This window comes from Bos taurus, chromosome X, assembly GCF_002263795.3.
Source record: "Bos taurus isolate L1 Dominette 01449 registration number 42190680 breed Hereford chromosome X, ARS-UCD2.0, whole genome shotgun sequence".
Lineage (NCBI taxonomy): Eukaryota > Metazoa > Chordata > Mammalia > Artiodactyla > Bovidae > Bos > Bos taurus.
Genome location: NC_037357.1, coordinates 37449376 through 37568802, shown reverse-complemented (window position 1 = coordinate 37568802; position 119427 = coordinate 37449376). Strand labels below are relative to the sequence as shown.

The 119427-nt window shown below is 54.0% G+C and overlaps 11 protein-coding genes, 1 long non-coding RNA gene, 2 other non-coding genes and 1 pseudogene across 29 annotated transcripts; 8 read left to right on the top strand and 7 right to left on the bottom strand.

Annotated features, from left to right (window-relative positions):
• Positions 1 to 5036: 5036 nt before the first annotated feature.
• Positions 5037 to 13380, top strand: FAM3A (FAM3 metabolism regulating signaling molecule A). Of its 2 annotated transcripts, NM_001076309.1 has the most exons (10): positions 5037 to 5129; positions 5463 to 5535; positions 7436 to 7543; positions 8129 to 8152; positions 10238 to 10361; positions 10447 to 10505; positions 10904 to 10954; positions 11531 to 11615; positions 11692 to 11818; positions 12746 to 13378. In NM_001076309.1, the coding sequence occupies exons 2-10, from the start codon at positions 5523 to 5525 to the stop codon at positions 12839 to 12841; spliced, it is 687 nt and encodes a 228-aa protein (NP_001069777.1). In that variant the 5' UTR covers positions 5037 to 5129; positions 5463 to 5522; the 3' UTR covers positions 12842 to 13378. The 2 variants fall into 2 exon arrangements, with proteins under 2 accessions (NP_001069777.1, XP_010819871.1); XM_010821569.4 differs by lacking the exon at positions 5037 to 5129 and having other exon boundaries at positions 5529 to 5605; positions 12746 to 13380.
• A 516-nt stretch (positions 13381 to 13896) lies between these two features.
• On the top strand, positions 13897 to 21477 carry SLC10A3 (solute carrier family 10 member 3). Of its 4 annotated transcripts, none has more exons than XM_010821559.4 (2): positions 13897 to 17620; positions 19661 to 21477. In XM_010821559.4, exon 2 carries the CDS (start codon positions 19799 to 19801, stop codon positions 21230 to 21232), a length of 1434 nt encoding a protein of 477 aa, XP_010819861.1. In that variant the 5' UTR covers positions 13897 to 17620; positions 19661 to 19798; the 3' UTR covers positions 21233 to 21477.
• Positions 21478 to 22047: 570 nt separating this feature from the next.
• On the top strand, positions 22048 to 24708 carry UBL4A (ubiquitin like 4A). 3 transcript variants are annotated; one of them, XR_009493449.1, is made up of 5 exons: positions 22048 to 22172; positions 22326 to 22431; positions 22662 to 22876; positions 22984 to 23268; positions 24543 to 24708. XR_009493449.1 is itself a non-coding variant. In NM_001034214.2 (5 exon segments), coding segments are annotated over 5 exon segments (588 nt in total). In that variant the 5' UTR covers positions 22077 to 22124; the 3' UTR covers positions 24655 to 24702.
• Positions 24709 to 32702: 7994 nt separating this feature from the next.
• LAGE3 (L antigen family member 3) lies at positions 32703 to 34402 on the top strand. Its single transcript, XM_002699730.5, has 3 exons — positions 32703 to 33035; positions 33360 to 33488; positions 33649 to 34402. The coding sequence occupies exons 1-3, from the start codon at positions 32812 to 32814 to the stop codon at positions 33761 to 33763; spliced, it is 468 nt and encodes a 155-aa protein (XP_002699776.2). The 5' UTR covers positions 32703 to 32811; the 3' UTR covers positions 33764 to 34402.
• Positions 34403 to 35148: 746 nt separating this feature from the next.
• Positions 35149 to 51461, bottom strand: PLXNA3 (plexin A3). 4 transcript variants are annotated; one of them, NM_001105013.2, is made up of 33 exons: positions 51357 to 51461; positions 48969 to 49589; positions 48067 to 48606; positions 47286 to 47468; positions 45319 to 45447; positions 45148 to 45248; positions 44747 to 44870; positions 44506 to 44662; positions 44328 to 44427; positions 44061 to 44175; positions 43743 to 43943; positions 43469 to 43565; positions 43146 to 43336; positions 42921 to 43066; positions 42711 to 42831; positions 42470 to 42606; positions 42212 to 42382; positions 41741 to 41834; positions 41407 to 41646; positions 41185 to 41328; positions 40871 to 41105; positions 40642 to 40784; positions 40283 to 40539; positions 40110 to 40176; positions 39870 to 40016; positions 39614 to 39773; positions 39413 to 39516; positions 39120 to 39216; positions 38732 to 38922; positions 38258 to 38427; positions 37520 to 37732; positions 37161 to 37311; positions 35149 to 36178 (listed from the first exon to the last, which is right to left on the bottom strand). In NM_001105013.2, exons 2-33 carry the CDS (start codon positions 49560 to 49562, stop codon positions 36083 to 36085), a joined length of 5616 nt encoding a protein of 1871 aa, NP_001098483.2. In that variant the 5' UTR covers positions 49563 to 49589; positions 51357 to 51461; the 3' UTR covers positions 35149 to 36082. The 4 variants fall into 4 exon arrangements, with proteins under 4 accessions (NP_001098483.2, XP_059739546.1, XP_059739547.1 ...); XM_059883563.1 differs by having other exon boundaries at positions 39870 to 40028; positions 51357 to 51436; XM_059883564.1 differs by lacking the exon at positions 51357 to 51461 and adding an exon at positions 50888 to 51257 and having other exon boundaries at positions 39870 to 40028.
• Positions 51462 to 58997: 7536 nt separating this feature from the next.
• FAM50A (family with sequence similarity 50 member A) lies at positions 58998 to 64753 on the bottom strand. Its single transcript, NM_001034496.2, has 13 exons — positions 64568 to 64753; positions 63435 to 63519; positions 63237 to 63336; positions 62840 to 62985; positions 61154 to 61230; positions 60982 to 61048; positions 60780 to 60841; positions 60472 to 60548; positions 60141 to 60195; positions 59888 to 59936; positions 59724 to 59794; positions 59525 to 59635; positions 58998 to 59415 (listed from the first exon to the last, which is right to left on the bottom strand). The coding sequence occupies exons 1-13, from the start codon at positions 64676 to 64678 to the stop codon at positions 59407 to 59409; spliced, it is 1020 nt and encodes a 339-aa protein (NP_001029668.2). The 5' UTR covers positions 64679 to 64753; the 3' UTR covers positions 58998 to 59406.
• An 802-nt stretch (positions 64754 to 65555) lies between these two features.
• GDI1 (GDP dissociation inhibitor 1) lies at positions 65556 to 71318 on the bottom strand. Its single transcript, NM_174064.3, has 11 exons — positions 71268 to 71318; positions 70082 to 70189; positions 69825 to 69924; positions 69542 to 69676; positions 68876 to 69074; positions 68478 to 68609; positions 67832 to 67931; positions 67308 to 67479; positions 66860 to 67004; positions 66680 to 66734; positions 65556 to 66589 (listed from the first exon to the last, which is right to left on the bottom strand). Exons 1-11 carry the CDS (start codon positions 71310 to 71312, stop codon positions 66437 to 66439), a joined length of 1344 nt encoding a protein of 447 aa, NP_776489.1. The 5' UTR covers positions 71313 to 71318; the 3' UTR covers positions 65556 to 66436.
• A 697-nt stretch (positions 71319 to 72015) lies between these two features.
• Positions 72016 to 79796, bottom strand: ATP6AP1 (ATPase H+ transporting accessory protein 1). The gene is given in 10 exon segments (NM_175806.2): positions 72016 to 72901; positions 73114 to 73345; positions 73436 to 73483; positions 73963 to 74204; positions 74570 to 74655; positions 75397 to 75437; positions 75958 to 76151; positions 76418 to 76492; positions 79279 to 79405; positions 79625 to 79796. Coding segments are annotated over 10 exon segments (1407 nt in total). The 5' UTR covers positions 79777 to 79796; the 3' UTR covers positions 72016 to 72691.
• A 280-nt stretch (positions 79797 to 80076) lies between these two features.
• Positions 80077 to 85220, top strand: LOC101903165 (uncharacterized). Of its 4 annotated transcripts, none has more exons than XR_003033463.2 (4): positions 80077 to 80637; positions 81245 to 81396; positions 82527 to 82679; positions 84193 to 85220. It is a non-coding gene; the product is annotated as an uncharacterized lncRNA (long non-coding RNA). The 4 variants fall into 4 exon arrangements; XR_009493490.1 differs by lacking the exon at positions 84193 to 85220 and adding an exon at positions 83387 to 83653 and having other exon boundaries at positions 82578 to 82679; XR_816778.4 differs by lacking the exon at positions 84193 to 85220 and adding an exon at positions 83387 to 83653.
• MIR11986C (microRNA mir-11986c) lies at positions 80151 to 80210 on the top strand. Its single transcript, NR_162307.1, has one exon. It is a non-coding gene; the product is annotated as a microRNA mir-11986c (primary transcript).
• Positions 85221 to 95103: 9883 nt separating the features above from the next.
• Positions 95104 to 103393, bottom strand: TAFAZZIN (tafazzin, phospholipid-lysophospholipid transacylase). 4 transcript variants are annotated; one of them, XM_005227723.5, is made up of 11 exons: positions 102969 to 103393; positions 102684 to 102812; positions 101460 to 101505; positions 101125 to 101210; positions 97063 to 97143; positions 96914 to 96955; positions 96620 to 96682; positions 96407 to 96459; positions 95975 to 96052; positions 95764 to 95862; positions 95104 to 95573 (listed from the first exon to the last, which is right to left on the bottom strand). In XM_005227723.5, exons 1-10 carry the CDS (start codon positions 103075 to 103077, stop codon positions 95764 to 95766), a joined length of 786 nt encoding a protein of 261 aa, XP_005227780.1. In that variant the 5' UTR covers positions 103078 to 103393; the 3' UTR covers positions 95104 to 95573. The 4 variants fall into 4 exon arrangements, with proteins under 4 accessions (XP_005227780.1, XP_002699760.1, XP_059739665.1 ...); XM_002699714.6 differs by having other exon boundaries at positions 95104 to 95862; XM_059883682.1 differs by lacking the exon at positions 102684 to 102812 and having other exon boundaries at positions 95104 to 95862.
• A 3356-nt stretch (positions 103394 to 106749) lies between these two features.
• On the top strand, positions 106750 to 114477 carry DNASE1L1 (deoxyribonuclease 1 like 1). The gene is given in 8 exon segments (NM_001038634.1): positions 106750 to 106899; positions 110553 to 110752; positions 111113 to 111201; positions 111286 to 111372; positions 112424 to 112524; positions 112684 to 112796; positions 112878 to 113126; positions 113215 to 114477. Coding segments are annotated over 7 exon segments (951 nt in total). The 5' UTR covers positions 106750 to 106899; positions 110553 to 110587; the 3' UTR covers positions 113362 to 114477.
• Positions 114478 to 115188: 711 nt separating this feature from the next.
• RPL10 (ribosomal protein L10) lies at positions 115189 to 117550 on the bottom strand (the record flags this gene model as incomplete). Its single annotated transcript, NM_174760.2, is given in 6 exon segments — positions 115189 to 115396; positions 115477 to 115639; positions 116166 to 116304; positions 116504 to 116611; positions 116710 to 116768; positions 117511 to 117550. Coding segments are annotated over 6 exon segments (645 nt in total). The 3' UTR covers positions 115189 to 115243.
• On the bottom strand, positions 115685 to 115819 carry LOC112445242 (small nucleolar RNA SNORA70). The gene has a single exon (XR_003033608.1). It is a non-coding gene; the product is annotated as a small nucleolar RNA SNORA70 (small nucleolar RNA).
• Positions 117551 to 117792: 242 nt separating the features above from the next.
• The window catches only part of LOC100297763 (large ribosomal subunit protein P1-like), an 8637-nt pseudogene continuing 7002 nt past the window's right edge, over positions 117793 to 119427 (top strand).

The window sequence follows — 119427 nt, the reverse complement described above, 5'->3', positions numbered from 1 at the left end:
TTCTTTGCGACCCTGTGGACTGTAGTCCGCCAGGCTCCTCTGTCCATGGAATTCTCCAGGCCAGAACACTGGAGTGGGTTGCCATTCCCTTCTCCAGGGGCTCTTCCCCACCCAGGGATCCAACCACGGTCTCCGGCATTGCAGGCGGATTCTTTACCATCTGAGCCACCAGGGAAGCCCTCAGGAGAAAAAGCAAAGAAACAAAAGAGCCTTTCTTGACCCTGCTGGGGTCTTTGTGCTCAGGGACCCCTCACACAGCTCCACAGACACCTACAGACTTTGGGGGACCCAGTAGAGCTGAGTTCTGGGGAGAGTCATCCCAAGCCCCTTGGAAAGCCTTCTGGCATGGCATCACTGAGTGGGACACTTAACAGCGTGGAGGATCCATGTAGGGCCAGGAACCGGAAATGGAGGAGAGACTAAGCTCTTCCTGGACTCCCAACATGTGATGACTACGTGGGAGCAGGGAGGGCAGGGTGGGGACCCCCAAGCTGATCCTCTCTGAGTGTCCCCACCATGACAGAGGGCCCAGGCTAGAGAAGTTAGTGGACAGCTCAGATCTTGGTGCTACCCTGTGGCAGAGATGAGAGGGCCCTGGTGAGGATGCTCAACTATCACCGGATGCCCAGTGCCAATGAAGGACAGACATGAAGGACCTGAGAAGGACAGTAGCTGTAATCTCAGCTCTAGGAGCTTGCAATGCAAAAGAGGCATGAGGTCCTGGTTGTTGTTCATTCACTCAGGCATGCCCAACTCCTTGAGAATGCATGGACTGCAGCACGCCAGGCTTCCCTGTCCTTCACCATCTCCCGGAGTTTACTCAAACTCGTGTCCATTGAGTCGGTGATGCCATCCAAGCATCTCATCCTCTGTCGTCCCCTTCTCCTGTCCTCAGTCTATCCTAGCATCAGGGTCTTTTCCAATGAGAAAAGGCTCTTTGCATCAGGTGGCCAAAGTATTGGAGCTTCAGCTTCAGCATGAGTCCTTCCAATGAGTATTCAGGGTTGATTTCCTTTAGGATGCACTGCTTTGATCTCCTTGCTGTCCAAGGGATTCTCAAGAGTGTTCTCCAGCACCACAGTTTGAAAGCATCAATTCTTTGGCACTCAGCCTTTGTTATTGTCCAAGTCTCACATCTGTACATGATTACTGCAAAAACCATAGCTTTGACTAGATAGAACTTAGTCAGCAAAGTGATGTCTCTGCTTTTTAATACTCTGTTTAGTTTTGTCATAGCTTTTCTTCCAAAGAGCAAGCGTCTTTTAACTTCATGGCTGCAGGCACCATCTGTAGTGATTGTGGAGCCCAAGAAAATTGTTGGTCCCTGTTTGCATTGTTTCCCCATCCATTTGCCATGAAGTGATGGGACCAGATACCATGATCTTAGTTTTTTGAATGTTGTTTTAAGCCAGCTTTTTCACTCTTCTCTTCCAGCCTCATCAAGAGGCTCTTTAGTTCCTCTTCTCTTCCTGCCATAAGAGTGGTGTCATCTGCATATCTGAGGTTATTGATATTTCTCCCAGCAGTCTTGATTCCAGCTTGTGATCCATCCAGCCTGGCATTTCTCATGATGTACTCTGCAAATAAGTTAAATAAGCAGGGTGGCAACATACTGCCTTGACATACTCCTTTTCCTATTTGGAACCAGTCTGTTGTTCCATGTCCAGTTCTAACTGTTGCTTCCTGACCTGCATACAGGTTTCTCAAGAGGCAGGTCAGGTGGTCTGGTATTCCCATCTCTTTAAGAATTTTCCAGTTTGTTGTGATCCATACAGTCAGAGGCTTTAGCATAGTCAATGAAGCAGAAGTAGATGTTTTTCTGAAATTGGCTTTTTCTATGATCCAAAAGATGTTGGCAATTTGATCTCTGGTTCCTCTGCCTCTTCTAAATCCAGCTTGTACATCTGGAAGTTCTAAGTTCACATACTATTGAAACCTAGCTTGAAGGATTTTGAACATTACTTTGCTAGCATATCAAATGAGAGCAATTGTGCGGTAGTTTGAGCATTCTTTGGCATTGCCTTTCTTTGTGATTGGAATGAAAACTGACCTTTTTCAGTCCTGTGGCCACTGCTGAGTTTTCCAAATTTACTGGCACATTGAGTGCAGCACTTTCACAGCATCATCTTTTAGGATTTGAAACAGCTCAACTGGGATTCCATCACCTCCACTCACTTTGTTCATTGTCATGCTTCCTAAGGCCCACTTGACTTCACACTCAAGGATGTCTGGCTCTAGGTGAGTGATCACACCATCGTGGTTATCTGGGGTCACTAAGACCTTTTTGTATAGTTCTTCTGTGTATTCTTGCTACCTCTTCTTAATATCTTCTGCTTCTGTTAGGTCCATACCGCCTCTTTTATTGTGCCCATCTTTGCATGAAATGTTCCCTTGGTGTCTCTAATTTTTTGAAGAGATTTCTAGTCTTTCCCATTCTATTGTTTTTCTCTTTCTTTGCATTGTTCACTTAAGAAGCCTTTCTTACCTGTCCTTGCTATTCTTTGGAACTCTGCGTTCAATTGAGTATATCTTTCCCTTTCTCCTTTACTGGTTCCGGTTAAGAGCATTCAACTGTCACCTCCATTCCAGGTGCCTACAAGGAGGCACAAGATTGAAGGGGGGGACCCTGTAAGGACAGTCACTGGTCCCCTCATCTCTGAATAGTCCTTAGGGCCTCACTGAGTCACACCTTTGTACCTACTCTGGCAGTGGCAGAGGTGGCATTGGGTGAGGGCATTCAACTGTCACTGGCAACCCAGTTGCCTAATCTAGGGTCCAGGCAAGAGGTCCCGTGTAAGAACAGGCACCTGTCACCTCAGCTCCGGGTGCCTATTTGGGAGTAGAGGCAGGAGATGCCAGCACAAGGGCATGAGCACAGAGGTCCCCGTGAGCCCTGTCACTTGACAACTCCGCATGCAGCGTCTGCACAGAGAAGGCAATGAGGGATTGGCTGAGAGCACGGGTTCTGGGTGCCCACAGTTGGCACGAGGAGCCAAGCAAACACCGGGAACTAGCACTGCGGCTGTGGGAGCTGCCCTGCGGATGAGCAGGAGGGCCCAGAGGAGACATTCTGCACTGGGGCGCGTGACTTGCGAGGGTCTCATCCTCTCTTAAGTCCCCGTCGAAAAATATTCCCAGAGAAACAAAGCCGCCCACTGAAGCACAGAAGACTGGGGAGGAGTCCTGGGCCTCTGGCCCTGCACCAGTGTGGTTTCCCTGGGGTTGATGAATGTGTCATTGGGCCCTCAGGAGGACTCATTAAACCAGCGTTTCCAAAATGTCTGCTCTGAGAAAGACGTAAACAGTGTCCTCTAAGCACTAGCAGTCTCCCTGCTGCCTGGTGCCTGGCTGGCAGCTCCAGGGAGGGACCAGCCACCAGCTTCATCTATTGGGCACCACAACACCCAGCATTGCAGGAAAGACCACTGAGGGAGGGCATGGTGCCCAGGGCTTGGTACTCACAGACAGGTGTTGTTGTCCAGTCAGTCATATCTGACTCTTTGCAACCCCATGGACTGCAGCATCCCAGGTTTCCCTGTCCTTCACCATCTCCCGGAGGTTGCTCAAACTCCATTGAGTCGGTGATGCCATCCAACCATCTCATCCTCTGTTGTCCCCTTATCCTCCTGCATTCAATGTCCCAACATCAGGGTCTTTTCCAGTGAGTCAGTTCTCCACATCAGGTGGCCAAAGTAGTGGAGCTTCAGCTTCAGCATCAGTCCTTCCAATGAATATTTAGGACTAATGTCCTTTAGGATTTTCTGGTTTGATCTCCCCGCAGTCCAAGGGACTCTCAAGAGTCTTCTCCAGCACCACAGTTCAAAAGCATCAATTCTTTGGTACTCAGCTTTTTTTATAGTCCAACTCTAACATCCATACGTGACTACTGGAAAAACCACAACTTTGACTAGATGGACCTTTGCTGGCAAAGTGATGTCTCTGCTTTTTAATACTAGTCTAGGTTTGTGATAGCTTTTCTTCCAAGGAGCCAGCGTCTTTGAATTTCATAGCTGCAGTCAACATTTGCAGTGATTTTGGAGCCCAGGAAAATAAAGTCTATCGCCGTTTCCATTGTTTCCCCATCTATTTGCCATGAAGTGATGGGATCGGATGCCATGATCTTACAGATAGCAAATAGTCAGTACTATGTGATCCCAAATACTAATCGCTGACAGCTGCAGCAGGGGCCTGAAACATCACCTTGATCTTGTAGGGAGAAGGGGGGGGGGAGTGTTGTGGATGCCATTGTAGAAGTTCCTGGATGCTAACCAGAGCTCTGTCACGGCCTAGCTCTATCAACTTTCTCTGGTATTTTTGGTTCTTTCCTTAGGGAATTTTCCCATAAGTGAGGTCATTGGGTCAAAGGGCATGGATGTTTCAGTGGTTCTCACGCCGCCGGGCTGCAGACGTCCCAGACCAATGGGTTCAGGCTACAGGGTGGCCCCAGCTCTCCCAGCCCCGGGGGCGGGGGGGCGGTGATGAGGGTGCCCCGGGCGGTGTCCGGGGTGCCTTCCTGAAGGAGGCTGGGGGAGCAGGCAGGAAGTAAGCGCGTGTGAGCGTGCCGCTCTCTGGAAAACAGACTGGTGAGCGGGGAGGCGGCTCAAGGCTGAGCCTGCTGGCTCCTGGATCATCGCATCCCGCTATTTCCCCGGACACGCCTCTGTTACTCCGTGTTACGAAAACGTACAGATTTAAACGTTGAAAGAATTTCTCATTACGCCCCGGGATCCCGCCGCCCGTTTGTAGGGTTCGGATCTGAGCGCCCGGCAGGAGCGTAGCCCCGCCCTCAAAGCCTGGGAAGGCGGGGCTCTCCCCGCTGAGCGAAGTCTCAAGAGGAGACGTCAGGGGCGGGACCGAGCGTGGCCCCTCCCCCCGGAGCCCGGCCCGGGGGCTCTGCCGGAGAGCGCGTCGGGGGCGGGGCAAATTCGGGCCCCTCCTACCCGGTAGCCCGCTGCCCAGAGCTAGCCGGTGACGGCGGTGGCAGCTGCGGCCGTGCTCTCGCCCCAAGTCGCCATTGCTGGGCCTCTCGAGCTGCCCCGCGCAGCTCCCTGGCCTCGCCAAGTAGAGCGAGGCGGGTGGCCTCACGACGCTGCCTTCGATCCGGCTCGCATCCCTCCCCGCAGCGTCAGGCAAGTCTCTGGCTGGCCCGGCCCGCGTCGCCGGCCTCCATGCCCGGAGAGGTGGGAGGGGGGGCCTCCCGCGGGAGGGACCCGCATCTGGGAGAACCACTTCCACTTCCCAGCCCCAGCGGCTCCCGGGTGCTCGATCGTGACCCGCCTGGTTCCCGCGTCCCCTCCAGTCCCAGCCGGGCTTCTCTCCACGTCCCCAAGGGGCCTGGCCAGGGACTTAGACCAGCAAATCGGCGCACCGATAACGCCCGCACCATAACTGGGGCCCACCAAGAGGTCGTCCCTGACCCCCACCCAAACCTGCTTGTTCTGCTTTGTTGCCCCCCTCCCCAGAGCGCAGGGTCCCCAAAGGCTGCACCTGCTGGCTGCCCCAGCCCAACGAGAGAAGTGGACATGAGGTTGGCAGGTGGGTGGCTTCCACCGTGAAAGGGAGAGTCTTGGAAAGCAGACTCGGCTGGAGGCCCAGCTGCCCAGAGGTCTGTCTGGAAGGGCGGGGAGGGCGGGAGTGGTGGGACCACTGGGTTTGTTGGGTTTTGCAGAAACACTCATTCTATGACCTTGAGCAAATCCTTTCACTTCTGAGGACTTCAGCTCCCAGCTCTTTCAGTCGTGAGAAGAGGGGTATGATAGTCTGTTTCTCCCAAACGGGGTGACTGGCCACTCTTTGGAAAAAGAGCTATGTGAGAGACGCCCCAAGGAGTGCAGCAGCTGGGTGGACAGGGAGATGTGGTGGTCTTAGACAAGAAGCTGATCAAAGTGGCCCTGGGCTCAGATGGGAACCCACTGCCAGTTCTGCTGTTGCCTGGACAGTTGAGACAAAGTGGGCTTGGGGTCCCATCAGTTTTGGGGTGGACTTCCTAGTGGAAAAGGTTGCAGCACTATGAATGTATCCCAGGGAAGCTGGCCCATGAGGAACTGGCTGGGAAGATGTGGCCTCAAGAGTGGTCAGGGCTGGGCTGGGAAAATAAGAGTCACTGCTCTGTGAATGTCAGTTCAAGGCTGGGAGCAGAGGAGGGCACTTATACAGACAGTTGAGGCAGGAGGGGAGAGTGAGAGAAGGGTATGGACACAGGATTTGGGGATTCCCCAGTGTCATTCTGCAATGTTTTCACTTGCTGCACTGTATGAATGGAGGGATCATTTGCTGAAAGACAAAATACCAGAAGAATAGTTTGCTTATTTGGGGTAGAATAGAGAAGATGAGTTCTGTTTTAATATTTAGTTTGAGACACCTGTGAAATATCCAAATAGAAATAGTAAAGTAGCAGTTGGCTATATAGATATGGCTCAGAAGACAGGACAGAGCCAGAGATAAATGTTAAGGACAAGGAGAATGGTTGACATAATCCGGGAAGAGTCCATGGAAGGAGGTGAGAAGGCCATGTGGGACAGAAACCAGGACAAGCCCAGGTCTTCAGGGCAGAGTCTCAGAGGACAAGAAGGGTGAGGAGCATCCTATGGGCTTCCAGGGTGCCAGCCCAGAAGGGTTTCTGTGAGAGGGCTTCAGCCTGGAGACAACGAGGGCCCACAGGTAACCCCGGGGTGCTGACCCCAAGAAGGTCCCAGGCTGGGGGCCTTGGCGACAGGCTGTCCTACGGGGCTGATGGAGGCCCGGGCAGAGAGGAGGAGATCAGAAGACAGAGGGACCAGGAGGGAAGTCTATGCAAGGAGGGAAGAACCAGCATATGCGACTCTGGAGGGGCCTGAGAGGAGGGGAAGGGAGCAGATGGAGGCCAGCGGCCAGCTGGGGACGTGATCCCCAAGGACTGTCCTCCTGCGTCTTCAGAGGACAGGAGATGTTGACTATAGAAGACCAAGAGTGAGACAGAGTGAGCTATTCCAAGAACTCCAGCCAGGGTGGAAAGCTGGGCACCCAGCTCACAGCAGGGGAAGGGAGGCCTGCCTGGCCTTCTAAAGGGGTAAGAGCCTTCTCCTCCATCATTGCAGGAGAAGGGAGGGGCAGGGTGGCGGGGACTCAAATGCATGGGGACCTCAGGGGTTAGGTGGCTCCTCTGTCAGCATGGGAGGTGGGTAAAGCCCTCTCCAGCAGGGGCTCTGAAGGCCCCTCCACAACGCCAGGGAGAACCAAGCCAAGAGCCTTCCAGGTGCAGCGGCCTTTCCTCCTTCACCCACCAGGAGCTGATCCGCTTCTCGTGCCTGGTGGGCGGCCACAGGTACCCCCCACTCCTGTTCTCCCATCCCTTCCTCCCCAGCGGATGAGGAGATCCGCTCTTGAGAAGGCCTGGGGTCGTCCGGGAGCTCGCTGCCCTCAGAGGTGGCCTCGCTCATGTCTGTCCTGCCTCCAGGCCCCCTTCGCATCATGGCCCTGGTCATCACCGTGGCTGTCACCTGGATTGTAGTCAGCATCCTCCTCAGTGGCCTTGGCTTTCCTTGGATCCAGCAACTCTTCGCCAGTGAGTGTGGGACTTTCCCTCACCCTGCTACAAGGGTCGCTGGCGGCAGGCAACCGGACCTGCGGGCTGAGGCTCAGGACGGGTCTGGCAGCGGTCTGGTTTGTCTGTTTCCTCCTGGCAAGACACCGGGAGCTGTCCTCGCTGGTCTGCCTCTTGGTGTCCCCCACAGCCTGACCCTTACCACCCAGTTGCTTTGGCTGGACACACCAATCCCCACTCATTAGAATCCATTCAGTTCAGTTGGAGTCACTGGGGCCTGAGTGGGAGGGCAGGGGAGCTTCAGCTGAATCTTGGGGATGATGCCCTCGTTGGTCCCTGGAGGCTTTCCACTGGGTTCTGAGATGGGGAGGGAACTCGACCCCGTCTTGCTGGGGACACCTCATCTCTAAGGACTTTTCACAAGTCCCATCTACCCTTTCCTGAAACAGAGAGTTTTGCATGTGAATGTTTAGACGCCCAGGAATGTATGTGCCAGGGTCAGCCTGGCATAGCCCCTGGCCCCTGATCCTGGCTTGTCCTCCATGTTGACTTCCTGGTACAGGACCAGGCTGCCCTACTAACAGAAACAACTCTCTGTACCCACAGGCCAAGAGAACTCAGTGACTGCAGGTAAGGTTCCTCTCACCTCACGGCTCCTGCAGTGTACCTACCCCTCTGACCACCTTTGTGACAGCTGTGCTTGTACCCAGCCCACTAGGGTTTCTCTTCTCCATTTACCCCTCCCCATACTATAGCCCACTGGAACTGCTTGCATGCTGGGAGTCCAGAGAACAAGTTACCTCCTTCCAGAATACCTAGGGGGCCAGGCATAGGATGGACATTGCCATTCTGAAAGGGAGGAATTGTAAGGAATAAAGAGGTCATCAGTCTCAAGCAAGTCCAAATCCCAGCAGGGCAGATCCATTACATTTCAAAGCCTAAGAAGAATCCCTGGGCCTTTGAGGGGGTGAAGGTTGGTGGGGCTCTGGAATATAGGGGGCGATCTTACCCTCCCTTTGGGTCCAAGCCAACTGTGGCCTCTGCAACTATTGACCTGCCCTTGGAATTCTTCCTCCCTTCCATCCTTTGTCTGTCTCTCTCAGTCCAGCCTGGAAATGTTCCTACTTGTATACAAGTCTCAAAAAACCTTGTTTATCTCCTTTGGAATTCATGAGGGTCTAAGCTATAGACAAGAGAGTCCTCCAGATCATTCCTGGATAACGTCATCTCTCTCTCCTGGCTTCTGCTGACACAGCTGAGTGGGTCTACAAGTCACCCGTCTAGCTCTTAACAAACAGTTGTCCAGCCACACCCTGGGTGTTGTCTCCTGAACCTGCCCCTCTCATTTTTTTTTTTTTTTTTTTTTTGCAATATGGTTAGGCTGAGAATTTTCCAGACCTTCACATTCTGGTTCTTTCATGCTTAACTGGCCTGTCTTCCCTCCCATGTTATTGTGAGCGACAAGGAGAAATCCTCAACACTCTGCTTAGAAATCTCCAAGTTCAGCCTTCACGAGTTGTACCTTCCACAAAACACTAGAACACAATTTGGCCATGTTCCTTGCCACCTGATGACAAGGGTGGCCTTTTGGCCAGTGTCCCAGAACACATTCCTCATTTCTGTCTGAGAGCTTACCAGAAGCACCTTTAGCATTCACATTTCTAGTGACATTCTGGGCATAGTGATGTGTGATTTCTCCATGAGGGTAGAAGCTTTCTCTACTGTTCTCTCTTCTTTCTGAGCCCTTAGCAGAATTACCTCCAATGGCTGTATGTCTACTAACAGTCTCTTCAAGGCAATCTAGACCTTTTCTAAGAAGTACCTCAGAATCCTACAGCCTCTACCCATTACCCGGTTGGAAAGCCATTTCCACATTTTGGGGGATTTATTACAGTAGCACCCCACTTCCTGGTCTCAAACTCTGTATCCATTTCCTGGGGTGGCCATACCAAAGTGGCAGAAACTGGGTGGCTTAAACAGTAGAAGGATATTCTTTCTGTTCCAGAAGCTCCAAGTCTGAGATCTAGGTACTGAAAGGCTACTCTCATCCCAGAGGCTCCAGGGGAGGCTCCTTCTGGCATCTTCCAGCTTCTGGTAGCCCCAGGTGGCCCCTGGCTTGTGATTTCATCCCTTCTGTCTCAGCGCCCATTTTCACATGGCCTTCTCCTCCACGTCTGTGTCTTCTGTCTTCTAAGACCACACATCATTAGATTTAAGGTGATTAGTGAAGTCGTTCAGTCGTGTCTAACTCTTCGTGACCCCATGGACTGTAGCCTGCCAGGCTCCTCTGTCCATGGGATTTTCCAGGCAAGAGTACTGTAGCGGGTGGCCATTTCCTTCTCCAGTCATTAGATTTAGGGCCCACCCTATTCCAGGGTGATCGCCTCTAAATGAATTATAATGTCAGTAACCCTGTTTCCACTGAAGGTCACGTTTTGAGGTCCTAGGGTTTCAGAGCCTCTTCTGTGGGAACACAATTCACCTCGTAACACACCATCCTCCTGGCGGCTCTCCTACTATCCTCTGTTCTCCCACCAGTGGCCAAAGAGCCTCCCTGAGGGTCCCTGACCTCAACCTGAGCCATGTCTCCTCTGCACGCCAGTCCCCTGGTCTGTGATCACTCATTCGTCCCTATGGGCTGGGCCTGACCACCCCCTCTCAGGTGTCCAGTGCCCCCAGGGCCAGGCCCAGGAGTCACGCTGGTTGTCCCCACAGAGCCGCGAGCCAGGAAGTACAAATGTGGTCTGCCCCAGCCGTGCCCCGAGGAGCATCTGGCCTTCCGTGTGGTCAGCGGCGCTGCCAACGTCATTGGACCCAAGATCTGCCTGGAAGACAGGATGTGAGCCTCTCGGGATGGGGGCAGGGAGGGAAGCAGGGGCTGCATGCCGTTGATGGGCCATTGGAAAGCTTTGACCCGCTTCCAGGCTCATGAGCAGTGTCAAGGACAACGTGGGCCGGGGACTGAACATTGCCCTGGTGAATGGTGAGTTCCCCATGGAGCAGAGATGCAAAGCCGATTGGCAGCCTGCCACCCTCTGTCCACATGCCCACTCCGGGAATTCCCGGGGGGCCTGGGGTGGTAGGGGGCAGCGTGTGGGAGCTGAAGGTTCCACAGAAGTGACCCGATGGACAAGAGCAGGGTAGCAGTGAAGATCTCGAACTTTCCAGGGATGGGAGGCTGCTGCCTGGGGAGCCCCTGGAGGGCTGCCAATGCCTGGCAGCTTTGGGTGTGTCCTGGCATGTGAACCAGCAGCACGGTGGTAGGCATTCACATGTTGGGGGTATTGGGGGGAGCTTCTGGAAGGGCTGCTGATCTGGGGGCTCTGGGTGGCATCACTCTGGCAGCTCCTGCAGCAGCGCCCAATTCTTCCCCCTACCCAGGGGTAAATGGAGACCTCATCGAGGCCCGTGCCTTCGACATGTGGGCAGGAGGTGAGTCAGGCTGCCACTACTACTTTCTGACTGTGGGTGGAATGACAGCTCCTTTGCCCTGAACGCTGTTCCCTCTAGGCTCTCCCGGGCAGCTCAAGTGCTCCCTCACCTTCAGAAAAGGTGGGGAGAAGGACCGGTGTACAATCAGGGCTTTGGCCCTGGCTTCTTGTTTTCTGGGATTCCCTGGTAGCTCAGATGGTAAAGCATCTGCCTGCAATGTGGGAGACCTGGGTTCAATCCCTAGGTCGGGAAGATCCCCTGGATAAGGGAAATGGCAATCCACTCCAGTACCCTTGCCTGGAGAAATCCCATGGACGGAGGAACCTGGTGGGCGACAGTCCATGGGGTCGCAAAGAGTCGGCCATGACTGAGCGACTTCCCTTTTTCTTTCTTTCCTTACTTGTTTCCTAAACTCTTCTATTTCTTCTTATTTGGTTCCTAAACTCATTTGGCGACTGGCTTGGCATGAATCCCTGGCCCACTCACTCCCTGCTTTAATTTCCTCGTTTGGAGAACGGGTTGGTGAGGGAGGGGTGCTCAGAGGTGGCCAGTGCTCCATGGGACCTGTCCCCCCAGATGTCAACGACCTGCTGAAGTTCATCCGGCCGCTTCACGAAGGCACCCTAGTGTTTGTGGCTTCCTACGACGACCCAGCCACCAAGTAAGTGATGGCCGAGGCCGGCCGAGGCCTCATCCATCTAGGGTCACAGCTCACCTCTTTTCCTTCTGTGCGGCAGGATGAATGAAGAGACTCGGAAGCTTTTCAGTGATCTGGGCAGCAAGAACGTCAAGGACCTGGCCTTCCGGGACAGCTGGGTGTTTGTGGGGGCCAAGGGTGTGCAGAATAAGAGCCCCTTTGAGCAGGTATGGACACAAAGCCTGGAACCCCCACTGCCTGGCCCAGGGCAGTCTGCCCGCCCCTCTGGCCTGCATCCTCCAAGGTCCCCTTCTGTTCATGCCACAGCCTTCCCTGAATTCTGCCCAGCACACCTGCCCCCCACCCCACGGTGGTCCTGGCTCTGCACGAGGAGGGCAGTAACTTTGATCTTCTCTCTCTTGTCTGGATTTCCCCCTAAAGAACCTTTGAATGGCAAAGCTTTCACATGAGCAAGAGTCACAGTTAAGACACCTCCCTGCTATACATCTTCAAGATGCTTGCCAGACATCTTGTCAGTCGTTTGGTTAAGATTCCATGCTTCCACTGCCAGGGGCAAGGGGCAAGGGGCATGGGTTCTATCCTTGGTCAGGGAACTGAGACCCCTCATGCCACGTGGTACAGCACCACCCCCACCCCCAAAAGATTCTCAGTGATGTCCCATCCCTGCCAAACCCAGGACCCCAGTTTAACCTGCTCCCCAGCTGCCCTCATTGGGAGGCCCCCTGCCCCCAAACCCTGCTCCCCGCAGCAGGGCAAGGCAAATAGGCCATTCCAGTGGTTTCTGGAAGGCTCCAGCTGCCAAAAAAGCAGCTTGACTCCCAGACAAGAAATGTCCCTTTGGGCCTCACTCTTGGCACAGCTTTCATGGGCTCCCTGTGGGTGAGGTGGGGGCTGGGACACACCCCGTCCTTCCCTTCCCAGCATGGGCCAGGCCCACCAGAGTTCTGAGAACCTGACCCCCTCCAGCTGTAAGGGGACAGCTGCCACCATCTTTAGCTGAAAACACTGAGGCACTGGCAGACGGGGCTGGGTGCCCAGAGAATGCCCGCTTGGTTGACCCCAGCCCAAGAGGATGGAGGGTCTGTCTGGCCCCGGTGGCTGAGGATGAGTCCGTGCCTTCTTCTATCCCACAGCACATGAAGAATAGCAAGCACACCAATAAGTATGAAGGCTGGCCCGAGGCGCTGGAAATGGAGGGCTGCATTCCCAGGAGGCCCGCAGCCAGCTAGGGGCCAGGCTCGCAGATGAAACTGAGCAAGACTGCGTGTGCCCAGCCCCTGACGAGGCGCCAGCACAGAGCTGAGGCCCCGACCCCACGCCCAGCACGTCAGGGCTTTGAGGTGGTGACCAGCGACCAGACAGTGACCAGTAGTGGGGGCTGCCCAGCGGACCCATTGCACTTTGTGTCTGGGGGGAACCCCAAGGTACCTGTCTCCTTTTCCGAAAGCTGCTCCCCTAGTCAACCCCCAACCAGGCGAGTCCCAAGCACCTGCAGCCCCAGGTTTGGTAGTGGCTACCTAGAAGGTTTGGGCACCTTCCAGAACCTCTGCATCACAGAGTGCCTCGCAGCTCCATGGGCCAGGCCTGTTTCCAGCATGATTTGTCGTGCTGGGCCACCTGGCCACCTCCAGGGAGGGGCGGCCACCTTGGAGCCGGGCCAGCTGCGTGCTGAAGTTGCGGCCTGATGGAGTGGCAGGTGGTCGCCCCTGTGGTTTGTCAGAGGGCCTGCCTTCTCCATGACCTCTTAATAAACTGGTGGCCCCCAATAGGATGAAGTGTGTTCAGCGGGGTGAGTCAGGGGTGTTGGTGTCCTGGGGGAGGGACACGTCCCCGAGGCTCAACCGACTCGCCTCCACACCCTTTGTAGTGGCCTGTGTCTCCAGGGTGCATGTCATCCACAGGCCCCTCTGCCCAGTGGGCATCCCTGTAGCCTTGCCTGGAAAGCTGATTCTGGCTGCTGGAAACTGGCTGAATCCCTTGGACACAGGCCTGTAGGGATAGGAGTGGGGATTCAAATCAACCCAGGAGGCTTCCCCCTCCTGCCCCGGCTCCCTCAAGAGCTGGTACGTCTCCCCGCAGCACTCAGCTTTAGATCCCTTTGAAATCAGGGCATGAGAGATCAAGGTACGAAGGCTATTTGGCACTTCTCAGAGATTACAGCTCTATTTCCCTGCATTGGGTGAGAACCAGCAAGAAACGATAAGGAGTTTTGCTGGAAAAGTATACAAAGTGGCACAGAAATGGCCTGGTGTCAGGAAAAGGAGGGAAGGCAGTTTGGACTTCCCAGGTAGAGGAATCAGTTGGGCACCAGCCAGGTCACGTTGAAGGTACCGTGGTGGAGGGCAGTGGACGTTTGAGTCCCCCTCGAGGGGTTAAGTGCTGCCAGAGTGTGAGTGCATCATCAGAAAATGAAGGTATTTAAGGAGGCACAGAAGAGAGGGAGTCCTGGGATGGCCCAGGAGGAGAGGCTGTGGCTGTGGGGCCACAATCACAGCCATAAAGGGTCAGGGAGTTGCAGACGTGAGGGCAGCCTGAATTTCTTGCCTGGGAGATGGTGATCACACGAGCTGAAGACCAGCCTGACCCCGTGCCAAGAACTTGAGATGTTTTCGTTTTTACATTGACTTTGTTTTTTAGAGTTTTAGGTTCCCAGCAAAGTTGAGCAGAAAGTCCAGAGTTCCCTTATACCCAGCCTCCACTGAAACATCATCACCACCCAAAACCCAGGGTGGACTTTGGGGTTCCCTCTTGGTGTCGTGCACTCTGTTTGACAAGTGTTCATAACAACAAGTGATGGTTGAGTCGCTAAGTCATGTCTGACTCTTCCGACCCCATAGACTATAGCCTGCTAGGCTCCTCTGTCCATGGGATTCTCCAGGCAAGGATACTGGAGTGGGTTGCCATTTCCTTCTCCAGCGAATCTTTCTGACCCAGGAAATCAAACCCAGGTTTCCTGCATTGCAGGCAGATTCTTTACCAAGTGAGCTACAAGGGAAGATGCAATAACTGAGTACTTACCATTATAGTATCATCTATGTTATTCATCTTTTTTTAACCTTCTATTATGGACATTTCCAACATCCTCCAAAGTAGAGAGGATAGTCTGATGGATCTGGATGTATCCATTGGGGCTGCCACAAGGATCAACATGTGGCCAGTGATTCATCTGCATGTATTCCCTGCTCAGTCGTCACAGCAACCCCAGTGAGCAAGTGCTGCTGTGACCCCTGTTTAGAGAGGAAAAATGGTCCCTGGTATACTTAGGAAAGCTTCCCTGGGGCTGGGAGGTTAGAAGCCAGCTAAATAGGGCCCCACAAAGTTAGTGACTCGCCTGAAATGAAATGCACCTTAGTCAAGGGATGAACTGCAAGGCTGGGAGGTGCCTCTTATCAACCACTATGCCAGCTGACCTGCCCCAGACCTTCATTGCTTATGCTGGATTCACACAGATGGAAGCAGCAGGCCAGCTTTATCCCCCACATGGCCCTACACAGGCCAGGACGCTGACAGTGGGTGGTGTGCAGCCTGCCAGACTTCCCAAAGTAGAGGGCCGTCTTTTTACACCCAGTGGTCCTCCTCCACCAGGGTTTTGTCCCCCAGGCCTACCCTCAGGAGTTAAGACATCCTCAGTTACAGTTACAAGAGCCAGGGTCCCAACTCAACTGGCACATGTGAAAATAAAGCCACGATAGCAAAGGGAGGCTGAATTTTCCTGTAACAGACCCCCAATGCCTACGGGTGAGTCCAGCTCCAGTTATGTCCTCAGGGCTCTCATATGTCGGCTCCCCTTTCTTTTGTATTCATGTCTTTTTCAAATGTGCTGACTTCCCAGGCAGGGGGAGCAACCCCAGCAAGAAAGAAGTCCCATCTTCCCAGTCCCTAGGGAACTACCTCTCATTGGCCCAGATTGGATTATGGGTTTATCTTTGCCTCAATCTTTGTGGCTCTGATTGGCTACCTCTGTGTCATGCACCCTCAGAGGCCAGCATTGGGGTCCTCTACATGCAAACCTGTGTACCGAGAGTGGAAGAGAGATGGCCCTCTAAAGAAAACTCAGGCACCACAACCTGTAGCTGGGCTTGTAAAAACGCCAGTTGTCACATTTCCCAGTAAATACCAAATGCATCCCATATTCATGCTTGTATAGAATATGCCTTCCATGCCTGCTTATTTATCACAGTCTTCCTGGAGGCCACTGCGTGGAGAGCAGGAGGTAAGTCCACCTCTCAGGGTCATCACTGTGCCCTGTTAGTGAGATGGTGGTGGGTCTCCCATCTGAAGTGCCCTGATGTTCTTTTAGCTGTAACTATCATGTGTTCCATCTGTTTTCTTGGTCCAGATGACTTCTTTGGAACTAGATATCCTTGACTGACTCATAGAGACCTTCCTTCTTCTGGGGTAAATTATTAATCCTCAAAACTAACTACAAACATTCTTGTTTTTTTGTTGTTGTTGTTCAGTCACTAAATCGTGTCCAACTATTTGTGACCCCATGATTTTAATTTAGCCACCCCTTTTTCCTGGAGGGAAGGCCTCCAAATTCCTTCAGATCAGACACCCCACCAGCCCCCTCTGGCTTTTCAGGGAAGGCTGGAGAGACTAATGATAACGGGGAGCAGCCTTCTAACTACATTTATTCTCCTTGACCCCTGACACCAATTCTCATCCAGTTGGGAATAGAAAAACGAAGGGTTCCTCAAGGGTGAACACATTGTTTAGGTTTTCCATCCCCAATGTTCAGCTGATCCATCCCCCTTCTCCCTCTGGCCACTTTTACCCCATCCTCAGACAATGACAGCACCACTGCTCCTTTGCAAACTTGCAGTCTTCAACCTAACATGTGCCCTCTCACCTGTGCCAGCCTGCTTCCATCAGGACCTCTCAACCCCATTTGAGAGGGACAGTACAGACTTTCTGGGATACTAAGTCCACACACACACAAAAGGCTTATGTCTTAACTGAAACTAAAGAACAGCCTAGAGCTACAGCTCTGAATGTTTCTTGATCACTGACATAAACCCTCTCGAGTGTGCACCCCCACCATGTGTGTCTATCTGCTTACACATCACATGAATGTACTAATCTGAACTTTATAACACACATACACAAATACAGTTCTCAATAAATAAGGCTAAATTAAAATTAATAGGTTTTTATTCAGATGATTAGTTATTATTTATTGGGAAAATAAATAAAAATAGATATGCTACAGGTCTTTTTGGACATTCTCTACGATGTGTCTTAAAAACCTTCTTGGGGCAAGAACCTGCAACTTTGGGCACCACTGGCCTCCATCACAGCCCTGACAAGAAGTTCTCCCAGAACAGTGGGTAGCTATTGTCCCACCCCCTGACTGCGGTTGCCCAGCAACCTTTGGGACCATACAAAGCTCCTTTGATTCTACACTTGTTCACTGTCTTCTCACATCCACGTTCTACACCTTCACCACTTTTTTGCCCTTCCTTATGCCATGTGTTTGCACTCCTTCTCCGTGAAACCTTAGGACCTTGCTGGTGGCCCCAAATAGTTTTGAAACGTTCAAAAATCCACTGATCTTACACAGGGTGGAAATAGGCGCTCGGTCATTGCTTGAACGTAGGAAGGTGGAACATGGCCGAGACTAGGTCCCAGAGTCTGGATCCGTGAGAGTCGGCCCTCTGGCCACAGGGCTAGCGCCCAGAGAAGGCACGTGACAGAAACCCTGATTCCCGGGTCCCACCACTAAGCAGCAGCTCCCGGGCGTCCTAGCTTGGATAAGGGCTAAGCATGCGTCCCACTGCCCCTAGAGGTCGCAGCGTGGTTGGGAAGGACTGGGATGCCTACCGGTGCGGGTCGCCCCGGCAGCGACCACAGAAGACTGGTATACGCGTCTCACTAGCCACACGAGATAGCACCCAGCACCGACCCACCACGACCCGGAAGGCAGCCAGACCGGCGCGCGCGCGCGCGCAGACTCGTCGCTCCCGTGTTACGTCACATCCGGTCTAGGCCCGCCCCGACGGTGAGAGGTAAGGGGGCCGCCGTGGGGTAGGCGGGGCGGAAGCGTGGGGCGGAGGCGGAGGCGGTGCTTTGTCGGGCTCGGGGCGGAGCCCCGGCTGGCAGTGCTCGTGGGCGTCCGCCGGCCCGGCAGGCGCTGGCTCCCGCGCCGAGTTTCCGGGCCGCCGAGGCAGGTGAGAGCCTCAGGCCAGAAGGGCGGGCGGAAGGCGGCTCTGGCTCCGGCCAGTTTCCTCCCTTGCTTGCTGTGGCGGCCGGGCGCCGCGGAGAAGGCTCGCCGCCGGGCGTTCGTGCAGCCGCGGGGACCGGGAGTGGCGTGAGGGATCCCGGGGCCGCCCGGGCGTATCGTCGGCCTGCCGGCTGCAGGGCGCCCCTCCCCCTCTCCCTCCCCAATTTCTGCCCGAGCTCTGATCTGCCCTGTCCGACTACTTCCGGACTCCCAGGTAGGGAGGAGCCCCGGGTCAACACTGCCAACTGCACCGACACCGAACACTCGGCCAGTGTGGGAAAACCTGCTGACCCGGGGTTCCCTCCCTCGTCTTGGGGCGTATCTGCCCAAACTCTCCTGGCACCTCAAGAAGAAATGGTGGGATCTGGGCCAGATCCCCCACACAGTGACTCAAAGCCACCAGTGGTACTGGAACGACGGGGTGCATGGCCATTCACCTCCTCTGCCTTCTGAACTGGTTCACACCAGACCGGTGGCTTCAGTCCCAGGTGCCTTCGTTTCTTCCCTGTGAGTCCCCTCCACTGTACTTCTCCTGCTCCCTCTGGTTTTCCTGCCTCCCTCTTCAGCGGTGGGACCCAAGGCTGAATCAAGGCCTCCAGGGTAAGTAACCCAAATGCCAAGCCAGGAGAGGCTATGGCATCCCAGGGTGGTAGAGGATGACTTTCCCAGGGATGAGCCTTCTGCTGAACCAGCCCTCCACCACCTACTTCCACTGCTCTCCAGTCTCAAATGAGACTATCCCCGATAGGATCTAGAGACACAGGGGCCTCTTCCAAGACTCGGACAATGCCAGGCATGAGTCAGTCAACAGTAAGGATGAAGAATTACTGTGTCCTCATCTTGGTTGCCCCAGTTCCTGCAGGAGAGTAGGGTGTGGGCTGCCCAAATTGAGAAGTGGAAAGAGGCAAACGTCCTTCTTTCCCCTTGAGGCAGCCCATCCCTCTAGAAACACTCCTCAAGGGTAGTTCTAGGCTCTGGTAGGGGTCCACGTGGGCATGAGAGGAGTCCCTGAACTCTGAGCAGAGCCTCTCAGATGGCACAGTGGCTCTAGGAGCTCCAATTTTGGGCCTGCCAGGGGAGTGAGAGCTCTGACAGAAAGGGGAGAAACCTCTCAGTAGACACGTGGGCCTATCTGATCCCTTTCTGCTGCCCCTTCTGGCAACTTCCCTGGGGAGAGGGGGACCTGCTTCCTCCCAGAACCTACATCTTGCCCCTGTCAGCAGGTAGGTAGGCCAGATGGCCACACACAGCACGACCATTCACATAGCAGTGGTGAACACCAGCACATGGGGCCTTTGGCCCCGGGGTCACCCGCTGCCCACACCACTTTGCCGGCTGCTCTCTGCTGGTCAGATGACACTCAGATGCCGTGAGCTGGCTTGCTGTCATCGGGCCTGCTTCCTGGGCATCCCTGGGCTGTCCTGCAGAGATTTCCTCCTGGTTGTGGTACTGCCGCAACTGTGCCTCAAAGCAAGTGCGGCACAGGCTAGTGGTGACAAGATTGGGGCTGTCTCTCCCTGGTGGCTGATCATGGCTGATCCCCTGTTGTCAGGCCATCTCTGAATTGTGGAAATCAGCCCCAATCAGCAGGCTGAAGGCAAAGTCATACCTGTCGCTGGCCCTTCTGGGGAAGTTTGAGGCAGTTGTGACTGGGGAAGGGATACCCAAATGGCACTCAAGGGCCAGCACTAGGCATTCCCTTTCCATCCCCAGGCTTGCAAAAAGGGACCCTGCTGAGTCTCCCACCAGTGGGCTTCTCGGTCATGCTCCTGGGCTCACAGCTGCTCACCCTCAACAGCCACCACCATGTCCCTTCTCTTCTCAGAAAGAGCTCTACCATCAAGAAAGGCAGCCCAGCACCAGACCTCGCCCATGGACCCTTCTCAGGACCACCAAACAGCACCAGCAAGGCTGGTCTCCTAAGCCACAGAGGGCCTGTGCACCCCACCCTTGGGAAGGAGCCATGGTGTTTAGGAGTGGTGAAGGCCACTCCCTGCAGTGGCCTGGCCCAGAAGGGGGCACTGGTTGCACGGGCCCCCAAAGCATGCTCAGAGCCACCCTGCTGCTTGTCAGCCTGCTGTGGGGGGCCCGGGGAACACCCAGTGCCAGTCTCAGCCCAGCTCTGGGCCATCCCATGCCTCTGACCAGGGGCCGCTACCTGAGCATTGGAGATGGCTCTGTGATGGAGTTTGAGTTCCCAGAAGAGAGCGAGGGCATCATTGTGATCACAAGCCAGTACCCAGGCCAGGGCAATGGGACGGGACCCAGCCCCATGCTGAGGGTCACCTCCCTGGACCCAGAGGTGCTGGCCATCAAGAATGTGAGTTCTATAGCCTTGGGCAGCGGCGGCAGCTTCGTGGTAAGCATCCGCTCGGGCCTGCCTGGGATAGCCCCACTCCACATCCAGCTCACGGACCCCCGTGAGGCCCCGCCCAGGCTGATCGAGGAACGGAGAGATTTCTGCATCAAGGTCTCACCAGCTGAAGATACCCCCATCACCCTCGGCACTGACCTAGTCCACTTCTCAGAGAACCCAATCCTCTACTTGCTCCTGCCTCTTATCTTCGTCAATAAGTGTTCATTTGGGTGCAAAGTGGAGCTCGAGGTGCTGAAGGGGCTCTTGCAGAACCCCCAGCCCATGCTGCTCGGCCTTCTGGGCCAGTTTCTAGTCATGCCCTTCTATGCTTTTCTGATGGCTAAGGTCTTCATGCTGCCCAAGGCCCTGGCTCTGGGCCTCATCATCACTTGCTCGTCGCCCGGCGGCGGGGGGAGCTACCTCTTCAGCCTCCTCCTTGGAGGGGACGTCACTCTGGCCATCTCTATGACTTTCATCTCAACGGTGGCTGCCACTGGCTTCCTGCCGCTGTCCTCAGCCATCTACAGTCGCCTGCTCAGCATCCATGAAACACTCCATGTGCCCGTTTCCAAGATCCTGGGGACCCTGCTGTTCATTGCCATCCCCATTGCAGCAGGCGTGGTAATCAAGTCCAAGCTCCCCAAGTTCTCGCAGCTGCTGCTACATGTCATCAAGCCCTTCAGCTTTGTGCTGCTCCTGGGTGGCCTCTTCCTGGCCTACCGCATGGGGGTCTTCATCCTGGCAGGCGTGAGGCTGCCCATCGTGTTGGTGGGCTTCACGGTGCCCCTGGTCGGCCTCCTGGTGGGCTACGGCCTGGCCACGTGCCTGAAGCTGCCAGTGGCACAGCGGCGGACTGTCAGCATCGAGGTTGGGGTGCAGAACAGCCTGCTGGCCTTGGCCATGCTGCAGCTGTCCCTCCGCCGCCTCCAGGCTGACTACGCCTCCCAGGCCCCTTTCCTTGTGGCACTTAGCGGCACCTCGGAGATGCTGGCCTTAGTAATTGGCCACTTTATCTATAGCAGCGTGTGCGCCGTTCCCTGAGGCCCCCTGGGTCAAGCTTTCACCAGGCACCCCTAGCCCCCAACCTCCACCAACTGTCCCCACCATTCTTGTGTACCAAAGGCCTTTAGTTCTCATGCACTATGCACTCAGAAAAAAAAAACCCAGGCTTATTTTTTTTACTCGTTTTTTATTCTCCAGCTTTCAGTGCCAAAGAGGCCATGCTGAATTCTGTAGACGGGCACTGCCCAGAAAATATATTTCAATAAAACAGAAGCAAGCTTGGGTCCCTTGCTGTCTTTGCCCTCTGAGGCCTGCGGGTCGGGGAAGGAAAGATGTGGTATGGCTAGGTAGGCGTGGGCCAGGGTGGAGGGCTGGCTTGGGCGACAGAGTGACCTCTGGCCAGATTTAGCCCTCCTCGCCCCTGCATCACCTCAGAGCTGTGTATCTGTTCTAGAAGGAGCAGTGGGAAGGACAGAGGCCTGACTCCCCGGCCAGATCCCAAGCTCAGTTGCTTTTCTACAGGTGGACTAAAAAGGAGGCCGGCGGGTGGCGAAGCGGGCTCGGCAGAGCCGGGCCTTCTGCGGGCTCCTGAGAGGCAGGGGATGGAACGGGCATCAGCGTTGACCTGCTCTGCCCGCGGGCGGTGGCGCGCGAACTCCCGGCCCGCCGTCTCCCCGGGCCCAGCTCGTCCCTCCACCTTTTTCCCCTCTCCGCGGGCTTCCGAGTTCCGTCGCCCCGGGGTCGGCGGAGGACCGGCCAGGTTATGGGGGGAGGGGCCTGCGACACCGCGGGGAGGGGCCGCGACGCCGGGCGCGCCCCTCGCGAGGCTTCCGGCGGCGGCGGGCGGTTCCGGCGCGCGCCCGGGGCGGCGGCGCGCGGCGGCGGGCCGTTGAGGTGCGCGCCGGCCCGAGTGGACGCCTCGGCGGCCGCCATGCAGCTGACGGTGAAGGCACTCCAGGGCCGCGAGTGCAGCCTTCAGGTAGCATCGCTGGGCTGGGTTGCGCGGTCAGCCCCGCCGGTGCGGGATCGAGCCGCGGGCGGGGACGGACCCGGCGGGCTGGCCACCTCGGGAGAGCCGCCCTCCGCGCGGGCCGCGGCCTCACCCCCCGCCCACCTTTCTCGGCCGGGACAGGTGTCGGAGGACGAGCTGGTGTCCACGCTGAAACATCTGGTCTCCGAGAAGCTGAACATCCCGGTCCGCCAGCAGCGGCTGCTGTTCAAGGGCAAGGCCCTGGCAGGTAACCAGGGAGAGGGGACTCCGGGGGAGACCCGCGGGAAGCCAGGGGACGGGGCGTCCAGCCCAGGCCCGGGCAGCAGTGTAGGTGGAGGGGGCTCTGGCTAGGTGACCCCCCACCCCCACCCCGGGAGGCCACCGCAGCGCTTCGCCTGGGCTCCCCGAGGCCTCGCAGCGCCGTGGGCAGTGCGACTGTGGGCCACAGCTCCATCAGTTTCTCTCTCTCTCTGACAGATGGGAAAAGACTCTCCGATTACAGCATCGGGCCGAATTCCAAGCTCAACCTAGTGGTCAAACCTCTGGAGAAGGTGTTGCTGGAAGAAAGCACCGCGCGGAAAACGGCCGAGGCCCCGGCCCCACAGCCCGCCGCCTGGACGCTCATTTCCAGAGTTCTGGCCCAGCACTTCAGCGCCGCCGATGCCAGCAGAGTCCTGGATCAACTCCAGAGGGTGAGAAGCGTGGCCCAGGACCTCTGCGTCCTGCCCACCTGCCTCTGTCCCAGCGGGCCCCCCGCCCCAAGCCGCACCCCTGAATCCTTCTGGTTTTCTCTCTTCAGGATTATGAGCGGTCCCTGAGCCGCCTGACGCTGGATGACATTGAACGCTTGGCTGGCCGCTTCCTGCACCCCGAAGCGACTGAAGCTATGGAGAAGGGGTTCTCCAAGTAGGATTCTCGGAGTGTGGGGAGGAGCCTGGCCAGGCCACAAGCTGCATGTAGCATTAAATGTCTTCTTGTATTGCAACTTGACTCATAATACTGCCTGGCGGGTACCCGGGTACCTGTATCTGGCTCATGTTAGGTGCCAGGCCCCACTCATTGGCTCCCACATGTTGCACAAAAGGTGAGACAGCCGAGGCTCCTAGCGGGCAAGGCAAGGAGCCAGATTCTGAGTCCAGCTAGCTTCCAGAAGTGCTTCAGGGTGAGAGGGAGAAAAGGGTCGTTCAAATGGGTTCTGAGGGGTGGCCATGGACATTCCAGGTTTAGCCCACTGAGGAGAAACCCTCGAGCAATACCTTTTCCAGGCCTGGAAGGGGAAGCAGCTAGCCCCTGATGCCCAATCCTGTCACCTCATCCTTGGCAGGTCCAGCATTGGCAAGAGGTCAGGTGACGGCCAGCCTTGGGCCCCCTTAGAAGCTGCAACCAGTATGCACTCAAAGGGAAGGTGGGCTGGGGAGTCTAGGATGTCACCCGGCTCTGAGGAGTGACCCTAGGCAAGTCCCTGTGCCTCGTTGGTCCCCAGCATTCGACTCTGCCCAGTGAGGGCTGCTCTTGAGACTCTCTCAGTTTCCTTTAGCTCCAAAGCCTGGGTTCAGGAGTCTGTAGGCATCCTACCCCTGTGTCCCAGATACAAACTGAGGCCAAATGCTGAGTGAAGGCCAAGCGTGGCCCAAAGACGGAATGTCCTGGCCCTTAGTGTCACAGCTTTTCTCTGGGCACCCCCTTCTGCTTGTCTCCTCCAGACACAAGTGGTCCATGACCTTTAGAGATGACAGGTGACAGTCTTGAGGTGACTCGAGCAGGCCCCTGTACCCTTTGCCCATCCTCTGCCACATGTGGACAGGGCCTCCCACTGTGTACACCACTCACTGAGAGGGAACCTGGGTGGGGGCAGAAGCTGGTGGGTGGGCCGTAGAGATCATCTAGGCACCTGCTCCTTGGAGGAGGGCATCTGGGCCACCCTCTGGCCTGAGCCTCATGGGGTAAGTGCTGGGTCCCCAGGTCGGGAGGACGGACAGTGGCTTGAGGGCCAAAGGCTTTGAAGAGCAGGTGGAAGTCCATGGTTCCACCCAGGAGCTGGGCATGCACTGCCGCAGGGCCCATGTGATAGACTTCCCTACGCTCTCATTTCTTTGCAGTCAGGAAATTTTATATTGACCTTTTCAGTCACACTAGAGGTGCATGTGAGACTTTAACCTGAAAGGAACTCTATTAGCTGAACTGCTTTTGGTTTCCCCATCATTGATTTAACCATTACAGGATATTGGTTTAAGCAATAAAGGAAAGGTATTGGTTTGCGAATTGGAATTGGTTTGTAAAAGTCCAGGGGTATTGGCAGCAGATAAACGATTTCCCCAAATACCCAGTTTCTTCCTACCTCCCCTCTGCACTCTGCAGTGTCTGCTTCATCCCAGGCCTCTACCTCAGGATCAGAAGATGGCTGCCTGCAGCTTCCACCGAACCCCTCGGTCACAGCCAGCATGGAGCACCTTCCCGTCCTCTAGCATAGCTTCCTCCTCAGCTGCCCCAACAAATAAACGTTGTCCCTTTTGGATGCTCAGAACTGGGTGCCTCCATCATTTTGTCAGGGGCTTGGGTGGGCTGTGGAAGGGAGAGGGCAACTCTCAGGAAGGCCGGGTCCTCAGGGAGGGCTGATGTAGTCTTGTCAACAGACACAAGAGACAGCTGGTGAGTCTTATGTGCCTCCTGACTGGGCAGTGATGACCCTGTAGTGGCTAGGAGCCATCTGCTGGGTGCAGGAAGTCATTGAGGAACTCAGGCTGCCCATGGAGACAGGAGTGGTGTCTCCTGGGTGTATAGCAGGTGCCTTGATGACAGGACCAACGGGCCGATTCCGCAGCCCTGTGCAGCTTTCCACGACATTCCGGAGGGCCTGCGGACACAATGTCCCAGACACTGCAAGGATGCATGAAATTACTTCCCAGAGAGCATGACTGAAGAAAGGGGAGAGCACTGGACCTGGGGGGGACTTCACCAACTGGAGAAACTACAGAGGCCAAGGCGCCTCCACAGATGCAAGGCCACAGGGAGAGCTTGGTGTCAGAGGCCAGGAAGGCCCCTCCAGCCAGGGTGCAGAGTGTCTAGTGCTGCCAAGAAGCAAAAGAGAGGGCAGCCTCCTCTCAAGCTAACAAGAAGGTCATTGGCGATGTTTTAGGGCAAGAAGCTGCTGCATGGTGGAGAGGAGGAAAGGTCTTGCCAGTGACTGGAGACCCCCGGTTCCAGAAGCTTGTCTGGGCAGGAGTGTGTAGCTACAGGGGTGGAGGGGGGAGACAGGGAAGAGGTGCTGGGATGAGAGATGGGAGGCCCAGGTGGGAAGGGGCCACGGAGGCTCTGGTCTAGGCCTTGTGCTATCGCTAGAGGACAGAATGGCCACGGGCTGTGCCCTGCCTTTTTCCTTAGTTTCTGGGAGGGGGTGTGGCCCCATGTACCCTGCAGGCTCCAAATGCTGCAATATCTTTCCACAGGGGCTGGAATGTTTATGGCCAGCACTGTGCCCCTTGAGCCAAGTGTCTGCCCCAGAGGTGGGCACTGACCCCTCGCATTACCCCCCATCCCCTGGCCTGAAACCACTCTCCTCCTCATGGAGGGTCCTTGAAACAGCCCCACTAGGAGATGGCAGGGCGAGTGAAACGCCCAGCTGAAGTGGCCACAGACAGCAACGGTCCAGCACCTGGAATAAGATGCCTGTGGTGCCACTTGCCATGGGCACACTGACAGAGGGGCAGGCTCAGAGGAAAGCAGTGTTTCCTTTGGGGTGGAGCTCACTGAGCTGGAAAACGCCCAGGCAAAGATCAGCTGTGTGCACAATTTGCTGGCACATTGCTTTCCACACAGGCCTGGAAAAAAGCCAGCCTTGCCAAGTCCAGTAGGTCTGACAAGTGCTGCTCAGGATGGGTCAGGCCCTGCCAGCAGGAGGTGCGAAGGCCATGGCAGCCTCTGTGCCCTGGGCCTTGGAAAGCCTGCTCACTCCTGTCCCCCTGTCCCCTTCCAGGGCCGAGCCAGAGCGGCCTCCTGGAGCTACTGGGGACCTGCCCCGGGCCACCTCTTCTGCCTGCCCTCTCCAACTTTTCCTTCTACTTCCCCTAGCTCTGGGCTTCCCTGATAGTTCAATTGGTAAAGGATCCGCCTGCAATGCAGGAGACCCCGGTTAAGTTCTTAGATCGGGAAGATCTGCTGGAGAAGGGACAGGCTACACACTCCAGTATTCTTGGGCTTCCCTGGTGGCTCAGCTGGGAAAGAATTTGCCCAAGGTGAAAGGCAACACCACTGGGTCAGGCTTTTGATGACAGGAAGTGGGAGGCCACCTTCGCCTCTCCTAACTCTCCCTTGTCCACGTGCCATCAGGCAGCAATGCTTTTGGAAGAGTCCAGGACACTGGCCTCATAGCAAGTCCCAGGATCTGGATTTGCCTCCCTCCTTGCTGGTTAGATTCAGCTTAGGCCTTCTGAGGAGAGCGGCCACCCAGGGCAGGCTGTGTCCCTCCCCACGCAGTGTGAGGGAGGCTCAGTGTGATCATTCAGTCTCTCCCTGGTAAAGCTGCCTTCTCCCTTCCTAACACACAAGTTATCTGGGTGATACCTTGAGACCCAGGGACTTTCTCTTTCCCAACAACCTTCATCTCATGGTCTTACCACCCAAGGATGCTCCCCATTTGGATCAGTTCAACTGGATGAATTGCACTGGTGGCTGCAAAATGTTGATTTTCTTGTGCTTTCTTGCTTTCTACAATTATTAATTGGCATTTCTCTACAAAGAGCTTTCCCTTGTCCCTGCTGTCTTTTCTTAGTTGTGATGGTGGACACTTTTTTTATTCAACAACTTAGAATCTAAGTTGTCTAAGTGTCATTTTGGGGACAGTTTTTACTGCATTGTAGCATGCATACAGTAATGGGCATAAATCATCAACATACAGCTCAACAGAATTTCAAAGTGAATACACCCATGTGTGCATCCCCTCCAGATTGAAATATATACATAATGTCTGCCTATATATTACCTTCCCTGGTGCCTCCTCTCCAAAAGGTTTAATAATCTTTTGGGTGCTGAAATTGTTCTAGCTTTGGTTCTTTCCAGTTGGCTCCCACGTCTCTTTAACATGCCCCATCCTTTTCCTTTTCAAACATATCCTTCCTTTCTGACACTACAAGGTGCTCCAGGCTCCTCTTGTATTTTTCCCTGACCCATACCTAGAATCTTCCATTTCTCCAAGGAGCTCTGGTTCCTTTTAGGGGAGACTGGTGTTGAGAACCAAGTTCTGGGTACAGGGAACATTCTTTGCTACTGGAGTGTCATTGCTTCTAGACTTTCACTGGACAAAACTAGGCAATCTATTTTTTTTTTTTTTAATAATTGGAGAAGCTCTATACAGTCAACAAAAACAAGACTGAGACCTGACTGTGGCTCAGATCATGAACTCCTTATTGCCAAATTCAGACTGAAATTGAAGAAAGTAGGGAAAACCACTAGACCATTCAGGTATGACCTAAACCAAATCCCTTATGATTATACAGTGGAAGTGAGAAATAGATTTAAGGGCCTAGATCTGATAGACAGAGTGCCTGATGAACTATGGAATGAGGTTCGTGACATTGTACAGGAGACAGGGATCAAGACCATCCTCATGGAAAAGAAATGCAAAAAAAGCAAAATGGCTGTCTGGGGAGGCCTTACAAATAGCTGTGAAAAGAAGAGAAGGGAAAAGCAAAGGAGAAAAGGAAAGATATAAGCATCTGAATGCAGAGTTCCAAAGAATAGCAAGAAGAGATAAGAAAGCCTTCTTCAGTGATCAATGCAAAGAAATAGAGGAAAACAACAGAATGGGAAAGACTAGAGATCTCTTCAAGAAAATTAGAGATACCAAGGGAACATTTCATGAAAAGATGGGCTCGATAAAGGACAGAAATGGTATGGACCTAACAGAAGCAGAAGATATTAAGAAGAGGTGACAAGAATACACAGAAGAACTGTACAAAACAGATCTTCACGACCAAGATAATCATGATGGTGTGATCACTCACCTAGAGCCAGATATCCTGGAATGTGAAGTCCAGTGGGCCTTAGAAAGCATCACTACGAACAAAGCTAGTGGAGGTGATGGAATTCCAGTTGAGCTATTTCAAATCCTGAAAGATGATGCTGTGAAAGTGCTGCACTCAATATGCCAGCAAATTTGGAAAACTCATCAGTGGCCACAGAACTGGAAAAGGTCGGTTTTCATTCCAATCCCAAAGAAAGGCAATGCTAAAGAATGCTCAAACTACCGCACAATTGCACTCATCTCACACGCTAGTAAAGTAATGCTCAAAATTCTCCAAGCCAGGTTTCAGCAATATGTGAACCGTGAACTTCCAGATGTTCAAGCTGGTTTTAGAAAAGGCAGAGGAATCAGAGAGCAAATTGCCAACATCCGCTGGATCATCAAAAAAGCAAGAGAGTTCCAGAAAAACATCTATTTCTGCTTTATTGACTATGCCAAAGCCTTTGACTGTGTGGATCACAATAAACTGTGGAAAATTCTGAAAGAGATGGGAATACCAGACCACCTGATCTGCCTCTTGAGAAATCTGTATACAGGTCAGGAAGCAACAGTTAGAAATGGACATGGAACAACAGACTTGTTCCAAATAAAAAAAGGAGCATGTTAAGGCTGTATATTGTCACCCTGCTTATTTAACTTATATGCAGAGTACATCATGAGAAACGCTGGACTGGAAGAAACACAAGCTGGAATCAAGATTGCCGGGAGAAATATGAATAACCTCAGATATGCAGATGACACCACCCTTATGGCAGAACGTGAAGAGGAACTAAAAAGCCTCTTGATGAAGGTGAAAGAGGAGAGTGAAAAAGTTGGCTTAAAACTCAACATTCAGAAAACTAAGATCATGGCATCTGGTCCCATCACTTCATGGGAAATAGATGGGGAAACAGTGGAAACAGTGTCAGACTTTATTTTTCTGGGCTCCAAAATCACTGCAGATGGTGACTGCAGCCATGAAATTAAAAGACGCTTACTCCTTGGAAGAAAAGTTATGACCAACCTAGATAGCATATTGAAAAGCAGAGACATTACTTTGCCAACAAAGGTCTGTCTAGTCAAGGCTATGGTTTTTCCAGTGGTCGTGTATGGATGTGAGAGTTGGACTGTAAAGAAAGCTGAGCGCCGAAGAATTGATGCTTTTGAACTGTGGTGTTGGAGAAGACTCTTGAGAGTCCCTTGGACTGCAAGGAGATCCAACCAGTCCATTCTGAAGGAGATCAGCCCTGGGATTTCTTTGGAAGGAGTGATGCTGAAGCTGAAACTCCAGTACTTTGGCCACCTCATGCGAAGAGTTGACTCATTGGAAAAGACTCTGATGCTGGGAGGGATTGGGGGCAGGAGGAGAAGGAGACAACAGAGGATGAGATAGCTGGATGGCATCACAGACTCGATGCACATGAGTTTGGGTGAACTCCGGGAGTTGGTGATGGCCAGGGAGGTCTGGCGTGCTGCGATTCATGGGGTCGCAAAGAGTCGGACACGACTGAGCATCTGAACTGAACTGAACTGAGGACTATTGTATGAATGAACCACAAGTGATTTCACCAACTCCATCCTGATGGACATATGTGTTTTGTCCAGTTGTTTTTTTCTTTTTTAAAATTTTGGGCTGTGCTGGGTCTTTGTTGCTCCATGTGGGCTTTCTCTAGTTGCAGTGCAAGGCTTTCTCATCACCGTGGCTTTTCTTGTTGTGGAGCATGGGTTCTAGGGTGTGGGGGCTTCAGTAGTTGTGGCACAGGGGCTCCGTAGTTGTGGAGGATGGGCTTAGTTGCCCCACAGCATGTGAAATCTTCTTATACCAGGCATTGAACCCATGTCCCCTGCATTGGCAGGTGGATTCTTAACCACTGGACCACCAGGGAACTCCAATGGACGTGGACACCAAGTCCGTGTCCAATAGTTTTCTACTATTTATATTACGCTAAGTAACAAAGGATGAGGTGGTTGGATAGCATCACCAACCCAACGGACATGAATTTGAGTAAACTCTGAGAGTTGGTGATGGACAGGGAGGCCTGGCGTGCTGCAGTCCATGGGGTTGCAAAGAGTTGGACACGACTGAGCAACTGAACTGAACTGAAGTAATTTTGTGTACATGTTGTTTCATATCTGTGAATTAACTGGTACATGTGGCATTCCTAGGCCCAAGACACTGTCTGAGTTTTTGAGGGGATGAGGAGGGAGCGACAGAGGATAAGATGGTTGGATGACATCACCTACTCAATGGACATGAGTTTGAGCAAACTCCAGGAGATGGTGAAGGACATCTGGCGTGCTGCAGTCCATGGGGTCGCAGAGTCAGACACGACTGAGCATACAGAATGTTGTTTCATCCAACAAGAAACAAACCACCTAGTGCATACACTACACAGAAAAGTATCAGAGACAATACAATGACAGTATAGAAGTGAACAAACTTACAATTTCAGATTATTAGAAATGCAGCAACCTGAAATGGGCAAATGTGATGAACGGCGCCTGGGGGTAGTATGTTAGATTGGTGATCCCAAAGGCCTCTCGGAGTTGACACCGGAGACTAGATCTTAATGACAAGAAGGAGTCAGCAATGGAAAGTCTGGATACAGTCTTCCAAAAAGAAAAAGTAAGTGCAAAGGGATGGGGGCAGGCCACCCTTGGTCAGGAGCAGAGAGAAGTCCCTAGAGGCTCCACAGAGTAGGGAAGCAAGCAGGTGGAGGAACCCTGAGCCGGGTCACACAGGACTTTTAGAAGCTACAGGAAGGAGTTTGTCTTTCGTTTCAAAGACAACAGGAAACTGTTTTAGTACTTTAAGCAGAGACATGATATGATGTGATATATATTAAAAATTAAGAACTGATTCTACTGTGGAGAACAGGATGTAGAGGAGCAAGCATAGAAGAAAACTAGTCAGAAAGCTGTTCAAGGGGCTCCCCTGGTGAAGAAAAAAAAAGTGAAAGTAGTAGTCACTCCGCCGTGTCCCACTCCAGGCTCCTCTGTCCATGGAATTCTCCAGGCAAGAATACTGAAGTGGGTAGACATTCCCTTCTCCAAGGGATCTTCCCCACCAAGGGATCGAACCCAGGTCTCCTGCACTGCAGGCAGATTCTTTACCATCTGAGCCACCAGGGAAGCCCCAGTGGTAGAGAATCCGCCTGCCAGTGCAGGAGACTTGGAAGCTCTGATCCAGGAAGATCCCACATGCCTGGGAACAACTAAGCCAGGCACAACTACTGAGACTGTGCTCTAGAGCCCACACGCCCTAGAGCCTGAGCTCTGCCAACAAGAGAAGCCACTGCAATGAGCCTGCTTGCTGCAACTAGAGAAAAGCCCTCACAGCAAGGAAGATCCAGCACAGCCAAAAACAATTAAACTATATGCGAAAAAATAAAGCTTTTCAAGTTCAGGGAGATAGGGTGGCCACCGGTGGAGACTAGCAATGAAGGGGGAGAGGGTAGGCTGATTCAGGATGGATTTTGAGGGGTGATCCAACAGGCTTTGATAACCTACTTCACCTTTATGCCCTTCCTTATGATTACAAAGGAGGAAAACAAAAAACTAACAGGCCTATCACCATCAGAAATTTCATGTCACTTTAAAAACTTATTTTTGATTAAAAATGCCGTACAAGGTTACTGTCAAAAACTTGCAGAACAGAAAAGGGAAGTTAAAATCGAGTCATAAAGTTTAAGTGAAGTAAGCCAGAAAGAAAAACACCAATACAGTATACTAATGCATATATATGGAATTTAGAAAGATGGTAACAATAACCCTGTGTACGAGACAGCAAAAGAGACACCGATGTATAGATCAGTCTTATGGACTCTGTGGGAGAGGGAGAGGGAGAGGGTGGGGAGATTTGGGAGAATAGCATTGAAACATGTATAATATCATGTATGAAACGAGTCGCCAGTCCAGGTTCGATGCACGGTACTGGATGCTTGGGGCTGGTGCACTGGGACGACCCAGAGGGAGGGTAGGGGAGGGAGGAGGGAGGAGGGTTCAGGATGGGGAACGCGGGTATACCTGTGGCGGATTCAATTCGATATTTGGCAAAACTAATACAATATTGTAAAGTTTAAAAATAAAATAAAATTTAAAAAAAATAAAAAAATAAAAATATGGTTGAAAAAAAATAATAAAAAAAATAATAATAAAGTTTGCGAACGGCCCGAGCTGTGGGAAAGAAAGAGTTAGTCCCTCAGTCGTGCCCGACTCTGTGGTTTAGTCACTAAGTCGTGTCTGACTCTTGCGACCCCACGGACTGTAGCCCCCCAGGCTCCTCTGTCCATGGGGTTCTCCAAGCAGAAATACTGGAGTGGGTTACCATTTCCTCCTCCAGGGGATCTTCCTGACCCAGGGATCAAACCCGGATCTCTTGCATGGCAGGCAGATTCTTTACCCACTGAGCTACAAGGGAAGCCCCGAACTATGGAAGGGAGGCTCATTTCCCTGCGGCCAACGGAGACCCCATCGGCCGGCCGGCTCCACCGGACCTGTTTGCGCAGGCGCGCGGGGCGGGGGCGGCACTTCAGGAAGGAGCAGCAGTTTTTCAGCCGCTCGCGGAGTGGGCGGGCGACGCCAAGGCCCGGAACCCGTGGGTGGAGTTGGAGGCGGAGCACGGCAGCCATGCAGGAGACAGGTTGGGACGTAGGCGCAGGCAGCCTGGCGGGTGGCGCCGAAAGCCGGGGCCGGCGGGGTGTCGGGGGTGGCCGGGGCGGCCCCCGCAGCGCGGGTGCTGCTTCCGCTGCAGACCACGGAGCTCCGGGTGTCGCGCCGGCCCAGCACTCTTCAGGGCTGGGCGGAGACCCATGGTCCCCGGCCCAACGGCCGGGAAGCCGACCATGCGTATTGTATCCTACTCGAAGGGCAGTGCAGATAGGGCTGGGGGCTGCCTGCGGTGGGAGGTGGGACAAACGGACCGGCGGCTCAGGGGCTGCTGAGGGGTGGAATGGCCAGGGCGCTTGGGGCGGGCAGAGAATAGAAAGCTGAAGGGAGACTGGAAGCGGGGATGGGCCGGGGTGGCGTGAGTCGGGGGCAGAAATGGGATCACGGGGCAACGGGGTAGTTGGGCTGGATTAGGGCTACGAGTGGCCCGGAGGGGCTGGAAGAGGTCCTGAGACAGGACCCAGAGCTCCAAATCCTTGTGGGCGGTACCTTAACCGCGTCTCCATCAGCACCCTAAGCGTGCCTTTCCCGTCCGCCTTGGAGGCAGAGATTGCCCGTGGGTCCCTGGCCCCAGATGTCGAACCTCACCGTGGAGCGGTTGGGAAGGAGCTCACAGTGAGCGGCAGTGTCCTGGTGGTGTAAGTTGGAAAAGGGGCTGGTTGGAAGTGGTAGCAGGTGACCAAGCTCGTCTCTCTCCAGGGGCGCTCTATTTGGACACACTCAAGGGCTGTGTTTATGGAGGTGACGCAGTGTGCTGCGCCTATCTCCACCTTGATTCTCTTTTTCTGTCACTTTCAGCTGCTGGAGAGCTGAAGATTGCCGCCTCCTTCGAATCTCCATTGTCAACTTTCTGGACCAGCTTTCTCTGGTGATGCGAACCATGCAGCGCTTTGGGCCCTCTGTTGCCCGCTAAGCCAGGGCTGGGGAAAGCGGGGGTTAAGGTCTGACCTGGTGGCCCTTCCTAGACAGTGATCCTTCCTAGGGCAGTGATTCCTGCACTAGTTGCCGAGTTATTATGGGGGCCTCATCTTTTGCCTATAATGGCCCTTGGGTGCTCAAGGTCCACTTGCATTGTTTGGTGCTTAAATGCTTAACTACTGAAAATAAAATTGACCTATGATGAGTTTATTTTCAACTATAGCACCTTCAAAATTCTTGCCTTTGTCCTTAGATTGGAGGGTTATGTGATTCAGATAGTCAAGTAGTACAGTGTAAGTGAAGATCATCTAAGAAATGGAGGAGGATAGGTCCTGTCTCTCATTCAGTATTAGCTACTATCAATATTTTGGAGTATTCTCTGAGTTTTATAGTTATATAGTAAACGTGTAACAATAATATTTGATATTGTGCAAGTTTAGCGTTTTTCTTGGTATTTCTCATCTAACATGAACTTTTTTCTAAATATTCTTCAAAATCATTATTGAATGTTTAAACTATTTTCAGTCTTTGCCATATTATAGGTAATGATTCAGTGGAATGCTTGTATATAGATCTTTGCATGAATGATTAAGATTATAAGAAGTAGAATTAATTAAATATTTAAAGCTCTCAATCTAAAGTATGTGAAATTACTCTCCATAAAATACCCTCCCACCAGAATTCTGGTTTTCCCACATTAGTGTCACCATTGGGGGCTTCCCAGGTGGTGTAGCAGTAAAGAATCCACCTGCCAGTGTGGGAGGCACAAGAGATGAGGGTTTGATCCCTGGGTCCAGAAGATCCCCTGGAGGAGAAAATAGCAACCCACTCCATTATTTTTGCCTGGGGAATCCCATGGACAGAGGAGCCTGGTGGGAGTCCATGGAGTCGCAAAGAGTCAGACACGATTGAGGGACTCAGCACTGCACAGGGACACAATGACTGCAATGCACTCGGGACAGTAGAGTTGGCAGACATGAAGGTGTTTGGTGGCCATGAAGCTCTGGACCATTTTGAAGAGAGTGGGGACGAGGGCCACCATGTTTATTAACAGGGTCCCGGTGCCTCCCATGGTGAGAAGAGGCTGAAGGTAGCCAGGGCAGAAATGGGGAGACTGGCATCCAGGCAAGAGACAAGGGCAGCTTGGACCACACAGGGGCAGTGGAGATGGGGAGAAGGAAGTGGCTTCTGAACGTGTCTTGAAGGTGTAGCCACCCGGCCTCGTTGATGGATTGGACATGGCCATCCTGGACCACCTCAGATCCTCAGAAACCCCACAGGGAGTCACCCTTCCTCCCACAGATGGCATCCAGCTCAGGCAGAGTCCGACAGTCTCCCCACCTGCTTCCACCTGCCCTGAGAACAAAGCCACATGCCAACTCCATTTCCCAACATTTAATTAGGAAAAAAAAGATGACAGGGTCAAAGAAAACCTCATGCAGAAAAAAAAAGGGGGGCAAATCGAGTTTGTAGGAGCATGGACCGGGGCTGGGTTCCTCCAAGGAGGCAGAAGAACAAAGGAGTAAGGCACTGCCACCTCTGCCCCTCGAGGCGTGCACAGGGCAGGGCAGCGGGGGGTGAGTGGTCTGGGGCGCACAGACCCCGCAGACGGAGTTTGGCAGCAAGGCCTGGAGGAGGAGAGTCCGGTGCCCCCAGGCCCAGATCTGGCCCTGGCAGGAGCCTGATTCAAGCTCTCCAGGCTTCAGAGAACACAGCCTGGGAGGAGGCCCAGGCCCAGCCTGAGAAGTCTAGACAGGCTTCTGTGTCAGCCGCAGAGCCATAGTCTGAGGGCACCTTTGGTGCCTTGCCCACCCCGAGTGCTGCTGGTGTCCAGGCCCTCTCCTGAAGATGGGCGGGGGCAGCCAGGGGAAGGGGCAGGGCCAGAGGTGAGGCCAAGGCTGACCCTGTCCCAAGGGGAGCTGGGAGGACTCAAGGAGAGGAGGTGAGTGAGACTGGGACATCTGGGGCAGGAGGGGCCGTATTTACATATGGAAAGGGTGAGTGGAGATAAATTAAATAAATAGGTGGTCGAGGCATAAATAGCAAGGAGGTCAGGGGCAATCACCAGACTGGGCAGGAGGGCAGAGGGAGGGTGGGGGTATTGCTGCTGCTGTGGTGGGGGGCTTGGTCCGGTCGCCCCCTCCCCATGCAGGGCCCAAAGCAAGGCACTAATGAAGGGCCCCGGGCTATGCTGGGGGTGTCTCGGCCCGGTGCCACCTGATCCGGGGCTCAGCCCAGGACCCAGGCCCGAGACGCCCCCTGGACGGGAGACTGGCTCAGGACTGAGACGTGCCTTTCTCCGGGTCGGCCACCCTTAGCTGTTGCTGGACACAAGGCCGATGATCTGCTCCAGCTTCTGGCGCAGCTTGTGTTTCCGACAAGAGGCATCTCGGTCCAGAGCGCTAAGAACCTGGGAAGCAGGCCCCGAGCTGGCCTCTCAGGGACAGCGGGCTGTTCCTCCCAGCCAAGCCCCCTGCTCCTTGGGGCAAGCTTGCCCCTCCCTCAGGCCTCAGGGTGTCCCTCCCTGCTGGCCAGGACCCTGGGCACATGGCCTCCAAACAGCCCCTCTTCGACCCCAAATCCTCCTCCAACCGCACAACTCTCGTCCCTCCTCTCCACGGCCAGCATGCAGCCCCGTCCAAGAGTGATGTGGACTCGAAGCTCCCCTTTCCCGTCCCCTGCAGACCCCCAATCCCCCTCTAGACCTTTCCCATCCAAAGCAGCAGGCCTTCTCGGGCCTCATCTCCATTGACCATGGGCAGCACCCAATAGCCCATCACTCCTCCTGACACCTGGTGGGGGTTCTTCACGCATGTGTTCCGGGCCCGTGTGGCACTTGGGGGTGGGGGTGTCCCTCCCAACCCTCCTCAGACTCCACAGCCACCTCCCCTTCTGCTCTGCCACATCAGAGTGTCCCAGGGCCCCAGGGCTCAGTGCCTGGGCCACAGCTCTGTCTCTAGCTGCCCGAGGACCCCCTTGGTGAGCTCATCCAGGCTCAGGGCTCTCAGGCCTGTATCCAGCTGAGGTTTACCAGTTCTCATCTCCAACCAGGAGCCCAATCCTGAAGCCCACCCTCTGGCTTCCCTGTCTACTGAGGCTCCAGTCACAAATCAGGCAGGTGGCCTGACCCTGCCCACCTCTGGCCCTACCCTGCATTCCTGGCCCTTTACTTTCTCCCAACCAGAACTTGGTGCTTCAGCCAGTAGCTTCTTTTCTGGGTGCCTCACCTCCCCACATCTACAGAGAGCATCACGTGTGCCACATCCTGAGGGCTTGTTTGTGGGAGGAATTGAGTGTAATCCAAGACTTGGTCTCCCTGACTCCCATCACGCCCCTGCTTTTGCCACTGGCTGCATTCTCAAACTCAACGGGCCTGCGGGGGTGGCACGCACCTCCTGACGGTACTTGGTGACGTAGAAATAGAGCTCACTGAGTGCACTCAGGACATTGAAGTCACTTGCGTGGAGACGGGACTGCTCCACCAGATATGCATCCATGTCCTGGTCACTGATGGATGCCATCTTGGTTATGTCCCGGTAGTACCTAATGGGATCCCGAAGAAGTCATGCTGGCAGCTGCTGCAAAAGTCAAAGCCCTTGTCCTGGCTGCCAGGCCAGCCTCTGGGCTTTCTTCCTGAAGCTGGCCCTTCATTAATATGAGCCAGCCTAGGCAGGGCCAGCTTCTACACTCTCACCCAGTAGCCATGTTCTGTGGGTGTCCAGGCCCCCCACCCCCACACACTGGGGCCCACCTCTCCACCCAGCTCTTGTAGTTGGGGATGTCCTTGGCGTAGAGCAGCTTGTTGGAGGGCGAGTCCTTGCCCAGGCGGTGCTCCGACGTGGAGCAGGAGTCCATGAAGGTCTGGGCCACCACTGATAAGCAGGCGTCCGTGATGCTGCTCTTGTGGATGTCGAACACGAACTGCGGGTTCTTGATCACGTTCACCCAGAAGCGCAGGGGCAGGCTAGACAGAGGGACAAAGGCCCACAGCTCCCCAGTTTCCCTGTGCCACATCCTCCTGTCTGCTCACCTCCACAGGCCCACAGGTGGCAAGATGACACACTGAGAGTTAGCAGCCTTTTCTTTAATTTTCAGCCTCACTTCAAGCAGTGAGAAGTAAGAGGAAATGGCATTCTGGCCTTGGTGATTTCAATGTTCCTCCCACACACACATTCACCCCCTGGACCAGGCTTCCAGCATCTCTGCACTGTGCCAGCGGTATCACCAGGTGAGCAGCCAGGCCCAGACAGTCAAGGGCACCTCTGAGTGCAGGGAACACTATCTGCATCCCAGCCGCCCAAACCCCTGGCAGAGTGACAGACACTTGCTCTCCCTACTCGGTGGCACCATCAATGCCAGGCCACTGTCTTCTCCTGCTGGGATGAGCAGTCCAGCCCCCAGCCCCCACTGTCACCCTGACCGAGGTCCCCAAGTACCAGCCAAGCCTCCTCTTCCCACCCAGCCCTGGAGGGCCAGCGCACGGTGGTACCAGTTGCTCTTCCAGGTGTGGCGCACATCAGGATCAATGATCTGCCGCTGGTCGGCCTGCTCGTCCAGGAAGTCAAACATGTACTTAATGGCCAGTGGCAGGGCCGAGCCGCGGTGTGCCGTGCTGAACACAGTTTCGAAGAGGTCATCCACGAACTTCTGCAGTGTGCCCTGCAGTGGCACAGCAAGGGCACCAGCTGACAGGGAGCCAAGGGGGAATGTTCCCACACCAGGACAGATGGGGATGGAGAGGCCTGACAGTGAGCAGGGCTTCTCTGCCCGGCTAACAACACCCCTCAGATAGACCTGGCCTTGACCTCAGGGTGATAGTTTCCATAGCAAAGGCCTTAAGACAGTCCCTTGGCATGGAAACAATCCAGTGGCCCCTACCCCAGGCAGCCGGGGCCAGTCTGAGGGCCAAGTCCAGGACAGAAGGGACCCACACTCAGGCCAGGATGGCACAGGACAGGCGCACCTTGGTGGCCAGCAGCCGTGTCAGGTAGATCTCTGAGACCATCTTGCTGCCACGGTCACCCTCTCGGTGGTCGGCGTGGTCATGGTTCTTCACCAGGTGCCACAGCTTGGTGCCTGTCTCCTGGTCCGGGGTGATCATTGGCGCCCGAGAGCGGAGGCTGTCGGGGCTGCTGGCCGTGCGAAGCAAGCTCTCTGGGGCAGGGGATGGTGTGCCCCCTTAGGCCAGTAGCCCAGCCATCACCATGGCTCATGCCCCCTCTATCCCAGGAGCCCTGCACTTCTAGGCTCTAAAGAGCCCAGACCTCCTGAGAGCAGGGTCTGGGGACCACGGCCAACACAGCCTCAAAGGCCACGAGGCCAGCAGACACCACCACACCGAAGACACTTACCGTAGCGGCTGAGGGAACGGGTGAAGGTGAAGGAGTTGGCCATGTTATAGGCTGACACTTGTTTGGGCACCAGCGCCACCAAGGAACCGTCTGTCACCTGCAGATGCCAGGGACAGAGAGGGGGCAATGCAAGAGGCTGAGAAGCCAAGGGGCTGACCCTGTGGGGGTATGTGGGGCAGCTCCCACAGCTCCCAGAGAAGGGCCTGTATTGTGGGGGTGACAGAGGGGAGGGGCCAGCGCGGGACCACAGCCTCACAGGAGCACTGGTCATGGGTGGCCCTCCAGCTCCTCACCTGGTAGTGGGCCAGCGAGTTGACCCTCTTCCAGTCACACTCGATCTTGGTGGTGATGTCCTCATCCTGGAGGATGACACGGGCCATGCGGCCCTGGCGCCACTCTGCAGGCCACAAACAGCTCAGTAGGGGGGGAGCATGAACAACAGCCATAGTACCAGGAGGTGCAGAGGGGCCGGGAGGAGAGGGCAGGGGCCTCACCTAGGTCCATGTCCTCAGCTTTGGGGCGCTGGGAGTAAGGAATGCCCTTGTACACAGCATCGAGCAGCTTGTCTTTGGCCTGGGTGATACTGTCACAGTTGAGCACCTTCACGGGCACCTGAGCACTGCCCTCGCTCTCCGGGCACACACAGTGCAGGGTCTGAGTGGGTGGGGGGCCACAGGGTGGGTCCTGGGTGAGGCTTCCCCGCAGACCTGACACCCTATCCACCTGACCACCCCCCCCCACACCACACACCAGTGTCTTATAGTCGATCTGCTGCCGGATGAGCTTGTCCTCACTCAGCGAGTACCGTGCCTCGCCTGTGATGGCATCGATGGGGCCTTTCTCCATCTGCTGCTTGATGGCACAGTACAGCAAGAAGAGCGGCTCCCCCGCGCACTCCTGCAGGCAGGGCTGGGCATACAGTTGCCTGCCAGCCAGCTGGCAGCTTCCCCACCCTACGGCCCCCACCACCTGCCCTGTGAGCATGCACACCTTCAGAAACTTATGCAGCAGGAAGGTGAACCAGTTGGTGAGCATCTTCTCAGCCACTGACTCAGTCCTGGAGAGAAAGGGGCGCTGCGGTCCTGGCCGGTAAGGGCCTCCCTAGGGGTGGGGACTGGCCGGGGCAGGGCTGGCCCAGGGCTGGGGGAGGGGGGACCCAGTACCTGCGCAGAAGCAGCTTCGGGTGGTTCTTGCTCTCAAGGTTCTTCTCGATGAGGTCCACCAACAGCTGCTTAAGCAGGCCTGTGGCATAGTCAAGGCGGCTCTGCAGGGCCACCATGGTGAGGGAGGCCACGGTGCCCCGGTCACGCATGGAGAAGCTGCTCTGGGCCTCCAGGGTGTGGATGAAAGTGAGCACGAAGGCGCGGCTGTGCAGCAGCTGCCCGAAAAGACGCAGGGCCTTCTCAACGTGGGGGGGGGTCTGTAGGAGACAGGGTGTCTCAGAGAGCAGAGGTGACCCTGCAAATGACACGGCAGGGGCAGACAATGGTGGGGGGAGTGTACGGGGCAGGGTGGGACTCACATCCAGCTCCTTAAGCACTGGGTGGGCCTCGATCCCTGGGAAGAGCACTCGCACAGCATAGGTCCGGTAGTCTAGGAAAGGGATCTGCACGCCGTCCATGTGGTTCGTCAACTCATTGATATCTGTCTGCAGCTCAGCGAAGGCTGGGGAGGGCCAGTGGGGCAGAGTGAGCAGGGCAGGAGCGGGGAGCCCCTGCGGCCTGCCCCGCGCCCCACCTCCACACAGGCACCTTCCTTGCACTCCAGGGCCACCCGGGACTCCAAATTGTCCATCTGGAACTGGAGCCGCTTAAGCGTGCGGTCGGCATCCTGAGTCTTACGTTTGTAGGCAACCAACACGGCAGTGATGGCCAGCAGCAGGAGGCTGCCCCCTACCGCCAGCCCCACCACGGCTGGCAGGGTCAGGGCACGCTCGGCTGTGATGTGCAGGGTGCCCAGCCAGAACTCCAGACCACCCACCAGCACCTGCAGGGACGGGCACACGGTGAAGTGAGCCCCATGCCTGCCCCAGGCTGCCCTGGCCGCCTCCCTGCCCCATACCCACCATGACAGGCTGCCGGCCCGTCTGGCTGGGGGAGTCGCAGAGAAGTTGCGTGTCGGAGACGGTTAGCGCGCATGGCTGGCCCCCTATCAGTACCGTGTAGTTGAGGCGGGAGCTGCCAGCTGCCACGGGGATCAGATTCTTGCCCTGCACACAGACAGCCCAGTCAGCCAGGGCTCCCCACTACCCCAGCCATACTGCCCTTTGCTCCTGCCCCAGCGGCACCTTTAGCACTACGTGGGAGCCTGGTTTGATGTCCAGGACCCCAGAGGGCCCAAGAGGCTCAAAGCTGGGGTCAGGGTAGTAGGTGAAGGAGGACCGGTTGAGGGAGCGGGCAGTCTGCACGTGGTCCAGCAGGAAGCCAAACTCATCTGGGTGCTCGCCCTGGGCCTGTGGCTGGGGCTGCCCCAGGAAGATGCCAGGGGCTTTACACAGCATGGCAGTGTCATTGATCACCTGGCATGTCTGCGGGGACAAAGGCAAGCAGTCCAGCACTTGAGGCCACAGCGGGCAGGGAGGCAGGGGTGGGGTGGGGGGGGGGGGCGCAGCTGGCACTCACATTGGTGGTCTCAATGCCTCGGTACTTCGCCCGGACCCGGGGCTCCTGGACCGTCAGCAAGTGGGTCCCACTCACGGTAATGGCAGTGCTTCCACTAGGGACAGGAGTGAGGGACTTCAGGGCTCCTCCCCAACTGCCCCAAGCATGGCCCTCTCTCTGCTTTCCCCATTGGAAGTGGAAGTGAAGTGAAAGTCACTCAGTCATGTCCGACTCTTTGTGACCCCATGGACTATATAGTCCATGGAATTCTCCAGGCCAGAATACTAGAGTGGGTAGCCTTTCCCTTCTCCAGGGGATCTTCCCAATCCAGCGGCCCTGGAGCTTCCCTAAACCTGGGTCACCCAGTAGGTGCCAAGTGCCGTGTGGTCATGGAGGAACCAGGCTCCCCTCTGCTGAGGAGGGCTCAGGCTCAGAGGGGGTGGAACTTGATACCAGGCACTCAGAGACCTGGTCCCCAGCGTCCCCTCTTACTTGATGATGCTCCACATGGGCTCGAGGCGTGTGACAGTGGGGTCCTGGGTGTAAGTGTAGACAACACCAGGACTGGAGATGTTCGCGCGGTCAATGGCCAGCATGATGGGGGCTTGGCTCGGGCCCAGGGTGGAGACAGGCGAGATGCACACGATGGCTTCAGCATCCCTCCTGCATCAGCAAGTGGGGACTTGGAGAGAGTGGCCCAGGGCTGCCCGCCGTTTGCTGGCCTGAGGCCCCAGCTTCCGAACAACCCACCTGACGAACTGGCACTCGCCATCTCTCACGGTCACCATGACCCTGCTGCCGGCGTCCAGAGCCCTTCCAGAGATGGTGAGCCTCGTGCCCCCGGAGGCCGGGCCCCGACTGGGACTCACACGGTCAAACGTAGGCGTCTATGGGAGAAGATGTCCTAAGGGGCGGGGCGAGGGGGGTTGGCCAGGCCGCACGCTACCGGCAAGAAGAGATGGGAGAGGAAACGGGTAGGCACCCCACCCACCACAAAGGTGTAGAGCTGCTCAGACTGCGTGCGGAAGTCAGCCGAACAGTCGCCGACACAGAGCTCTGCAGGCCCTGGTGGAGGGCTGGGTACCAGTGACTCTTCCATCTCACAGACGATCCTGAGGGCAGGGTCCGAGAAGGTCAGACCCTGGAGGCCAGCCCCCAGTGGGGGATGAGGCCTGGTGTCCGCCAGCTGGGCTGCACTCACCTCTCAGCACTGATATACTCAGCGGGGATGGAGTTGCAGCGCACGCCAGCCACCCGCAGGCCCACCTCTCGGGAGGTGAGGCCCAGGTTCTCACCCACGATGGTGATCCAGGTGCCCCCCTCCTTGGGCCCCATGACTGGGTGGATCTGCGGAGCAGGATGGGAGGCGAGAGGGTAAGCTGAGTTGGCGGGTGCCCAGAGGGCAGTGGGTGGAGGGGAGACCGACCTGGGCAATGCGAGGATGGCTGCAGCGAGCGCCCTTCTGGTTCGGGTGCATCCAGTTTGTCTTGGGGGCTGGGCAGTGGGCCCGCAGCTGGCACCTGTGCTCCGAGATGCACCAGCCACAGTTGAAGCGGGGGTCAGCCTTGAGGCAGAGGCCACAGCTGGGCCGCTGCGCCCAGCACTTGTACAAGAGGGCTGTGGGCACAGAGGGCATCACTGGGGAGCAGTTACAGGCCCTGATGAAAGGTCCCCCTGCGGGACCCTGGCCCCAGCTCATGCCTATGCTGCCCCAGGAAGTGAGGTCCTCAGCCCCATCCCGCAGCTCACCTCGGAAGGTAGCAGGCTTGTCGATGGGGAAATCGCCATCCCAGACCACGGAGAAGTCCAGCTCGGTGTCACCATACTCATCACCTTCATAGGAATACTGGGGGAGAAGGACCTGTGTGACCCTCGTGAAGGTGTGCAGACCACCCCCCTGCAACCCTAGCTCAGGAATCCCCAGCAGGAGACTCAGAAAGTCCTCTGCCAGGATGAGCTTAGGCTTCCCGAAGAGTCTGCTGGGCACAGCCCGGATCCCCGAGATAGGCAGGGTGGGCCTCACCGAGGCGTTCTGACACTGCACGCTGCTGCTGTTGAAGCGCACGGCAGGCACCCGCTGATGCCGGCCCTGAACCCGGACCACGCACTCGTAGTTCTTCTGCCCTGACTGAGGCTGTGGCAGGTTCTTGGCCCGCAGGGTGAGGGGCTGCACAACGCCTACCGGGATCAGGAGGTCCCCGCTGGGCAGGATCTCAGGGCAGCCCTGAGGGGAGAACCCCCGCGTTGAAGAGGCTCCAAGAAAACCCCAAGATGGAGGGCAGCAAAGCCAGGGGCCAGCCTGCAGGGAGCCCGGCCCCCTCGTGCATGATGCCCACCTCACCTCAGGGTTGCGCACCCTGCCTTCCTGGAAGGAACAGTCATGGGGCTGGCTGGTACACACGTGGCGGTACTTACACCACTGGCAGGGGTAAGGGCTGCTGACGCAGGACATGCACCTGGAGGGGAGAGGCTTCAGAAATCATGGAAGAGACTAAACCAGGCCCTTCACTGTCCCCCGTGTGGGCCACACGGGAAGCCAAAGGAAAAAGGTGCCCACGTCACTGCGAGCCACATAGATGGGACCGGGGGCAGGCCAGCTACTACTCACGACTGGAGGACACTGCAGTTGTAGAAGACGAAGTCGGCCCCAGCAAACCTCACACCAGTCTCCTTGGAGAGCAGCTGCAGCCGCACGGTGCGGGTGGCCCCTGCAGTGAGCCCGCGGGACCCCATGTGAGCCATGGACAGACAGCATCCCCCGCCCCCCCCCAGCCCCGTCCACTGACCGTGCCCCCGGGTAAGAGCCCGGAGCTCCTGGAGGGAAGGCGAGGGGCAGCGTAACTCCCCAGAGGGCAGCAGGATGGCCTCGCTCTGGGTCACCTCCTCAAAGGCACAGCTCACGCCCACACTGAGGTCTGGCACGTTGCTCATGGCCACGGTCAGCTGCAGGAAGCCGAGGGCTTGGAGGAGGGTCCACTGCAGCATGTGGGCACCACACCCCTGCCATGTCCCTGCCACGCCCCTCACCTGCACACCAGGTGATGTCACCGACACGTTGTTGGGCCAGACGTGCACCTGGACACACTTGCTGAGCACCTCAGCGAAGCCATATGGGGCCACAGCACCTGGACAGGCCCCTTGGCGGCAGCACCTGTGTGGGGTCAGGCCAGGCCCATCCCACAGCTGCCCTGGGGGCCAGGAAGGGGTGACGAGGGGGCAGCCGGCCCAGCATACGGTGCCAGGCAACCGCATGCCTCGGCTTCATCCCCGAGGGCCTGAGAGACGTCACTTGGGCCAGAGGTTCTGCTCATTAGCAGGATAAAGTCGGAAGGGAGGGAGGCTACAAGGGCACAGCTGGTGGGGTGGGCACGTGGGAGAGGGCGGGCACCACGGCCCCCAGCCATGGGCAGAGCTGGGCAGGTCCTCACCTGTGTTGTAGCACGCACCAGCCACAGTGCGGGTCCCCCGAGCCCAGGCAGGCCGCGCAGCTCAGGTATTGCTCGCAGGTCTCCACCGGGAGCTGGCTCACCTGGGCACAGCCGAGTTAGCACATGCTGCGCCCTGCCCCCAGCCCACCCTGCCACTTGCCCCGGGCCCACCTGCTTCTCACTCAGCAGGTAGATGTGCCGGTGGTCAGGGCTGAAGAGCAGGTCACGGAGTATGGGGCTGCCATCCACCACGGGCACCGTCTCGTACAGGTGAGCCTCCTGAGAGCTGTCAACCCGCACCTGGGCCACAAGACCAGCCACCTGACGCCACAGCAGCAGCCCACATACCCGGGCAGGCTCTTCTGCTGCCAGGGGCCCAGCCTTGTCCCATCATAGACAGACGGGGAAGGATAACACCAAGGCTGCCCCCTGGAGGCTCTTGGGGGTGTCACAGCTGGTCCAAAAAGGCTCACAGGGCACAGAGATGACCATACTTATGGTAGAAAGCAAAGAAGAACTAAAGAGCCTCTTGATGAAAGTGAAAGAGGAGAGTGAAAAGGCTGGCTTAGATCTCAATATTCAAAAAACGAAGATCATGGCACCTGGTCCCATCACTTCATAGGAAATAGATGGGGAAACACTGGAAACAGTGACAGACTTTATTTTCTTAGGCTCTAAAATCACTGAAGATGGTGACTACAGCCGTGAAATTAAAAGATGCTTGCTCCTTGGAAGAAAAGCTATGACCAACCTAGACAGCATATTAAAAAGCAGAGAGGTTACTTTGCCAACAAAGATCCGTCTAGTCAAAGCTATGGTTTTTCCAGTAGTCATGTATGGATGTGAGAGTTGGACCATAAAGAAAGCTGAGAGCCAAAGAATTAATGCTTTTGAGCTGTGGTATTGGAGAAGACTCTTGAGAGTCCCTTGGACTGAAAAGAGATCAAACCAGTCCATCCTAAAGGAAATCAGTCCTGAATATTCATTGGGAGGACTGATACTGAAGCTGAAACTCCAATCCTTTTTCCACCTAATGCGAAGAACTGACTCATTAGAAAAGACCCTGATGCTGGGAAAGATTGAAGGTAGGAGGAGAAGGGGGCGACAGAGGATGAGATGGCTGGATGGCATCACCAACTCAACGGACATGAGTTTGAGTAAACTCTAGGAGTTGGTGATGGACAGGGAGGCCTGGTGTGCTACAGTCCATGGGGTCATAAAGAGTCAGACACGACTGAGTGACTGAACTGTAACTATAGAGTTTGGGCATGGGGAAAAGGTGAGATTTATAGGGGAAGGGATTTTCGGGATGATGGCAATACCCTAGAACGAAAGAGTGTTCATGGCAGTGTAACTCTGCAAATGTACCCAAATCAGAGAGATGCTTTATATGAGGGTGGGAGTGCGACATGGGAGTTATACCCCAATAAAGCTGTGAGAAATGCAAAAAAAGGACCCGGAGGGGAGTAGACTAGGCCCCCAAGATTTCCCTGGCCACTCCAGACCTTCTAGGAACAGCCCGCATCTCCCAGGTGAGCACGAGAAGAAGCTGGTAGCTGGTCTGACTCCTTGTCCCTTTAGAAAACCTCAGAGCTCCCAGCCCTGAAACAGAAGCAACCCCTGGGCCTATGAGGGGACAAGATGGCAAAGGCAGTCAGGTTCACATTTGTTCCCTCATTCATTCAAGGAGGCTTCCCTAGTAGCTCAGTTGGTAAAGAATCTGCCTGCAATGCAGGAGACTCAGGTTCAATCCCTGGGTTAGGAAGATGCCCTGGAGAAGGGAACGGCAACCCATTCTAGTACTCTCGTCTGGAGAATACCATGGACAGAGGACCTGGTGGGCTACAGTCTGTGGAATTGCAGAGCTGGACCCGACTATGCGACTAACTTTCCTTTCCTTTCCTTTTTCATTCAAGGAGGACCCAGCAACAATGGCTCCTGCTCTCCTGGCAGGGAAGCCCAGAGATAAGGACAGAGGCCTGGGTCTGCCACAGGAAGTCAGTGGTTCAGGCCACAGCAGGCAGTGGCACCAGTGAGCGTGGGTGCTGCAGGTGAACACAGGGCTTGCCTGCACAGTCTTGTCCCCACCCCTTGTTCTGCATCTCAGCCTGCCCTGATGCCCACAGGCTGGTGCCCACCTTCTTGAGACTGCCACCGCGAGTGCCGATGAAGACCACAGAGTGCTGCTGGTAGGTGTAGGCGGCCACGCTGGTCATGCCATCGGTACTGTCAGCTAGAAGGGGCAGCCCCTCGATTACGTGCAGTCCACCCAGTGGCTGGTTCAACACCAGCCCACAGAAGTTTCCATTTATCTGCATGGGCTGGTGAAACAGGAGGGGTGCACGCGGGTCAGCTCACAGGCACCCACTGGACGTCGGCCATGAGATCCCACATTGTGGCAGGGAAGAGGACCCAGAATTTGTTCCTTGCTAGCCAAGACCAACCAACCATTAGTCTCGGACCCCACAGGAAATGGGGGGATGAGAAAGGAGCTGCAGGAAGGCGAGCAGGCAGGAGTGGGGAGTAGACAGCAAGGCCTAGGAGGCTGCCACTGATGCAGAATGTGAGGGGGCACCCACAAGATAGAGCTGGAGGAGCCAGGTGGGGACAGAGGGGCAGGAAGAGGAAAGGAGTGGTCCACAAACAGAGTGTGCCCACCCAGAGGACTGGCAGGGAGGTAGGCTGGCGAGGAAAGAGAAGCTGCAAAGGCAGGGAGGGGATCACCAGAGGGTGGGGAATTCTGGGCTAAGCTATCACTCCTGAAATGGTTCAGGGAAGCATCTCCCAGGTGAGCGGGCCTGTGCAGCCTGGGACAGGCCGGCAGCCTACTGGCTGCTATGTGACCACCGGGGCTGGTCCTGCAGACCTGGGAAGAGACAGAGGGCCTGGCAGAGGGGTAGGGGGTGGGCAGGAGCTCACAGTGTTGATACAGGGCAGCTCCTTGTTCAGAAGCCAGGGCAGGGCCAGCGTGCCCTCCCCACGGTAGCAGGACTGGATGCGACGCCGGATGTGCGCATTGATGTTGCTGAGGGTAAAGAGGCAGAGGATGGTCTGCCGTGGTGGGCTGGCCCGGTTCTTCTGGCCCTGAGAGAAGACGGTGAAGAGGACGTCCTCGTTGGCTGGCACGCCCAGGGCCTGGGCCAGCAGCAGGCCAGGTTTGGCCAGGTGGGCACTCTGCACCAGGCGGTACTCCACACCATGCCATGAGCAGCCGATGGGGAACTCCACGTATGAGTAGAACTCGGAGTCTCCTGAGCACATGCGCACAATCTTGGACGTGAAGAACTTCTCGCCCGCTGTGTCCAGCAGTGTCTGCTGGGTGTCTAGCTGCAGTGTCAGGAAGTACACAAAGGAGGCGCTCACAAAGCCATAGACGTAGTAGATGTCGAAGGCCGGGTACAGGGACAGTGTGTCAGAGGGGATCTTGATCTGCGAGGAGACGAACTCGTCCTGGTACACCTACGGAACAGACGGGGGAGAGAGCCTGGGACAAGGCCAGGGTCCACCTGTGGCCTCCCCATCCGTGGCCCCTGCTATTCGCCCTGGCCTCAATCCCACAACAGGGTCCCCAAGGGGCTTCCATCACAACCCCCTGCCCATGCATGCACAGGACCCCAGGCCAGAAAGACTCCAGAGGGCAGGCCGTGACCTGGCCCGCCCTGCCATCCTCAGCAGCTTGTCCCATCTAGGACCAACCAGGTCTCTTCCAGGGGCAGAGGCAGGACACATGAAGGTAGGAGGGCACAGGGCCTGGCTCTCCAGAGGAGGGTGAAGGGAAGGGAGGGCAGGGGCCGCCTGACGGCCAGGGGGGTCTCACCCACCAGACTGAACATGTCTACACCGTCCTCATCCCGGATGAGCTTTCGGGAGCTCAGGGTGGGGAAGTACTCGGACTTGCCGTCCACAGCCGTGCCTACAAACAGCTTGCTGGGCCCCTGGCCCTGCTCCACGATGACGCCAGCCATAGAGTCCGGCTCCTGGGCCCCCGACAGGTAGTGCTCCTTGCGGTGGTGGGGCTCACCCAGCTTGAAGAGGTCGTCCAGCCGCAAGAACTGGCAGATACCCTGCCAGATGCTGCCGCAGGCCACCAGGCGGCGGGCTGCGTAGTCTATGAGCAGCAGCTTGTTCACATTGTCCACAGGCGCCAGGCGGTGGGCGCACACACGCATGCTGGGGGGCGGGTAGCAGCGGGCGTTGTCCTCGACGGGCCCCGTGATGTGGACCCGCAGCTCAGTCAGATTGGGCGCCAGCTTGAAGATGTGGTTCACGGCGCCCACAAACACTTCCCCAGTCACCCGGTGCACAGCCAGGTGGGTGAGTGAGGTGTCCGTCACTGAGAAAGCAGGGAAGGGCCCGCGGCTGCCCAGGGCCTGCCCGGCAGCCAGGAGGAACAGCAGGATGAAGATGGTGGGCATGGCTGGTGGCAGTCCCAGGGGGTGAACCTGGGGAGAGACAGCGGAGGCCAGTCAGAGGCCTACCCCCTGGCCTGGCCTTGGGCCTCGGGCCAGCCCAGAACCATGGCCTAGAGGGTGGAGGCCGATCACCTGCCACTGCACCAGGGCCCCAGATGGCAGCCCCAGCTGGGAGAGAGGAGGGGCATCCGCCAGGGTGCGCGAGGGAGCCACGAGCACAGGCAGGCTTGGGGGCCATCAATCACCCCCCACCCACTGCTGGCAAGCAGCCGGGAGGCCTCGCCTCAGCTGGGCCACACCCAAGCGGGCCGCGGCGCCAGATGCTGGGAGAGGCAGGGTGGGAGGCCCTCCAGGAAGGAGAAGCTAAACAGCAGATCCCAGGCCCGAGGGTGGCCAGCCACACACGGGCGCAACACAACCACGGGCCACTCAAGGCCACAGAGCCGCCTCGCACCCCTAGTTGGGGGGGGGGGCGGGGAGGAGACAAGGGAGGGGGAAAACAATCGCAGATGGGACGTTGGGGTGTCAGGACATCAGAGGTCTGAGGCATCAAAGCCTGAGCCCAAACAGCACCCAGGGACACCAATCTACCCTCCGCACCCCTGCTGCCTCCTTGCCCCAAGGGCCTCTGTCTTCTGGCTGACCAGGAGCCTGCGATCCGGTCTATAGGCTGCCACACAAAAGCCGAGTGGTGCCTGCCCCCGCAGCAATGCACAGAGACAGACAGAAATCAGGCTCTGCCCAGGCACAACCGGATGGATGCCCAGGGCAGGGGTGCACGCAGCCCCCTCCAAAGCCAGATGGTAGCTGGTGAAGGGGCGAGGCAGGATGGCTAACACAGCTGAGACTCTGGGGAGACAGGCCGGGGGACCCCAGGAGCAGTGCTGGGCTTGGCTGGGTCTTCACCCCGAGGCCACACCCAGCTTCAGGCAGCCAAGACAGCAGAGCAGTGTCGTGGCAGCCAACGGGGCAGGGCTCAGGGCCCCCCTGTCGGTGCCCAAGCCCCAAGGGAGACACAAGTTACCCCACCTTGGAGGCGGTGGCGGGGAACCAAACCAAGGCAGCCCAGAAGAAATGGGGCAGGGGGGTGGGGGTGGATTGCATTTGCCAGAACCAGGAGCAGACCCAGCTTGGAACTGCTAAGTTTCAGCTCAAGGCAGCTCGGCTCTCCCAGGCTCTTTTGTCAAGGTCCACATCCTGGACCCTGAATGCCAGAGCCAGAGAAGAAAGGAGGGCGCAGAAGGGGGGCGTCATGCCACCCTCACCTCCTCCGCAGCACACAGGAATACAAGCCTAAGAAGGGGAACGGGACCGGTCGGGAGGGATACCTGGAGAGGCACGCTGTGGAGCCCAAATGCCCGTTCCAAAGCACAACCTGGAAGCGGGAGCCTCGGGCCAACCGAGCCTCTCTGAGCCAGCCCTGCGGAGCCCGAGGATGCGGGCAGACCCTGGCAGAGACGGGGCTCTCGCACTCGCTCCCCGATGACCTGCGCGGTTCTGCCAGCCCAGGTTGCCCTGCCCCCATCCAGGGACACCGCCCCCCCTCCGCCGCCCCACTCCCCCCAGTGGACGGAGGCGCCGGGGCTGCTTCTCCGCCACAAAGGGTCCCCATCGGGTAGGGGGCTGGCGGCGGGGGCGCCGAGCACTAAGGACCAGTCGGGCGGGCGCCCAAGAAGGCAGGGGCAGGGCCCGACCCCTGGGAGGCCAAGGCGAACCTCAGGGATGCCCGACCCCGGGGCGGATGAACAGGCTGGCCTCGCACGGGCGGCGGGGGAGGGGGGGGTGGCAGGCACCTACCTGTCCCTCCGCCGCCGCCGGGTCCGGGTGGCCGCCCGTCGGCCACGTGGACGCGCCCTCGAGCCCCACACCGCCCCGCTCGCGCGCCCTCGCTGCCGCACCCCGCGCGCCCGCGCCGCCGCCGCCCACACTTTGGGGCCGGCCCGCGGCCGCCGGGGCCTTTTAAACCCGGACCGTACCACCGCGCCGGGCAGGGGTGCCCAGAGAGGGCCGAGCGGCAGTGCTCGCGGCCGTGGGGGACCGCCTCTCCCCGAGCCACGGGAGAGGCCCAGCAGCGCAGCTCCGGCCCCGGCGAGCGGCCGGGGTTCCCCCCCACCCCCCGCAGCGAGACGACCCTCCCCTCCCCTCCCCTCCTCTCGCGCAATGGCCGCGTCCGGGGCGCGCGCCCCTCAGCCCGCCGCCTCCCGCCACCCAGGGACCCGCGCGCTCCCGCGCCACAACCCCTTCGGGCTCGGGGAGAGCGCGGGCCTCGGGGTCGCGCAGACGCCTCCCGGGCGCTCGGAGGCGCGCCCAAGGCCACCTGCCGCTGGTTCGCAGCACCACCACCCGTCCCTCGCACCCCGGTCACCATCCTACAGGCACACACCAGCCCGGAACTCGCGGTCCTGACCCAGGACACTCTCCTGGGGAAGGTCCACTAATCCGGAGGGCCTGCATCTGATAACATCCACGAGTACTGAGGCTGTCGGCCTTTACCACCTGGCCCCTTCCCCAGTGCCCCTGAATTGGAGATTTTCAGTCCCTTGGTTCCTTTTTCCTTTTCTTTTTATACAACTTTATTGACCTATAATTCATCTATCATGTAAGTCCCTCATGTAAAGGGTAACATTCAATGACGTTTAATATATTCACACAAAGTTGGGCAACCATTCCTCCTGTTTGATTCCAAAACATTCTCATCACCCCCAAAGTAAATCTCTATATACCCTTTAGCCAGCCCTCAGTCCACCCCGTATGAATTTTAGGATGGACTTTTCAGTTTCTGGAAAAAAAAAAAAAAAAAGCCAGTGGGAGTTTAATATGGATTGAATTGAATCTGTAAATCAATTCGGAGAATGTTGCCATTTTAACAAGACTTCCAAGATGGTACTAGTGGTAAAGAACCTGCCTGCCAGTGCAAGAGACATAAGAAATGTGAGTTAGATCTCTGGGTTGGGTAGACCACCGTGGAGGAGGAAATGGCAACCCACTCCAGTATTCTTGCCTGGAGAGTTCCATGGACAGAGGGACAAGAGGGACTGGTGGGCTACAGTCCATAGGGTCGAAAAGAGTCAGACACAATGGAAGTGACTTAGCATGCACGCACACACCATCTTAACAAGATCCTTTCCATCCATGAACTTGGGATGTTGTGATGATGAATTCATGTGTATTAATTTCAACTTGGCTAGGCTATAGTTGGCAATTATTTAATCAAACACTCATCTAGCTGTTGCTCTGGAGAAATTTCATAGGTGTGGTGAACATCAACAATTGGTTGACTTTAAGTAAATTACACTCCACAATGTGGGTGAATCTTGTCCACTCAATTGAAGGCCTTAAAAGCAAAAACTGAGGTTCCCTGGGAAAAGAGATATTCTGCCTCCAGACTGTAATGTAGAAGTCCTGCTTGAATCTGCAGCCTGCTGACCTGCCCTGCAAATTTTGGACTTGCCACCTTGTCAGCCCTTACAATCACATGAGCTAATTCCTTAAAATTAATCGTGTGTGTGTGTGTGTGTGTGTGTGTGTATCCTGTTTTGTTACTCTGGAGAACCCTGACTAAATAAATGTGTTTTCATTTATTCAGGTGTGCTTTATTTTCTTTCAGTGATATTGTCTAGTTTACAGTGTACAAGTCTTGCATTTCTTTTTTTGATGGTTTATGTGAATTTTTTTCTTTTTATTTTTTTATTGAAGGATAATTGCTTTACAGAATTTTGTTGTTTTTGGTCAAACCTCAACATGAATCAGCCATAGGTATACATATATCCCCTCCCTTTTGAAACTCCCTCCCATCTCCCTCCCCATCCCACCCCTCTAGGTTGATACAGAGCCCCCCTTTGAGTTTCCTGAACCATACAGCAAATTCCTGTTGGCTACCTATTTTATGTGGAAGTACCTATTTTATATGGAAGTCTTGCTATTTCTATTGTTAATTTATTCCTAAGTATTTTATTCTTTATGATGCTATTGTAAAACAGAATTGTTCATTGCTCAGGTATAGAAATACAATTGATCATTGCTCAGGTATAGAAATACAATTGATTTTTGTGTAATCATGTTTCTTCCTGCAAGTTTGCTGAACTCATTTATTAGCTCTACTGTTTTTTCCAGCACATGTAGTAAGATTTGCATATACAAGATTATATCATCTGAGAATAGAGATAGTTTTATTTCTTCCTTTCCTGTCTGGCTGGCTATACTGCCCTGGCCACACCCTCAGATATGCAGATGACACCACCCTTACAGCAGAAATCAAAGAGAAACTAAAGAGCTTCTTATGAAAGTGAAAGAGGAGAGTGAAAAAGCTGGCTTAAAACTCAACATACAAAAATCGAAGATCATGGCACCTGGTCCCATCACTTCATGGCAAATAGATGGGAAAACAATGGACACAGTGACAGACTTTATTTTCTTGGGCTCCAAAATCACTGCAGATGGTGACTGCAGCCATAAAATTCAAAGACGCTTGCTCCTTGGAAGAAAAGCTATGACCAATCTAGACAGCATATTAAAAAGTAGAGACATTATTTTTCCAACAAAGGTCTGTATAGTCAAAGGTATGGTTTTTCCAGCAGTCATGTATAGATGTGTGAGTTTGACCATAAAGAAGTCTGAGTGCCAAATAATTGATACTTTTGAACTGTGGTGTTGGAAGAGACTCTTGAGAGTCCTTCAGACTGCAAGGAGATCAAACCAGTCAATCCTAAAGGAAACCAGTCCTGAATATTAATTGGAAGGACCCATGCTGAAGCTGAAGCTCCAAACCTTTGACCACCTGATGCGAAGAACTGACTCATTGGAAAAGACCCTGATGCTGGGAAAGGTTGAAGGCAGAAGGAGAAGGGGACAACAGAGGATGAGATGGTTGGATGGCATCACCGACTCGATGGACATGAGTTTGAGCAAGCTCTGGGAGTTGGCGATGGACAGGGAAGCCTGGTGTGCTGCAGTCCATAGGGTCGCAAAGAGTCGGACACAACTGAGCAACTGAACTGAACACTCTCCAGTCAAATGTTGGATAGAAGTGGGCATTTTCTTTTTAACTTTATAATTTGAAAGTATTTCAGACTTACAGAAAAGCTATAATAAATGTACAGAAAGCTCCCATGTACCCTTAACTCACATTCACCAAGAGTTCATATTTTGTTCCATTTGCTTTCTCATTCTCTTTGTCTCTTGTGGGTGCATATATTTTTATTTCATATATTAGAATAATGTTTTCTCAGGCTTCCTTGGTGGCTCCAGTGGTAAAGAATCCACCTGCCAATGCAGGAGACATGGGTTTGATCCCTGGTCCTGGAAGATCCCACATTCCTCAGAGCAACTAGCCCCATGTGCCACAACTATTGGGCCTGTGCTCTAGAGCTCAGAAGCCACAGCTACTGTAAACCACGTACCCTAGAGCCCGTGCTCCACAACAAGAGAAAAGCCACTGCAATGAGAAGCCCGTGCAGCAGCAAAGACCCAGCACAGCCAAAAACAAAGAAATAAAAGAAGAAAAAAACCTATGAGGCTGATATTCTGAAAAAATTATAATGAAAATAGTTTCTCAACTATGTCTAAGTTTCATACAGCTTACCCCTTAACCCCTAAATACATCCCTCTGTGTTTCATAACTACAGCATAATTGGCTTCCCTGGTGGCTCAGCTCATAAAGAATCCATCTGCAATGCAGGAGACCTGGGCTCCATCCCTGGGCTGGGAAGACTCCCTGGAGAAGGGAAAGGCTACCCACTCCAGTATTCTGGCCTGGAGGATTACACAGACTGTATAGTCCATGGGGTCGCAAAAAGTCAGACACGACTGAGTGACTTTTACTCACTCACTCACAGCATAATTACTGTACTATAGTAATTATAACCTCTTACATAACCATAGTATAACTCTCAACTCAGAAATGTTAATGTTGATATGATGATATTTTATCTAAGGTCTTGTTAAAATTTCACCAATTGTCCCCATGATGTCCTTTATAGTTTTGTTTTTCCTGATCCAGGATCCAGTCTAGGACCCCACATGGCATTTCATTCTCATGTCTCATTGGCCCCCTTTAATCTGGAAAACTCCTGCTTTTCTTGGCCTTTCATGACATGGACATTTTTGAAGAGTGCAGGCCAGGTATTTGGTGGACCGTCCTCAGGTTTCATTTGTCTGATGTTTTCTCAGGGCAAGATTCGGGCTATGTGTGGTGGGAGGTTGCCAGGCCCTCTCTGTGCTTCTTATCAAGAGGCAAGTGTTATTGTTTTGTCCCTTCACTGTGATGTTAACTTTAAGCATTTAGTTAAGGTGGTAACTACCAGTTTCTCAATGGGCTTTTCTGATAGTTCAGTTGGTAAAGAATCTGCCTGCAATGCGAGACCCGGTTCGATTCCTGGGTGGGGAAGATCTCCTGGAGAAGGGAAAGGCTACCCAGTCCAGTATTCTTCCCTGGAGAATGGACAGAGGAGCCTAGTGGGCTACAGTCCATGGGGTCACAAAGAGTTGGACATGACTTTCATTTTCATAGTTGCTAAGTTCCAAACCTCAAAATGATGGTTACAAAACAGTGCTTTTTCTCCCTTTATGATCCCTCCTACTCAATGGCATCCTTTCAGAAAGAACTCCTGTTTATCTATCTATATATACATTATCTGTGTGGACTCGTGGATGTGGATTTTCTTTGATGGATTGTAACCCATTAATTTTTTTTTTTATCACACTACATGGAATGCAGGATCTTATTAATAGTTCCCCGTGCTGTGTGTGCTAAGTCACTTCAGTCGTGTCTGACTCTGTACAACTGTATGGACTGTAGGCAGCCAGGCTCCTCTGTCCATGGGATTCTCCAGGCAAGAATACTGGAGTGGGTTGCCATGCCCTCCTTCAGGGGATCTTGCCAACCCAGGGATTGAACCCACGTCTCCTGCATCGGCAGGTGGGTTCTTTACCACTAGGGCCACCTGGGAAACCCCTACACACAGGCTATATATATAAAAAAAAAAAAAATCCTGAATACATACATACTGATGTCCCCCACTCCAATTCCACAGCAAAACTTCCTAGCCTTTCCCCAGTGTATATTTGTATCTCCCTTCAGCATTGGGAGACCTGGCTCCCAACACCACTGACGTATTGACTCATTTGCTTGATCCTCCAATAATGCATAGAGAGCACTTTCAGAGTCAAGTATTTGTCCCTAGGACAAATAAACCTACTGAGAGGGGTCTGGAATTTCCTTGCAGGACTTTTGTTGTTTAGTTTCTTTTGTCTTAAAACTGAAGGTATAAAGTAAAAGTGCTGTGTTTAAACACTGTTTACAGGGACTTCCCTGGTGGTCCAGTGGCTAAGACTCCATGCTCCCAATGCAGGGCACCCAGGTTCGATCTGTGGTCAGGGAACTAAGATCCTGCATGCTGTGCAGCACAGCAACAAAGAAGTTGGGATGTTTGTCTAATTTTTATTGATTTGCAGGAGTTTCTGTATGTCTGTGTGAATGTGTTCTGGATACCACCCCTCTGTCATAAAAATATTTTCTTTTCTCGAATCTACTGGCTTGTGTATTCATTTTCATATCTTTTAAAGAGCAAAAGTTTGCATTTTTGTGAAGTCTGATATATCAGTTTTTCTTTTTATGATTATTTTTTGTATCCTGTGCAAGAAAACTTTGCCCAGATTGCCTAGAGCAAGGTTACAAAGATTTCCTCCCTTGTTTCATTTATATGCTTTTTTTAGTTTTAGCTTTTACTTTTAGGTCTACAACCCATGTCAAATTCATTTTTCTCCATTGTCTAAGTAAGGGGTGTTTGTTTCCTGTGGCTGTCAAAACAAAGTTCCACAAACTGAGTAGCTAAAACAACAGACATTTCTTCTCTCCTTTTTTTTTTTACCCCTACCCCCTCTTCTCTCCTTTTGAGGTGCTAAAATTATTCTGGGAGTAGATAAGAGGTGATAGCTTCACAACATTATGAAATGTACTCAGTACCACTGAAATGTGCATTTTTAAATGGTTAATGGTTACTTTTTTTGTTGTGAATTTCTCCTCAGTTGAAAAAAAAAATCCCCCAGTGAGAGACCACATGTGCCATCTCAGGTTGCATAAGTGTCCCCCCTCTTCGGGAATGACAGTACCGTGTTGGTGAAGCTGGGGAGCCAGGATTCTCACCCGGTGATCATGCTACAAAATGGGAGGGGTGTAGGGAGAAAAATCTATCACTCTCTGGAAACTTAATTATGCCTTCCCTGGTGATCCAGTGGTTAAGACTCAGCTTTCACCACAGAGAGCGTGGGTTCAATCCTTGGGCAGAGAACTAAGAATCCTTCAAGCTGCACAGAGGCAGAGGCTGTTGGGAAATGTCTTCTTTTTGATTTTATTTGACCGCGTCAGGTTTTCGTTGCATCACGCGTCCCTCAGAAACCATCCAGCCCTGGGTGAGCTGCTGAAGGGCTCCCTCTCCGCAGGAAACCACTCTTCTGATGGCTTCTCAAAGAGGGCAGGAGAGGGTTGGTGCAGGCCAGAGGATTCCCTCTCTGAGGTTTCTGGAACCCCACAAAAGGCCCCATTGACTTTCTCAGAGTTGTCCCCCACATCCAGGGCTTAGGGCCAGGCCTGCCCACCCCTCCCCGCTGTGCCCCAGGTGCTCTGGCCTATGCTCCCCTCCTCCCTCCTCCAAGTGACCCCAGATGGCCCTGCCCCAAACACAGGGTGAGGAAGCCCAAGTGACAGCTCCTAGCTGCCAGATGGGCCTCCCCAGGCCAGGGCTGACAGGGCCCTGCCAGACGAGGAGGGCAAGGGAGACTGCACTGGGCAGAGCCCACCACTACCATCAGTTCTGCCCATTGGCCTGGGATGTGGGGCCGGACCCAGAGCTGGGATGTTGTTCACCACTGGCTGGGGGCTATCCACTGCCCTTTGCAGGCAAAGTGAAGAAGGTGGTCAGCTTACCTTCCTCAGCCTCCTGGAGCTGGGTCCGGGGGAATTAGGAGTTGGAAGGGGCCACCGAGGTGGGGCACGAATGACACCCTCAAGTCAGGGCGTGCCCCCCTGGGGGCGATGAGAGCAGCCAGCTCCAGGGCAGTGTGTGCAGAGCTTGCCAGGGTGAGGTGGGCAAGCGGTGGGTACAGGGCACCCACAGTGGCCTTCCTGTGTCAGCACTGGGGAGAAACGTTGTGATGGGGACACAGGGCAGCTGGGAGCCACAGAACAGCTATGGCCCTTACGGAATGGGCCACTGGGAGACACAAAGGAGACCGAGGGGCCTGGGTGGGCAGCCCAGGGAGGAATGGCCTTCCTACCCACATAGGGGTTGTGGTGGGGACAGGCTGGCTACAAGGACAGCTGGGCCTGCCTAGGCCCCCAGTGGATCACAAGTGCCCCCTCCTGCCTCCACGGATTCGCGTTTCCACCCAATCACCTTCCACCCTCAAATCCCTGAAAAACACACTCTTGCAAGACACAGAAAGCAGAGATACTGTATAATTCTGTTAATCGAAACTTCCAGAATAAGCAAATCCAAACAGACAGGAAATAGACTAAGGGGGGTGAGGGGCTGGCTGCTAATGAACATGGGGTCTCCTTCAGGAGTGATTCACAACACCGTGAATGTACGCAATACCCGTGTGGTATACTTTCACATGGTCACAACAGTGAATTTCATCGTATGTGAATTTTAGCTCGATCAAAAAAAGTTTTTAGACAAAACACACATCGGGTGATCCAAGTGTCATGAAAGAAACAGGCAGGAACCAACAGCGCCAGGGCAGGGGCTGAGCAGGTCCGATCCCATCTCAGGAGCGGGGAGCTGGGCACCCGGAGTCCTGGGGACCAGAGGAGGGGACCGCAGGGAGCCGGGGCCACACTGCCACCATGTCATCGGATCTGGTGCGGGACGAGAGGACAGAGGAGGAGGTGAGCGGAGTGGGGCTGGGTGGGCCTCCAGCCTGCCAGCCCGGCTGGGCTTCCACCCTGCGCTCGAGGGCTTCCATACCGTGTACTTGTCCCACTTCTTCTCGGGGTCGTAGGGCTCCCAGCGGCTGGCGGGGAAGATGTGCTTGTTTTTCTCATACCAGCTCCGCAGCACCACCTTGCCTGCGTGCGACTAAGGACGGGAAGAGGCCCAGATGCTATAGCTCAGGGCTGCTGGATGCCTGCCCCCTCCTCCCTGCCCTGGCGGGCCCCAAACATACCTCATCCTTCTCCACGGTGGCGTCACTGAGCAGCCTCACGTCATCATGAACGTCAAAATTGAAGAGGGGCCCTGCAGGGACAAGGGTCCAGACCCCACCCCTCTCAGCTGCCACCCTACAACAGGGGCAAGCTCAGGAAGGAGGGCATGGCCGGGCGCACTCACCACTTTTCCCTCGAGCCTTGGTGACGATGAAGTCGTAGAAGCTGTGGTGCTACCAGCCAAGCACAGGAAAGTGACAGTGGGTGACTCATTTCGGTGTCTCACAGCTAGCTGCCTGCAAGCCCGGCTCCGACCCTGCCCACCCAAGCCAAAGACCTAGAGCAGGAAGGGCCCCCTCGAATTCCCTGGGTGTGCCAAAGCCTGAGACCCTCCCTACCACACCGCCTGGGGCTGCAAGGACACAGAAGGGACTAACGTGGGGTATGATTAAGTCCTCCTTGATGTACATGAGCTGCTCCACCCCTGCCGATCTGAGGAAGAAAAGACGAGGAAGCCACTGGTCAAGGATACCAGGCGCCAGTGCAGGAGGCCTGCGAGGCTAGCAGGCAGTCCAGTCTGGAAGGCACTTCCTACCCCCGCTCCCCATGGGGAGAGGGATGGAAAAAGGGGCCTGAACTCCTTTCTCAGGAGCGCAGTGCCCAGTATGCCACAAGCAGGAGCTGCCACTTGGGGTCCCAGGTGCCAGGCTGAGGCTGCAGTATCTGGTGCACATGTTCACATGTACTCACACGCCCACACAGCCCCACCTGAGTTCGCTAAAGTCTTTGCGCAGGATCTCGAGTGCCTTCTGCAGGAATTGCTGCATCGTGTTGCCCTTCTTCATCTGTGTGAACAGGCATGCAGGAAACCAAGGGGTTGGGAAAGGAGGATGGAAGCCCAGAAGAGGGCCCTCGAGAAGGCAGGCACCCTGGAACACTCACTGCCCTCTTCCCTGCTCCCCCCAGGCCACTCATCCCAAAGGGTCTGTGAGCTTTGTCAGGACTGACAGTTCCTTCCCACTGGAAGGCTGGGCCCAAGAGCAAGGGAAATGGGGCACAGGCTTCACATCACCTACCTTGACTGTGCGCCGGTGCCCAGAGCCATCCCAGTAACTGAAGGTGATCTCAATCTCCTCACCTACAAGACAGACCTGCTGCTTGGCCTCCAGACCCCTGCCAGATCCCTGGGGCTCAGGGCACTGCCCAGAGCAGCATTCACAGGAAAGCAGGCATGGCCCCCGCCCCGGGCTGCACGCCTCCCACTCCAGGAACTCTCACTCTTAATCTTCTCCTGCTTGGCTTCCCACTCTTGCCGTAGCTCCTCCCGGAGCCGATTCTCCTCCTCCTGGAAGAGAAATGGGCAAAGCAGGGAGGCCCAAGGCTGCTCAGGGGGCACGCGTGGCCCCCGCTTCCTGACTGAAAGCCTCTGCCAGGGTCACGCCACCTTTACCTCCCGGTCTCGGTCAGGCAAGAAGCTTGTGTCCACATCTGGGTTCTTCCCCATTTTTTTCTTCTTTGTGGTGATCTCTGGAGCAAAAGAAGACACAAGAAGTCAACAGTATGATGGCCCTTGCCTCAGGGGGGCAACTGTATCAACTCTATCAACTGTCAGAGAAGGACGTCACGCCATGTCACATGATCTATGAAAAAATCCACAGCACAGTGGTGAAAGAACAAGTGTACAGAAGGCCAAAGATGTCTTCACAGGATGATGAAGATGGTTTTGACCTCGCAGACCTCTCCAAAGGGTCTCAGAGACCCTAGGGTCACTGGATCACTCTTTGAGAACCGCCAACCTAGAAGATGAGTCCACACTCCAGGGCAAGGGTTCCAGAGCCTGGACAACTTACAAAAATTCCACACCGGGGACTTCCCTGGTGGTCCAGAGGCTACAACTCCGTGCTCCCAATGCAAGGGGCCTAGGTTCGATCTTTGGTCAGGGAACTAGATTCCACATGCCACAACTAAGAGTTTGCATGGCACAGCTAAGAGTTCACATGCTGCAACTACAGATCCTATAAGAAAGATCCAGCACAGCCAAATAAATAAAAATATTTTTAAAAATTCTACACTGGGTACCAACGGCCAGGCCCCCAAAACAAAATCTCCATGGGGAGGGGAAGCACCCATAAAGCCCCAGTGACACACAGTGAGGTTGAAAGCCTCCCTCTAGACCTGTGCTGTCCCAAAGGTAGCCTCTGCTACACAGATGCAGCTAACAGCCAATGCAACTGACCTGCCAATGGGAACGTTTTAGACACCAAATACTTAATGTTACTAAATACTACAAAGACTATCCCGGGGTTTCCCCCAAGAGGCTGGCAGGCTCTTCGCTCTTTCTCCTGACAGCACTGGCTGCTCCACTCAAAGCTGTCCCTGTGCCAACCCCTGCCTCAGTTCTACCATACAGATCCCAGACCATTAGGCTTTCTAAACACCCACCCCCTCCAGGCCTGCAGCTGCACCCTCCCTAGGCCTAAAATGTGTGCACTCCCGCTGGCTCCACTTCTGGGCACACTCATCTCTCAACTCTACACGCCTCCCAACTCCCCACATCTCTGGGTGCTAATGAAATTCCCCTCACCCTGAAGGCCCAACTCAAATCATCCCCTCTCCTCTGGCCCCAGTGGGGTGCATGGTGTCCTGTGTGACTCCCACCAGGACAGAGACGGTGCCCAGTGTCTGTCCGTCTGCCTTGGTTCTAGCCCATCTGCAAGTGGGTGCTCGGCACACAGGAGCCCCATGACATCTTGGTTCTTGCTCACCAGCCTTCCCAAGTCTTCCCTGTTACCCCCTGTTCCCTTGGGCAAGAGCTGCTCTGTCCAATTAGCAGCCACTTAATGTCTATGGTTGTGTCAATTTACACTGAAATTATTAACAGTTTGGTGCCCCAGTCATATGAGCCCCACACCTCCGCCAAGGGACTGCATACCTGGTTCCCACTCAGTCTGCCACCAGAAAGCAAGCCCTCTACTCAGCTTTGCCACAGTGAAGACTTGGCTCTCTCTCTTGCCCCAACTTCTGAGGTTCAAGGCCGCAAATGTGGTGAGCAGTCAAGGTTGTTGGTGGACGTGCTTCTTCATTCGAGACCCAGACAGAGCTCTGCCTGCTGAACCCATCCCCAGCCTGCCCTCACCTTCCCTTTCCAGCTCCTCCTCATCCATGGCCACCATCTCCTCCTCCTCCTCGCCTGCCTCTTCTTCCTCCAGGGTGAAGGACAAGCTGGAGATCTTCCGCTTGGCCTCCTTCTTGCGCTCCTTTTCTCGCAGCTTCTCCAGCTTCCTGCCAAGGCACGGGTGGCTACCATGCACGTCCACACCCCCAAGGCCCATTTTCCGACCCAGAGCCACCTGTGTGCTCAGTGCAGGGCAGGTCCCAGACAGCGCAGGCCCAGAGTCCTACCGCCCTGGGTCCGTTCAAGTTCACCAGCAGCGCTCTGATGATCAAAAGGCACCCCCACCTCCCGGCTTCCACAAGCAGGAACAGCCTCACCCGCCCCCAAACACAAGCTCCATCTGGAGGGGAGGACCCACAGCTGCAGCTCCTTCGACTGCTCCTTCTTGGCGAGTTGCTTCTCCCGCTCCTTCACCAGTGCCTCCTGCTTAGCCTTCATGTCGTTCAGGGTCACAAGACCTGAGAGTTAAGGAGACAGGGGGGTGAAAGGCGGTCACCCAGAGCAAACCACGCAGTGGGCCTTGGGCCAGGAGTGGGGGCACAAACGCTTTGCATACCCACAGTGCTGGACTTGAGCTCAGCCTCCACAGCGTCGTAGTGTGCAGAGAACTTCTTGTCAATGTTGGACTTCATTATGTTCTCCTGTCCAGGAGGCAGAGCAGTGATGATGGCCACCTGCCACCCCACCATGGAAATGGGGACCTGGGTTCTCATCCCAAATGAGTCCCTAGACTATGATGTGGCCTTGGGAAAGACATGGCCCCTTTGCCTGATGGAGGGTCCCACGGGGCTGTGAGAGGCTCTTCCAAGTGCCCAGGCAGCCAAGTGGGGTGGTTTCCCTGCACTGTTCTGGTCCATCCACATGTCCTGCTCACTCAGTAGTCTGGAGCCGTGGGTCCTACCTGCCTTTGGTATTTTTCACACCCAGCTCTTGAGCTGAAGCTCTGGAGACCCAAGGCAAGGAGTGACAAGAGGAAGCGGAGAGCAGATGGGGGCCTAGACCCTCACTGAGCAGTGTGGCTCCCTCATGAGGCCCCCTCGCTCCAGGCTTGCCCCATCCCACTGCATACCACTGTATGAACCTCCACAGAGAGATGGACCTCCGTCTGGCCACACGGCAACAGCCGGGTTGGGGCTTGAGTGTAAATTGAGGCAGCAGTCGGGCCTCAGCATGCAGCCACTTCCCGGCTGTCGCGGGACCCAAGGCCCCCAAAGACCTAAGTGGGGTGGCCCACCACCAGCGGCCACTCACAGAAGCCCTTAGTGAACCGCTAGCACCTAGGACCCTCCCGCCTGCCTGTATTAGTTGAACCGGGTTCAGTGGCCGGCAGAGTGGTTGGGGCCCGCTCTTCCGGAGAGCCACTGAACCCGGGCATTGAGGAGCCAGAGAGACAGGATGCTCTGTACCCTCGAGGGTCGCCCCAATTGCCACACATGCAACCACTGAATGTGGCTCCTTCCTGTTGCAGGCTTGTCACAACCTAGCTCGCCTCAGCCTTTTGGGCCCATTTTACAGAGGAGCAGACTGTCGCCGGCCTGCTTCCGCCCCTTGTTGGAGATTGGCGAGCAACGTTCCCACCCCAACCCGCCGCCTGCACTCCAGTCCCGCCGCCCAGGTTCTCGCGGGGTCCCGGGAAGTCGGGGCGGCGGTTCGAGCGCCTGCTGTGAGGGGCCCCGGCCCGGCCAGCACCTCAGCAATCCTCTGCTTCATCTGCTCCATCTGCTCGCGCTGCTTCTCCCGCTTCTTCATGAGGTGCATGGCGCGGCCCGCCTCGCTGGCGGCACCCTTGTACTGAGCCATGGCGGCGGCGGCGGCGACGGCGACGACGGACTAGCTAGGGCTCCGGAGCGGCTGTGGAGACGGCGGCTCGGTCTGCTGACGCCCGCGCCTTGACGTCAGCCACCAGGGATCGCGCAGCCGCCTCGCCCCGCCCCGCCCAGACACGTGACCACCAGTCGCCCTGCCCCCTAGTGGCCCCGCCCCGCCGGCCCTCGGAGACTGGACGATCCCGCTCTTCCAGCTTCCCCATCAGTTTCACAATAAGCCCTGGCCTGAGGCTGGGTCCCCAGTCCTACTTCCTTCTGTTGACCCCAAGGCTGCCCCCACCCCGGACCCTTCACGTCTTCAGTGTTGATCTCAGTCTAAGGGTAGATCCCCTCAGTCCCTTTGCTGCCTCCCTGCCTTAAGTCCCTCTGGTTACTTCTGCATCCTTGATTTTGACTCCCCTCCCAGGACTGGGCCCCAGTCCTGTTTCCCCAGGCCACGGGACTGGGCCTGAGTCCCCTCTGCCTCCTCCTCCTCCTTCTTGGCCTGAAGGCAGGGGCCCTGTACCTCTGTTTCCGCCACCTCAACCCCCACCGCAAGCTGGACCCATCTCCCATTTCCCTCACATTGACCCCCAAGGGTTGGAGTCCTGGATGTCAGTACTAGCTCAATGTGTGGCCTTGGGCAGGGTGATGTGACCTGTGATATGTAGCCTTGGGCAGGGTGATGTGACCTGCTCCCTTCAGTTCAGGAGCTCTGCAATTCCCTGATGAAGGAATTCACATTTTATAGCCATCGGGAACAAAGCTAAACGACGTGTAGTCCCAAGCCTGTGCAAGAGAGCAGGGCAGCCCAGGGAGCCAAGGCCCTGGCCTGAAAACAGCTTTGAGAAGAAAAAACTAAAGATCTAGGCTCAGATTTCAACACAGTTTTATTGGGAGAGTTTGTTTTCTGTGAAATACACTAGAGGATGGGGAAAGGGACACATTCACTTTGCAAGATAAGGATTTCCCACCACTAATGGGAAGGAATAGGGTGGGCAGGGCACAGGGGATTTGGATCCATTTTCCCACCTCCTTCTGCTTTGTTCACACGTCATTTCTCTCTCAGCCAGTACCAGCGGACACAAAGACAAGAAACAAAAACAAGATCAACCTCCAACGAGGCCACACCCAAGCCCTCTCCCTTCCCAAGCTGTGCCAGGGTTGCCAGGGTCAGGCAGGCCCGGCCAGGGTAGCTGTTCCACAGCCCCAGGGCACACCGCGAGGTTGCAGAGGACAGGGCTCCTTTCTCACACAGGGTGGGCCAAAGTTAATAAATTAGAATAAATTATGGGGATGGACTAGGGAAAGGAATGTAACTTTGTGCTGGGAGGGCCCCTTCTTTCCAACACACTAGAGTTGGTGGGGGGAGGCAGGGGGCATCTCCAAAGGCCACTACAGTAGGGGTAAGAGCAATGGGGGCAGAAATCAGCTTTCCTCCACGTTCTTCCCAAACAGAGCAGAAGAATTAGGGGTGGGGGGAAGATACACACACAAGGAGAGGAACCCCCTTTCCCCAGGATAAGGAAGGGCCAAGAAGGAGGATACTAACCAACCCCCCGCCCCATCTCCCAAACCATCACTAAGGTTAAGGATTTGGTCAGTGAATCAATGAGGTGGATGACAGGAATGTGGTAGGGGAAGCAGAAGATGTTGGAAACAGGGACGCCCAGCCACACCTGTCTCCCCAGCCTTCAGGGAGAACAGACAGGTTGGGGGAGAGGGCACCAGGGGCTGGGCTAGGGGTCAGCCATCACTGGTCAGCTTCCCCAAAGACATCATTCTGTTTGCGCTTCATGTTCTCAAAGTCAAAGGCGGAGCCTGCCATGCGCTTGTAGATGTCTTTGATGTCGTTGCAGGTTGTCTCAAAGTGTGTGGTGGCATCGTAGGAGCAGGAACAGAACACCTGGAAACAGCCAGCGCCCAGGGCCCGAGGTGAGTGGGGCAGGGGCCCTGGGCCGGCAGCCAGGACCCAGGGCCAAGACAAGCTGCTTACCTGGCTCTCGGAACCATCATCGATGGGCTCGTACAAGTCACTGATGGCCACAAACCTGAGGGGCAGATGGAGGGACTGAAACAAGTCTCAGGATCAGCCTTGCCCTCCCTGATGTCCGTCCTCCAGCTCCCTGGCTCCCTTCCTCCCCCCAGCTCCAGCCCCAGCCCCTCAGCCCCTCACTTCTGGTCAATGGGCTCCAGCAGCTCCAGGGCCGGCTCAACCTCCTTTTCGGGATCTGTGGTCTCCACTGTGGTGCTGGCGATAGCAATGTACTTGCCCTGCGCGGCCACATTGTGTGCATAGGAGATCATGCACACGTAGATGTCTGCCCACAAGAAAGGCTCCATTAGCAGGGGTACGTGGGAGGCTTCTGGGGGCCAAGCTCAACTTGGGCCCTCCTGCCCCTCCCCAGCCCTGCAGAGCTGGCCACATCCCAGCAGCCGCCCTCGTGGAAAGGAAGCATCCCTCCCTAGGGCCTCAAGGCATGGGGACCGTGATGTGGATCCCTGCTCTTCCATGGAGGGATTGAGCAGAGAGCCAGCCCCCGGGCTGGGGGTGGGGGGCAGCGAGACAGGGCTACCCCAAAGAAGAGAACACACTGGAGGAAGTCATGTGGGGCTTGGCCTACCTGACTTCCTGTTGACCTGGTTCTGGGGGATGATGATTTGGCAGGAGTTGGCATCGTTGGTGTTCTTGATCGGGTGGCTGAGGATGCAGATGATACGGATAACCTGGCCGGCCTTCCGCACGCGGTCAGGAACATAGCTGGGGTCACAGATCAGCTGCTTGCAGCGGGCCACCTGTGAAAGCACCAGAAGGCCTTGGCCCTATCTGACCCCCACTCCATGTCTGAGGGCCAGGACACCCAGGGAGGGCTGGCAGCTCTGGTAGGCGGGCCACTCCCCAAAGCTGTCACCATCACCCCTCCCATAGCGTACATTCTCCTCCCACACCTCGGGAAGCTGGGCCCTCATCCACAGCTGTCTGCTGACAGCAGTGACGACCGTCTTCCTCTGGAGCCCTGGTCCCCGGGCTGAGGGGCCTGGCCGAGTTGCAGGAGCCCCAGCAGAGCTAAGGTGACCGGGAAGAGGGTCTCAAAGGATGGGCCGAGCCCCACCCAGACCAGCACGGCTGTGCAGCAGGAAGGCTCACCTCACCCTCGGACTTCACGCCCACCACCTTGCCATTCTCCATGATGATGTCATCCACTGGTTTGTTCAGCATGTACGTCCCCCCGTAGATGGCACTCAATCTACAGTGGGGAGAGGAACCATGAGGGTGCCTCCTGGGAGGCAAGGGGACCAGCGCTACTGCATGCCCTGCCCCCGGCAGCACAGGGCATGGAGAAGGTGGCCTCAGGCAGGCAGAGCTCAGGAGACCTGGGGGCTCTTCCAAGCTTTGTTGTTGCCAGGACCTCAAGACTGAACCTGGAAGGGGCCCTCCTCTCTACACTTAATGCCAGAAATTTCGAGCAAAGGGCTAGTATGAGGGTAGCTCCTCAGAGAAACATCCCAGGGAATAGAATGAATGGCTCTGAAGAATCCGACCGGAGGTTTCAAGGCCACAGGCCCAGTCCTTGTGCCATCTGACTCCAGCTAGGAGCCAAACGAGCCCTATCTGTGGTCCTTCATCTCTGCACTTCAATGTCCCACTGGGCTGCCATCACCCGAGGATGGTGGGAAGTAAACTAAGCCCACAGTGGGAAAGTAACAAAACACAGTGGAGATGCCCAAGGGGACCCTTCCCATTGTTGGCCTCAGCCTTCTCCACTGCCAACCAACAGAAGCCACGCCCTCACCTTGCAAAGCCTTGGGGCAGCTCGCCAAGGCCATAGAGTGGGTACAGATACGGGCTCTTTCCATACCGAGCCAGGGATTCGCTGTACAACTTGATGCGGTTGATGGTCTCAAGACATGGCTGGTCCAGGTAGCTGGGGGAAATAGGGTCAGAAGAGGCTCCAAGAGCAGAAGGCCCAGTGCACCCCCACCCTGGCATCAGGCCAGCCTTCCCACCCTTGCAGGCCTGGGAAAGACCATGGGTCAAACGCAGGGAAGGGACAGAAAAGGTGACAGGTGAGTGAGCCCAGAGCTGAGTACGGGAAGTACTCAGGGTGAGCCAAGAGAGCAGCAGGCAGGAGTGGGGAGGGCAGGGTGTGGGCCGGCTGAGGGGTAATATGCCATGCCAGTTTCCCCTCACTCATCAGTGCGGTAGAGCGCCAGGGCATGGCCAGTGAAGTCAATGACATCCTGGCCCAAGTCAAACTTCCGGTAGACGTCACGCATGCTGGTGTTCTGGGGGTCGACGCCCTCAAAGGTCTTGGGGTCGTTCTCATCAAAGTTTGCCACGAACACCAGGAACTTGCGGAAGCGCCGTTTCTCAAACATGCCCATCAGGTCTGCGAGGGCCACATGCAAAGCACCACTGAGGTGCGGGCTGTGAACCTCTCCACCTGCCAGGCAGGCAGAGCAAGCAGGTGCCCTAACTCCCAGCAGGGTTCTCTTGCCGACCACTGTGTGATTTTCAATTAACCCCTCTGTGCTTATTGGCCTGTTTCCTCAACTGTACCAACAGTGAGTCTGGCTGGACAGCCTCTGAGGGCCCTCCCAGCTCTGACATTGGGGATGTTTCACTGATTAGGTGAAGCCCCTGTCAAAAGCTGAAATCTGTCCAGGACACCGTATTCCCTTCACACTCGGACTCCCCTCCTAGCAACCAGTGGGTGCACACAGGGGGATGATAGAGCAAGGGGCTTTTGGTACTGCACAAGAAACATGACCTGCAGCAAGGGCCACCCTGCTCTCGATAGCTGTCCCCCCTTCCGTCCCCCCCTTCGATTCCCTGGCTCACGGGACCCACACTCACTGGAAGCCAAGGCTTCAGTCTCAGTAGATGGTACTTTGTAGATCTTGCCCCCCTTGTAGACAAAGCTGCCCTCCACCACCTTGAAGTCCAGGTAGCGTGTCACCTCTGTATACAGTAGCATCTTCACGAGCTGCCCTGCGGGGTGGTGTGGGCAAGGCAACAGGGTCAGCATGGCTCCCTTCACAAGCTCGAGCTGGTCTGTCTGTCCCTGGTCTGCAGTCTGACCCTTCTCTGCTTGTCCCAATCACCCTGCCCCCCACAATACCTCCTTCGTCTCCCTCACCATTGGCCATGAGGAATTTGGGGATCAAGTCAACGTTCCAGTCTCGGCCCCGGCCCATTGTCTCAGGGGGCCCCTCCAGCAACTGAAAACGCTTATACAGCTGCAGGCAGGGGAAGGGGAAGAGAGAGACAGAAAGATGCATCTCAAGGAATCCCCTCCCGCCCCCGCCCCCCACCCAGAAAACCTGGGGAGCTGCTTCATTCAGCACCCCATGCAAGAGGTTAACAAGGGACAGGCCCAGGCCCGGAGCAGCCTACCTCCTCCAGGGGGGTGATGGAGGAGCTCTCGCCCCCATAGTAGGGGTTCCGGTCCATGTGCAGCACCTTCTTCCCGTTCACAGACATGATACCCGACAGGATACATTCCTGAGTGAGGGGCAATGTTCACTGCACTCCCATCTGCCCACATTCCCACCAGCAGCCCTGACCGTGTTCCCCACTCCAACCCTGAGGGGAGAGTCAACCTGAAGGGCCTCTGCCTCAACACACAGCTCCTTGCATCTATGGCTGGTCGCTCTGCCTGAAATTGGGTGGGGGGGGGGGGCGCCTTCATTTGACCACGGTTTCCTTTTATAACCTTGCTGGGTAAAAAGGTGAACAAGGAAAAGGATATCCAGCAGCCATATGGATGGTCTTCAAGCAACCAAGATGCCAAGAAAATCACCTATCCACGTAGAAGCCCACAAAAAGGCAGATAAAAACACAGGGATCGCCTAGCTGGACAAGCAAAGGACCCGAAAAGGAAGTAAAGAAAGGCTTAGCATGGTGCCGAAATCCCAGGCCCCACCCTGGGCCGCTTTCCTCAAAGAGGAACCCCTGACCCTGAGCTTTCCCAGCCACAGTAGGGGCTTCCACACCCGACTGTGGGGGAGGCGTCTCTCAGGGAAGCAGTCCAACAGGGTTCGGGGGAGGGCAAACACCCTCACCAGTCACTGTCACCTGCCCAAGGACAAAGGCTACAAATATGCCTCAGCCCCGAGGTCTCCATGGGAAACCGGGGTGGGGTAGCGGGAATGTGGTCACGGTCCCCACCGCGGCTCCTTCTGGAACATTCCCTGGGTCCTCGGGCCCCCTGAGAACCTGGGGAGGCAGGATGAAAGCCCACCCTGGCGAGTCCCCCTGCCCCGACCTGACTGGAGGTCCCTGTACCACAACATCTCCGCCAGAATGAGCGCAAAATGAGAGGGGATGTTAAGTTGGTCCTGGGTAGGGGCCGGGGGTCGGGCCCGGGGAATCGGTCAAGAGAGAGAGCCAGAAAAGGGGCCGCTTCTTGGCAGACCGGCCATGACAGGGATGGAGGCCGCATCACGGTTGTTGGGCACGGGGCTGTCTTTTGGGGGACCGAACAGCGCCGCGCAGGCACTGATGAGAGGATGGGGCCGGGGGCTGCAGCATCCCAGGGAGAAAGAGAGGCGGCGCCCTGGACCCCGGAGGCCGCACTTACGGTGAGTCCGGTCCCCAGCACAATCACGTCGTATTCCTCGTCCATGGTCAGGCCTCGGTGTCAGCGCCCGTCGGCTCCTCCTCCTCCTCCGCCACAGCCGCCACCGCCGCCGCCACCGCCGCCGCCGCAGTGGACCAAAGATGGCGGCGCATCAGCGCCGCTCGACCCCTCCGCCACGTCAAAGAGTCCCGGCCCCTCCCCTCCGCCGCTGCTGCGCCGACCAGGGGCCCTGCTGTCCCCGCTTGCCTCCCGGGAAGGGTTGCTGGGACCCGGGCTCTAGCGCTCGCGCCATTCGGCTGGCCACGTCGCCTCGCCGAGGGCCTAGAAAAGACGGCGGTGAGGCGGGGCGGGGCGGGGCGGGGCGGCCTGGCAGACGGTGCTGAGACCCGCCAGGGATCCGTGCGCGGGAGCCTCGCGCGCCCCGCCCTGGGAAGCTCGGCGCGGCCTCGCCGGCTGGGTGCGCACTGCTGCAGCAGCCCGAGGCGGGCCCCTGGGGACGTGGGGGCGACTATTGTCGTGGCCGTCTCCCCCGCCTCCCTCTCCCGGGCGCTGAAGGCCCCCGCCCTCCACTAGTCGCTAAGGCGGGGGCCGGGGGAAATCCAGTTTGTGAACGACCCTCTCGGCCTCCGCTGGGTCGCTGGAAAAGCAGCCTCCATCCCTCCATCCTCAGGCCTCCTCTCTCGGCCTTCAGCCAAGCGCATCCTCCCTTGTGCCCAGCGCAGAAATGAGTGACAAGAAACCCAAGCATGGCGACCCGTCTTTATTTTATTTGGAAGAAAACCACGAGCACCCCGGGGCTCCTGCCGGGTACTCCCGACAGGAACAGGTCCCAAACCCCGTGATCACACCCAGCCCACCTGCCATGGAGGTCCCTTCCTTCTTAGGCCAAAGGAATAAACCCCAGTGTACGCCTTATTGTTAGCACATCACCAAAAAATAAAACAATAACGCCAGCTAAGCGGGACAGACAAATAGTACTTCCACACTCCCCCCAAACTCAGGGAATGGAACAGCTCCTGGCTGCTACAAGGAACCCCATAGAGCCTGGGAAGGGAGGACTAGCTACACAAAAGCACTATCAACAGCAAGGAGCAAAAGTGGAGAAATGAGAATAAATAAGGAGAAGCGGGGTGGATTTTGTAGAACTAACGGCCCCTACCTTTATAATGATCAAGCCTGGGAGATCTGTCTACTGTCTATGCAGAAATATATACACCTTGTGGAGAGAGATGTGGTGGGGAGTGGACAGCCCAGGGAAGACCCTCAGCAGGCTGAACAGGTAGCCTGACAAACTAGGGGGAGCCAGGGAGTCGTGGGATGGCGGAAGAGGGAGAAGCCTTCCTGCCCAGTGGGCCTCTGATGGGGAGGTGACAACCTGGACCCCAGCCACGCCCTCAACCCCCCCCCCCCCCGCAGGTGTGGAATCACACGATCTGGGTCAAAGTGATGGTGGGGCCCTTGTGGTCGTCGAAGCGATCCATGGTCTTGAGGCTGAGGATCATGTGCAGGCCGTAGGTGAAGATGAACAGCATGAACAAGGAGGTGAGCAACCCCATCCAGATACCCGGGGAGAAGAAGCCTGCACAGTCGCTAGCATAGGAGAACTTCTTGTCTGTCACATTGAAGGCCTGGATCTGAGGGACAGAAAGCACCGAATGGCCCCACCCAGAGAGGCCAGGTAAGTGTTCCCCAGCTGGTGGGAAGAGAGCAGCAAGGGGATGGGACTACATTCCCAGGCCCAAACCTGAAAGGACCCAGAAACCCTTCACAGGCCTCTGCTCCCCCCGAACCCCTCCTCCAGCCAGGGCTCCCCCACTGTCAGGCACAGTCCCTCCTCCCTTCCTACCTGGAAGTCCCGAAAAGTCATCTGCCAAAGAGAGGGCTGCGTGTCAGGCACAAGGAGGTTGCCATCCTCGTTTTCACTGCTGACATGCTCACAGTGGAAGGAATAAATGCTGGGCCCCGTGACCTGGGAGGCATTGAAGTAGGCGACGGAGCCATTGCTGTGGATTTCCAGGTTCTCCAAGGTAAACCAGTGCCGGGCAGACACTGAGTAGTAGCTGTTAGCCAGAATGAACCTGGGGGGGGGGGTGCGCCGCGGAGCGGGGTCAGGCAGCTGGAGAGGCTGGAGCCACAGCAGCCCACCTGCCCCTGCCTCTCAGACTCACTTGAATGTCACCATGGTCCCAAAGAGTGAGTCATATGTCAGCACCAGCCTGCAGAGGAAGAGGGGTTTTCAGACTCTGGAATGGCCTTGAAAACACTTCTGAGCAAGGCCCTCAGGTCTCCTTCTACCTGAGCTGCACCAGGTCCTCCCGCAGAGCCACCTAAAGAACCAGCACCCTAGCTTGACAGATAGGAGACCTGAGGCCCCATCCCTTTCCAAGTCAGGAGCCGGGTAGCACACAGGTGCCCCACCTCCAGCTGAGGGCTCCTTCCTCTGGGTTCCCTGAACCCCCAGACTCCCTCTTGGAGTTGCTTAAGGTGCTCAGGCTGGGCCATGAGGCTGCCCAAGGGGGTGGCACTGGGATCCAGGGTGATTAGGAACTGTTAACAACCAAGGCCCCAGCTAAGGATGAGAAGGCATGAGCAGGCAGAGCTCTGAGCAGCAGCCCCACCCTACACCACCACCTGCATCTTCACGCTGAACGCCCCCCAACACAGACCCAGGCAGGGGCACGCACTTTGCCCTCACCTGGCAACGGTGTCATTCCAGAAGGAGCCAGTCAGGTTGAGGTCCTGGACCCCAAAGGTGCGGGAGGTCAGGTCCTCCCAGTGCTCCCCGTAGGCCACTGAGAAGTTTTGGGCCCAGAAGAGGATCCGGGTGTCGTAACTGTCATTGTAACTCACGGGGACATTCATTGTAGGCGGCACCACCGTTCTCTGCAACAGCTGGCGACCCAGCCCCCCAGTCACCATGGCTACATCGCGGGCCACCTGCAGACAAGAGCCCACAAAACCTTCTCTCAACAGCCCTTGGGGCGAGCCCTGAACCAGATAGCCTGCCCTTCCTCTCCCCACTGAGCACCATCTCTGGTCCCACCAGTGATGCTCATATGCAAAAGCTTCCTTTGAGCAGCTTTCCCCTAAGCCTCTGTGACATTGCTAATCTTTGCAACTTCAGAACACTTGGACTTCATGTCCGAAAATGCCAGCCCATAAGGCTAATGGGGTGAGATGGGCAGTGGTTGCTTGACTTTGTGGCTCATCCATGCCCCCCACCCCTACACCTGCCCAGAGGAACCAGCCCCCCTCCAGGCTCCCCGACCACGCCTCCTGGAGCCCTGGGCATGGGCACGTACCCTAGAAGGGCGGACCGCCGTGAGGGCCGCCGTGTAGGGGATGTCTTCTGACTTGAGTGTGCTCAGCACCTGCCCAATGACCTCATCTAAGGGGCCAGGGGGAGAACAGAAACGCAGGTCAGAGGCAGCCCCTCGCAGCCACTGTACCCAGCAGAAGCCAGGAGAGGCAGGCTGTACCCTTCTATGCCCTCTCTGGGCGCCTTCTCTGGATGGCGCTCTGTGAGATCACCTTGTGGAGGCGGGCACCCCTAGATGTCTCCACTGTGAAGCCCTTCTCACCCTAGCAACCAGTATGTCCCCATGTGGGACACCGAGCCCCTCCAAGAGCCGGCTCCCATCAACCCCCAGTAGCATTTTCCGTTTCAACAGCCACTTCTCATCATCCCCCCCGCTTCTGGCCTCCCCTGGGATACCATGGCCCCAGTCACCGCCTCCCCCACGTGGACAGAGGAAAGACAGACAGCTACCGAAAACACCAAATCCAGCATGGCAAGTTTCCGGTGACCTTTCTGGGAGGAAGAACTGTCCTCTCTAGCGCAAGGGAGACAAGTTCTCAGAACAGGTGTTTGAAACAGTGCTGGCGTGTTAAACCCCCAGACCCTAGGGTGCAGGCTGTCTGGGTGGAAGTTGGCTCCAGGCTGTGCTGAGGAGGCCCCTGGGCATCCAACGCTTGGGCCGAGGCCTAGGGACCTTGCCCAGTTGCCAGGGGCTCGGAGAAGCAGCCAGGCCCCCTGGGAATGGAGAGGGGCTGAGGAACCTGGGCCAGCTCCGCATGGCCAAGGGCTGGTTAAAGATGGAAACCGTGCACCTTCCCCGACCCCACTCACCATTGCCCATGAGGACTTCCTTCGGTGCCATCAGACCCGAGCTAGGGAAGAGACATAAAGTTCGAGCTGCCCAAATCCTGATGGCTCTCTGCCACTCATTGGGCTGCCTCCTGAAGCCCCTCCAGGCCCTGGCATTCCCTGGTATAGCCCCGCCACTTAGAACACTCGAGCTGGGCCTCCAAGAGCCACACTCACCACCACCAGTCCCCCCTCCCAGGACCTCTGCTCACCTCGCGGCCCTGCCTGGAATCCCCTGTGCCTTCTCCCCCAGCTCCAGAGTCCCAGTCACGTCCCTGCCACCTCTCCATGAACAGTCCCCACTAGGCAGGCTGGTTCCCTGCTAGCGAGGCCCATGCCTGGCTCATCTCAGGAGGCCTGAGAGGCCTAGCTTGATGCTGGGCACTGACTCCTGAGTCCCAACCCGGCTGGAGGGCCTTCCTGCCTCTTCTGGCCAGACAGACGCCTTCTGGGAGGGCCTCAGGGTGCTAAATGGAGGACGGCTTGGCTGGACAGAGTTGTGCCCCCAGAGCTTGGGCCCTGAGGCTAGAGGCCCACCCATACCTGGCTGTGTAGGGCAGGCGGATGAGCAGCAAGGCCGGGATGCTGGCATTGAGCTTCAGTTCCTGGAGAGTGGCCAAGTCCACGTGCAGGGGGCTGGCCCCGAGCTTCTCCTGCAGGTAAGTGGTCAGAGTGCTGATCGCGTACCAGTCAACAGCAGGAAGCACCAGAGAGGAGGGGGCCAGGTCCAGGGCGTTCTGGGAACAGAGGGGAGACAGGCAGATGAGTTAGCAAGGGGCCACGGGACCAGGGTCGGCCAGCTACCCAGACCTCGGTAGCAAGCCACACCTACACCGGGTCTCACTCCAGGTAAGAAACAAAACACACCACACTCCTGGCCCTGACACTTGGCCTTTCCCCATCAAGCCAACGTCTCTGGTTCCTGAGGGGATAGTTCCTATTATGCTGGTGGAAGGAGGCACGGGGTGGCCTCCAGGGTCACCGGCTGGGTGTAGACTCTTACCTCCAGGTTAGAAAAGGCGCTGTCTTGCTTGTTTCCAAACACGCCACCATATGCTGTGAAGTCCTCAATGCTCAGCTAGTAAAAGGGAGGGAAACAGCCTCAGAAGGTTGGACAAATGTGGGGCCAGGGCAGGGGGCAGACACTGGCCCTGGGCATTTCTGCAGGGCCAGCAACATCTCATTTAGAGGCAGGTTTGATCTGGAGCATGAGGGTGCATTTTAGGGGTGGGGGTGTGGAAGGTTCTCTTTCTTTCCGCCAGCAACCCTCTCAGCAGGGCAAGAAGACAAGGAAGGCAGTCATGGGGTTGGGAGAAAATGTGTGGGCAGCTGACTCATGATAACCTCAGGAGTAAGAGTCAACGGCCTGCCTGGAGATAAGAGGAACTTCGGACAGAAGAGGGAAGCTGTGGGGAGGGGGCTGGGAGCAGCTAAGAACACTGATTGCATGCCCCCGGGGCGGAAGGCCCAGTAAAAAGAGAACCTACATGCCAGCTGCAACAGCTGGAGCCGCCTTTGTCCAGTCTGCACAGGACCCTTTGCAAAGGAGGGTGAGAAATCCCCCCTCCCCGCCCCAGTTTTGGTGGAAGGGGACAGAGGTGAAGATCTCAGAACACACTGGACCAACCACAGAAGGCTTCTGAGCACTCTGGACCACAATCACCCTGACCCCCATCCTTCTAATCTCCACAACCTATGGATGTCCTTCAACTTTAGCCCTCCGTTCCAACTCCCAGCTTCCTCTGTATTTTCCCAGGGAGGCCCAGAGGTGATCTTAATCAGCTTCCCTGATGTCATTGTGTTTAGTATACACACCTGCCCAGCCTCCTTGCCCTTCTGGGCAGGAATCCTGAGCCTCTCTGGTGCCGAGGCTATCATTCAGAAAGCCTGTGTGCACTCCCTGTTCGAAATCACCCAAGACTTCCTGCCACATTTTAGAACTGCGACCAACCCTTCCCCCTCATGTCCGGGCTCCTCAACTGACCATCTCCTAAGCCTTTCTCTCACTCACTGTACTCCAGCCACACCAGCTCTTCCACAGGCTCACCCTTTGCACCTGCTGCTCTGCCAGGAATGCATACCTTCCTCCCCCAGCCACATGGCTCCATCTCTACCTCTGCTTACATCTCTGCTTCAATACCACCTCCTCAGCGAGCACTTGCCTGCTCCCTCTTTATGTTACACAGCATTGCCAGTCACTCTGTCCCCAAGTCTGCTTCCTTCTTATCTAAGGACTATAGTGCTGACGTTATATCATACCAACTTAGCATTTACGTAAACCTCTCACCCTCGCAAGAGTGTCAGCTGCTTCGGAGTAGGGGCTTGGGTGATTCTGCTCATTGGTATGTCCCCAGCACTTAATCAATACCTGTCACAGAGTAGGTAGTCTATATTTGACAAATGAATGAATGAGTGAATGCCATCAGATGGGGGTGGGGGGGGGCGCCAGCCAGATCTTTTACATGGACTATCAGAATTGCTCCTCACTGCCCTCTGATGTCAGTGGTGTCTTTTTACAGATGTGGAAACTGGTATTTGCAGAGTATTTCACATGTCCAAAGGCCAGTAAGCAATAGAACTGGAACTGAGTTCCAGTCTGACTACATTATTCACCACCTCCTGGAAGGACTACAGGCCAGCACAGCTACCACCCTCTGCCCACAGAGCAAGACCACAAAGGGAATGACCCGAACAGGCCACCAATGAGGAAGAGACAAGCAGAAGCTCAATAATCTCACAAACACTAATCCTACACTGCCCTAGAATCTTCTTGTGGTCTGCATACCTGCTTTAGGGCCAGAAATGCCCAGATGGGAGGGTAAACAGTGTGCTGGGTATGAGCACAAAATCACAGTGGGGGAGGGGTGTCCAACAGACTCAGGCTGGAATAACCTGGGACTTGCACAAGCCATGGAACTTCAGCTGATCCTACAACCCTTAGCTCCTTAGACAGTAAAACCAAGATAATGACATCAGCTCAGCTAGTATGAATGAAGCACTCAGTAAGCGATCAATCATTCTTCCATTCTGTCTTACGATCATTACAGTCAGAATCACAACTCTGCCACCCAATAGCTATGTGACCTTGGGCAAGTCACTTGCCATCCTTGGGCTTCTCATCTGTAAACAGGGTTCATCATCCTCGCCTTGTAGTGAGTCAGGTAAGGGTTTGGTACTCAATCAGCATCTGGCCTCTGACCCCTTATTTCCCCCAATCAAGTGGGTGCCATTTCTGGGCCCTCACCATTCCCATGCTCAGCTGAGTGGCTCAGTGGAAGGGTGTTGTGCCCATAACCCAGAGGTAGACGGATGGAAACCATCCTCTGCTAGCTGTTTGTCTTCCCAGGTGGCACTAGTGTTTAAAAAAAAAAAAAAAAGCCTGCCAATCCAGGTGTCCTAAAGAGATGTGGGTTCTATCCCTGAGTGGGGAAGATCCCTTGGAGGAAGGCATGGCAACCCACTCCACTGTTCTTGACTAGGAGCATCCCTGGTGGCTCAGACTGTAAAGAATCTGCCTGCCAATGCAGGAGACCCAGGTTTGATCCCTGGGTTTGGAAGATCCCCTGGAGGAGGGCATGGCAACCCACTCCAGTATTCTTGCCTAGAGAATCCCATGGACAGAGGAGCCTGGCAGGCTATTAGCCCATAGAGTAGTAAAGAATCAGACACGACTGAAGCGACTTAGCAGGCACACACCATTCCCACTGAACATTCTCCCGCAGGCCTTCCTAAGGAAGGAACCACACCTCTCTGCAGTTTGGACAAGGTCACTGCAGCTTCCCTCGGGGAATGGGCCTCAGTGTCCTGGGGGAGAGGGGGCTGTCTCCTGAATGACGTAGGGAGAGAGGGTTGGGGGAGGCGCACCTTGTCCTGCAGGAACAGCAGCACATTTCGGGGGCCCAGCTCCAGGGCGGGGTCTAAGTAGGTGGAGAGCTGCATGTCGCTGGTGATATGGCCCTCGTGGGTGTCGGCCGCAGGAGCCCACAGGCCTCTGGCAGGGGATAGAGAGGTGCTATCAAGCGGGGGCTTGAGATCCGAAGCCCGTGGGCTCCCAGCTTGATGCCTGGGGCCCAGAGCCAGCGCCCTTGCTACAGGCCTCCGAACAAGGGACAGCCCCCCCTGGGCCTCACCGCCCCCGCCAAGGACAGCTCCGGAGTCGAGCTAGGGCCCCTCAACCGCCGCGGCGCGCAGCGCAGCCCGCCCCGCTCACCGGTCACTCGACCACAGCACCAGCGGCACCTGCTGCTCCGACGTCGCCGCTGCCGCCGCCACCAGCATCAGCGGCAGCCATGGCATCCGGCAGAGCGCTGGAGCCCACCGCGTCCCCGCCCGCACCTGAGCCGCCGCGGTCGCCGCCATCATAACCTCTCGGCCTGTACTGCCAGGACCCACCGCGGCCGCCGCGGATCAGGTGACCGACGCCCTCGCCCAAAGTCCGCCTTGAGCTGCCATTGGTCCGGGCGCAAGACGGCTCTCCAGACTCTCAGGTGATTGAACGATGTGGCTGTCACTCACAGCTGCTCCTTTTCGCTGGTTGGCTGTACGTCTCTCCGGGCGCGCTCGCTACAAATGGTTAAGGGGGCGGGGCAGAGCTCCTTTGGTTCCCACAGCGCGCCTGCCAATCTGCGGATGCTGGTGGGTGGGACCCAGCAGAAGGTACTGGGCGGGTTGGGCTCCGCTTGTCCCCGCACTCACGGCTTACCGTCTCCCTGTTTTAAAACTTAAGCATCAGGGTCTTTTCCAATGAGTCAGTTATTTGGCCACCTGATGCGAAGAACTGAGTCCTTTGGAAAAGACCCTGATGCTGGGAAAGACTGAAGGCGGGAGGAGAAGGGGACGACAGAGGATGAGATGGTTGGATGGCATCACCGACTCGATGGACATGAGTTTGAGTAAACTCCGGGAGTTGGTGATGGATAGGGAGGCCTGGCGTGCTGCAGTCCATGGGGTCGCAAAGAATCGGACCCGACTGAGCGACTGAACTGAATGCTTAGAATAGCAAGAGGGCTTTCTTTTTCCCGCAGTTGGACCCTCCCTTATACAGGTAAGGAAAGAAGAGGATGCCCAGGAGAGCGTCCAGAGAAACACCAGCACTTGCTAGGGGCAGGGAGGAGGATCAGAAGAGAGATCAGAGAGGAGCATCAAGGAGGAGGGGGAAAACCCTGGGAAGTTTCAAGGACGCCATGATTAACAACGTCAGTCTCGACTGCTACCAGGAAGCAGGTAAGATGAAGACAGAACACTTTCTTGTACTTCGCAACACCAGTTTGCTAAAAGTGATGTCATTGTGAGGAAGTGGAGACGCAGCGTTGATTGTTCCTTTCTCGAAGTTTGCCTTCAGGAGAGGAAAGAGACAACTAGAGCCAGAAGATGTGAGACACCACCTCAAATGAATTGGGAGACTTTCATCTTTCTCTGTGCCTCTTTTTTTTTTCTTAATATATATATATATATATTGTGTGTGTGTTTACAAAAGCACATACAAAACACTTACAATGTTTCAGGTGCACAGCTACGTGGTTCTTATACACATATGTTATTTTTATAATAGACACATCTATTATTGTTAGGTTATTTTCCATTATAGATATTTCAGATAATTTTCCATTATAGGTATTCCATTAGTGATATTGACAAAATATTGACTATAGTTACCTATGGTATACAGTAAACCTTTGTTGCTTGTTGCACATCTATTTTTTTAATTAGAATCTAGAAATAAAAAAAAGAAATCTAGCAATCTATTCATACTAAGTCAAAAAAGTGGAATCAAAATGTCATGTTTTTTAGCTATATGCCTCTTTTTTTTTTTTTTTGCCATACCATGCAGCAGGTGGTGTATTAGTTCCCCAACCGGGGATCAAACCCAAATCCCCCTGCATTGGAAGCATGGAGTCTTCTGGACCACTGCTGGACCACTGAGGAAGTCTCTGTCTGTGCCATTTTTGATTTCTCATATTGGCGACCATTGGAATCTAGTGGGTAAGTAAATGGGTGCTGTTTTGTTTTTTTTAACATTGATACATGTACTGGGTTGAAGAGTATCCCCCTAAAATTCATGTCTATCCAGAACTTGTAAATGTCACTTCATTTGGAAATTAGATCTTTGCAGATGTGATCCAAATAAGGTCATGCTGGAGTAGGGCGGGCCCTAAATCCAATGACTAGTATCCTCCTAAGAAGAGAGAAGTTTTGACACAGACACACAGGGAAGGCCAATCGATGGTAGAGACAGAGTTTTGCAGCCACAAACTGAGGAGCTCCTGGAACCACCAGAAACAAATACACAAGGAGAAATTCTTCCCTAGAGCTTTCAGAGGGAACACAGCCCTGTTTACACCTTGACTTTGGACTTCTAGGCTCCAGAACTGGGAGAGAATAAATTTCTGTTGGTTGAAGCCTGCCCGTTTGTGGTAATCTCTTATAGCAGCCCTGGGAAACTAAAACACTATATGTTTGCAATTTTTCATAATAAAAAATATGGGGAGATAAAAGTTTGATCATGCCCGTTGCCAGCAAGGATGTTGGGAAATAGTCTTGCCTACACGGTGGTGAAAATATCAACTGGTCGAACTGTTTTTAGAGGATAATTTGGCAGCATCTAACAAACTGAAATCTGTATGACCTGTAACTAAGCGGTTTCCCTCTTAGGGATCCATTCAATAAAAATGGGCTTCCCTGGTGGCTCAGATGGTGAAGAGTCTACCTGCAGTGTGGGAGACCTGGGTTTGATACCTGGGTCAGGAAGATCCCCTGGAGAAGGAAATGGCAACCCACTCCAGTGTTCTTGCCTGGAAAATCCCATGGACAGAGGAGCCTTGCAGGCTACAGTCCATGGGATCATAAAGAGTCAGACACGACTGAGTGACTTCACTTTCACTTTCAATAGAAATACTCAACCAAGTGCACATAAAGAGAGCTTTTGCAGCACCGTTTGTGGTTACAAAGATGTGGGTACTTGGGACTGGACATCAGGACAGTGTCCAGCCACTGCTGCTGCCATCCCTGCCCCTCAAATACCATCTCCTTGGCAGAATTCAATCTATGTGACTCCCCTCCTAGCCCCACAGAGCTGACAGACCACTGATCACCTCTACTTATCAACTGCTTAGGAGATTGTAATCATGGTTGTCACTTCAACTATGTGGCTTCAACTATGACAGTGGCAGTTGAACTGAAGAAAGGAGGTGGGCTTGCCATAGTTGAGGAAGACAGAGACTGGAGGTGGCTCTTGGATCCGTCTGAGTTGGGGACTAGGAGATAAGGTAAGTTGGGGACAGTTAATTTTGGATTGTTTGTGGGGCCCCTCAGTGGCAACGTCTGAGTCAGCTTCAGGGAGAGGTTTTTGCTGGAGCTCACTGTGTCCCCAGAAGACCAGGAGAGGTTGGAAGGCTTAGGGCCATGATCTAAGTTGTGTTTAAAAGGGCTGATTTGGCTGTGGAAGCAGAACAGATGAGGTGGGGAGAGTGGCAGCAGAGACCAGCAAGAGGCTGCTGCCCTTGTCTGGGAGGAAGGTGATGGGGCTGGACCAGGTGATGGAGAGGCAGAGGAAAAAGCCAGAGAGACTGCAGAGGTCACTGCCTCAGCACTGATGTGGGGCTGATGTTCGAGCAGGTGGCGTGGTGGCAGGGGCCCTGGGAGCATCTGAAGTGAGAGATCAGAGCCAGGGTCACCAGCAGATGGGGAAGGGAGAGACCAGAGTCCACATGCTCGAGTCCTTCCCTGTCCTTGCTCTCGCTCTCTGCCCGGTGGCTCAGTTGCATCCCCCTGGTCTGTCAATCCTGCTCAGCCTGGTGCCCCAAGGGAAAAAAAAACAGGGATCCCCCCCGCCGCACCCAAACAGGGCATCACAGCATCACTGAAGTCCAAGTTTGAAGGGAAAGATTTTCTCAAAAGGTGTGACCTTGTGGGCCAGCAGTCTCCTGCTCCCCGTCATTACAGAGGCCCACAGATGCTTTTCTTCTTTGCTCAGTTCCCACAGGTCCCTGGAGTGGTAATCCTCTGGAAGCAGTGGCTGTGGGCCGGGCACTGAGTCGGACTCAGACTCTGCCCCTCAAGTTCCCAATCTGATCTGCAGGAGACGGGACATGAGGGGTCCCAGCCCAGGGTGATGGATGTTCAAAAGGGAGACACACAGGGCCAGGAGGGAGGCACACAGAGGGGCGCACACCTAAGTCTGCTTCAACCGCAAGGTGACATCTAAGCTGAGTCCTTCAATAAATATTGACAGCACCCATGAGTACCTTCTGTCTGTGGCTTCGTTTGGGGGGTGAAAGCATTTATTCATGAAAACCCACCTGGGCCCTCACCATCCCTGTCTTCTTTTAATACAGTATTGGACACATCGCCAAATCAGTGTAATATCTGTGTGCTGCGTGGATTACCTATGTTGTGTAGACACGCATCACCTTTACGTTACACACATCACATTATTGCATGTGAAATAGATAATAAAAGGAGCCCCCATCACCCGCCCCAGACTTCACAGAGTGCTGCCAGGTCCTGGGCAAAAATTGTTCTCCCCAAATCCCTTTCTCCTGCCCCTCCCTGCCCCCTGGAAGTAATTGCTAGCCTAAGTTTGCTGTTTATCATTCCTTTTTCTCTTAGAGGTTGACCACTTCAGGATGCCCCCCTAAACAGTCTTGTGCTCAGTCTGCTGATACTTGAGCTTGACAAAATGGCATCATCCTGCTCATAGACCCACACAGGGGACACAGGGAGCATCAGAGCATCCTCATGGAGTAAAGCCAATGCCTGGTTTTCCTCTTCCCTTGGCAGATGCTGGTGCTTCTTACTGTCCCTTGGTTTGCCGGGAGGCTCTTAATGACCTACAGATGCAAGATGTCTCCGGGGCCATGGTCGACGGTCCTCTTGTTCACAATGATTCCGTCTCCTTCCGTTTAGGAGCACCCCTCCTTGCCCATTGCCGGCCAGGAGACACACTGCAAGTGGCGGGGTCAGGGTATCAGGAGACCCACAGGCCCCCTGTGGGAATCTTTCAGCACCCTCACCACAAGTGACTCGGCAATGGAACGTTGCTTACAAAACCCTGAGCTCCATGCTGTACTTGCTGTGAGACAGGTGAAGGGGGCCACCACCTCACTCCTGCAGCCCATGTCACCTGGAGTGCTCCGCAAAGTGGAGTCCACACCCTGAGCCCGCTCACCCAGGCGTCACACAGTCCTCCCAGGCTTGCTTTCCCCCACACAGTCCTTGTGTGACTGAAAAAGAAAAGTTGAGAAATCCAGATGTCCAGCTCAATGACTTAGCAAAGCGAACTTTGCCTTGGCATCGCCCAAGTCGAGAATTCAAATGTCTACATCCTCATCCCCCTCCCATCACTTCCTTCTCCCTTCCACCAGTGAGCACGCACCTGATTTTTGGGGTCATCTCTTGGCTTTTCATAACTTTACCAATTGTATCAGCCTGTTTGGGGTGCTGGGACAAAGTGTCACGGACAGTGGCACTTAGAAACAGCGAAAGTTTATTGCTCACCAAGGCTTGCCGTCAGAGATCAAGGTACCATCAGCGTGGGGGAGGGTCTTCTTCCCAGGTTGCAGACTTCTCATTGTATCCTCACTGGGTAGGAGGACTGAAGAAACTGGAGCCTCTTTGATGAAGACACTCATCCCATCTTGAGGACTTCACCTTCATGAGCTCATGACCTGAGCACCTCTCCCAGGCCCCCACCTCCTAATAAATACCATTAGGGCATTAGATTTCAATATATGAGTTTGGACAGACATCCTGACCATGGAACCAGATAAGCAGGCATCTCTCAATACAATGGTTTTGTTTTGTCTTCATTGGGACTTTGTATAAGTGGAATTATTCAGTATTATATTTGTGTCTAGATTCTGTGCTCAAAATTGGGAGGTTAATGTGAGTCATTGCCTAATAGCCACATGACTGCTGTTCCTCTGGACAGATATTCTGCCAGTCATTGAGCCCTTCTGTTGAGGGATATTTGAGTATTTTCCCACTTTAGCTACCACAGCTAGTGTTGCTGCAAACATATATTTGCCTAATGGTGCACATGTATGTGTATTTCCATAGGGGTGTGTGTGTGTGTATGTGTGTGTGTGTGTGTGTGTATCTCAGGTCATAGGGTATATACACTGGGTTGAATGGGCTTCCCAGGTGGTGCTAGTGGTAAAGAACCCACCAGCCAAAGCAGGAGACGTAAGAGACACAAGTTCAATCCCTGGGTCAGGAAGATCCTCTGGAAAAGGAAATGGCAACCCACTCCAGTTTTCTTGCCTGGAGAATCCCATGAACAGATGAAGCCTGGCCGGCTACAATCCATAGGGTTGCAAAGAGTCTGACACGACTGAAGCAACTTAGCATATACTGGGTTGAATAGTGTCCCCCGCAAATTCATGTCCAGGCTTCTGTGATGGCTCAAACACTAAAGAATCTGCCTGCAGTGTGTGAGACCCAGGTTCAGTCTCTGTGTTTGGAAGATCCCCTGCCGAAGGGAATGGCAACCCACTCCAGTATTCTGGCCTAGAGAATTTCATGGACAGAGGAGCCTGGCGGTCTATAGTTCATGGGGTTGCAAAGAGTTGGACACAACTGAGCAACTAACACTTCAGTTTATTGTGCTTTGTTAATGCAATTACAGGAAGTTCTTACAGTATATATGTTTTCAGCTCTGCCATTGTGTTTCCTCTTCAATAAAATACCTGCTCACACCAATCTTCCCATTTTTCTATGGATTGCTTATCTTCATCTTAGTGATTTATCCATGGGATTCTCCATAGATAAATAGTGGATGAAGTGAAGTGAAAGGCACTCAGTCATGTCTGACTCTTTATGACTCCATGGACTATACAGTCCATGGAATTCTCCAGGCCAGAATACTGGACTGGGTAAATAGTGATTTATTTGTGAGATTCTCCAGACCAGGATACTAGGATGGGTAGCCTTTCCCTTCTCCAGGGGCTCTTCCCAACCCAGGAATCAGACCCAAGTTTCCTGCATTGCAGGCAGATTCCTTACCACTCACTGAGCCACCAAGGAAGCCCCCCCCCCCCCGCCCTTGTACTTTCTTCATGATGTCTTCTGATGAACAGAATGTCTTAATTTTACTGTAGTAAGATGAGATCAGATCAGTCGCTCAGGCGTGTCCGACTCTTTACGACCCCATGAATCACAGCACGCCAGGCCTCCCTGTCCATCACCAACTCCCGGAGTTCACTCAGACTCAAGTCCATCGAGTCAGTGATGCCATCCAGCCATCTCATCCTTTGTCATCCCCTTCTCCTCCTGCCCCCAATCCCTCCCAGCATCGGAGTCTTTTCCAATGAGTCAACTCTTCGCATGAGGTGGCCAAAGTACTGGAGTTTCAGCTTTAGCATCATTCCTTCCAAAGAAATCCCAGGGCTGATCTCCTTCAGAATGGACTGGTTGGATCTCCTTGCAGTCCAAGGGACTCTCAAGAGTCTTCTCCAACACCACAGTTCAAAAGCATCAATTCTTTGGCGCTCAGCCTTCTTCACAGTCCAACTCTCACATCCATACATGACCACAGGAAAAACCATAGCCTTGACTAGACGAACCTTTGTTGGCAAAGTAATGTCTCTGCTTTTGAATAGGCTATCTAGGTTGGTCATAACTTTCCTTCCAAGGAGTAAGCGTCTTTTAATTTCATGGCTGCAGTCACCATCTGCAGTGATTTTGGAGCCCAGAAAAATAAAGTCTGACACTGTTTCCACTGTTTCCCCATCTATTTCCCATGAAGTGGTGGGACCGGATGCCATGATCTTCATTTTCTGAATGTTGAGCTTTAAGCCAACTTTTTCACTCTCCACTTTCACTTTCATCAAGAGGCTTTTTAGTTCCTCTTCACGTTTTGCCATAAGGGTGGTGTCATCTGCATATCTGAGGTTATTGATATTTCTCCCGGCAATCTTGATTCCAGTTTGTGTTTTTTCCAGTCCAGCATTTCTCATGATGTACTCTGCATATAAGTTAAATAAACAGGGTGACAATATACAGCCTTGACGAACTCCTTTTCCTATTTGGAACCAGTCTGTTGTTCCATGTCCAGTTCTAACTGTTGCTTCCTGACCTGCATACAAATTTCTCAAGAGGCAGATCAGGTGGTCTGGTATTCCCATCTCTTTCAGAATTTTCCACAGTTTATTGTGATCCACACAGTCAAAGGCTTTGGCATAGTCAATAAAGCAGAAATAGATGTTTTTCTGGAACTCTCTTCTTGCTTTTTCTATGATCCAGAGGATGTTGGCAATTTGATCTCTGGTTCCTCTGCCTTTTCTAAAACCAGCTTGAACATCAGGAAGTTCACGGTTCACATATTGCTGAAGCCTGGCTTGGAGAATTTTGAGCATGACTTTACTAGCGTTTGAGATGAGTGCAATTGTGCGGTAGTTTGAGCATTCTTTGGCATTGCCTTTCTTTGGGATTGGAATGAAAACTGACCTTTCCCAGTCCTGTGGCCACTGATGAGTTTTCCAAATTTGCTGGCATATTGAGTGCAGCACTTTCACAGCATCATCTTTCAGGATTTGGAATAGCTCAACTGGAATTCCATCACCTCCACTAGCTTTGTTCGTAGTGATGCTTTCTAAGGCCCACTTGACTTCACATTCCAGGATGTCTGGCTCTAGGTCAGTGATCACACCATCGTGATTATCTGGGTTGTGAAGATCTTTTTTGTACAGTTCTTCTGTGTATTCTTGCCATCTCTTCTTAATACCTTCTGCTTCTGTTAGGTCCATACCATTTCTGTCCTTTATCGAGCCCATCTTTGCATGAAATGTTCCTTTGGTATCTCTGATTTTCTTGAAGAGATCCCTAGTCTTTCCCATTCTGTTGTTTTCCTCTATTTCTTTTCATTGATCGCTGAAGAAGGCTTTCTTATCTCTTCTTGCTATTCTTTGGAACTCTGCATTCAGATGCTTATATCTTTCCTTTTCTCCTTTGCTTTTCGCTTCTCTTCTTTTCACAGCTATTTGTAAGGCCTCCCCAGACAGCCATTTTGCTTTTTTGCATTTCTCTTCTATGGGAATGGTCTTTATCCCTGTTCTGTACAATGTCACAAACCTCATTCCATAGTTCATCAGGCACTCTATCTATCAGATCTAGGCCCTTAAATCTATTTCTCACTTCCACTGTATAATCATAAGGGATTTGATTTAGGTCATACCTGAATGGTCTAGTGGTTTTCCCTACTTTCTTCAATTTCAGTCTGAATTTGGCAATAAGGAGTTCATGATCTGAGCCACAGTCAGCCACTGGTCTTGTTTTTGCTGACTGTATAGAGCTTCTCCATCTTTGGCTGCAAAGAATATAATCAAGCTGATTTTGGTGTTGACCATCTGGTGATGTCCACGTGTAGAGTCTTCTCTTGTGTTGTTGGAAGAGGGTGTTTGTTATAACCAGTGCATTTTCTTGGCAAAACTCTATTAGTCTTTGCCCTGCTTCATTCCGTATTCCAAGGCCAAATTTGCCTGTTACTCCAGGTGTTTCTTGACTTCCTACTTTTGCATTCAAGTCCCCTATAATGAAAAGGACATCTTTTTTGGGTGTTAGTTCTAAAAGGTCTTGTAGGTCTTCAGAGAACCGTTCAACTTCAGCTTCTTCAGCATTACTGGTTGGGGCATAGACTTGGATTACTGTGATATTGAATGGTTTGCCTTGGAAACGAACAGAGATCATTCTGTCGTTTTTGAGATTGCATCCAAGTACTGCATTTTGGACTCTTTTGTTGACCATGATGGCCACTTCATTTCTTCTGAGGGATTCCTGCCCACAGTAGTAGATATAATGGTCATCTGAGTTAAATTCACCCATTCCAGTCCATTTCAGTTCGCTGATTCCTAGAATGTCGACATTCACTCTTGCCATCTCTTGTTTGACCACTTCCAATTTGCCTTGATTCATGGACCTGACATTCCAGGTTCCTATGCAATATTGCTCTTTACAGCATCGGACCTTGCTTCTATCACCAGTCACATCCACAGCTGGGTATTGTTTTTGCTTCGGCTCCATCGCTTTGTTCTTTCTGGAGTTATTTCTCCACTGATCTCCAGTAGCATATTGGGCACCTACTGACCTGGGGAGTTTCTCTTTCAGTATCCTATCATTTTGCCTTTTCATACTGTTCATGGGGTTCTCAAGGCAAGAATACTGAAGTGGTTTGCCATTCCCTTCTCCAGTGGACCACATTCTGTCAGACTTCTCCACCATGACCCACCTGTCTTGGGTTGCCCCATGGGCATGGCTTAGTTTCATTGAGTTAGACAAGGCTGTGGTCCTAGTGTGATTAGATTGACTAGTTTTCTGTGAGTATGGTTTCAGTGTGTTTGCCCTCTGATGCCCTCTTGCAACACCTACCATCTTATTTGGGTTTCTCTTACCTTGGGCGTGGGGTATCTCTTCATGGCTGCTCCAGCAAAGTGCAGCCATTGCTCCTTACCTTGGACGAGGGGTATCTCCTCACCGCCGCCCTTCCTGACCTTCAATGTGAGATATGTACCATTTTCTTGATGGTTCATGTTTTTTGTATGTGTGCTCAGTCCCTCAGTCATGTCCGACTCTTTGTGACCCCATGGACTGTAGCCTGTGAGGCTCCTGTGTCCATGGCATATTTCCAGCGAGAATACTGGACTGGGTTGCCGTTTCCTCCTCTAGGGGATCTTCCCAACCCAGGGATCAAACCTGCATCTCCTGCGTCTCTTGCATTGCAGGCAGATTCTTTACCACTGAGTCACCAGGGAATCCCTCATGTTTTTAATATCCTCTTTAAGAAAGCTTTCCCTGCCCCTAGATTATGGAAATATTTGCCTACATTATCTTCTAGAAGTTGTCTTTGTTTTCCATGCATTCATGTACGTTGTGGGGCTTCCCAGGTGGTGTGAGTGGTAAAGAGCCCGCCAGCCAATGCAGGAGATGCAAGAGATGCAGGTTCAATCCTTGGGTTGGGAAGATTCCCTGAAGAAGGGCATGGCAACCCACTCCAGTATTCTAACCTGGAGAATTCCATGGACACAGGAGCCTGGCAGGCTACAGTCCCTGGGGTCACAAAGAGTTGGACACGACGGAGTGACTAACCCTTTCACTTTCTTCATGTATGTTGTGAGGCAAGGATCAAGTGTCTTTAAGAGAGCTGCAATTGTCCCAGTACTGTTTGAGATGAATGTCCTTTACCCACTGTCTTGGAATACCAATTTTGCTCTATATTAAGTGTGCTTACAGCTGTGGGTCAGTTTTTGGATCCCTGTTCCATTCCACTAATCAATTTGTCTCTCGAGTACCACCCTGTCTGAATTATTATAACTTCACAATAAACTTTGATACCCAAAAAGGCAAATCCTCCCACCATGTCCTTTTTTCAAGAGGCTGTTATTGGGCTATTGTGTGTTCATATTGATTTTAAAATCAATTCATTATATTGGCTAGATTACTTAAAGTTGTGGTAAAATGTATATAACAAAGTCTACCTTTTAGCCATTTTTTATTTAAAAGATTTATTGTGATAAAATAGTGATATAAAACTTTACCATTGTAACCATTTTTAACTGTCCAGTTCTGGGGCATGAAGCACATTCACATTGTTCTACAACCATCACCTCCATCCGTTGCCAGAACATTCTCATCTACCACAAACTAAAACTATCTTCACTAAACACTACATATATATTCCCTCCTCCCCCAGTCCCTGTCACCCATTCTACTTTTTGTCTCTATGAATTTGACTACTCTAGGGATCTCATATGTATGGAATCATATACTACATGTAGTCTTTTGTGTTTGACATATTTCGCTTAGTGTAATGTTTTCAAGGTTCATTCACAATGCAGCCACAATGTCAGAATTTCCTTTCTTTTTATGGAGAATAATATTCCCTTGTATGACCCCAGTTTATTTACCCATTCAACTGTTGATGGACCCTTGAGTTTCCTTTTTGCTGTTGTGAGTAATTCTGTAGATTAATTCTGGAGAACTGACATATTTACTATATCAAGTATTCCTACTCAGGAGCATGGGATCACTCTCCGTTTACTTGGGTCTTCTTTAATACCTTTCTATAAAATGTTGTGATTTTCCTTATGTAGATCTTTCACATCTTTTGTGAGATTCCTAGTTACCTTGTAACTTTTGTAAATGGTGTCTTAAACTATACTTTCTAATTTTTTTATTGCTGGTGAATGTATGTAAATACAACTGATTTTTATACATGTTGATCTTATAACTGGGAAACTTTCTAAAACCTTGTTTCCAAAAATTTGGGTATAAATTCTTTCAGGTATTCTTTCAGTTCCAGAAGCTAGAAGTGGTACCAAAGCAGTTAGACAAATGAAATCAAAAGTAGAATACTTGTAAAGAAGGAAACAACACTGTCATTATTCTCTGCTATTAGGACTCTCCACATAGAAAAACCAAAAGCTGACTTTCACCTCATTTTGTTCCAAGTTTTCTGAGACTGAACATGAGACTTCCTTGGTGGTATGGTGGATAGGAATCCACCTGCCAATGCAGGCGACACAGGTTCGATGCCTGGTCTGGGAAGATCCCACGTGCAGCAGAGTAACTAGGCCCATGTGACATAACTACTGAGCCACAACTCCTGAGCTCACGTACTGCAACTACTGAAGGTCATGCACTAAGAGCCTGTGCTCCACAACAAGAGAAAACAACACAGTGAGAAATTTATGCACCACCACTAGAGAGTAACCACCTGCTCTGGCAGCAATGAAGACTCAGTGCAACCAAAAATTAATTTAATAAATAATTTAAAACACAACCATGTGGAAAAATGGAACATTTATGTAGGGTATCAAATCGGAACTCTTCATGAAATAGTTGATGTCTGTCAAAATGAATATAAAACATATACGTGAAAAAGGGATGTTACATTTGGACTTATGCAGATGCAAACTGGCTGACAGTCTGTTTTTTCCTACAAGTGAAAGTTGCTCAGTCGTGTCCGACTGTTGGTGACCCCATGGACTATACAGTCCATGGGATTCTCCAGGCCAGAAAGGGTAGCCTTTCCCCTTTCCAGGTGATCTTCCCAACCCAGGGATTCAACCCAGGTCTCTCACGTTGCAGGTGGATTCTTTACCAGCTGAGCCATAAGAGTTTATGTTCTTTTTTTTTTTTTTAATGTTTACAAGGGTTTATGTTTTTTCCCCTTGTTGTTGTTCAGTTGCTAAGTCATGTCCAACTCTTTGCAACCCTATAGACCACAGCATGCCAGGCTTCCCTATCCTTCATTATCTCCTGGAGTTTCTTAAAACTCGTGTCCATTCAGTTGGTGGTACTAACCAACCATCTCATCTTCTGTCACCCCCTTCTCCTCCTGCCCTCAATTTTTCCCAGCATCAGGGTCTTTTCCAGAGAGTTGGCTCTTCACATCAGGTGGCCAATGTATTGGAGTTTCAGCTTCAACATCATTCCTTTCAATGACTATTCAGGGTTGATTTCCTTTAAGATTGACTGGCTTGATCTCCTCAAAGACCAAGGAACTCTGAAGAGTCTTCCCAGCTCCACAACTTGAAGACATCAATTCTTCGGTGCTCAGCCTTCTTTAGGGTCCAACTGTCACTAATGGCTAACCTCAGATATGCAGATGACACCACCCTTATGACAGAAAGTGAAGAACTAAAGAAACTCTTGATGAAAGTGGAAGAAGAGAGTGAGAAAGTTGGCTTAAAGCTCAACATTCAGAAAACTAAGATCATGGTATCCAGTCCCATCACTTCATGGCAAATAGATGGGGAAACAGTGGAAACAGTGGCTGACTTTATATTTTTGGGCTCTAAAATCACTGCAGATGGTGACTTACTCCTTGGAAGGAAAGTTATGACCAACCTAGACAGCATATTAAAAAGCAAAGACATTACTTTGTCCACAAAGGTCTGTCTAGTCAAGGCTATAGTTTTTCCAGTAGTCATGTATGGATGTGAGAGTTGGACTATAAAGAAAGCTGAGCACCGAAGAATTGATGCTTTTGAACTGTGATGCTGCAGAAGACTCTTGAGAGTCCCTTGGACTGCAAGGAGATCCAACCAGTCCATTCTAAAGCAGATCAGTCCTGTGTGTTCATTGGAAGGACTGATATTGAAGCTGAAACTCCAATACTTTGGCCACCTTATGTGAAGAGCTGACTCATTGGAAAAGACCCTGATGCTGGGAAAGATTGAGGGCAGGAGGAGAAGGGGACGGCAGAGGATGAGATGGTTGGATGGCATTACCGACTCAATGGACAAGAGTTTGAGTAAACTCCGGGAGTTGGTGATGGACAGGGAGGCCTGGCGTGCTGCAGTTCATGGGGTCACAAAGAGTCAGACCCAACTGAGTGAATGAACTTCACTAATGGCAGAAAGTGAAGAGGAACTAAAGAGCCTCTTCATGAGGGTGAAAGAGAATGAAAAAACTGGCTTAAAACTCAACATTCAAAAAACTAAGATCACGGCACCTAGTCCCATCACTTCATGGTAAATAGGAGAAAACGTGGAAGCAGTGACAGACTTTATTTTGGGGGGCTCCAAAATCACTGCAGATGGTGACTGCAGCCATGAAATTAAAAGATCCTTGCTCCTTGGAAGGAAAGCTATGACCAACCTAGACAGCATATTAAAAAGCAGAGACATCACTTTGCCAACAAAGGTCTGTATAGTCAAAGCTGTGGTTTTTCCAGTTGTCATACATAGATGTGAAAGTTGGACCACAAAGAAGGCTGAGCACTGAAGAACTGATGCTTTCGAATTGTGGTGCTGGAGAAGACTCTTGAAAGTCCCTTGGACTGCAAGATCAAGGGACTTGATCCTAAAGGAAAAAAGTCAGGGAAAAGTGAAGGAAAAAGTAAATAGTCAATCCTAAAGGAAAAGTAGTCAAGGAAAAGTAAAGGAAAAAGTAAAGGAAACAGTCAATCCTAAAGGAAACCAACCCTGAATACTCATTGGATGGACTGATGCTAAAGCTGAAGTTCCAATACTTTGGCCACCTGATGCAAAGAGCCGACTCTTTGGAAAAGACCCTGATGCTGGGAAAGATTGAGGACTGGAGAAGAGAGTGGCAGATGGTGAGATGGTTGGATAGCATTACTGACTCAGTGGACATGAATTTGAGCAAATTCTGGGAGACAGTGAAGGACAGGGAAGCCTAGTGTGCTGCAGTCCATGGGGTCACAGTGTCAGACACAACTTAACAACTGAACCACCACCTGTGGACAAACTGGAGCCCTAAACAGAGCTGGCTTTTCTCTCAAGAGGATTTCCCTTCTGCCAGGAGTGCCACAACCCTGGATCCTCCTACCTTTTCTCCCACCCAGAGCCCCAAACTCAGTCAAGTTGTCCCCCTTCCCACTTCTCATCACAGCACGTGTAGTTCGCAGCGGCTCACTGGGAGCTTCAGAGACCACCTCTGCCTTGGGAACCAGCCTGAGGACTGAATTGCTACTTGGTTCTCCCTACCTTGCAAACTTTAGGTTCTGAATCAAGTCCATTAACCTCACACTGCACCATTTGCAGAATGAGATGAAGCCCTACTGTTGTCAGGCTGCGTGGGGATTTCAGACAAGGATGGAAGTCTTCAGTGGCTGGTGCCCACTGAGAGCCCATCCAGTTAAGTGCTGTTGAAGTGCCCAGAGCTCTCAGGGGCCAGCCTTCTGGTCCAGAGGGTCACCTCCCAGCCCCACCCCTACAGAGAGGTCAGAGGTAAAAGAGCACAACACAAATCCTTTATTAATAGTTTATAAGACAACCAGGGGATTCAAGTGATGCCAGGGAGGCAGAAAGAACAGTGGGCCCCAGTGAGGGTCCGGGTCTTAGGCCCCATTGGACTGGGCTCCCCTTATAGAAAAGGGCAGCTCTTCCACTTGCAGCCCAGGGCTAGGCCCTGCCTGAGGCTCCCATGCCTGCAGGGAGCACAGGCAGAAGAAAGACATGGCTGATGGCTATCCCTGAGGAAGCGGTGAGATCAGGGCTCCTCCTTCCAGTGCCCAGCTGGATCAGGCCCTCTTTCCAGTCCCCAGCTCTGGGAGCAAACAGCTTGCAGGTGAGAGAGCTCAGGGCCCCTGCCTAAAGGTCTTTCCTCCCTGCGTGGCCAAGTGCGAGGAGCAGCTGAGAGCCTTCTTTCAGTGGCAGAACCAGAGGCGCTGCAATGCTCGCCCACTCGGAGGGGGAACCCTGGAAAGGTTATGCACCAATCTGTCAAAAAGACCATATCTGAGCTCCGAGCATCAGTCCATCCCCCAGCCCAGCACCCAAAGGCGGCACTGAGAGAGCTGGGAGGGGTCCCAGAGCTGTGTCTGGCCCAGGCCTCGCCCCCCCTCCAAGTCCAAAAGGCAGCTGGACCCAGGTCTAGGCGGGATGGCACCTATCTGGCTTGCAGGTGGTTGTGGAGCTGCTCCGCCTGGCTCTTCAGGCGCTGGAATTCCTCTTGGATGAAGTCCGTCAGGGCTTTGCGCATCTCCACCTGAGGGCGAAGGACTGGGGCTGCCACGCAGTCCTTAGGGAGCTTCACCCGGGGTGCCTGGGGAAGCCAAGGGCACTGGGACGGGCGAGGACAGCCCCAGGGAGAAACTCACCGCTGACTTGTTCTCTGCCCGCAGCCGTTCGAGCACAGGCCTGGCACTGAAGGGCTTGCCAATCAGCACGGTGATTTTCTGCGGGGAGACCAGCCGCCAGTGGATTGACAGGAGCGGGGGGTGGGGTGCCCACAACCCCAGTGCTAAGATGCTGAGTACCCCCTTGGGTCCACCCTCCCTCTTTAAAATGGGGTGATTGGGCTCAGTGACATCCAAGGGCCCTGCCAGTCCTGGGGTCCATGCCCAAGTCGTCCCTATCCTCCCCTTGCCCTGGCCGTGGTGCCAGGAAACCGCCCATCATCTCTGCTTCACTCTGTTCCCTCTGCTGCAAGCCCAGCCCCTCTTGAATCTGGGCTCAGTGGTGCCGCATGGGAGTCACAGGGCAGAGGGCAGACAGACAGACAGACAGACATGATCGGTGGCCCCACCTACCTGCCCAAAGCGGGGGAAGTAGGGTGGGCTGTTAGGAAGGACGTCGTTCATTCCTACGGCACAGCAGACAGAGAGCCAGGGTGCAGGTGTCGGGGGTGGAGCGGGGCAGTCTGGGCACCCTGCCTCGACCACCCAGAGGAGACCCACCCCACAAGACCACTGTGCAAAGCCCTTCTCCCTGGGCTGCAGCAGTGGCCCGAGAGGTAGGCTCACCGACATGCCACAGGGGCAGGATGATCGGATTGAGATGACATTCGGCAATCAGGCGACCTATTCCTGCCCAGGGGGAAGAGGCAGAAACATTGGCATGAGCGGCGTTTTGGTGCCAGCCTGTGGACAGGGTCGCTCCTGCCCTTCCTGCAACCCCATTCAAAGCAGCTGCCCTGGGCCATCTCCTCTTCCAGGCAGGCCTTGGTCTGGGCCCGTCCCCCTCCTGTGGCAATGATCACAGTTATCCGCCCCACATGCCCGGGTCCCACCCAGCCAGAAAGGACCAATGGCTCTTACCCCACTTGAAGCGGAGGAACTCGGAGCTCATGTTCACCTTCCCTGTCAAGAGAGAGGATGGAGTTGCGGCTTAGGGGCCACTGGGAGGAGGTAGAGGGCAGTCCCATCCAGATCCTCGAGCGAGTTGCAACCCTGCTAGCGCCACTGACCTTCTGGGAAGATATGCACCCAGTCCCCGTGGTTGAGCTTCTCCAAAATGAAATCCATTCCCTTCTGGTAGACACCATCTCCTGCCAATGAGAAAGTCTCCTCCGTCAGTCTCGGTTGTCCCAGGACCCCCCTCCTCCACTTCACCCTCAGGGCCTGGTCCATGGAACACCTCAGATGGTAAAGCGTGTGCTTGCAACGCGGGAGACTCGGGTTCAATCCCTGGGTTGGGAAGATCCCGGAGTCGGGAAGATCCCCTGGAGAAGGAAATGGCAACCCACTCCAGTACTCTTGCCTAGAAAATTCCATGGATGGAGGAGCCTGGCGGGCTACAGTCCATGGGATCGCAAAGAGTCAGCCACAACTGAGTGACTTCCCTTACTTCCTTACGACCCATCTATGACCCTGTCTTCTGCCCGTCAGTCCAAGCACAGCTGCATCCCCTGAGCAGCTCCGGCTGTGGTCGGACACCTGCAGTGTGTGCCCTCTCGGACCCCCAAACCGATTACTGTCCTCCCTGCCCCCGCTTCCACAGTTGGGCTCTTGGAGCCTCGGGACGAGCTAATCCAGGGGCAAGCCTCCCAGTGGCTGCCGCTGGCCCAGAGGAAGCTGCAGGAGCAAAGCAAGGCTATTTGTGATCTCCAGTCTCACTGGGGCCCAGGGTTCTGCATAGCAAGCCTTTCCCCAGGGTCTCTTCCAGGCCAGTTCCCACAGGCACCCCTCAGGGGCCTCTGAGCCTCACCTGAGTCCTCAGCCTCTGCCGTCCCTCCCTCCTGCTGGCCCCTTCCTCAAAGGGCACCCCTTGAAAACTCGAGTCGCCCTTGTAAAGAATCCGCCTGCAATGTGGGAGACCTGGGTTTGATCCCTGGGCTGGGAAGATTCCCCTGGAGAAGGGAACGGCTTACCCACTCCAGTATTCTGGCCTGGAGAATTCCATGGACTTTATAGTCCATGGGTCGCAAAGAGTTGGACACGACTGAGTGACTTTGACTCACAGTGTCACTGAGAGTTGGGGAAAAGTCAAATCTGCTACACGGAAAATGCTGTGGCTGAGCCATCCCCAATGCTGGCAACACTGCCTCAGAGATGCCCCGAGACTGTGACACTGGCCCCAAGTGGCCCAGCGGTCAGCAATAACCCAGACACGACTGCTGGCTCTTGACTTGGAAGTCACATGGGGACAATCTGTGCCCACACGCAGTAAAAACCTTGACCTTGCTTGTCAAGCCTGTCCGGAGAGTGGACAGAGACCGAGAAAGATGGAGGCTGAAAAAGAGGGGTAAATATCCTTACCTCATCAAGTGAGGAGTAGAGAGCCACAACACAAAGGGGGAGAGTGGGGCTTCCCTGGTGGCCCAGTGGCTGAGATTCCACACCACCCACTGCAGGGGGTGCGGGTGCATTCCTGGTCAGGGAAGTAAGATCTTGCTTGCCCTGTGGCATGACCAAGAAAAATAAACAGGGAGACACAGACAGAGGGATGGTAAGACTACCTGGGCAGATGCCCTAAGAAATGGACTTCCAACCTGTTCTCTGCAAGGCCAAGTCTTTGGAAGGTGCAAGATAGGGATCTAAGAGTCTCAACCCAATCCACATGGGAACGGCCTGGCAGCTCCCTCAGGGGCTGGAGTTGGGAAGCAGTCACCCACTGCAGTTTCTCTGGGTGTCATGAGTGAGAGCTGCAGGTTCCCTACTTGGGATCACATGACCTGCTAGGGCTGGGCTTCAGAGGCACAGGCTCCTGCTTGACAAAAACCCACTGGTGTGAACCAGCCTTTCAGCTCGCGATCAAAATTTTAAAATTCTATGCTTGGGGAGCAACCCTTCAGGATGTTTAGCTTTTACAAATGCTATTTCTACTCACTTGCATGGCTTGTGCAAGATCACTTTGATACTTCATGTCCTAGCATGAGGTGGGGAGGAAATTTTCTGGAACACAGAAGCAAAGTATACTGGATACTTCCTTTGCTTCAATTGTTAGGCCTTTACTGCACGAACAATGCATTTGACAGCTTGTCCCTTCCCGCATTCTCTCACCAGAAGGTGCTTAGGATTAAGACTGCACTTGCTATTTTTATTGTACCCTAAAATGTAGATACAGGTCAAAAAGAAGAACAAGGCTAGAAGTGGACACGGAAGGCCCCTGAGGTCACAGAAAGGAGGGACTGAGACTCAAGACAGAGTACCTGAGCAGCATCAGCATCGCTCAGAGCAGTGCATGATGGATACCACGGTCAACTGCCAAGACACGGGGGCCTCTGCTTGTGTTTTGGGGAGATGAAGTTGCCTCCAAATGCAGCAAAAAGAGAGTGTTCCAGGCAGGGGTCTCTGGGGAGTAAGTAAGTCTGCAGACCTGAGGGGTGGGCACTGCAACTTTTCATTGGATGGTGATGGTTTAGTCGCCAAGTCGTGTCTGACTCTTGCGACCCCATGGGTTGTAGCCCGCCAGGCTCCTCTGTTCATGGGATTCTCTGGGCAAGAATACTGGAGTGGGTTGCCATTTCCTTCTCCAGAGGCTCTTCCCAATGCAGGGATTGAACCCAGATCTCCTGCATCGCAGGCAGATTCTTTTCCGACTGAGCCAAACCATCATTACCGTTTCCACTACTAGCAATAAGGTTCCCCTGACCTCGAACACCCCCTGGTTACTTCCTCCTGATACCCCAACTTCTGGGAGGAGTGGCCCCCCTTGCTGGGCCCCTCCCCACCACTCCCACAGCTCCAATGGCTGTCAGTTCAGGGAATTGGCTTCTCCAGGGTCACGGGAAGCTTCCACAATAGCCAGGAGCCCTGTTTGGCTCCCTGCTGCACTGGGGGCTTGTGTCTCCACTGTGGTAAGGGGCTGTCCTGGTCTCTTCTCTCCCCCTCTATGCTCTCATTTCTGTGTGGCTGACTTTGTTTGCACCAGAGTTCCCAGGATTTTTAGAGTTCCAGAATGGCACATCACACTGTCTCTGGATTGCTCCCTCCTAGGGTGACAGGGTTTCTCAACATCCTGCTGCTTGTTCCTGGTCCCATCCTCCCAGTGGCTCCCTGGCACCTGCCATCACCTAGCGTCATCGTTGAGTTTTCTTCTCCTTGCCCCCCACCCTCGGCCACAAGCAATCTATCAACAAGTCCTAGCAACTCCACCTCCAAAGCACAGCCCAAAGCACGTGGTCCCTGGCTCTCTGTGGTGACCCCCAGAGGCCCTGTCACCAGAGGAACCATGACAGCCCCTAACCAGGGTCCCGGCCTCCACTCAATCCCGATTCTGTCCACCAGGTACACTGCAGCCCGGGGGCTCTCTCTCTCTTAACCACACAAGAAAGCACATCAAATTCTTAGCATGACTGTTCTAGAAGCTTCACAGGCAGCCCGCAACCTACATTTTCTGCCTTGGTCACGTACCCTTCCGGGGTTTGCTACGTGCTTCCTGGGTCTAGGATGCCTTGCCTTTCATACTCTGCTGGGAAAAATCCCACTTCCCCAGAGGAACAAGCAAGCTGGATTTGAATCCAGGCTTGGCCACCTCTCGCCCTGTGATCTTGGCCCCACAGCTTTCTCTCTCCGAGCCCCTTTTTCTGGAGAAGGGGGATCCGAATGGCCCCGACCTTCTGAAGCTTTCAAGAGGTGCGAAGTAATCACTCCATGTCACATGACTCGACACAGAAGCCTGTTTTCACAAACTCATAGCCTCTGGCACGTGCCACCACCATCACTGACTGATGACACCACATGGCCATCAGTGCATCTCTTAGCAACGGCCTCCGGAGAAGCAACTGTGGATAATGTCTCCTTGACCTCCAATGCCAGAGCCCCAGGACACCCAGTCCTCCGACACTCGCAGGGAAATTGGTGCTCTCCAAGAAACCATTGCTCCCTCCTCCCAGATGATGGAGGTGGGCCTCATGCGAGTGAGGCAGCCGCCCCTGGCACCCAGGTGGCCTGTCCCACTGGAGTCCCTCAACTCCCAGTGCAGCTGAACCAGAGACACTGCCACCAGTCTCCCTGCCCCTGGAAGGGTCAGAGAAGCGTCCCTGGCACCCAGCAGCCCAACAGCCCCTCGTAGAGGAGCAGCTCACCTCGGCACACGGGCACACACTTGCCCAAGCTGAAGAAGTGTGAGTGCAGCTCCTTGGTGAAGCAGATGTCTGCAGCTGTGGGGGTCCTGGAGTGGGGACGGATGCAGTCACCCCGGCTTCCTCTGCACCCTGCTTCCCTGCCACCCTCCTCCCACCAGCGTGCTGCCTAATGGCATTGGCAATGCAGAATGGAGGCACAGGAGGGCCAGTGGGGTCCCACCCTAGGCCCTGCCTGGACTGCTGGAGGCCACCTCCTGAGCAGGCCAGGAGGAGGGCCAATCTGGGCAGATGGGTAAGGCCTGCTGGGCCCACCGTGGGGATCCATTCCTCCTCACCAACGCATCAACTTCAGGTTCCAGATATGACGGAGTTTCAGGATCCCTGGAGGAGAGAAGGCTGCATGCCCCAACTGAGCTTGTACCTAGTGGGGCACCACTTTCTGTCACCCTGTTTCAGGGAATGAGGGACAAGGACATTTCCCTATAGCCCAAAGAGCTATCTTCCAGACCCTTCGGCTGAACGCCCAAGTTCTCCTGGCTCCTCCATCTTCCACCCCCTATATCTTAGTAGTCACCACATCCGGTCTGCCTACCTCCCTGATATATGCTAATGCTGCCCATCCCTGCTGACTCAGCATTAAAGAATCCACTTGCAATGCAGGAGATGGGAGTTCGATCCCTGGGTGGGGAAGATCCCCTGGAAGAGGGCATGACAACCCACTCCAGTATTCTTGCCTAGAGAATCCCATGGACAGAGGAGCCTGGTGCACTGCAGTCCATGGGGTCGCAAAGAGTCAGACAAGACTGAAGCGACTAAGCATGCACACATAGCACATCCTTTTAACTATTCCTCCACTGTCACTGCCACCACCCTGGTCCAGGTGACTGGATGGCACTAAAACCTTCCTCCTGGTCCCTGGGATCTGCCTCTGGCACCCTACAGGCCATCTTCTGCCCAGCAGCAAGTGTGTGCTCTGAAAGACTGAATTGACCACACAGCTCCCCATGAGCTCCCTGTCCTCGTCCAGCAGTGGGAGCTCTGGACACCCCTGTAGCCAGCCACCTGGGTTATTGGAGCTAAGCAACTCCCTGTGAAGTCAGCACAGCAGAACTTCTAGACTCCCCAGTGAGGCTGGTCGAAGGCTACAAACCCAGTCTGGGGCAAAGCCGGAACCAGAACACAGGTCTTCTAGCCCCTAGCCCAGAGCTTCCTTGACAGGACACCCTATGCTCCTCAGATTTATTCCCAAGGCTCTTCCGAACCATCAACAGTTTAAAGAATGGAGGATCCCGCAGGCCTGATAGCTCAGAGTAAAGTAGCTGTCAGACCTTGCCCTGTGGTCATCTCACTTCCCCCAAATTCCAGAGGCCCTCTCCCAATCACACTGCCTAGGAGAATGCTGAAGGGGCCACAAAATAAACTTTCATCCCTGGGGCAGGACACCCCTTAAACAGGAGTGTCAGGGCCGGGCAAAGAGCCCTGTGAGTTTGTTCTGCTTGTTTGGCCCTGACCCAGGTTCCCTCCTTGCCTCCCCAAGCCGAGCACGCTGGCCCGTGTACCCCAGAGATGAGGGTCATCCATGCACGACTGGTGATTGGAGACCGTGATGAGGGGTGTGGCTGGGCCTCGGTTCTCGATGAGCTCGTACAGCACCTCCTTGTTGTGGACGGTGAGGTGGTTCATGCACTCTGAGGGGAGACGGGCAGGGTAGGGATCTTGGCTTCTTTCCCCAGGGGCCCAGGGCTCCCCGCTACCAAGCCAGCCCCTGCCAGCGCCCCGAACCCCAACTCTGGCTGGGCGTGGAGCCACGCGGCCGACCCTGCCTCGGCTGTGGGCCCACTCACTGGTCCAGAAGCAGCTGTAGGTGCCCACCAGGCCCATGACGACGCTGCTGGCCAGGGTCCAGGTGAGCGGCGGCACCGCGGGGAACGGCCATTTCACGTGGAGGGGCATCTCCCCCGCGACCCAGCTTCCGCCACAGCCCCAGCGGCCCGGCGCTCCCCTTGCCCTGTGGCAAGCCTATAGGGGCCGCTCTAGGTCTACGTCCTCAACCGCTCGGGAGCCGAGTCACTAAACAGGCCCACGGACGGGCGCCACAGCCCGGCGCGACAGGGCACTCGACCAAGATCACCTCGCAGGTCGGGCCTGAACCGGGCCCAGCCCCGGCCTCGCTCTCGCGCCACCCACCAGCCGTCCCAGAACCAAGAAACCGGGAGCGCACCCAGGACCCAGGACTGATGGCGGCGGTAGCCGCGAGCTCCGCGGACCCGCCGGAAAGCGAGACTGCGGTGGCGCCGGGCTCGACCGCCGACTGTCGCAAAACGCGCTCAGGCCGCTGGATGGCAGCGATGACAGGCTCACGGGCGGCTTGGCCCCGCCACGCCACGGCCCCGCCACGCTCCGGCGCAGGAGGGGCTCGAGCCCCGCCCCCCCTTCCAAGTCCACTTCCCTTTTGTCTGCTTTGTTCGTCCTTGGAAAAGTCTCCGTGATTAACGTGCTGCCTGGCACGTTTATCTGACGCCACTCAAGGTCAGGGTTGGCAGAGCCCTTTTAGTTTTTTCCCCTTTCTTTTTTTTTTTTTTCTTTTTTTGTGAGAGGTCAAGAACACATTAATTAAGAAGCTGCCTTCATCCACCTGATATCACCACATACGGATAAGGTCTCAGGCGAGCTGAAAGTTCCACAAGGCCTGCTGCTGCTGCTAAGTCGCTTCAGTCGTGTCCGACTCTGTGGGACCCCTGAGACGGCAGCCCACCAGGCTACCCCGTCCCTGGGATTCTCCAGGCAAGAACACTGGAGTGGGTTGCCGTTTCCTTCTCCAATGCGTGAAAGTGAAAAGTGAAAGTGAAGTCGCTCAGTGGTGTCTGACTTTTCACGACCCCATGGACTGCAGCCTACCAGGCTCCTCCATCCATGGGATTTTCCAGGCAAGAGTACTGGAGTGGGGTGCCATCGCCTTCTCCGCCCCCTTTATTTTCATTAATTTCATCTAACATGGAATTAACTACTTTGTAGCATTTTTATTATATAGATTATTTTATGAATGTACCATATGTAATGTTATTACACTACGTAATTTTACATAATTATCTACATACACTTCAAAATTCAGACTTAAATTGAAGAAAGTAGGGAAAACCATTAGACCAATCAGGTAGGACCTACATCAAATCCCTTACAATTGTACAGTGGAAGTGACAATAGATTCAAGGGATTAGATCTGATAGAGTGCCTGAAGAACTATGGACGGAGGCTTGTGACATTGTACAGGAGGCAGGGATTAAGACCATCCCCAAGAAAAAGAAATGCAAAAAGGCAAAATACTTGTCTGAGGAGGCCTTAGAAATAGCTGAGAAAAGAAGAGAGGCAAAAGGCAAAGGAGAAAAGGAAAGATATACCCATCTGAATGCAGAGTTCCAAAGAATAGCAAGGAGAGATAAGAAAGCCTTCCTCAGTGATCAATGCAAAGGAATAGAGGAAAACAATAGAATGGGAAAGACTAGAGATCCCTTCAAGAAAATTAAAGATACCAAGGGAACATTTCCTGCAAAGATGGGCACAATAGAGGACAGAAATGGTATGGACCTAACAGAAGCAGAAGGTATTAAGAAGAGGTGGCAAGAATACACAGAAGAACTATACAAAAAAGATCTTAATGACCCAGATAACCACGATGGTATGATCACTCACCTAGAGCCAGATATCCTGGAATGTGAAGTCCAGTGGGCCTTAGAAAGCATCACTACGAACAAAGCTAGTGGAGGTGATGGAATTCCAGGTGAGCTATTTCCAGTCCTAAAAGATGATGCTGTGAAAGTGCTGCACTCAATATGCCAGCAAATTTGGAAAACTCAGCAGTGGCCACAGGACTGGAAAAGATCAGTTTTCATTCCAGTCCAAAAGAAAGGCTATGGCAAAGAATGTTCGAACTCCCGCACAACTGCACTCATCTCACATGCTAGCAAAGTAATGCTCAAAATTCTCCAAGTGAGGCTTCAACAGTACATGAACTGAGAACTTCCAGATGTTTAAGCATGGTTTAGAAAAGGGAGAGGAACCAGAGATCAAATGTCCATCTGATGGGATCATACAAAAAGCAAGAGAGTTCCGGAAAAACATCAACTTCTGCTTTATTGACTACACCAAAGCCTTTGACTGTGTGGATCACAACAACAAACTGTGGAAAATTCTTCAAGAGATGGGAATACTAGACCATCTGACCTGCCTCCTGAAAAATATGTATGCACATCGAGAAGCAACAATTAGAACAGGACATGGAACAATGGACGGGTTCCAAACTGGGAAAGGAGTATGTCAAAGCTGTATATTGTTACCCCATTTATTTAACTTTTATGCAGAGTACATCATGTGAAATACCAGGCTGGATGAAGCACAAGCTGGAATCAAGAAATATCAATAACCTCAGATATGCAGATGACACCACACCTAATGCCAGAAAGCGAAGAAGAAATAAAGAACCTCTTAATAAAGGTGAAAGAAGAGAGTGAAAAAGCTGGCTTAAAACTCAGCATTCAAAATACTCAAATCATGGCATCCGGTCCCATCACTAAATGGCAAATAGATGGGGAAACAATGGAAACAGTGACAGACTTTATTTTCTTAGGCTCCAAAATTCCTGCAGATGGTGATTGCAGCCATGAAATTAAAAGACACTTGCTCCTTGGAAGAAAAGCAATGACCAACCTAGACAGCATATTAAAAAGCAGAGACATTCCTTTGCCAATAAAGATCCGTCTAGTCAAACCTGTGGTTTTTCCAGTAATCATGTATGCATGTGAGAGTTGGACTATAAAGAAAGCTGAGCGCGGAAGAATTGATGCTTTTTTAAACTGTGGTGTTGGAGAAGACTCTTGAGAGTCCCTTGGAGTCCCTGTATTCCTTAAGCAGTAATATTTTTAGTTTTTATTTTTTAAAGCACAGCATGACTTCATGTATTTAAAAAACATTTCCCCAGCAATTTCTTGGCGGTCCAGTGGTTAGGACTCGGCGCAGGTTCCGTCCTTGGTCCGGGAAATAAGTACCTGCAAGGTGTGGCGAGGCCAAAAAATTTAAAAATGCTCAAACCTTCTGCTCATCACCACCCCCAATCCATGAGTGGGTAGTTGCGGGGAAGACCGCACTACAAAACAGCCAGTGAGGACCCACCGCCGGGCCGCAGAACCCGCGCGAGTCGCCCACTTGTCCCAGCAGCGACCCCCACGGGGACTCTCCTCGCGGTCTGCCCTGGGCTCCACCTACACTGCGCGTTCCTGCGTCTGCTCGCCTGCGGCCATGCAGAGAACCTAGGAGTGCGCGGCCCGAGGACTTGAAGAGAAGGCTCTTGTCCTGGGGGGGTGGGGCGGTTGGGGGGCGCCCAGGCTCGCCGCGGGGCTCCCCTCGGTGCACCAGGAGCTCCAGGTCGGGCCTAGGACCGGCTCTGAGTCACGGCTCGCCCGGCGCCTCAGAGCCTCCGCCGCCGGCGGCGCCCGGTCCCTCGCGGGAGGGGAAGGCGGAGTCTGCTGAGAAGGCTGGCGGCCGGGTCAGCGCTTCCCAGGCCTGCGGGCTGCCCTCCCTTCCGCCGCCGAGGCGGAGCCAGGGCCGCGCCCGCCCGCCGGAAGGGTGAGGCCGGCTAACCGGCCTCGACGGGGTTGTCAGCCTGTTGGCGGCGTCTTCCTCTGCTGTCTCCTTCCGTCTTGGTCGGCGCTGCGATTCCCTGGGGGCTGTCGCGATCAGCCCACAGCACAGAAAGTTGTAGAGACGACCTGGTCTGCGCAGGTATGGGCGCCCTCTGGCCGGAGGGGAAGGGAGAAAGTGGGCCCAGCCTGGGAAGGCCAGACGGGAAGAGAATTCCAGGGCTGGGGCTCAGGGCTGGTATTGGGAGACCAGACCCAGCTTTGGGCTGAGGCCAAAGTGAAAGTGAAGTCGCTCAGTTGTGTCCGATTCTTTGTGACCCCATGGTAGTCCATGGAATTCTCCTAGCATTCTCCAGAATACTGGCATGGGTAGCCTATCCCTTCTCCAGTGGATCTTCCCGATCCGAACCAGGGTCTTCTGCATTGCAGGCAGATTCTTTACCAACTGAGCTATCAGGGAAGCCCCGAGGGGAGAAACTGTCTAGTTCTTCTTGCCCTACGCCCTCCTGGGAGCCTGTGGCCCCAGAGCCTCCAAGCTTGCCCTTGCCTGCCCAGGGCTGCCTAAAGACCCATGGGCATCCCAGAATAGGCACTGGGGAAGGAGCCCAAACTAGCATGAGTGACTCTAGCAGGTGGCTAGAGAGAAACAGGCAGGGGACCCAGCCAGGGAGAAAGTGAGCCCAGGGAGGAAGGTCACAGAAGCAACAGAGAAAAGCCGGCAGAGGGAAGTAGACGGACTGACATGGCTGTGTGAGGGTGACACCAGCAGGAAGTGGGCTTTGGTTGCAGAGAAGACGACGACTCTGGCTAACTTGAATCCAGCAATTATACTGCTGGGAGTTTGTCTTAAAGATCATGTCTGGCAGCTGGGGAGAAAGAAATGCACCATGATGGTCCTCCTGGTTGCTGATGGTGGTGAAAAGGTAGAATCAACTCTAAGGTTGAACCCTGGTGTGCTGCTGGTGGGAATGGAAGATGAGGCAGCCACTGTGGAAAATAGTATGACATTCCTCAAAAAAAAAAAAAAAGAGAATTACCATTTTGTTGTTGTTGCTCAGTCATGTTCAACTCTTTGCAATCCTATGGTCTGCAGCATACCAGGCTTCCCTGTCCTTCACTATCTCTCAGAGCTTGCTCAAACAAACTCATGTCTGTTGAGTCAGTGATGCCATCCAGCCATCTCATCCTCTGTCGTCCCCTTCTCCTCCTGCCTTCAAGCTTTCCCAGCATCAGGGTCTTTTCCAATGAGTCGACTCTTTACATGAGGTGGCCAAAGTATTGGAGCTTCGGCTTCAGCATCAGTCCTTCCAATGAATATTTAGGACTGATTTCCTTAAGGATTGACTGGTATGATCTCCTTGCAGTCAAAGGGACTCTCAAGAGTCTTCTCCAACACCACAGTTCAAAAGCATCAATTCTTCAGTACTCAACCTTCTTTATGGTTCAACTCTCACATCGGTACATGACTACTCAAAAAACCATAGCTTTGACTAGACTGACCTTTGTTGGCAAAGTAATGTCTCTGCTTTTTAATATGCTGTCTAGGTTGGTCTTAGCTTTTCTTCCAAGGAGCAAGTGTCTTTGAATTTTATGGCTTCAGTCACCATCTGCAGTGATTTTGGAGCCCGAGAAAATAAAATCTGTCACCATTTCCATGTTTCCCCATCTATTTGCCATGAAGTGATGGGACCAGATGCCGTGATCTTAATTTTTTGAATGCTGAGTTTTAAGCCAGCTTTTCACTCTCCTCTTTCACTTTCATGAAGAAGCTATTTAGTTCCTCTTCGCTTTCTGCCATTAGGGTGGTGTCATCTGCATATCTGAGGTTATTGACATTTCTCCTGGAAATCTTGATTCCAGTTTGTGCTTCATCCAGCCCAGCGTTTTGTATGATGCACTCTGCATAAAAGTTACATAAGTAGGGTGACAATATACAGCCTTGCCATACTCCTTTCCCAATCTGGAACCAGTCCATTGTTCCATGTCCGGTTCTAACTGTTGCTTCTTGACCTGCACACAGATTTCTCAGCAGGCAGGTAAGGTGGTCTGATATTCCCATCTCTTTAAGAATTCTCCAAAATAAGAATTTTCCACACTTTGTTGTGATCCACATAGTCACAGGCTTTAGCATAGTCAGTGAAGCAGGAATAGATATTTTTCTGGAATTCTGCTTTTTCTGTGACCCAATGGATGTTGGCAATTTGATATCTGATTCCTCTGCCTTTTCTAAATCCAGCTTGTATATCTGTAAGTTCTCAGTTCATGTACTGTTGAAGCCTAGTTTGGAGGATTTTGATCATGACCTTGCTAGCATGACAAATGAGTGCAATTGTGTGGTAGTGTGCACATTCTTTGGTATTGCCCTTCTTTGGGATTGGAATGAAAACTGAAAACTGACCTTTTCCAGTCCTGTGGCCACTGCTGAGTTTTTCAAATTTACTGGCATTTTGAGTGCAGCACTTTCACAGCATCATCTTTTAGGATTGGAAATAGCTCACCTGGAATTCTATCACCTCCACTAGCTTTGTTTTTAGTGATGCTTCCTAAGGCCCACTTGACTTTGGACTCCAGGATGTCTGGCTCTAGGTGAGTGATCATACCATCATGGTTATCTGGGTCTTTAAGATCTTTTTTGTATAGTTTTCCTGTGTATTCTTGCCACCTCTTCTTAATATTTTCTGCTTCTGTTAGGTCCATACCATTTCTGTCCTCTATTGTGCCCATCTTTGCAGGAAATGTTCCCTTGGTATCTCTAATTTTCTTGAAGAGATCTCTAGTCTTTCCCATTCTATTGTTTTCCTCTATTTCTTAGCATTGATCACTGAGGAAGGCTTTCTTATCTCTCCTTGCTATTCTTTGGAACTCTGCGTTCAGATGGGTATATTTTTCCTTTTCTCCTTTGCCTTTCCCTTTTCTTCTTTTCACAGCTATTTGTAAGGCCTCCTCAGACAAACATTTTGCCTTTTTGCATTTCTTTTTCTTGGGGATGGTTTTGATCACCGTCTCTTGTACAATGTTATGAACCTCCATCCATAGTTCTTCAGGCACTCTGTCTATCAGATCTAATCCCTTGAATCTACATGATCCAGCAATTTCACTTCTGGGTACTTAATGAAGAGGATTGAAAGTAGGAGCTTGAAGAGATATTTGTAGAGTCGTGTTCCCAATAGCATCATTGACAGTAGCCAAAAGGTGGAAGCAACCCAGTGTCTATGGATAGGTGAATAGATAAAATGTGCTCCATCCATCCAGTGGAATGTTATTTAGAATTTCAAAAGATCATTCTGAGACCTGCTACATCATGGATGAAATGAGGACAGTATGGTCAGTGAAATCAAACAGTCACAAACAAACAGCTACTGTATGACTCCACTTGCATGAGTTGCCTAGAGGAGCCAGATTCCTAGAAACAGAAAGTAAGGATGGTGGGGGGCATGGGCTGGGGGAGGGAAGGAGGGTTATTGTTTAATGGGGACAGAGTTTCAGTTTGGGGAGATGATGAAGTTCTGGGGATGGATGGTGGGGATGGTTGCACAACAGGGTGAAGGTGCTTCAGCCACTGAACTGTGCACTTAAAAATAGTTCAGATGGTAAACTCGATGCTATGTGTATTTGATCCCAATGAAAAAGAACAAGCTGAAAAAGAGCTTCCAACATACATGCTGATGTTGGAAGGTGTCCTCAGGGAAGAAAGGTAGGACATGTGTGATGGTGGCAGCACAGGGAAGCTGGTTCTGGGTAGCAGGATGAGCATCACTTTCTCTGTTGCATATTACCATGTCCTTCTGTGACTAGAACTGTGCGCAACTGGGACCTGAACCTGAGGCAACCTGCATTCCTCTGGAGGGTTCCAGAAGGCCATACACGGCCATGCTCTGCTCTTGCTCCTCCTCCTGGCCAGTGGGGCTGAGACCTTTCGCATCTGTGCCTTCAATGCGCAGCGGCTGACACTTGCCAAGGTGGCCAGGGAACCTGTGCTCGACACCTTAGTGAAGGTCAGTTCATCCCTGCAGGGAAGCTGGGCCCCTGAGGACCATGACCCAAAACCCCTAGCCCTGTCTGACCAGGGGCATGTCCCAGAGAAGAGGGGGACATCAGGAGACATGGTGTGGCAATGTGGAGCAGCACCTTCCTTCCCTGTCGGCCTCAGTCTCCTCCTCCGTGAAATGGGTGCAGTGTTGATGGCAATGGCATTCCATCTTCTCCCAGGGCTTTTCTAGCCTCATAGCTCTCTTGGGTCTGCAGCCAGCGTGTTATGACACTCATGGCCACGCCACTGCCTGGTTCCCAGAGAGACCACCCTTCTCCCTGGGCAGCTGGCCCTGAGTCGGACTAGCCTTCCTGGTTTCCTGCAGATTCTGGCTCGCTGTGACATCATGGTGCTGCAGGAGGTGGTGGACTCTTCTGACACTGCCATCCCCCTCTTACTTCGAGAACTCAATCGGTGAGGAGGGCTCTGTGGGTCTTAACAGAGGGCCCCCCACTGAGAGCCTCAGGGTCGCTGACCCCAGGTCCCCTTTCCTGGCAGATTTGGTGACTCTGGGCCCTACGCCTCCCACAGCAGCCTCCTGCTGGGGCGCAGCACATACAAGGAGAAGTACGTGTATCTCTACCGGTGAGCACAGACGGAGACCGAGGAGGCCTGGACGCTTGGTGCCGTGTAGTAGCCCCAAGGGTGGCCCTCACCTTCACATTGTACTTCTCATCAGAGGTTTTATCCCTGGGTCTTCCCATCCTCTACCCCAGATAGCTTTGGTGCCCATGTTTCCCTCCAGCAGGACACCTTCCTTCCCGAAGCATAGATGTGGGCACCCCATGCTTCCCCCCTGCAGAAGCCACTGGGGCTCAGGGCGAGGGTGGCCCCCTCTTTGGGAGTGACTGGTTGCAGCTCCCTGGGGAACTGTCTTGAGTCCTGGGCAGACACAGTTTCTGGAAACAGCCCTCAATCCCTGGGAGGACAGCCTGAGGGGGTCAGGATTGAGAGGGCAAGGGTGGCAGTTGGAGATGGAAACCTGCTCCTCTATATAGATGAAATTATATAATATCTAGAACTCAGTCCAAAATGATGGGGGAACAGAGCCCTGCCCATACACCAGCCCCGCTCCTAACCATCTCAGAGTGGAAATTGATCTGAGTGTCCATCACCCGATGAATGGGTAAATGAAAGGTGGTCTCTCCACACAGTGGAGTATCATTTGGCCTAAGAAGGGAGGAAGTCTCAGCCACGCTGCAGCCCGGATGAAGCTGGGACACATGTGCTAAGGGAAAGAACCAGTCACAGAATACTACGTATTATTTGATTTCATTCACATGACGTGTTCAGCAGAGATGGAAAACAGATCAGGGGCTGAAAGGGAGGGGAACAGAGACTGCTCATGAGTGATGTTTCTTTGACATGCTAAGAATATTCTGAAATTGATGGTGGTGATGGTTGCACAACTTTGTGCATTGCCACTGAACTGTGCATGTTAAACAAGGTGCCTTTATGGTAAGTGAATTCTAGCTCAATCTAAAAGAAGTTCTAGAAAGAAGGGCTGGAAGGCTGTGCTTCCATAAAATGAGCTGCTGGTGGCAGGCCCCCCTCCCTGAGTGCCAGCTCTGATATTGGCAGTTGCAGACCAAGAGCAGTGACATGGGGCCACCGCTTCTTGTCCCTGGTCCACCAGGTCACATGAGGCAGAGGTCCGGGACTCCTACATGTACGATGATCAGGATGATCTCTTTACCCGGGAGCCCTTTGTGTGCTGGTTCTCTTTACGCAGCAAGGGTAAGAGGAGGGGGTAGAAGGGTGGTCCCGCTATGGGGGAGCAGTAAGTGGGGTCTGGAGGGTTCTTCCAGGGAGGTGGCGGGGCTCGGTCACCCAGCAAGGACCGGGCTGGGGAGGGCCAGGAGTGGCTGGGAGCCCTGTGTCCCTGGGGTCTTGCAGTTCTTCCCAGCCTCGTGCTGGTCCCACTGCACACCACTCCGAAGGCTGTGGAGACGGAGCTGAATGCCCTGTATGACGTGTTTCTGGATGCTTCCGGGCGCTGGCAGACCAAGGTAGGGCTGGGCCGATTCTGTGGGAGGGAGGAGGGCCAGGGCAGCCAGGCGGCAGGGCCTGATGGCTGCCTGCATCTCCAGGATGTGATCCTGCTCGGGGACTTCAATGCTGACTGCACGTCGCTGACCAAAAAGCGCCTGGATGACCTAGTTCTTCGGACTCAGGCTGGCTTCCACTGGGCCATCGCCGACGGCGTGGACACTACGGTGCGGGCCAGCACCCACTGCACCTATGACCGCATCGTGCTCCACGGGGAGCACCTCCAGAGCCTGCTGCGTGGCGCGGCCGCCTTCGACTTCCCCCAGAGCTTTGGGCTCACTGAGCAGGAGGTAAAGCAGTGGTGAGGCCGCAGTGGGCTCCCCGGGAAGCCCCTCGGGCCTGAGACTGATGCTTTGTCTCCCCTCTGCCCGCCCCCAGGCTCTCAACATCAGTGACCACTACCCTGTGGAGGTGGACCTGGCGCTGAGCTGGGCAGTGCATGGGGTCCAGCCCCCCTGCCTGGCCACTCTATGGCTGTCACTGCTGCTGCCCCTCCTAGCCCCCCAGCTGGGCCTGGTGGCCTGAAACCACCTGGTGGCCTGAAACTAACCTGCTGCCCCAAAGTGAGGACTGTCCTGTCTTCTGGACTCAAAGCCCTGCCCTGCTCCCAGCCTGCCCTGGTGCCACCCCTCTGTGTGCCTTCGCTTTGGGTTTGTCCTCTGGTCGGGCCTGTGCCTGCCTGGCATCAGAAGGTGGAAAAGGCAGGTGGGGCCCTGGGGCTGGACCCATGCCACTTGTCCCCTGGGTAGTGTCAAGAATGAGGACAAAAGGCTGGGTTAGGGGGTGAGGGGGCTCAGTAGAGGTGATCTTGGCTCAAGGGCAGGGCTAAGAGAAGGGAATCACAACAGATCAAAGGATTTTATCCTGACAAAACCATCCACTCCAAGAACAGAAAGCCAGATGACACAGACATTACATGTGTGTAGCAGACATGCCAAAAGGCCATCTTTAACATACACAAGACTCCTAGGAAACAGTATTAAGACCCCAGGAGATACAAGGGTAGAGATCAGCAGTTTATATACACACACACACACACACACACAAACTAGAAAACAACAGGAGATACAAGGGTAGAGATCAGCAGTTCATACACAGACATACACACGTTAAGAAAACAGCAAGCGGTCAAACTCATTGTAACTTAACCAGATCCCATAACACCTCTGATCAAGTCCATGTTCAGAACCACAGTGCAGTTTGGCCCCTACCATTCAGGGTATGGTCAAGCACTGCCTAGAAGTCGCCAAGGCTATAGATGCACACAAAGTATCTACAGAAACCAGTTATCATGCAACCATTATATTTTGTAAATGTGTGGTCCTATGGGGGTAAAGACTTCCCTGGTGGCTCAGATGGTAAAGCTGCCTACAATGTGGGAGACCTGGGTTCAATCCCTGGGTTGGGACGATCTCCTGGAGGAGGAAATAACAACCCACTCCAGTATTCTTGCCTGGAAAATCCCATGGAGGAACCTGGTAGGCTATAGTCCATGGGGTCACAAAGAGTTGGACACGACTTCACGGGGTAAAAGGACACACAACAAAAGTTAACTAAATGACCCCATTTACTGTGTTGTCAGCACAGAGCTCTTCCCCACCTTCCTTTTCCAGAAAACAGACCTCGTTAAAAATCTAGACATCAGAGCCATTGTATTGTGAATTATCTGTGATTTAGAAATATCTAGTTGAGGTACAAGGGTGGCTCATCTTGTCAAGAATCTGCCTGCAATGCAGGAGACCTGGGTCTGATCCCTGGGTTGGGAAAATCCACTGGAGGGGTAATAGCTTCTGGAGGAGGACATGGCAACCCCCTCCAGTATTTCTGCCTGGGAGATCCCATGGACAGAGGAGCCTGGCAGGCTACAGCCTCCAAGGTCACAAGAGTCAGACTCAACTTAAGAGACTAAACATTTCCACCTTAGCAACTTGATGTCAGGTGTGGTGGCCCTGGGAATTAAGTCCTATAAGGGGTGGTGAGCTAGGCTTAGAATGGGGGATGGCAACAAGGTCTGTCAACAACTCTAAACCCAAGAAAAGGCAGTTAGGCCCAGGACAGATGTTTACTCTAGGGCTTACTGGACGACCCCACCTCCAGGGCTGTGTCTGGTGAGGTTCCACAGCAGCCTGAGGCCAACATTAGACCACAAGCCCTTTTCCATGATCCAGAGTGTGTGCTTCTCAGTGCTCCACGTACAGGTGTGGGGACTTCAGAACCTACTGCCTGGGGTCAAGGCATGTACCTCACTGGCCTTACTGTCAACTGGCTGGCTTATCAGTCTTCTGAAATGACAGTGACCCTTGGGGCTTCCAGTTCCCCACCCCCCCATGAATCTAGATGCAAAGACAGATGGACAGGAAATAGCATTTATTGGTGAGCATGATTAAGGAGGGGACAGCACTGATGCTCATGAGTGTAGGGCCCGCCATTTGTCCAGGGGACCACGATTAGGGATGTATTTGACCCCACAGCCGTCTGGGATGAGTCGCTTTTCTGCCACCATGTTCTCAAATTCATCCGCGTTGAACTTGGTAAATCCCCACTTCTTAGAGATGTGGATCTAGAGAGAGACAGAAACAACTGAGTCATGGGCCCTGAGGCCAGGAGCAAAGGGGAGACCCAGGCTGCAATGCTCCTTACCTTCTGGCGGCCAGGGAACTTGAACTTGGCCCGGCGGAGGGCTTCAATCACATGTTCCTTGTTCTGCAGCTTGGTGCGGATGGACATTATGACCTGGCCAATGTGGACCCTGGCCACTGTGCCCTGGGGCTTTCCAAAGGCACCGCGCATACCTGTCTGGAGTCTAGATTGGGAAACAGCAGGCCAGTCATGAATGCCCACTAGAAAGAGTTGTCTCCAAGGTCCCTTAGGGCAACCTGTACAGGCAACAGGTTGCATACACTACCAAGGAGGCTGCTATCTGCAGCCATTGCACACTGGGCCCCCATAGGGAAAAGAGCACAGTCGGCTTAATTGGCTGCGAAGAAGAGAACCAAAAAACAGACTAGCTAGAGTCCCTGCAAGGTGCCATTGGGCTCCTCTGAAAGCCAACTGACCTATGACCACCCCAGCCACCTGCTTGCTTGCAGATTATGTCATCAGGTGCAAATAGAAGCTATTCCCACATGAGCAACTTGCTCTATGTTGCCCAGAGCCATGATGCCTTTTGAGCTTCTTTCTGGGACTCTGGGTTGTTCAGTGTCCACTGAGGTCCACTTACTAGCCCTTTGGCCTGGCTTTGCTGTGGGTCAATCTCTATGGGGCCACCTCTCTGCCCTGGTTGATCAAAATCATCAAGCCCAAAGTACAGGTCTCAGGATCCAGCTCACCTATCAGCTCCAGCACAAGACAACATCTTGTTGATGCGGATGACATGGAAGGGGTGGAGCCGCACTCGGATGTGAAAACCATCTTTGCCACAGCTTTTCACCATGTACTTGTTGGCACAAATACGGGCAGCCTCCAGGGCTATGGGAAGACAAAATGCCACAGAAGCTTTTACCATGGCTCTCTGTCTTGGTGGGATGAGTTTAGCAAAGAGGCTAATGATTGGGCACTTGTGATTAATAAGCTGGTCATTTCAGTGCAGTGAGTTCCAGGTTTGGCTGGGGTGGGGGGGGCGCACACACAAGGAACCGGGCAGCATTGACAAGGAAGCCTGCCTCACCTTCAGAGGAGAGCTGCTCATACTCATCTGACACCATGTGGCCACAGAGTGGGAACTCATCCACTTTGGCCTTCTTACGCCCCAAGTCAAAGATGCGAATCTTAGCATCTGGAAAAAAAGACAAGACAACCTTGCTTAGTGTGGGAGTTCCATGAGCAACTAGGTCACCGGGCCCAAACCAGTTTGGGAGCTTTGCCCCTACTTACCAGGGACACCTCGACAGAAGCGAGACTTTGGGTACGGCTTGTTCTTACAATACCGGTAACTGCAGGGAAAACGACTCAGGTTAGCCAGGGTTCATAAACGAGCTCTACAACATGCACGCTGAGAGCTTGACACATGTTAATCTCCAAGCTTGGTCTCATTTACTGGAAATGGGCGCTAAAGCAAGATGTAGCCAAAACTCAAGTTACCCATGACAGGAGATTAAAAAATAAAATACCATCCTCGATCCTGTTGCTTTAAACGTTGCTTTAAGGCTCACATTCTGAAACGCACTTTCTCGGTTTAAATATAAAATAGCACAGTTCAACCCATCCACCTAAATGGACCTTGGAGCACGTGGCATTAAGTTCGCCTCCAAGCCATGTGAAGGGCTCCTGGCGCCCCCTGTAGGGCCGAGGCAGCTGAAACCACTTTTCCGGGATTGCCCTTGGCATCCGAGGCGCCCACATCACACGTCGCCTGGAAATAAGACGGGAATGGTACACAGAGGCCCCAGGAGGAAACTAAGCTGGCGAATTTTCAAGTCCAGAGAGCGGGATACAAGGTAGACATCGCTTGTACCCCTATACTGGGGCCGTTGTATACAAAATTGGGTCAATCCACCACTACAACAAAATGGGGGAAGACCTCAAGTGACCCGGAATGTCTCAGGGAATACGCAGAGTCCGTCCCCAGGACAGAAAAGCCGCACCAGGGAGACCCCACCCCACTGTTGCTTTTAACGGTTAAATTGGCTCTCCCTCTCGCTTCCCAGCAGCGAAAAAACATGGAGTAGCACTCACCACCGGGCGGGGCGGCGGCCCATGGCGACACCAGGATCTTCAGTGGCTACAATGAAACAAAGTCGGAAAAGAAGTCGAACACAGGTATTAAACTAGGAGACAGAAATGGCAAGAGCACAGCCAAAACCAGAGCCCGCGACTACTCACCGTGCCAAAGGGAAAGAGGCGCTCCCACGCCTGCGCAGGTCTTATATAGACAGCCTATCTTCACGCGTAGGAACCATAGAGTCCAGGCGAGGGCGCGTAGACGCTCTATCAGACTTCCGGACCATAGATGTAGCGATGCTCTGCGCCTGCGTGCGGTGGGAGCTGAGCACATGCGCAGACCGAGAAGGCGGCTGGGCTCCCAACCGCGGGCAGCCAGCTGGCGAATGGGGCTTCGCCACATCGGCGCGAGAACCCAGCTTCCGGCTGGCCATCTTGGGCGTAGAGCTCTTGCCCGAGGCTTTGCCGTAACTGTGAAGGACGTTATGTTCCTAGAGTTGAAAGAAGTACCCTCAAGTGGGGGTTCACGGCGGCCGCGCGCATGTTCCCGGGCATCGCGGAGCCTGGGACAAGCCCTCTCTGCCTCCCCCGGTGCCCCAGAGCCCGGCGGGGATGCGCCCGGCTGGAGGCTCAGCCTGCATTCCTTTGTCGACCTGGAGGCCGAGCGGGAAGCCCGCCCCTGCCCCCGCCCCCCACCAAACGAAGAATCTTGAACCCACTTGTCCGCGAGCAGTACCCAAGTCTCCCTTCTCTGAAGACCCAGGGCGGGAGAGGGGTCCATCGCCGACCCCAGGTGGTCTGCGCCTTCCTCCGAGAAAGGCCAAGGAAAAGCCGCCACCAAGATCCAGAGCTCAGGAGACCCCACCTGAGCACCGTTAGGCCTACCCTGTCCCTTGCAAGAAATGAGACGTTGTTCTCCGCAGGGTGCCTTGGAGAAGGGGAAAGGAAGCTGGTGATCCCCTTAAGATGGCAAAGGAACACTGTCAGTCCTGGGCTGCGCCCCAGTCCTGGCCCCCGAGAGCTGCCTTGATCAGTACTCCTGGGATCTTCCACACTCCCGGGGCCCAGAATCTGGTACTCACCGCCCCCCCGCCCCCGCCGCCCCGCCCCCAAACACACACAGCCCCGATGTAGTTCTTTCTGTTCCCTGCCCACTGAATTCCAGCACCTCCTGAGTGTGCCTTTGAAATGTTTACAGATAAAGCACGGATCCTTCCCCCACCAACCCAAGGATAGTATCCAGAGAAGTGTGCAAAGCTAATGCTCCTACCACCAGGGATCTAAACGTCTGCCAGAGGTGCCCAGCCTTCTAGAGGTGAGGACGCAGGAAAGTAAGGAAGTCTTGAAGGCGTCCCCATGTCGCTTGACAGATGGGACGCACCTCTTCTCCAGGGCAACCTGTCACTTTAGTGCATGGGTCCTCTAGGAAGGCTTGGGAAGATTTGTTGTGTGCACTTCCAGCTGTGGCACGGGGTCCTTCTCAGGAAACACGATCTCTCATTCCATCCAGAGGCCTTACCTCTGGAAATGGGGTGAGATATGACTATCCGTGGGGGCAGCTCAACTCAGGTTTTTGGCTCCGAGAACTAGAACATTTAGGGTTGTATAGTATATACATCAGGCAGAGCTGGAACAGTTGATACTGTTCACTTACTTATGTCTGAATCTTTGCAAACCCATGGGATGCAGCATGCCAGGCTCCTCTGTCCTCCACTGTCTCCGAGAGTTTGCTCAAACTCATGTTCACTGAGTCAGTGATGCTAACCAACCATCTAATTCTCTGTCACCCACTTCTCCTGCCCTGTTTTTCCAACATCAGGGTCTTTTCTAATGAGTTGGCTCTTCGCATCAGGAGAAAGGATTCGAGCTTCAGTTTCAGCATCACCCCTTCCAATTAATATTCAGGAGTGATTTCATTTAGGATTGACTGGT

What these genes read in the sequence shown, in the direction of transcription:
- FAM3A (NM_001076309.1), top strand. An exon ending in ATCTGCCTGGAAGACAGGAT is followed by an intron (nt 10,362 to 10,446) that starts GTGAGCCTCTCG and finishes ACCCGCTTCCAG; the next exon opens with GCTCATGAGCAGTGTCAAGG. An exon ending in GAACATTGCCCTGGTGAATG is followed by an intron (nt 10,506 to 10,903) that starts GTGAGTTCCCCA and finishes CCCCCTACCCAG; the next exon opens with GGGTAAATGGAGACCTCATC.
- UBL4A (XM_010821556.4), top strand. Translation starts at nt 22,125, where the DNA reads ATGCAGCTGACGGTGAAGGCACTCCAGGGCCGCGAGTGCAGCCTTCAG. An exon ending in GCCGCGAGTGCAGCCTTCAG is followed by an intron (nt 22,173 to 22,325) that starts GTAGCATCGCTG and finishes CGGCCGGGACAG; the next exon opens with GTGTCGGAGGACGAGCTGGT. An exon ending in TCCTGGATCAACTCCAGAGG is followed by an intron (nt 22,877 to 22,983) that starts GTGAGAAGCGTG and finishes TTCTCTCTTCAG; the next exon opens with GATTATGAGCGGTCCCTGAG.
- TAFAZZIN (XM_002699714.6), bottom strand. Translation starts at nt 103,077, where the DNA reads ATGCCCCTCCACGTGAAATGGCCGTTCCCCGCGGTGCCGCCGCTCACC. An exon ending in CCTGCCCCTGTGGCATGTCG is followed by an intron (nt 96,460 to 96,619) that starts GTGAGCCTACCT and finishes GCTGTGCCGTAG; the next exon opens with GAATGAACGACGTCCTTCCT. An exon ending in GGGCAGAGAACAAGTCAGCG is followed by an intron (nt 95,863 to 95,974) that starts GTGAGTTTCTCC and finishes CTTCGCCCTCAG; the next exon opens with GTGGAGATGCGCAAAGCCCT.
- LAGE3 (XM_002699730.5), top strand. Translation starts at nt 32,812, where the DNA reads ATGCAGGAGACAGGTTGGGACGTAGGCGCAGGCAGCCTGGCGGGTGGC. An exon ending in GGAAGCCGACCATGCGTATT is followed by an intron (nt 33,036 to 33,359) that starts GTATCCTACTCG and finishes CGTCTCCATCAG; the next exon opens with CACCCTAAGCGTGCCTTTCC. An exon ending in AGCGGCAGTGTCCTGGTGGT is followed by an intron (nt 33,489 to 33,648) that starts GTAAGTTGGAAA and finishes TGTCACTTTCAG; the next exon opens with CTGCTGGAGAGCTGAAGATT.
- GDI1 (NM_174064.3), bottom strand. Translation starts at nt 71,312, where the DNA reads ATGGACGAGGAATACGACGTGATTGTGCTGGGGACCGGACTCACC. An exon ending in CTGGAGCCCATTGACCAGAA is followed by an intron (nt 66,735 to 66,859) that starts GTGAGGGGCTGA and finishes TCTGCCCCTCAG; the next exon opens with GTTTGTGGCCATCAGTGACT. An exon ending in ATGATGGTTCCGAGAGCCAG is followed by an intron (nt 66,590 to 66,679) that starts GTAAGCAGCTTG and finishes GGCTGTTTCCAG; the next exon opens with GTGTTCTGTTCCTGCTCCTA.
- PLXNA3 (XM_059883563.1), bottom strand. Translation starts at nt 49,562, where the DNA reads ATGCCCACCATCTTCATCCTGCTGTTCCTCCTGGCTGCCGGGCAGGCC. An exon ending in GTGTAGACATGTTCAGTCTG is followed by an intron (nt 48,607 to 48,968) that starts GTGGGTGAGACC and finishes TCTGTTCCGTAG; the next exon opens with GTGTACCAGGACGAGTTCGT. An exon ending in ACCTGCTGAGTGAGAAGCAG is followed by an intron (nt 45,249 to 45,318) that starts GTGGGCCCGGGG and finishes GGCTGTGCCCAG; the next exon opens with GTGAGCCAGCTCCCGGTGGA.
- SLC10A3 (XM_010821559.4), top strand. Translation starts at nt 19,799, where the DNA reads ATGGTGTTTAGGAGTGGTGAAGGCCACTCCCTGCAGTGGCCTGGCCCA.
- FAM50A (NM_001034496.2), bottom strand. Translation starts at nt 64,678, where the DNA reads ATGGCTCAGTACAAGGGTGCCGCCAGCGAGGCGGGCCGCGCCATGCAC. An exon ending in TGAAGCAGAGGATTGCTGAG is followed by an intron (nt 63,520 to 64,567) that starts GTGCTGGCCGGG and finishes CCTCCTGGACAG; the next exon opens with GAGAACATAATGAAGTCCAA. An exon ending in GGAGGAGCTGGAAAGGGAAG is followed by an intron (nt 61,231 to 62,839) that starts GTGAGGGCAGGC and finishes CTTTTGCTCCAG; the next exon opens with AGATCACCACAAAGAAGAAA.